This window comes from Palaemon carinicauda, chromosome 17 (genome assembly GCF_036898095.1).
Source record: "Palaemon carinicauda isolate YSFRI2023 chromosome 17, ASM3689809v2, whole genome shotgun sequence".
Classification (NCBI taxonomy): Eukaryota; Metazoa; Arthropoda; class Malacostraca; order Decapoda; family Palaemonidae; genus Palaemon; species Palaemon carinicauda.
Window position 1 is genome coordinate 65,632,893 of NC_090741.1, and position 139,910 is coordinate 65,772,802.

Consider the following 139,910-nt stretch of genomic DNA (forward strand, 5'->3'; position numbering starts at 1 on the left):
TTTGTGAAGCTTCTTAGAATGTGCAAACCTGGTGCTTGTAATCTGTAGTAAGTGAAAAAATTTACTAATTTAAGATTAGAAATGGAATTTTCAAGTTTTAATTCTAATACATATTTGCCAAGTAGGGCCTGTGAAGTTTTTGTTAATTTACTATATAATTGTATCACATAATGGTACAAATAATTTCAATGGAATATTTAGGGTAGATTGATTCATATTTTTATAGGTCATTTACAAAGTTTTCTGGTGTTACTGTCCTATTTCATATTAGGGGGGTGACATGAAGATTTTTTTTTTTTTTTTTTTTTTTTTTTGGTCCAATTCCAACAAAGGTTTGGCGCCCTATGGACCCCACGAAATTTGTCAGCCTGGGAACTTCAAAATATTTATAAAATTCACACTAAAACTCAAATATATGGGTTCTGATTTGCCCGGTAAATGGCGGTTAAACTTGAATGGGCATGTGAATTACACCTTCGCTTTGCAAGTTTAAACTTAACGTGTTGTATAGGACATGCCGAAACTGTTAAAATGCGAGACAGAATACTTATCTGTATAGGTGAACTAGATACCGGAAGTTCAATGGGATGCAGAATACTTATCTGTGACTTATCTGTAAAGGACATTAAATGAGAGGGTTTTAGAGAATCTGACTATCAAATCTTTGTTTCAGATTAACTCGGTGCACTCAATATAAATGTAGGCTAGTGTTCTCGAAATGTCTAAAATTTATATTTCATATTAAATTTTGTCTTTTCAGTTTACAAATAGCTGACCTAGGTCTGTAAGGTTGTGGTGCCCTAACTTTCAATGAATTCGTCAAAAAAATTAAACGTACGTAATACCCACCGACAAATCGATGTTACCAGCATGGCTGGCGTTTGTTGGCATTATGCTGTTACTGCTATGGAGAAATTGCTTTGAATCATTGTAAATAGAGGGAGCAGATATAAATTTTTAGAATTTTTTGGAAAGGGTGACATGAATGATTAGAAGTCAGTTCTGAATTTATGAAACAAAGTATGTTGACGTTACGTGTTTGGCTAAATACATTAAAATAGCTATGGTTGAACAAAGCTTTAATGAAATTTTAAAGGTTCAAGATCTAAGGCATTCGCCAGTGGAATAAAATTCTGTAGTGAGAAGGAAGCGTAGTTGGAAAATAGGAGGGAACATAATTATCGAACTATGCAACAGTCCTTGGACTCGACAGTTCTTGGCTATAGTTGTGGAAGGTGGTGGAACTACATATTTTGGCTAACGTCTGTTGAGGTCGTAAGTTGCAAGCTGGATATATCTTGAGTACAGATTGAATTATCCATTGAATTAGTTAACTTGGTTTCCTTGCCTTAGAGGTCCTGTAAAATTTAACAAATCTGAAAATTAGAAAAAACTAACCCATTGTTACTGTTGGTCCAGACTTTTTGAAGTGGTCTATTGCTTGGCCATAAGCATCTAAGAATAGTTGTATGATTGAAAAAATGGAATTGATTGCTTTGGTAAACTAAAAAGGCATAAATTTGTATATCTCTGTAATGTAACTCTAATCATATGCCAACATCGCATCTAATTGGCCGGAATCAATTGAACGTTCTACTGACCCTGGCACGAATGGATTTTGGCCCCAACGACAGGTCATGTGGCCCAATTCACTTAACCGAAGGGTTAAACAATTTTTACTATATTTTTATGTGTATGTAATGCAGTATACACTGGCAATAGTATTTATCCTGAAATTATAGAAACTTTCTTCTGTAAGATTAGAAAACTCAAGAACTACTTGTTTAAGTAAAATCTATCTGCTGAAATATAGCAGAGCGGTTGTCATTAGTTATTAATGTTTTATGAAATAAGCATGGCAGATCATATCTACTATATTAGCCCAATATTTCCGTATGCATATACACCTGTAGTGGTTTTTAATGTTGGGCAGTGAAGGGTTCACACAGTGTTAGAGCAAGGTACATGTGGCATTTTCACCATTCGTTAACAAATGGAATCCATCCTAGGACAAGTGTTCATGGAGTAAATGCCACATGCTTTATCATAGTAATTCTTTCAGTGAATAAATTGTTACAAATATTACAGCATTAAACTTAGTAAATATAGCAAACCATAGTCACTAATTTGACACACTTGCCCCTGTAAACCAGAGGATAGGGTAGATTGTATTGTTTGAAAAATTAGTTTAGGTTAAATTGAAAACGTATAGATTGTATCGGTTGTAAGAAAGTTCGTGCTAATTGATAGGTACGCAGTTATTACAGGTATTGGAAATGGGGTGCATTAGCTGTCAAGTCTGTCTGAGAAGGCCTACTATAATACCTGCCAATAAAATGATTTAAATTTTGAGTTGGAATTTATTGTGGAGAAAGGGGGTTTATTCGGAAGATTTAAAATAGTAAATGTAATTAGATTTAAGCTTTAGTTAACTCAAGGCGAGGCGGTGGCCACGGCTGAAGTCATTAGTGAGGTTAGCAATGTCTGTTAAACTGTTATTAAATTTGCCCTTAAATTTTTAGGTAATGAGATACAGCTACTCTAAAAACGTTACTATAAAAGTTGGTCTAAATTGCTATTCTGGTTGATTACTAACTTTGTTTATAATAATTTCCTTAGGTGTAGGAATCTTTTATAACTTTTTTCTAATTTAATATATTATTTTTAAAGATGCAAATATATTTTGAAGAGTTTTACATGTATTCACACGGTCATTAGGTTTATGGTATTTAGTGACATTAAGATTTCCTTTCAAATGCATAATTAAACAAAGCAGAATGGTAAAACTAGGTAATCTTGAATTATGGATATGTAATGACAGCCTTGAATTATGCTTTAGTACCTGATCAAAACAAATGCTTTCAAAGACAACACAATAAGCTCTTTAGACATTTGAAAGACTGAAGATATTAAGGCTTTCAAGAAGAAACTAAAGACTTTGTTTTATAAATACTTCCATAATGTAGATTTGATAAACTTGCAATATGAAATGCCTAGTGCATACGATAGAATTACTAAATACCTAGTGCATACGGTAAAGTTGAACGCTAAGATTCGTGTCTAGTAGGGTTCGTGTGCAGTACAGTACCAGAAAAACTGATATTTAGTTCATTAGTAGTTTGTTGGTTGGATGAAAGGGAAAGATTGAAAAATATGAAAGGTATTGCTACTTAGTTGCAAATAGTATTTTGAGTCTTCGGAAGTTTTCTTTTCCTATATTTAATTCATTAGTTTAGTAAAAACTAACTAGCTGTCGCAGTCACATGACTTACTCGTTACTTAGGAATGGGATATGGAAAAAAAGGTTCTTATAAGTTTTGTATTTTGGTGGGAGAATGGGAAGAACGTTATAACCATAAATTCATAGATTATTGCATTATAAAGGTACAATTGGTTATATTACACTTGTCAGCCAGGTTTGAATTTTCTTGCATGGGAGCCTCTTTTTCATGTAAGTGGTCTTCGGATTAAACTTCAATTTTTCATTACGGGTTATATTTTGCTGCAAGGTACACGGTCATGGTGTAGGCTACTTACTGTATGATGGTTTTTGCTTAAATATTCTTATAATCTAGTCATCGGTAAATTAATTTTATGGTTAGCTCGCTATTTTAGGAAAATTGGGAATTTTAGTAAAAGTTCTAAGTTTACTAAAAATTGAGGGAGATCTTAAATGCTGTTATTAATTGCTGAAGGCTCCTTAGTTTCAATTGAAAGCTCTATTTTAGTGTTATCTAAATATTTATTTGTTTAAGAAAATTAGTCCCGGAAAATGTCTACTATTTACAGCTTAGGATTGGATAGTTATTTTCAAATGAAAACTTCAGAGTATATTCCGTATTTCTGCTTGGAACTAAATTCACCAAGATTTAATTTGTAGGTTGGTGGTTTAATGTTGTAATTTACTAAAGATTGTAAATGTAAATTGAATGAACAGATTTCAGAAGTTAAATCCATTTTAGTACGGATTATCCTTTAAGTGCTTTATATTACCACAATCCATTTTTTTTTTCTTTTAATTTCCATACCAGCTGCTTGTCTTGCATTTTGCAAGTACATACCAGCTGTTTGTCTTGCATTTTGCAAGTACCAGTTTTTCCCCTGTTGCAGTTTGGCGCTGAATTGGCCTCCCAGGCCTTAATCGCAGTCATTATGAGTCAAGTGCTTTAGTTCATTTGTTTAAAAACTCAACTGATAACTAGAGGGGGCTGTATATCTTGAAAGTAAAATTTGCTTTAAATTATTGGATACAGGTATTTTGTGAAAGCCTTTGGAGGGAGATGTAGTATAACTAACAGTTCTGATTACCATTGGGTCTGGAATTTCAAGTAATAACTAATTTTTTTTTTTTAAATAAAGAAAATTCATCATAGGCTGGTGGTGGTTTAGGCCTTTAGATCTAGCTGGAGTTGTGGTTATACAAATTTTATATACTGTACTATTGAAAGGCAACAATATGGACTATGGAGTGTCGTGTACATTTTAAGGTAAATTGATAAAATAAGTTTTGTAATTAACTAGCACTTCGTGGTTCAAAGTAGTTGTTAAGAAGTCTCGGTGAAAATATGAATGATTTTAAATTACTGAACTTTTTCACTTATTCCAAGAGCCTGTTCCAGGTAAGGTGTGGCAATAATAAACGAATGAACGATTCCTTTTATTGAAAACAGCTAAATTTTAGAAAGATTATATCACAAACTATAAGAAGCCAAACTAGAATATTTAAGTGTAGATTACAGGACTTGTGAATGTTGCCTTTGGTCTGTCGAGTTTTAACTGGTACTTGGTAGAATTATTTCAAATTTAAGGTCACCACATCTAATCAAATTAAGGTAGTTTATCCAAGTTAAAGGAAAGTTGTTGGTCGTATTACCAGGTGAAAGTAAATAGGCTTTAAGTAAAGTTACTACAGTGAGCCCTCGCTACTTCGCGGTTCGACCATCGCGGATTCACCACTTAGCGGATTTTTTTCATAACCCATATATATAAACATATCGCGGATTTTCCGGAAATTTCGAAAATACCGCGATATATGAAGACCCCAAATACGATACTTCGTTACCTGTAATTCCATTAATACTGTAATTAGTAATATCTGCTCTTACTGATTGTTCATTGCATTACATATGACATATAATTCAGTACAGAAAGAAATAAAACACGAAAAGAGAATGTGATCATACGATAATTCAGTATACAGTACGTAGTAAAATTAAATCGAACATGAAACGCAAATCAGATGCAGTCATACCGTATTAGAATGGTGTAAGGCTGCTGATGGCTACTACTGTACTACAAATGTAATGGATGTGCATCTTTTCCATGAATCTTTTGTATGTATACGTACGTAGTACTGCATCCAATAATATTCTTTGTTGCAAAAATCACACCTCAAATAAGCGTACGAGAGAGAGAGAGAGAGAGAGAGAGAGAGAGAGAGAGAGCGAGAGAGCGAGAGAGCGAGAGAGCGAGAGAGCGAGAGAGCGAGAGAGCGAGAGAGCGAGAGAGCGAGAGAGCGAGAGAGAGCGAGAGAGCGAGAGAGCGAGAGAGCGAGAGAGCGAGAGAGCGAGAGAGCGAGAGAGCGAGAGAGCGAGAGAGCGAGAGAGCGAGAGAGCGAGAGAGCGAGAGATCAATAAAACACACAATAGGACAAGAAACAAAAACAGTGATAGAGAGACATATCCTACAACAAAACAAGCGTAAAATAGCGTACGTAAAGCTGTACTGTATACTGTACGTAGGGTACCTTGTACTTTGAATTGGTAACTACTATGTAGCATATAAGACGGATTGTGATTGGTTCAAGCGCTGATAGATGACGAATCACCACCCAAGTTTTGTAATCTAGCCTGTGATTGGTGTTTGACCGCTTCTCCAACCTCCAGCATCTTTTCGCAGCCACTTTGTCTGCCGCTGTGTAGATGTTGCTACGTTATTGTGAACTTTAATCTGTGCTGTGCGTGACTGTTTTAAGTTGAACTTTTTGTTGAACTTTCTGATAAACCCTACTGTACAATGGCTCCCAAGCGTTCTGCTTCTACTAAGGCTGGTACTGAGCCTAAACGCCACCGAAAGATGATGACGATTGCAGAGAAGGTGACTCTTCTCGATATGTTAAAAAAAGGAAGAAGTTACGCGGCCGCAGCCCGCCATTTTGGAGTGAACGAATCCACTGTTCGCTATATCAAGAACGAGGCGAACATTTGAAAGACGGCTGCCATCACCTTTAGCAGATCAGCGAAGCGAGTCGTTACCACGCGTAATAAAACTATCGTACGCATGGAAGGTGCTTTAGCAGTGTGGATTGCCGACTGCCGGAAGAAGAACATAGCCTTGGATACGAACACCATCCGAACCAAGGCTTTGAGCTTGTATGAGAATTTTGCGGCAAAGGAACCTCAAGACGACGATGGCGACCATGCCGAAGATGATGATGATGTAGATGAACCTCAACCAGGGACATCCACTGATTCCCAGCCTCAGAAACAACGTTTTTCCTCCAGCAAAGGATGGTTCGCGAAGTTTCAGAAACGCTTCGGCCTGAAAAGCGTTTCCCTGCATGGCGAGGCTGCTTCCGCTGACACTGCCGCTGCTGAAACTTACGCGAACGAGACTTTCAAGAACATTATCGCTGAAGGTGGATACAAGCCGGAACAAGTGTTTAATATGGATGAGACCAGCTTGTTTTGGAAGAGAATGCCGTCGCGAACTTTCCTGTTCAAAGAAGCCGCCAAAGCCTCTGGCTTTAAAGCGTTCAAAGATTGCGTAACCCTCGTGATGTGTGGCAATGCTGCTGGATATTTGCTAAAGCCGGGGCTTATTTAAAAGTCGAAAAATCCTCGTGCTTTGAAAAATAAAAATAAGAATCTCCTTCCCGTGTACTGGATGCATAATCAAAAAGCATGGATTACGAAGATGCTGACCTCCAACTGGTTCCACCAGTGTTTTATCCCGCAAGTCGGCAAATATCTCGTAGAGAAGGGCTTGCCATTCAAGATCCTTCTCCTTATGGATAACGCTGGTGGACACGCAACTGACCTGTCGCATGAAGGCATTCAGGTTGAGTTCCTGCCACTCAACACCACGTCATTAATTCAACCGATGGACCAGGGGGTTATCAGGGCGTTCAAGGCCCTCTACACGAAGAATACCTTGGCGGACCTCGTTGCGTGTGTGGATGCTGCCCAAGAAGATGAAGATGAAAATTTCAATTTGAAGGCGTACTGGCGGAAGTACACAGTAGCCACGTGCCTGCAGAACATTCAGAAGGCACTGCAAGAAATGAAACCTGCAACCGTTAATGCGACCTGGAAGAAGTTGTGGCCCCAGATTGTTTACGACAACGAGGGATTTACACAGTCTGAAATTCAACACTCTGCAATACGCAAATCTGTGCAGTTGGCTGCGATAATTGAAGGTGGCGGGTTTGGCGACATGACGACTGAAGACGTCGACGAGTTGTTGGACTGCCATTCCCAGCCGCTAACTGACGCAGACCTAGAAGACCTGACGAAATCTGCCAGTGAAGAAGACAGTGAAACGCAGGAAGAGACCCAAGAAAATGTCGAAGAAACCGGCTTAACATTAGAGCGGCTTGCCAAGCTCTGCAACCATGTGAAGGTGGTGAAAGAAATGTCGCAAGAGTGGGACGAGGATATGGTTCGGTCTATGCAATTCTGCAACAAGATCGATGACATCATGACTCCCTACAGGATGCTCTTCGAGCGAAAAAAGAAGCAGCGGCAGCAACTTCCGATCACAATGTTCTTCCAGCCTCGCAAAAAAGAGCCAGTTCCTCCTGCTAGTATGCCTTCGGAAGAAATTGAAGAAGTTTCCCAGGAAGAAGTTGAAGAGGTGTCCCAGGAAAAGACACCTCCGTCTGAAGAGACGTAAAATACTATCATTGGCTGCACAGTAGAAGACATAATCAGCTTCATCATCATCATTTCTACTGTGCAGCAAATTCATCGCCATCATCATTCAAGTTTTTCTTCAACTTCTTTCGTGGCGAGTACAGTAACAATCTTTATTTTTTACTTTAATATTCTAACATTTTAATATTTGTGCCTGTTTTAGTTTAGTATGCATTAAGTTAAAGGGAAGGTTTTAAGTCTGAATATAATGTTATAACCTATCATATTTTTTTGTTTAAAATTTACATTTACTGTACGTACGTAAAACTCTCTCTCTCTCTCTCTCTCTCTCTCTCTCTCTCTCTCTCTCTCTCTCTCTCTCTCTCTCTCTCTCTTTTAAATTTTTTTCCTGCTTTGCTACGTATGTACTGTATGATTTTATCTAGATACGGTAAATAATATTTGTAATAACACATTTTCTAAAAGCTTTTACTGTAATATCATTATTTATCACTTTCATCATGCGCGTTAAATGCCTTCGTTTGTTTACTGAGCGTGGTTGTTTACTGAGGGTACTTTGACGCCGTCGTTTCAGGCGGCGTCATAAAGAAAAACATTTCATTTGGAAGTCCTAAGAAAAATTAGGTAAAACATTGGTAAATAACAAAATCAACATACTGTACTGAATAATCAATATAATCGATGCAAAAACTAACCTATACACAGATGTGTAAATGCGTTTGTTTCTTCATTAGGATCAGAGATAAACGTAAACAAAACATTGGTTGCCATTTTTTATCGTGCTTTTTGGCGTGTTTAGGAAACGCATGATATAAAATCGCCTTTAATATTTGTGCCTGTTTTAGTTTAGGGTACTGTAGTACATGCATTAAGTGTTCTGTACATTAAAGGGTAGTTTGTTAACAGTACTACGTACAAGGGAAGGTTTTAAAAGTCTGAATATACATGTTAAATAAATACGTAAATATGGTGTCACTACTTCGCGGATTTTCACCTACCGCGCTCGGGTCTGGAACCTATCTACCGCGATAAACGAGGGCTCACTGTAATTCAAACAAAGGTCAACCTCAAATGGCTTTGTCTCAAATTTTGATGAAACTAAAATACAAAAAGAATATATAGCATGGTAGTTTCTGCAAGTTACATAGAACGTGTAATGACATAATTAGTGCTATAAATACAGTAGTTAGCAGGTTGTCCACGGTGGATTCACGATTTAAATCTTAAAAGGAAAAATAACTTCAATTTCTCTAATGGAACCCTAAAATGTGGCTGTGTAGATCACCGTGATATAGAGCAAGTAATTTGTCACCATGGATTGTTGAATTTCAAGATAGTAGAGAACTCTTACTGAAACCTAGTGTATTAGGAACCTTTTTGGTTATGCAAAATTAGCAGACATCTTATTTCAATGTTCATGAATGACAAGTTTTAACGTACAGTATGTCGACTTACAATTGACAGTGGTCGTTGTTACAGGAACTTTTATATTACAGTATACCACTTCAATCATTCAAGGTTGTGGTGGTGATGAATGACATTTAGTTGGATGTGTAGTGGTACAAAGATTTTATATGATTATCCTGTGGTGCTTTGTGGCAGTATGGGGAAGTTTATAAAATAAAATTTGAAAACTAAATGCCCTAGGGGGTTCACAATTAAGTGTTTTATTAGGCAATTGTATCCAGGAACAGATTTCGACATGACTCAAAAATTTTTGTCAAAGGAAAATTTAGGGACTGCTAGGTACTGGTACAAAAGGTTGAATACAAAGCAATGTTGGTAGTGGTAGGTGGGGATTGTGGAAAGTCTAGAAAGGAACTTTTGACCAGTAATGAAAATTTCAGCCCCAGATTGTGGAAAGTTTAAGTGCAAATACCTTGGCTGTTTAGTGTCAAATGGAGTACAGTATTATAAATTTCCTGCAAATTTACTAAAGATACTAAATTTTACTTGTACTCAGAAGTCAAATGGAAACTGGGGTATTATTTTACTGTATTACAGGGAAATGTAACCTAGGAAAAAACTATTTTTTTCTATAGAAAAAATTTGGTCAAATCACATTTACTACAGGAAAACATATATTTTCTGTTCAAAATCAGTTTAATACAGTAAAACTTTACCGAAACTGGTTTTTAGATTTAATACTTAAATTTTATTTGACTAATGTATGCAACCAGTCAAAATTGACTGCTAAATATTTAGATATGCATCCACGCACACCCGTTATCACCAGTGTATGACTACTCCCTGTCCCTCTATCCTAAGGAAAGGGAGACCAGAGCATGAACAAAATGTATGTATTAATATAATTATATATCGTATATAGCCAGCATTTGTTATAGGAGAAATGTTGCCTCTAGACAGTAACTTTTACTCATGGGGTATGATTAATCAGCCTTGGAGGTCTGGTCTCAGGTCTCCAAACAGATACTGTACTTTTCTCTACTAGGACATGAAATGCGGCAACAAGGTAGCATAAAGTAGGTTAGTATAGGTTATGCCAATTGGAATTGAGATCAACAATTGTTCATGATCAATCATTGACTGCAGTACAGTATTTGTCGCAAAGCAAGATTTGAATGGATAGGAACACGTAACTTTTTTTTTTTTTATTTCAGAATTGCTGCAAGTGGTGCATGCTCTGGCTGATCAATATTAATCTTGAATGGCTAGGACTAAAATATCCTCTTGGAGCCAAACTGTAGGTAAGTGGAGGAAAGTAACTTTGGTTATATTGTAATAATCTCCAACCAGACCGCCCTTAGCATCGTATGATAATTTATCGATAGTTTTGGCAGGTCTTTGGTAAAACTTAGTATTAGGGTATAAAGATTTGATAGTTATATATTTTGCATGTTAATTTTTTTTTTTTTATAGATGACTGACATGGATTGGAATTTGGTTTTATTTCGAGTTAAGAAAACTAGAAAAGGTAAATTGAGATGGTGGTAGATTAATTTGTGAACAAAAAGTTTAACACCCTCCATAATTAATGGAGAACACGAGTTACGTCTAGTTGTTACTATTGGCACTATATACCTTAGTATAGTGTGGTAGTTATATTTTGTAGGTTTCAGAAAGTGGGGTTACATTACCAGAGCGCACAAGTTGGCAGACGTGAGGAAATTATATTGCAATTGGTAAACTCAATCAACAAGTAAATTTGGGGATAATCTGGAGTTGAGAATCTTTTGGTTTTATCAGATGAATCAAACGTTACCTTTTAAAATGATAAAAGCTTTTTAAGAAAATTTATAGTTAAATGTCATATTGAAGTTGTACCATAAATTATGGGATATAAGTTATTTTGAAACCCTCTAGTATGTATTGAAACCATGTACAGTATTGCAGTGCCAGGGGTGAGGAAACTTGGGTAATTGGTAATAGGGAATTGAGTGGCATTCATAGGTTCTTAACCTAATTCCAAGTGACTTGTCAGTTCTGTTGATTTTTTACCCAGGTCCTTTTAAGGAAACCTATGAAAGTAGGTGATTGACAATTTTCTAAAAGCCATAACTAATACGTACCTTACATTTGTGTACCTGAATTTTGTAAGTGAATGAGAAGCTTCTGTACATTTATGATAGTTAACTCTCTCCTCCCCCAGACATTGTATGAGACCTTATTAGCTTCTGTATGATAAGTCATTTTCAAACAGATCTTTAAAATATATAAAAGAACTAGTACTCAACTCAAAAGATGGAACAGAATAGGTTCAATTGTTATTGGAAAGTTTTTAATAAATCTACAGATTACTTAATTCTAATGGCTTTAGCTAGCCCAGTCAGTGCCCCTGTTTCAAATTAGGAGTGAGACTGACTTAAGACTTTAGTATTAATTGTGAAGTGGTAGGCTCACCTATTGGGTAACATTGTCTAAAGCATAACATGGTATAGAATGAGATTTCTATTTGATAGATAATTTAATTGGGAGGTAACAAAAAGGTTTTTTAACCAGTTGTAGGGTAGTTTTTGTCTTAGGTAATGAAGTACATTTTAAGTTTCATCTTGTATCATTGGCAAATTTTTAAGACTGCAGTAATTAAAAATCTTGTATAAACTAATTAGTTCATGATTTTCAGATACTTCCACAATGGTATGGATGCAGAGGGGTTCGTGGTGAACTGTTTTTGGTACTACACTTGATCACATCTGCAGATGACAAGCTGATGATTATTAAAAAGTATAGACTGTAGCCTTCATTGCTGTTTTCAGCTGAATTTTTAAAGTATCTTCAGGATGACATGCAAGGTAAAGGCGCAAGTCTAGGTAGAAAAATATGGTTAGTTATTTCATTTCAAGACTTGTATGGTACTAAATAATGACACTTCTTTGTGGATTTAAGATGTGTAGTATAAGTGGTGTCTATTTCAGATATGCAGTAGTTATATTGGCAGGTTAAATTTCAGTACCAAATATTTTCTGACAATATTCTAAAATCCAATAAGAAAAATAATCCTAAATTATACCTAAATTAAAGGCATGTTAATAATGGTAACCTTTTTACTTTAGTCTTTGTAGCTCAGTAGGCTAATTTTGATGATTGGTGAAAGTTTATTGCATAAGAAATTTAGTCATAAGGCTTTCAGAAGTTATCTTTGATTCTAATATTGATAATCTTATAGCTATAAAGTTAGTGTCAAATATAGGTGGAAAACTTTTCAACTTCAAAGGTATTGCAAAATCTGATGCTTCCAGAGGTTAGTGGGAAAAAAAATGACAAAATTAAGTGCATTTTTAGAGATGAAAGCACTGCAGTTAGTGTAGACCTGGGACACTTACATTAGGTATATTTTTTAAGGTAACTTGGGTGCTGCTAAATGCTAACTTTACTTCTTGGAGTAAGATTGAAGCCCGTGTGTGGTCCCATTGTTAGTTTCATGAGAATTTTCCACATTTGTAGGAGATCCTCAAAGGGGAGGTGTCATGGAGGTTAGGTTGTCTTCATGTGTGGGACTTAACAAATTTATGGGAGGATTCATGATAGAAAATTTTATCTCAATCTGTGGGAGATTATGGGTTGCTTCTATTTACTAATGGGATGGCCTTAATCTGAGTTTCAAATTGGTTGCTTCTGATGAACATTCACACAAGTCACCCTGGTTAATTCTTCTTAATGAGATTAGGCCTATTAATTTTCAATTTGTTGAAGTGATGAAGGGGTTAAAGGCTAAAAATGTCTCTGCGGATGTAACTGAAAACTCGCACAAGTTTATTCAATGAATAAGGAGAGAATTGACCAACTATTGAATTGGGAAATGTAGAGCTGGGAGAAGTGCAGAGGGTGGAGGGGCCAGTGGTGGAGATATGGAATAAAAGGAGTAAAGCAGGCATTGAAAGACTAAATTGTAAGGTGCCAGGTCCCTCGTTTAAATTGGAATGGTCAAGATACCAGCTACACAAGTGGGAGGAATGGGTGCTGAATTTATTTGGGATGACTAAATGCTATGGATGCTGCAATATAGGAAGTTTCAATAATGTCTTGTCTGAGTGAGTTGAATTTAATCAGAAATCTCTCATGGGGTGTGGTAACTAGAGAGAAATTTGACTAAGCATGGTTTGAAGGCTTTCAGAGGGTACTAAATGAGCTTGTAAAGATTGGGAAACTGCAGTATAGATTGAGGGGAAAGTTCATAGGATACCATCTTTATAGTAAAGCTACAGGATTAGAGGTTAGAGGAGAACCAGAGACTTCTGTGCCTTTGTAGATACAAGAAAGCTTATGACAATATAAAGAGTATGTTCTGGTGTTGTAGTGGTTCACGAACTGTGGCCAGATGTAGCACCCAGACTGCCTAGTGTCTGAATTCTAACCACACTCAAACGTTCACTACACAAAAAGTGGAATACCCTTTGTAGTGGTTTGCGGACTGTGGCCAGAGGTAGCACCCGAACTGCATAGTATCCGAATGCCGACCACAACCCGATGTTCACTACACAAATATACAACGGTGGAATACCCAAAAATCTAGGTAACAGGTCAAGAGAACGGAGCACTGGGCACCACCCCTTGATTTATACTGGGCAAGGGGACCCAGCTAGAACCTGACTTCCCCCTTTGCTTCTCTTGCCTTTTGCTTGTTGATTATAAGTAAAAGTATAAGAACATTAGGTGAAAGGAAATATTATAATTAAAAAACTAAGAAAAAAATGTGGCTGAGAAGGGGAGCACGTTGGTGTAAGGAACTGGAATGAAATTCTGTATTCATAAAAACAAGCAAAAAATTATTTGTAAAGGAAAACTAAAAAAAACTTATGAATACATTAAAATTTCTTTGTCAATTAAAATAATCAAAGGCAAAATTTATCATCCTTTACACTCCAGCTCCAGGATAACAAGAAAAAAAAAATTCTGATTATATAAATTCACATGCTGGGCACTCAAGTTTTCTAAGCCATCTCAAACCAACCACCCATACGAAAATATAAATCTGTGAAAATACTGTACTACAATAATTTTCCTTCAAAGCAACACTGTCTGCCTCAATATTCAGTCCACCATCAGGCTGCAAAGTCACTTAAACTGTCCTAAATTCTGAACTGTATGGCCGCATATGATGTGCAGGTCACTGTGGGCCCACACTAGCAATGTCTGAAAATCTCCAATTGTAAACCTGTACTGTGACAAGATTCCTTTGTCACCGAAAACCTGTCAACAGCAGCAGAGCCCCAAATCTCTCATTCTCGGACCAAACTCGAACGCAGTCACTCTCCTCCTAACATCTGAATTCACTTCTGGGGCCCAAGACCAGATATGCCATTTCAATAGCTCCTGTTAACTATTAATGTTTGACACTTAAAAGTTTGGCTATCTCTGCCAAAAAACTGTTCTATGCCACTTTGTTCACTTGGTTCTGGGGCAAACATTTAAAAAAAAACTGTCCATCACTAAGTTCAAGTATGGAATCACATTTTGTGATCTGGTGATGTGGAGTAGCAATATCTTGAGCCTTGTTGATGTAATCTTGGATACTCAAGTTTTCCAACTGTCTTAGCTCTTTTACAACTGACTGAATACTGACGAAGATCAGTGTCTAATGTCAAAACTTCTCTAATGACATCATCTTCAGTTAAGCCTTGAAACTTGAGTTTATATCTTCACTTTCTCCCGTTTCACCCATTTTGAGCAATGCATCATTTATTTCTATCAAGCGAGATAATCATGTTTTGCGATACATTGAATTCCAGGGACGGATGTACTCTCACTTTTCTATATACTGTACATAATGTACTGTGAAGAATAAACTTCCCTTACACTCCCTACTGAGTGTAGGGGGCTGCTGTCAATATCTGTAAATAAGATAATAACTGATCAAAGGATTTTTTATGCGGACACAGGGATATTTATAAAAAAAAAAATGAGTTTCATAAGACACAATCCACTAAGCTTTCTTAGATACCAAACTAGTTTATTCCACCATAAATCTGGGCAAAAGTTAGTCAAGAGAACTGGGCACCACCCCTCAATTTTTTTTTTTATACTGGGCAAGGAGTCAAAGCTAGAACCTCAAATTTCCCTTATCTCTTCCTGAGTTCCCAGTCTTTCTGCAGTGCTTATACATGGAGTCCTAAATAAGAGGAGCAGTATGCTTTCTACGAAAGATGCATAATTTTTTTTTTTAAGGTAGTTGAACATTAGGAGAGGAAAAAACCTTAAAACTCTAGGCTGGGGGATAGGACGTAGTGTGAAAAAAAAATATATTGAAAGATGCTCATTAGAAACAGAATTAATAAAAAAAAGTAATTAGGTTGACTAATATTTGTGTAATTTTAATAATTTCTCTTGTATATTAGAAAAAAAATCCCTTGACACACTCCAGCCTCTTGAATAACTTCAAAAAACAAAAAATTCTTGTTGGACATTCATAAGAGTTCCATATAAAAAAACATACAATATGGATGGATCTGTAAATAAAAAAATTGTGGGCTGTGGCCCAGAGAACAGTGAGCATCTGTTAACTTGTAAATAATTCTTAATAAGAGTTCTTGGTCAAATGAACAAACTGTTTTCATGTCTAGGCTTCTCTATCGTGAACTAGTTTGTCCTTTCTTGGCTGATGTTCCAACATCTTGCTTTTCTTTAATTGATGGCTCCATAGTGTCATCCTCAGTTGACGAGCACAGTTGTCTCCTTTCCCCATATATTTTTTTTTTTTTTTTTTTTTTAAATTAAGTGTCCTGCACTAATATCCTAAGAATCCTCTAAAGTCGGTCATTTCTTGCCCTCACCTAGCTCTTTAAAAAACGGAAGTGTCCAAACTGCTCTCGCGGCCTATCTTTTCTTTAACAGGCCTCGACACAGGATTCTTAAATTCAGTGTACTAAAGTGACCCAGACTTTCTTTTTTGACAATCAAAACCCTGAAATAAATTTCTAGCACATGATCTGACAAGTGTTGAGGGTACCGGTACTCGTGACAAGATTTGGGTTTATCACATCACCTGGGCATAGCCAGTTATAGTCTGACCAGCAAAGTAAACTGGTGCAGGATTACTCTTGATACTAGTTGGTATTGTTCCCATATTCAAATGCTTGTAAAAGCTGTTCTCTCACACTTCTACTAGACCCCCTACTGCGTGTACGATATTGTTGCAATTACCTTTTAAGAGATTATTTTTTGGGGGGGGAACACTTGAGGCTTACTAAATTTTACCGTTAATATAAATGTCAGTTTTGAATGTAACGTAATTTTCATAACGCACCATAGTTTTTTTTTCAAACATTTCATTGTTGTGTTTGAAGAGGGGACCCTCAATGGCAAGTCGGTTTGGGCAGCAAGCTCGGACTTCGTAGAAGTCTGTGGCGCAGGTTCAATTCCGCACCGGACCAGTCAGAAAGGCGGACACTTTACTATCCGTGTACACCTCAGGATTTTCTGTAATAGACGGATAGGTTTGTGTAAAGCAAATGGGTTTTAAAGAATAATGCACACAAACACGGCCATTCCAACACCTTTTAAAAACATAACTCCTCGCTTGTTTCGAACTGTTGACCTAACTACGCTATGACTCTTCACTACTGGGAGGAAGGGCGATCGTGGCTAGTACAACACAAACATATGCTACCAGAGTCGACGCGATGTCAGGCGGGGCAGCCGGTTGGGACTACGGTCCACCCCCAAAGCCAAAGCAAAGTCATTCAAAAGGTAACACTAAAGAAGGCAACAGTGTTACCCCATACGAATGGGAAAAAACCACGCTAATAGAAGTTTGAAGAGGAAAGCCCGGGAGGGGTTGGGTAGGATTTGTGCACAAAAGATCAACTTGGGGGTGCAGAGTGACAGGGCGCTAAGGAGAGAATAGGCTTAAGGGTAAATATGGATGTGATAAGCTATTCCGAGCAGTAAAGAAGGTAGGGACAGGATAACTTTACATGAAAGCAGAGGCCTAGTTATAAAACCGGTGGAACAGTTTAGGTACTTGGGATTTAAAGTCAGGAGGATGTGAGGCTGAAGTCGAATAGTTTAAGTTGCTGTCAATGAATGAATACTGTAATCCCAATATTAATGGTTCGTATAAACACTTAAATCTAAATTTTAGGGAGCAGAATACTTGGGTAAGAACTGTATAGTATTTGTCGCTGAAGTTAATTTCATTGCCAAAATTACAATGTTCCTACTGATTGTATATATCATAGCAAGTAAGAAATTTTAAGTTGAAGAGCAGATTTGGCATCAACCAAAAAATATATTTTTACTGGAAAAGCCTTTTATACCTGAAGTATTTTACTTTCCGTATAATATGTCACTGCAGGAGGGTTAGTTTCTTTGTTGCAATGAAAATTTTGGTCAAGATTGCTTTCAAATAAGTTTTGTGGTTATGCTATTTGAGAGTTTTAATTTATTTGGCAATTACATACATACATACATACAGTACACCAAGGCACTTCCCCCAATTTTGGGGGCTAGCCTACATCAACAAAGAAACAAAAACAAAAAGGGGACCTCTACTCTCTACGTTCCTCCCAGCCTAACAAGGGACTCAACAGAGTTCAGCTGGTACTGCAGATTATAAAGTTTAAAATGGCTAACCATGTAACAGATGACTTTCCATATTTAATTTTTGTATTAGGTCCTCAAAATTTTGGTAAGTCATTTGGTAAGAAGATAATAGGCTATCTTTATAAAAAAAAATCCATTAAACCTTGGACTGATAACACGAAATTTTTAGTAAATTTTCTTTGTTCCAAAGGCAAAAAGTCATTTCTTGAAGTGAACATGGGTGTAAATAGACTCCATCTCAGACAAAAAACTATCTTGAACATTACTTGTAATCGCGTGATTATAAAATGTTTACCGGTACTTTGATTTTGATTTCAAAGGTATTTCTGAATTTATATGCTGAATGTTTTTGCCAAATGTCTTTTAAAAAGTAAATTTACATTTTTTTTTTTCTTAAAGTTTTCCTTTTATATTTTTAGGACTGCTTTGACTTGTCACAGAATTTTTTTTTCATCTGACTACCTTTTTTTTTTTTTTTTAAAGTTTTCCTTTTATATTTTTAGGACTTTGCTTTGACATGTCACAGAATTTTTGTTCATCTGACTAGTTCATTAACTAAAATGTTTTACCCATTTGCAGCTAGAACGTTACTAGAGTACTAGAAATTTAGGATGGGTAAGTTAGACTACAGGCAGGTTTAGGGAGCAAGCTTGTAATAGTGATCAAAATGCTTTTTTTTATAGGTTTTAGTTCCTGATAGTAAGGAATTAACTTGGATCAGGTAGGCAGGCAAACTAGAAAGTGTATTCTGGTAGACTGCTCTGGTTATGTTAATCTAGTTGGCATAGTTAAAAAATTGAATTGCTAAGTTTGTCCTGTTTATAGAATTTAAGTTTAGTTTGGGCATAACCAACTTCAATGAGTGTGGAATTTGGCCTGAATAGTGAAACTTCTAAATGGCACTGAAAATTTCTGTAAATTTTTCAATATTTTTTATATTTAATCATATTAGTACATATTGATACTTGTAAATCTGATAGTTAACATGTTTGAAATTAATCTGGTTATATTTGGAATTTTTTCAATGTAGGCACAAAAGTTGAGGGGATAGTAATTTCTTCAAATTTTATTTTAGAATGGAATAAAGGGTGGGTTTTTTTTTTTTTAAATTGTAAATTTCAAGTGTTGAGTATAGGTGAACTTGTATGCAATTTTTTTTTTTTTTTCTAGTTTGTTAGGTGATGCTGTTAATTTTTTTTTTATAAGTGTCAAAGGACTTGTAAAGATTGTGATCAGTTGCTACTTTGACATGATTACTCTGCAAATTTCCTTATCAAAAGTTGTAACTCATTGCATTAAACATAAGGCCATCAAAGTACAGTATTCTGTATTTTCATATGAAAAATAATTTTGATAGACAATTTTACAGTTTCTCACTAGCTTACGTTTTAGTTAATCTCCAGCTTTCACTCCCATGAGCTTTATACTGGAAAGTTTAACTTTCGCTAGTATGTGATAAAGTTGTTAGGTAATTCATCTTTTATGCCAGAAATGCTAGGCTTAATTTTCAACTTGACGCTGTTTAACTTGTAATTTCAATTGCTAAAGTGTGTTCGGATGAAATTTGAGTACTTGATTTTTATAAATGTTGCCCCTGTGGTTAAGTATTTTCTGCAGTTTTTTAGTTAGTGCAATATAAGATTAGCTCAGGCTGGAAATATTCAAGCTAACTATATTTAATTGGTATGATTCCAGTGGGACATGTCAGCTTTAAGAAAAATCTTTATCCTAAATTAATTGAAAACTTCATAAATTGAAATTGAAATGTAAGCATTCTTAGGTAATTCATTCTGAAAGGGAAATATTGTTGAATATTTTTGTATCAAAGTGCTGGCATACTATCTTGTCCATAGGTTGAACAGAGCTTTGCTCATGAAAATCATTAGTGGGAACTGCTTGGTATGAGTATATTGGGTTGAAACTTAATTGTCTTGTCTTATTTTAAGTTTTATGTATTGTCTTGTAAAAGGGTAAAATGACTGTATAATTAGTAAATAAAAGAATATCTCAAATGGTTGTTTGCAAAAGTTCCTTGGGGTTCAGATCAATCTAAAGTAAATATATACTGTGACATGTATAGATAGACATTTGGAGAAAACTTCCAATATATGTATTCAGAAATACTGTAAATGAAGGACAATTGGTTTTCCAAATATGGCATTAGAAAAGAAAAATGTTTTTGCAGCTAAAGATTATGAATTCTATTTAAAGCCCGATATCACACATTGAATGTCTTGAAAGTAAGAATGGTTAAAACTTTTTCTTTCAATGCTCATGAAACCTAACAAAGCCTTAAACATAATAAAAAATCAAAATCTGGTGATAAACAGCAAAGATCCTCTTCTAGTAATGTAAATTTTTGGAAATTGAATAAATTTTATTAAAGTTACTTAGGTTATTGACCAGTCAGGCTAGGTTACCAGTAGCCTACACACTGGAGCAACTACTGTCCTAGATTTGAGAAATGTGGAGCAAAAATAAGCTTGTGTAAGAACCTAAAACTGGCACACTTACGGTTGGCAAGGACCAATAGGATACAGTACTCTCAATGTATGTTTCACTGCCATCTAGCCGTCTATTTTGTGCCTTCATCCCACAACTTTATACATGGGTGTTATTATAATCAATGTAAAGATTAAGTGATATGGTACAATTTAAATTAGCACAGTACTGAATTATACCAATCTTTGTTAAAGATTAATGTAATTTGGGTTCCCCTTGCATTTCTTTCAAATTGTTTCAGTAGTTTTCTTAATCTTGCTGCTTGCCATGGCAGTATGAGACTATACTGGGAGTAGGAACAATCTTGCTTCAGAGCCAAAGTTAGTTGCGTACATTTTATTTTATTTCGGATAGACTTAACAGGAAGCTTGAGAGGTCTAAATATTGTAACAGCTCGTTTTATGGTTAGTTTTTGTTCCATACTAGTTCGAACATTCAAGTAGTCTTAACCCTAAAGAATTACTTATTTAAAAATATATTATCTCCACTCATTCAAATTTTCAATCCAATTTTAATTATTTAAGAAGAAAGGTCCTAATCTCTCAAGTCTGTTGAACACTATCAGCTTGAGGTAACCAAAACTAATCTTACTAGGCATTAGTCTGTACAGTACCTTGTGTCCATTTTCTCTTGCTACATTTTACTGGGACCAATTTACCAAAAAAAAAAAAAAATTATCCAAACTAACATACTTTGTCAAATTCAAATTAGAAATTAGCATTAAATTTCAACTCCTGGTGCTCCGAAGCAGGGTCGGAAAATAAGTTGTACAGTATAATTTAAAATTATATCAAACCTTAGTACCTTTAAATGTATAAAACTGAAGCGATAGATTTTCTCATTGGTGGCCCATCCCCTCCAGCAAATCAGGCCTTGCTTTCTGCTGTAGGTGTGACTTTTGGTTGCCCACATGTTTCTAGCTATGCCTCAGAGAATTTCTCTGAGTTGGTTAAGTGGAGCATTTAACTATACTACTCAATAATAATAATGTTTCTTCTACCACCATTTTTAAGGTCGGGTGTCCAACTTAATAGAAAATTACATAACGTATGTAACCTCTAATGGAGTAGCATAGCCTTTCAGGTGCACAAGGTAGATTGGGAAATATTAAATTTCTTTTAATATTTTTATATAGTTAATTATAGACAATAGGATTCTGAACGTTCTATTTTAAGTGCTGCGATATAATTTAAAGTTCTACAAAACCTGTGTAAGTGGCCTTAAAACTCAGAATACAGTACTGTTGATTTATTCATAAATTAAACGAGGAAATTTACCTTAAGCTTAAACATACTTTGACAATAAATGCAAGCTATATAAAACTGCTCAGTTAAATTTTAAATGCAGCTATAATCTGCTTATAAAAATTTAAATATTTTGAAATTTATTTAAACTTTTCTCCATTACTAAAATTATTTCCTTTTTACCTCAGATGTACATACTAGGAGAAAGAAATTAAAAGTAAACAGGAATTTAGAGAGAGCTGCACAGAGACCACAGACTGCTTGGAGAGGAAGAAAGAACACAACTAGGATTGCTGCAGTGTCGAGAAGAGAACGCACAACTGAGATTGCTGCAGAGAAAAAAAAAGTTGGAGATTGCTGCAGAGAAGAAAGAGAACCCAACTGAGAGAATGCTGCAGAGAGAGGAGAACCCAACTGAGAGAATGCTGCAGAGAGAGGAGAACCCAACTGAGAGAATGCTGCAGAGAGAGGAGAACCCAACAGAGAATGCTGCAGAGAGAGGAGAACCCAACTGAGAGAATGCTGCAGAGAGGAGAACCCAACAGAATGCTGCAGAGAGAGGAGAACCCAACAGAGAATGCTGCAGAGAGAGGAGAACCCAACTGAGAGAATGCTGCAGAGAGAGGAGAACCCAACTGATTGCCAACTGAGATTGCTGCAGAGAGAGAAGAGAACAAGAAGAGAACAACCGAGATTGCTGCAGAGAAAAAAAAAGTCGGAGAATGCTGCAGAGAAGAAAGGAGAACCCAACTGAGATTGCAGCAGAGAGAAGAGAACTAAACTTAGATTGCCAACTGAGATTGTGCATTCCTAGTCATGTTCTTTCTTCCTCTCTTAAGCAGAGTTGAGAGAGAACACACAACCAAGATTGCTGCAGAGAAGAAAAAGGGGAACACAACAGAGAGAATGCTGCAAAGAGAGAGGGAGAGAGAGAGAAGAACAATAGTGATTAATTATAGAGAGAGAAGAGAGCATAGAGAAAATTGTAGAAAAAGTCTATATAGATATTGCTGTAGAGAATAAATTTAAATCTTTTTATAGTAGTAATATATTCAGAAAGTAAAAACAAATTATATAATCTTATTTTTATTTTTCCCAATATTATTACCATTACGATACAGTAATTTTCTTAACATTAGAAGAAATTATTTGACGGCTTATAAAGTAACCTGACTGAGGAAAATGGTTTTACTCAGAATAATTTCAATACCCACTTCATGTGAGCTTCAAACCCACTCTCACCAGTTTTCTTCTCCTTCTCACCAGTTATTTTCTCCTTCAACTTCTTTTCATTGCTGATCTTCTCCTTCAACTTCTTTTCATTGCTGCCAAATTCCCCCTTTATCTTGTCTTCCTCTCGTCTTCCTCTCCTATTCACAATCTGCAAAGAAAGAACATTAGTAAAATTAGTTTTAAATTTACTAAAATAAATCTTTGCAATCCTAGTATTTTACCTTCACTCTCCCTGTTCCTGAATATTTTAATGTGCATGGCAAACAATTTGACATGCTCTTTCTTACTCTGATGTTCTTAGTACTTCAGGTTTTCTACCCATAACAAACTAGGATCTTAGACAAGGAAAATTATGTCAATGAATGAAAAATTAACATTTGCAAAGAGCATCTAGATTTGTTACTCAGAAAATGCAAGTCAAAATATCTCGCTAAATGAACAAGAAACTTAAAAGCCCTAAACCAATATTATATTCCAGATTACTATTAAAGCTGGCATTTACCACTTACATTAAAAGAATTGAAGCTAAAACTGTATATATCCCAAAAAGAATTGAAGCTAAAACTATATATATCCAAATCATCATCAACAAACTGGAGTGAGCAAAATTGCATAATGAAAATGGCTATAATATATATAGTAAAGGCAAGCTGTCCAATTATTTATGTTACTTTTTCAATTGATGCCCTGAAACTTAACCCAAGAACAATTAGTCTATCACTTCTTGAAAACAGGTGTTTGAACTTGCTTGAATAAAAGGTTGCTCGCTAAAGCATTATCTAATCACTAAAAAAAAGTCCAGCGAATTCTCAAACCACTTGCATACTGACACCTTTTACAATCAAGATAAGTTAACTTAACTTGAGGAAGATGAAATTCTTCGCAATTACGGTATTGAGTGCCAGATTCATATGGCTTTAGGTTCTTCGCTCACACCAATTATCTGCTTCAACTACTTTCATTGCTGCCAAATTTGAGTTTTGTCAGTCAATTTCCCCTTATATTTTGTCTTAATATATCTCTTTGCTATCCATAACTGGCAAAGAAAAAAAAAAACATTGGTAAAAACCATAATCTACAAAGAAAAAAATAATCATGGGTAAAAACACATTTTAAATTTACTTCCATACATTATCCTAGTATTTTCCTTCCATTTTCCCTATATATTTTTCATGTGCATGGCGAACAATTTAACATGCTCTTACTCTGATGCTCTTAGTACTTCAGGTTTCTACCATACATAAACTAGGGGCTTTGACATGGAAATTATAATGCTGTCAATGAATGAAAAAGTGACATTATTTGCAAAGAGCATCTCTGGATTGTTACTCAGAAGTTTCATATCAAATAGCTCACTAAATAAACAAGAAACTTAAAGCCCTACACCAATATGTATGACAATTCAAAATTACCATTAAGACTTGCAATTACCACAAAAGTTACAGAATTGAAGCTAAAACAAAATATCAGAATCTTCAACTCCAACAACCTCGATTGAGCAAAATTTCGTAGTAAAATGGCTAAAGTTCTCTCAACCTTGCAAAAAGTAGATCTCTCTTTATTCGATCAATGCCATGAAACTTGGCCAAAGAAAATTAGTCCTTACTACTTTTTGAAAACAGGTGTATATTTGAACTTAGAAGGTTGCTCGCCAAAACGGCTCAATAAAGCATTATCTAATCACTAAAAAAAAGTCCAACAAATTTAAGCCACTTGCATACTGTACCGTAAGAACCTTCCAAATCAAAGAATAATGCAGCATGACTTGTGTTGTACAAATTACCTTTACCTTTGTAACATGCTTGACGGAAGCAATTGGCAACAAAACTTTTGGATACTTTCAATAGAAAAAAAAAATACTAAAAACCAAATTCAGGGTCTGCCTTTGAAAAACTAAATCATAACTTTATTATGAATCAGCAAAATAAAAAAAATAACCAGGTCCTGTTTAAGAGTCTGCTATTCAAAATCTAACTCTGAAAAATAAGTCCTGCTTAGAAGGGTCTACCATTGAAAAAATAAATCACAAAATTACTGTGAATCGTGAATCAGCCTAAAAAAGACACAAGTACACCTTGTAGCCCTTAGAGGCATACTAGCAAAATTTTGGCAGATTCGCCATTTACAAAATTTATCCAAATTGGCCAAATGAAACTTGGGTAAAAAAGTCTATCACAAGAACTTTTAAAATTCTAGAAAATATGTATTAACACTTGATGCACTTACTTGACTCATTCACAGCAGCTGCCCCAATGCTAGTGTCAAATGACTGGGGAAAATCAAACTAATGAAGCAAATTCCTCAGAAAATACATGAAAAGCAAACCTCTAACCAGTCATAAGGGAAGGCAGGGATGAACACAAAATTCAAAACTGTTTCGTAGCAAGAAATTTTCATCCTTGGGAAACCTAAGCAACAATGGAAAAGCAAGTGGAAAACCGATGTACTTTACATGGAAGCACCTGGAAAACATGTATGGTACTTTATACATAACTCAGGGGCCCAGGAATTAATTACTTTAATATTCATAGATTTGCCCATTGACAAAACAACAAAAATAGAGTGAGAAACAACTTTAATCTTGTTTAGGTTAAGGAATTCAATTCCATAACCAAACTGAATTCAGAAGAGAAAAGTAGCTTTAAAAAAAATCTTTGACCTAAAGTACTGAAAATACTAAATCAAAATTATCTGGAATTTCTCTCAGATGAACAAATAAAGTTAATGGTTTCTTTATATTTAATCCAAAAGTTAAATACTTCTCTTAGATTTATGAGTTGCCCTTGAGCTTAAAATTTAATTAAAAACCAAAAATTAAAGACATCAAGAAATTAAACTTAGAAACAAAATCAGTTATATCAACCCTTATGGTACGATAAAATATTTAAATAAAAGGGCCAAACTTAAGAATTACTTTACAGTACTGTACTCTGTTCAACCTTCATAACTGATTACATTACTGTACTTAAAGAGATGGCATACAATTCTGACAATCTAATAAAACAAACCTTCAAAGAAGCCACACTTTAACAAGCACAAAAACTTACCTTCTAAGAATTTCCATTAAACACTTCATGAGTACTTAAACAGTGAGCATCTTTATAAGGATATTTAAGTTTTTCCTAATTTATCCTTACTCATGATTTTCACCATCAGCTGCAGTCATCTGTCAAGAGGAAATATTAAGAATCAAAAGGAAATCTATTTAATCTTTAGAACACATTTATTTTTTACACCAAGACTTTAGTTTCAACAAATGAAAAAAGTAACCATATCCAATCAGTTTATCAAAAATTAATTGTCAACACTACCAGTTAAACACCCACTTCATTGTACTGTAGTTACAAAACTGAATAATTAAAGGTCAGGCCATAGAATTACTCAAAGGGATTTTTGGCTATGTGCAAGGAAAAACAGCACTGCTACCAAGGTAGTTGGAAGACTACACTGAACACCTTCAACCTTGTAATAACCTTCAGTATTTGACTAGCTGCCCATTGTTCACCTTCCCTTTATTTCCCCTATAGTCCAAAGGATATACTGTAGGTGAGAAACGGTTATGTAAAACAAATGGCAATAGTTTCGTTAGTAACAATGTCTCTAAAGTGGGACAAATTCCATATCCTAAAATTGGAATACACACTTTTAACCTTTTCAGAAGGTATATTTTTTCATATTTTTTTCCTCTTGAAAACAGTGCATCTTATGGAGAAGAGTTACAGACTGAAAAAGTAGGAAATTAATTTCAACATTTGTTTACATCAGGAATTTTCTTGAAAATTGACACCACAAATTCCAAAATTGAAAGATTTTTGGAAATTAAAATGGAAAAATCTGTCTAATTTCCTTCATTAGGAAAGATTCTACTTAATTTTGCATATATATATATTTTCTTTACATTATATTTTGCACATTATGCTAAAAAGAAAACACAGTATACCCAATTTCAAATTTATGCAAAATAGATGAAAATGATGTGTTCTGTCAAATAAATTGCAAGAGTTTGCTCTATTGCATGAATGTATTAGTAGCAACCTTTAACAACACCATAGTAAAAAAAAACTTACAGTATATATATCAATTCTACTACAGTACCTAGAATTGCTATCATTCCATATTCAAAATGGAGGACGATTTTATTGTGCAAGATGGAATCTGAAAATTCCTTTTTCAATACCTGTATTGGAATATATTATTTGGATCCTCCTAATAGGAAAATAATTAGAATTACGAGCAATTCATTTTTCTGAGTCGAACTGTGACGCCCGGTGAAAAGGGTCCTTCTTTACACTTTTCTGATATAAATACTTCCAAATATACCAGAGAAAGTTGAAAGCATGGAATGCAGAGGTTACTACCCTCGCGCGAGCATCCTGAAGGTGTCGTGTATAAAGCAGAGGCGTGTGAAAACCACTATTCACAAGCTGTCTTCCATTTAGCTAATTCCTTCGTCAAAAGGGATGGGCCAATACAGAGGCACTAGCTACGTTACCTGAACCACACCACCGACGCCCGACGCGAGCGCCATCTGAACGACATCCTTCTTTTGGACGTCGTAAGCGTTGTCTGCTTCGTGTTTTGAGCTTTTTTTTCGCCATGGCTGAAGCTCTTCTTACTGCAGGACCAATGTTAAGTACCAAAGATTGTTTTGACAGCTAATTTAGTACCGGGCTATTATTACTTGAGCTTCAGGATTAAAGTAATTCTTTTCTCAGTCAAAGAGGGGGGAGTAATACCATGGTAGTTGGTCCTAGAGGAGGAGGATTACAATCAATATTTATTTGCTTACCTACTTTTTTTTCTAATGTATAAGCTTGATTTTTTAAATCAATATCTTAAGATTTGAAGGCAAGATTCATGGAAAGGTAAAATTCTTATTTTTCCCCTCACATCCTCACATACAATATAATAGTTTTGAGACAATGCCATTTCCTAGTTCAGACTCAATATCAGTGTAATCATAGTACTGTACTGTATAGTTAAAATAAATTAGGATTTTTATTTGAAAAAACTTTTCATAAAAAAATGAAAATAGCATGACAATTCTTACTACCTTTACAGTAAGGTATTTCAATAAAAGTATGTAAATATCACCCACGAAAGGCATTTAATACCGAATTCTATCTTGGGAATATATATCCACTCGGAATTCCTTTTATGGTAACAGCTCCTGGCCGGGTGGAGATTCGAACCCCCACCTGTGGGCCGGCAACCATGCCAGCACGACTCTAACCGACTGATAGCTCGGTCAGTTAGAGTCGTGCTGGCATGGTTTCCGGCCCACAGGTGGGGGTTCGAATCTCCACCCGGCCAGAAGCTGTTACCATAAAATGAATTCCCAGTGGATATATATTCCCAAGATAGAATTCGGTATTAAATGCCTTTCGTGGGTGATATTTACATTGATTGAAATCATGTGTGCTTGTGATATATGTTCATTCAATAAAAGTATATCTATCTACCAAGACACTTCCCCAAATTTTGGGGGGGTAGACGGCATAAAAAAATAGAACAAATGGGAACTTTTCTTCTCTCCGCTCCCCCCAAACCTGAGGAGGGATTCAGCAGAGTTTGGTTGGCATTGCTAGGATGCCACAGCCTACCCTCCCCTGTTATCCACCACAAACAAAGCTTCATATACCGAGTCCCCTACTTCCGTTACCTTAGCATTCACCAGGGTGATGACCAGAGAAAGCAGCACATTCTTTTGCCTCTCTCACATCTATCCTCCTATCGCCTAGAGCTTTCTTCACTCCATCCATCCACCCAAACCTTGGCATTCCTCTTGTCCTTCTCCCATCAACTCCTGCAATCACAACCTTTATCAGCAGACAACCTTTTTCCATTCTCTCTATACATGGCCAAACTAACTCGCATTTATAACCACTCTCCTGTTAACTAATTTCTTACACCTGTTCTCACTGTCACTACTTCGTTCCTAACACTATCTAATCAAGATACTGTACATCAGCCATACTCCTCAGACATTTCCAACAATCTGTCTCTCCACCATCATTCCCCACAACTCCAATCCATACATCATAGTTGGTAGAATCACTATTATATAGAACTCTCTATACATTCATCCCTAAACCTCTATTCTTTACCACTCCTTTCACTGCCCCAACATTTTACGTCTTTCATTCACTCACTGATGTACACCTGCTTCCACACCATCACTTGCAGCAACAACAACAGACCAAGTACTTATACTGATCTACTTCAAGTAACTCTCTATTCAACATGACATTCAACCTAGTACTATCCTTCCTTCTCATGCATCTCATAACCTCACTCTTACCCACAATAACACCTTCTCCCAACACACCCTCCCAAACTCTATCACTAATCAACCCAGATTCTCCTCTTGAGTCTGCAACTAATACAGTATCATCCACTAAACAACTGATTCCCCTCCCATTCATGATCACTCTCATCTAACAGTTTTAATCCTCGACCAAGCAGTCAAGCATTCACCTCTCTTACAGCTCCATCAACAAAAACTGAAAAACCATGGTGACTTCACACATCCATGTCTCAGGTCCACTCTCACTGGAAACCACTCTCACTTCATTTCCTATCCTAACACACACTTTACTGCCTATGTGTAAACTCTCTACTGCTTGCAATTCCATATAACTCATCACATTCCACATACCTTCCCTATCAACCCTATCATAAGCTTTCTCCAGATCCATAAATGCAACATACACCAACTTACCTTTTGCTAAATATTTCTCGCATATCTGCCCGACCGTAAAAATCTGATTTATACAGTATATCCCCTATCTCTTCAAAATCAACCTGTACTTCTAAGATTGCATCATCTGTTTTATCCTTAACCCTATCAATTAACACTACCATACACTTTTCCAACTACACAACAAACCAATACCCCTTGAATTACAACAATCATGCACATCTCCCACACACCCAGTCCACTGGTACCACTGACAACATAAAACAATATGTCAAACAATCTCACCAACTATTTAAGTAGTCACACTGCCTCTTTTAACATCTGAGCCCTCACATATCCACAACAGGTGTTTTTTCTGCTCTCGTTTCATCTAGTGCTCGCTACCCTTCCTCTCTAGTAATCTTTATCATTCTCATCTCCCATCACTGGCACTTCAACACCAACAGCAATTATATCTGCTTCCCTATTATCATCAACATTCAGAAACCTTTCAAAATATTCAGCCCACCTCTTCCTTGCCTCCTCTCCTTTTAACAGCCTTCCATTTTCATCTTTCACTGTCTTCATTTCTTGATCTACCCTTCCTTACTCTTTTCACCTCTTTCCAAAACTACTACAATACTTATTCTCTTCATACGAACAACCCAATTCCTGACCCCACCTCTAGTCAGCTGCCCGCTTTGCTTCAGCTACCTTACATTTTACTTCAACATTTTTCTCTATATTTTTCATATTTCTCTACACTATAACTCTGAATCCATTCTTCAAATGCCCTCTATTCTCTTCCACTTTCATCTTTGCTCCTTCATTCCACCATTCACTACCCTGCCTTATGCCGTCTCCTAATATCCTCTTGCCCCACACATCACTTGCAATCCCAACAAAATTTTCTATTACTAATTTCTACTTCTCCTCTAGATCACCAGTTTCTCTCACTTTCACCCTGTCATATGATGTTTCCAACCCTACTTGATATTCACTTTTTACCTCTGGTTTTCTCAACTCTTCAACCTTCACTTCCTCCCTTTTACATCACCTCCACTATTTACCAACTCTTGCTACAACTTATTTTCCTTCAACCAAAAAATGATCAGACATATCATTAGCCGAACTCTACACATTTGCACATCTTTCAATCTTCCAAACATCTTTCTTATTATCAACACAATCCATTAGCGCCCTTTCTACCACTTTCCCATGTATACTTATTATCTTTTTGAAAAAAACTACAACTTATCACCAGCTTTTGTTCAACACATATCTACCAGTCTCTCACCAATCATTTTCATCTGGTACGCCATACTTCCCAATGACACCTCCTACCTCTCCAGCACCCACTCCGGAATTTAGGTCACCCATTACAACTACATATTTCCTTCCATCCAGTCCTTCCAGACAGCTACTTAATTTATTCCAGAATTCATTCTGCCCTTTATCACTTTTCTCACAACCTGGCCCATACACACTAACAAAAGCCCAACATTCCCTAGCCAACCCACTCCTTACCCACTAATATTAACCTAGATGATACCACCTCCTATTCCACTACTTTACCTGTCATCCATTCAATCAGCAATAAAGCCACACCCCCTCTTTCATATTCACCCTCCCGCTCATAAGGAGGAAGGTGGAATCAACATTTCTATTTAACACCAATAGAAAATCTGCTAGCTAAAGGGGAAGCTTACCCGTATCTATGTCCATCCAACTACATAAGATTCCCACAACTATACCCCAAGGGATGAGAAGAAGAGAGGACAAGGCTAGACACACACACTACTTAGAATTACGTTGTAACCGCTAACTTATACATGATACTTTTGACCCGGTAAAGGAGTTAAAATCCCTACACCACTTCCTGAACAGTAATCACAGATCCAAGTGAAAACATGTCTCATGACCTGTAAGTGTATTCCCGCAATGTGTCTAGTAAAGGTGGTTCGACAATTCTATTTCCAAAAGTCTCAAATCTCCCATATTTTTGGCGGCTTAACTCTACCTGTGCTTACAAACAGGTTCTGTAACCTGGGTCTGGCAGCCTGGGTTCTTTTAAGGTAGTGTCAGAGTCCTTACAGGACACAAAAGTAACTCATCAGGATCATCAGTTACTTCAAGTAAAGACACTGCAAAGGATGAAAACCTGGATTCAAAGGTAGACTGCAAAGGATGAAAACCTGGATTCAAGGATAGACTTTGTTAAAAAGACCTGTCACCAGTGCTCAGAATGAAAGAAAAAATACATGAGTCCGTGTAATTCGCTTATCTACTTCATTGAAGCAAAGGCATGCAGGAAAAGTTTTCAGGGTAAGGTCTCTATCTTGAGGTTCACCTCAACAAATTTGAAAAGAGCTCTGTTAAAAGACCACAACACCTTGGTTATATCCAAAATTGGAGGTCACATTTCACAGGGAGAACAGGTTTGTTCCATACTCATGGTAAGTGCAGATAATACCAACAAAGAGGATATGTACCCTTTTACCGCCGAGACCGAGAGGGGTCTTTCATTTCATAGGCAAGTTAAAACGTCTGCTATTAGTGGAAAGAAGACTCCATGAGAAGTATTCCTTTGACAGCACCAACCAAAGAAGATGGCCTACATCGCTTGATACATATTAGTGGAGGATTCCCTGAGGTATCGCAACGTCTCATGCAGTCTCGTTCAAAAAGCCTCTCGCTCTGAAGAGGTGTTGGATAACCTCCACCTGTGAAGTGTTAGGGATTCCACAGAGTTGTGGAACCTCTGCAAGTGGACCCAACTGAGCAGACTGTGCAACAGGGGAAGCTCCGAAGGAAAGAGCGTAGATACTTAATTGAACGATATATGGGGATTTGAAAGTACTGTATGCATCTTAATACTGCTTGTCTGACCGTGCAGGGCATATCCATCCTGAATTGAATTTGATGGATGATCTCATTCAGGGCTAAGAGGTCCATTATGGGTCTCCAACCCTGAGCCCTTCTTGACCAAAATAAGACAGCAGAAGCAGCTGTCCTGGACTTCTTCCAATGCTCCTTTTAGCAGTATAGTCTGCACCTATGAATGCAGAGCAAGGTATTTTTTCATTCCTGGGTGATAAAAATTGCCACGTCCTCTGAGCTGGAATGAGAGGAGGGGGGAATGCTGGTGAACAGGAGGCAGTAACGAAAAGAAGTAATTCCACCGTCCTACGCTCTGCCCCATGAAATTTCCACCTCATTCATTTTTATGCCCGGCATCTCCAAACTAATGGTGGCTGAGTGAAGGAACTGCTAGCCCTAGCATGACCAATAGCATCGCCTACCTCTCCTTAAGAGCTGGTCTAGAAGTTTGTCTAGGAGGGATGGATAACCTGGAATGAATGCTCGAGGGAGATGTGGCCTCAAACAGCAACGCTTGGTGAATAAGCAAATCATGATTCAATTTTCTCTACTCACCATCTGTCATCTCTTCCTGCTCCAAGGAACAGAAGAGGTCCTTATGTCATAAAATGATATTTTAATTATAAAATAAATTTTTGAATATACTTACCCGGTGAATATATAATAGCTGCTGCTCCAGCGGCTCGACAGAAAACACACACAAAAACTCGCGAGCGATCGCTATGAAGGTTGCGGGTGTGCCCACCAGCGCCAACTATCGGCCAGATACCGCATATACATGTAAACAGACCCAATTTTTCTCATCCCGCTGGGTCTCTATCGGGGAGGAAGGGGGGGCCTTTAATTTATATATTCACCGGGTAAGTATATTCAAAAAATTTATTTTATAATTAAAATATCATTTTTAAATATTTAACTTAGCCGGTGAATATATAATAGCTGATTCACACCCATGGTGGTGGATAGAGACCAGAGTTAAGTTTACAGCGTATATGCTTAGATTTTTTGACAGTTATATCATAACAAAACCCAAATATATAAAGGTACCTGGTAAGGAAGTTGACTTAGACGATTACTCTGCCTTATTAGTCTGTCTTCCTCACGAAGCCCAGCGATCCTCTTAGGATGCTGAAAGACTCCCAGGAGCTGAAGTATTAAGGGCTGCAACCCATACAAGAGGACCTCATCAAACCCCTAATCTGGGCGCTCTCAAGAAATGACTTTGACCACCCGCCAAATCAACCAGGATGCGAAAGGCTTCTTAGCCTTCCGTACAACCCAAAAAACAATATTAAAAACATTTCAAGAGACAGATTAAAAAGGATATTGGAATTAGGGTAATGTAGTGGTAGAACCCTCACCCACTACTGCACTCGCTGCAACGAATGGACCCAGTGTGTAGCAGTCCTCGTAAAGAGTCTGGACATCTTTTAAGTAAAATGACGCGAACACTGACTTGCTTCTCCAAAAAGTCGCGTCCATAATACTTTGCAGAGATTTATTTTGCTTGAAGGCCACGGAGGTTGCTATAGCTCTAACTTCGTGCGTCTTAACCTTAAGCAAACATCGGTCTTTCTCATTCAAGTGAGAATGAGCTTCTCGTATTAAAAATCTGATAAAATATGACAAAGCATTCTTTGACATAGGCAATGATGGTTTCTTAACTGAGCACCATAATGCCTCAGATTTACCTCGTAATGATTTAGTACGAGCTAAATAGAACTTAAGAGCTCTAACAGGACATAATACTCTTTCCAGTTCGTTGCCTACGATCTCTGATAAGCAAGGAATATCAAAAGATTTAGGCCAAGGACGAGAAGGCAGTTCATTTTTGGCCAGGAAACCAAGTTGAAGTGAACAAGTGGCTTTTTCTGTAGAAAAGCCGATGTTCTTACTGAAGGCATGAAGTTCACTGACCCTTTTAGCCGAAGCCAAGCACACTAGGAAAAGTGTCTTGAGGGTGAGATCCTTCAGGGAGGCTGAATGTAATGGCTCAAACCTGTCTGACATGAGGAACCTTAGGACCACGTCTAAGTTCCATCCAGGAGTTGCCAAACGACGTTCCTTAGAGGTCTCGAAAGACTTAAGGAGATCTTGGAGATCTTTATTGTTGGAAAGATCTAAGCCTCTATGTCAAAAGACCAAAGCCAACATGCTCCTGTAGCCCTTAATCGTGGGAGCTGAAAGGGAGCGAACCTTTCTCAGATGTAAAAGAAAATCTGCGATTGTGCTACAGAGGTACTGGACGAGGACACAGATGCTGACTTGCACCAGTCTCGAAAGACTTCCCACTTCGACTGGTATACTCTAATGGTAGAAGCTCTCCTCGCTCTTGCAATCGCACTGGCTGCCTCCTTCGAAAAGCCTCGAGCTCTTGAGAGTCTTTCGATAGTCTGAAGGAAGTCAGACGAAGAGCGGGGAGGCTTTGATGGACATTCTTTACGTGGGGCTGACATAACAGATCTACCATTAGAGGAAGACTTCTTGGAAAGTCTACCAGCCATTGAAGTACCTCGGTGAACCACTCTCTCGCGGGCCAGAGGGTAGCAACCAACGTCAACCTTGTCCCTTCGTGAGAGGCGAACTTCTGCAGTACCTTGTTGACTATCTTGAATGGTGGGAATGCATATAAGTCCAGAAGAGACCAATCCAGTAGAAATGCGTCTATGTGGATTGCTACTGTATCTAGGACTGGAGAGCAATAGATTGGTAACCTTTTGGTCAACGAGGAGGCAAAGAGGTCTATGGTGGGTTGACCCCAAGTAGCCCAAAGACTCTTGGCCACGTCCTTGTGGAGGGTCCATTCCGTGGGTATCACCTGACCCCTCCGACTGAGACAGTCTGCCAAGACGTTCAAGTCCCCCTGGATGAATCTCGTCAACAGGGAGATGCCTCGATTTCTTGACCATAAGAGAAGGTCCCTTGCGATCTCGAGCAGTGTGAAGGAGTGTGTGCCTCCTTGCTTGGAGATGTACGCCAAAGCTGTGGTGTTGTCTGAGTTGACCTCTACCACTTAGTTTCGAAGAAGCTTTCGAATATCATCAAGGCCAAGTGGACTGCTAATAGCTCCTTGCCGTTGATGTGCATGCTCTTCTGACTTGAGGTCCACAGACCCGAGCATTCCCGACCGTCCAGGGTCGCACCCCAACCCAAATCCGACGCGTCTGAGAACAACACGTGGTTTGGGTTCTTGACTGCTAGGGATAGTCCCTCTCTCAGACTGATATTGCTGTCCCACCATTTCAGGCATGCCTTTACTGGTTCGGAGACTGGGAATGATACCGTCTCTAACGTCTTGTCCTAGTTCCAGTGAGAGGCTAGATGGAACCGGAGAGGCAGAAGGTGTCTCCCTAGTGAGACAAACTGCTCCAGGGATGAGAGAGTCCCTACGAGACTGTTCCAACTCCTGACTGAACAAACGTTTTCTTTTCAGCATTAGTTGGACTTCGAGCAGGGCTTGTTCTATTCGGTGGCAGACGGAAAAGCCCGAAAAAACTGGACTGCGAATCTCCATCCCCAAATATAGAATAATCTGGGATGGGATCAGTTGGGACTTTTAGGTTGACCAAAAGTCCCAACTCCCTGGCCAGACTCAACGTCCAATGTAGATCCTGCAGACAGCGAAGACTGGACGATGCTCTGAGAAGCCAGTCGTCCAAGTACAGGGAGGCTCGGATCCCCGATAGATGGAGGGATTTTGCCACATTCCTCATGAGCCTCGTAAACACGAGAGGAGCAGGACTGAGGCCAAAGCACAGGGCTCGAAACTGGTACCCCACATTCCTGTAAACAAACCTCAGAAACGGTTGGGAATCCGGGTGTATAGGAATGTGGAAGTATGCCTCCTGAAGGTCGAGAGAGACCATCCAGTCGCCTTCCATTAATGCTGTCAAGACAGCCTGGTAGACTTCATCGTGAAGTTTGTCTTGACAATGAACACATTGAGCGCACTTGCCTCTTACGTACTCCTGCAGTGAACATGGCTGCCAGATCATTGGAGCCATCCCTGAGGGACTTGTTCCTGCAGAGAATGTGGCTGTCAGATCATTGGAGCCATCCCTGAAAGCCTTGTTTATGCATGACATAATTGTACAGCAAAACTTCAAACGCTCGAAAAAAAACTCCTAACAGGAGATGGTCTAGCTCTGAAGCCGACCATAAAATCTTGGAGCGTCTCATGGCCAGGCGCCAGGGAGAGTCTATGAGGTTTGAGAAGTCTATCTGGGCAGAGGCAGGAACTCCCAAGCCAAGAACTTCTCCCGTGTCATATCAGACTCTCGCTCTATAAGCCAGCTTAAAAGTAGGGAAAGCAAAGGCTGTATCCCCCAAACTCCTCCTGGTGATAAACCAGTCGCCTAGCAAACGTAAAGCTCTCTTAGAAGAGCGAGAGAGCACTAGCTTATAAAACAACGGCTTCGAAGTAGCTAGGCCTAGTGTAAACTCTGACGTTTAGGCGAACGAGGAGCAGCAGTTACAAAAAGATCCGGACAAAGATCCTTAAAAATCAGCATGATTTATTTAAAGTCCATAGAGGGCTGAGCAGCTTTAGGCTCCTCTCCGTCTGACAGAGTCCTCAAGGGAATATCAGTAGGAGGGGGAACAGCAACTTCCTCATCTGAAGGAACCTTGTCCGACAATAGCCGAGTCTCAAGCAAGGGAGAGACCTGCCGTGGTGGCAATGCTTGACAAGCAGAGTCCAAACGCAAAGGAGCAACAGTAGCAGTCAAGGACGCTATGTCATGTAACTGCTTAAAGGACTGACCAGCAACAACCAACAGGTGCGGGAGGACGCTCGACGTCAACTCGAGACTGCCTTGACTGCCTAGACTGAGCAGTCAAAACAACTCTTAACTGCGGTGCTTGACGCTCAACGTCAAAACAAGTCAACTTCGCTGGTTGGCGAACGTCCTGAACGTCAACAAGAGCATGCGGCAGCGGCTGAACGTCCACAAGCGGCTGAAAGTCAACACTGGACTGCATCGAGTGAGGCTCTACAAAACGTGACTGACGTGACTTTGTAACGTCAACGTCAACAGGACGAGCAAAGGTTCGTTTGGGCGGCTGACGGCCAGGATCTCGATCAGCTAAGCGGCGAGGATCATCGTGAACCTGCTCAGCAGAATAGTCCTCCATAAGAGAGGCAAGCTTATTCTGCATGTCTTGCCGTACAACCCATTTAGGATCAACGGGAATGGTTGCGGTAAGAGACGAGGGTAACGTCTGTGACTGCAAAACCTTGCCTACAAAAAGACTCTCGGAGCCTGTGTTACGCTTTTGTTTAGGCGGCGAGCAGTCTTCCGATGACTGCATAGGGTCAGAGCTGTCCTAATAGTTAAAACCAGGACGCTGGACCTGTCCTGAAAGGACTGACTTTCGCTTAAAGGGCCTCGAAACCTTGTTCCACGGTTTCTTATGCGAAAAGCCTTCGGATGACGAGGAGAAAATCGTCTCGGTCGTCTTATGGTAGGGGCGGTGTTGATGAGACACGCCTGAAACCATACAGGGAACGTCTGTTCGCTGATTAAGTCCTCTCGAACCCATAAGTCGTACGACATTACTTCTCCCCTGGGCTTGGGAGCTTGCAAGAGGTCTCGGACTAGGCGAACGACAGGCACGAACAGACGAACCCTCGGTCGCAACACTGATAACACTTTGCGCAATAATCACTTTATCACTACGATTTTCTGTTTTGCACTTATTTCACTGAAATCGAATTTTACAACAATTCACATTAGGTATGAATAAAACTGATTTCTACCTGAAGCACGCAATTCTACCCTCATCAAAAGGTTATAATTGCGAAATCAGTCGTATAATGTAAGCACATTAATACAAGCAAAAAACAGTAAACATATTTTAAGATAAAAAGATCAGTGGCTGGGAAGGAGACTAAACACTAGTTCATTCAAAACTACGTTTTTAATCTCTCACCGTACAGTGCCTTGGGACGAGAATAAAAACTAAAAAAGTTTTATCCTTTCTCCCCGTACAGAGACTAGGGACAAGAGTAAAACTCGAGAACAACGTTACTCGCTTGGGACGAGAATAAAGATCGGAACGTTCTCTCTCCTCTCTCTCTCTCTCCGTCTCTATCTCTCTCTCTCTCTCTCTCTTGATTTCGCACCGAAGAGAAGAGCCCACTTACCTTTCGTCAATAAACAGGTTATTTGACCAAAGGAAAAAACTGAAAGGTTTTTCAATTAAAAAGTTCCTTTAAAATAGTATTTAAAACATTTAAGCTTTGAAAGAAGAATGAACAAAACGTCAGAATCGATTTACTCTTTCTGCAAAGTGAAACCGTGATACTCTCTCTCTCTATCGTAACGATAGAGCGCAAACTGCGTAGCATAAATAAACTAAACGTTAGTTCATCTTTTAAACAGTACGAAGACTATTCAAAGAAAATCTTTAATAAAATATCTACTAAAAAATATTCATTTAATAAGTTTTAAATCATTTGCTCTGTAAAAGTTATTTACGATTGAAAGGGCTCAACGTTGTTTAACTTCGGTTTCCAAGTTAGGACCGCCTACTCTCAGGAAAGGTCGCATATAAACAAATCATTAAAATTTATCTTGATGTTTATTATAAATGGAAAGCTAATCGAAGAGGCCTAATAAAGGCGGTTGAGATATAAAATATATAGAGGAAAATCTATAATTAATTTATAACGTGATAAGATAATTGCTAAAAGCCTAAAACACACTTCCGTACTAAGGGAAGGGTCGGCCATTTAAAAGTCAAAGAAAGTCCAAAAAACAATCCAAAGTCATCAAAAATTAAATCTATCCAAAAAAGAGTTCAAGATTTAAGTTGAAGATAAAACACCTGCACTGCGAAAGCTCAAACCAAAAGGAAGTACTTCACCAAATATGTTGAGAAAACTCCAGGTTATACAGCGAGTATTGATACGTCTTGTCGTTAAGGCCGACAGAGAAAAAATTGGGTCTGTTTACATGTATATGCGGTATCTGGCCGATAGTTGGCGCTGGTGGGCACACCCGCAACCTTCATAGCAATCGCTCGCGAGTTTTTGTGTGTGTTTTCTGTCGAGCCCCTGGAGCAGCAGCTATTATATATTCACCGGCTAAGTTATATATTTAAAATTTCCAAGTCCAATACCTCTATCTGATCCACTTGCCTTGTGAATTTGGAGGCCACCACATCTTATTTCTTTAAAATCCAATTGACCCACTGGTCAGCTGCTTGAACCAAAAATTTTACTATTTTTGCCACAGACTAAGCGAGGTCCTTGCACAGCTGATCCTTTTTTTGTGTCCGAGAGGTCTTCACTCGAGGCCGAATATCTTGCTGCACTTACCAGTGGTCAAACCAGGATGCCACCTCAAGGGTACACATTGCTTTGGTCTTCATGTTTGAAGCGACCAAAGCTGTAATATTGATTTGCTGAGCTGCCAGCCTTTCAGCTGACAGACAAATCCAGGGTAAAGACAGCTGGATGCAGAGCCAAGGGAGAGGGATGAGAGTCCTGCGTTACACAACGCTTCTGCCTCAAAAATGCTGGGGGAAAGTCTTGAAAGACCGGCCTGCTGTTAGGGAGTCTTCATGAGCTGAAACCTACATATCGTCCTTGACAAATGCCTCTTTGGCTAGCTTGCACCAAGGGAGTTCAAGTAATCTCAAAATTTGGGGGGCATGGCAGCCATCCGACCTTTAATCATAGATCTAGGGCTTTGCCAAGACCGTTGACCCTCCTGATCGAGGCCAGGATGACAGACTCGGCCGCCTCAGATTTGGTAACATTCAAACGAATCACTTGGAGCACCAGTCCAGCTGAACCTGGAGAGTCATAACCTCAGGAGGGTTTACTTCTCTCTAGAGAGGAATCATACTGTGTCTTCATCTTGTTTGGACACTGTACCTGAGGAGGGTCGTAAATTAAAAATTTGTCTAGGTTTTGCTTATCCAAGGAATTATAAGATCTACATGGTAAAATTTTTCCCTTCACTACAGAACCCCTACCTCTATGAGAGAACCTTGGGCCAGAGGATCTCTTAGGTGCTGTCTGAGTTTGCTTTTCCTCTACTTCAATTCCATCTAATAGGGTGAACTAGTGTCTTCTGTCACTCTTATATGAGAAACACTTTCAAGAGACTGAAACAGAAAGTAATCATCTGGAGGAGAAATGCTCCAAAGAGTCAGCCTTTCTAAACAAGTCTCAAGACAAACTCGATTAGTGACAGACTGTAGTCGTCAGAATAAGAAATACACCAGCGTCATTCTAGACTGTCTGTGCATTTGAGAATGAGGATCTAGTGAAAAAGTTTTTGGTAGTGAATTCCTACAAGAGTCATGTTGCTAACACTCTGGGTGCAACAATACAGAAAAGATCTGATGCTCTGTAGATTGAGACCCCTGAATCACATTATGATCAGGTAATGCTCCAAGTTTCTGAACCTTTAAAGTCATCTTCTGACTCAGATCCCTTCACTGAAGATCAAGTGTGCTTAAAGTCATGAATAGTCAATCGTACTGGGGTAGCTTCCTTCCTTTCAGAAAAAGTTCAGGGTCCGCAGCCTTCGCGCGCTTGCATTCATCTTTATTACATATCCTCTGTCCGCCCGGGAAAGGAATAGTACAGCAAGTATCACTAGCATGCTTGATCACTGTGAGCCAGAAATTATGCTCCATGATGACGAATATGCTGTACCACCAGACAAAGTGCCTGTAATGCTCTTTACCACATTATACATTCACCTCATTGTCATCACATATATTGTTCAATGCTTTACAGCTTATCATCATCATCAATCAAGTGTAGGCCTCTTCACTGGCTAGAGTTGCAAATTAATTTTTTTTTTTAATATGTATTAAAATGTTATTTTTATTAGTAAAATAAATTTTTGAATATACTTACCCGATAATCATGTAGCTGTCAACTCCGTTGCCCGACAGAATTCTACGGGAGGGATACGCCAGCTATCACTATACTAGAAGGGGGTGTACTCACCAGCGCCACCTGTGGCCAGGTACTACAGTACTTCTTGTTGACACCTCCTCAATTTTTCCTCGGTCCACTGGTTCTCTATGGGGAGGAAGGGAGGGTCAATTAAATCATGATTATCGGGTAAGTATATTCAAAAATTTATTTTACTAATAAAAATAACATTTTTCAATATTAAACTTACCCGATAATCATGTAGCTGATTCACACCCAGGGGGGTGGGTGAAAACCAGTGTACAAGACTAAAGGATAGCTAAGTATCCTGTATTTCATATAATCAGTTATCTCAAAATAACAATGAAATAATAAGTACCTGGTAAGGAAGTCGACTTGAACCGTTACTCTGCCTTTATTAAGTTCGTCTTCCTTACTGAGCGCAGCGTTCCTCTTAGGAGGCTGAATCAACTCTAAGGTGCTAAAGTATATAGGGCTGCAACCCCTACTAAAGGACCTCTACACAACCTCTAACCCAGGCGCTTCTCAAGAATGAATTGACCACCCGCCAAATCAAAAGGATGCGGAAGGCTTCTTAGCCTACCGTAACAACCATAAAAACAACAATAAAAGCATTCAAGAGAAAGGTTAAAAAAGGTTATGGGATTAAGGGAATGTAGTGGCTGAGCCCTCACCTACTACTGCACTCGCTGCTACGAATGGTCCCAGGGTGTAGCAGTTCTCGTAAAGAGACTGGACATCTTTAAGATAAAATGATGCAAACACTGACTTGCTCCTCCAATAAGTTGCATCCATTATGCTCTGCAGAGAACGGTTTTTATTAAAGGCCATCGAAGTAGCTACGGCTCTCACTTCGTGGGTCCTTACCTTCAGCAAAGCAAGGTCTTCCTCCTTCAAGTGAGAATGGGCTTCTCTAATCAGAAGCCTTATATAATACGAAACCCCGTTTTTGGACATGGGCCTCGAAGGTTTCTTGATTGCACACCATAAGGCTTCTGACTGTCCTCGAATAGGTTTTGACCTATTAAGATAAAATTTCAGAGCTCTGACAGGGCAAAGAACTCTTTCTAGCTCGTTACCTACCATGTTGGAGAGGCTAGGAATTTCAAACGATCTAGGCCAAGGACGTGAAGGAAGTTCATTCTTAGCTAAGAATCCGAGCTGTAAAGAACATGTTGCAGATTCGGATGTGAACCCAATGTTCTTGCTGAAGGCATAACCTCACTGACTCTTTTAGCTGTTGCAAGGCAGACGAGAAAAAGTGTCTTGAGGGTAAGGTCCTTGAAGGAAGCTGACTGAAGAGGTTCGAACCTAGGTGACATAAGGAACCTTAAGACTACGTCTAGATTCCAGCCTGGATTGGGTAGACGACGTTCTTTAGAAGTCTCAAAAGACTTAAGGATGTCTTGAAGGTCCTTGTTGGAAGAAAGGTCCAAACCTCTGTGGCGGAGAACTGAAGCCAACATACTCCTGTACCCTTTAATCGTAGGAGCTGAAAGGGATCTCTCATTCCTTAGATGTAATAGGAAGTCAGCTATTTGGGTTACAGAGGTATTGGTAGAGGAAACTGCATTGGCTCTACACCAGCTCCGGAAGACTTCCCACTTGGATTGGTAGACTCTACGAGTGGATACCCTCCTTGCTCTGGCAATCGCACTGGCTGCCTCCTTCGAAAAGCCTCTAGCTCTAGCGAATCTTTCGACAGTCTGAAGGCAGTCAGCCGAAGAGCGTGGAGGTTTGGGTGCAACCTGTCTACGTGAGGTTGACGTAGAAGGTCCACTCTTAGAGGGAGAGTCCTGGGGACGTCGACCAGCCATTGTAGTACCTCTGTGAACCATTCTCTTGCAGGCCAAAGGGGAGCAACCAGCGTCAGCCGTGTCCCTTCGTGCGAGATGAACTTCTGAAGGACTTTGTTTATGATCTTGAACGGTGGGAATGCGTAAAGGTCGAGATGGGACCAATTCAGCAGAAAAGCATCCACATGAACTGCTGCTGGGTCTGGAACTGGGGAACAGTACAAAGGAAGTCTCTTGGTCATGGAGGTGGCAAAAAGATCTATTGTCGGCTGACCCCACACGGTCCAAAGTCTGTTGCACACGCTCTTGTGGAGGGTCCATTCCGTGGGGATGACCTGATCCCTTCTGCTTAGGCGATCTGCTGAGACGTTCATGTTGCCCTGAATGAACCTCGTAACTAGGGTGAGGTTTAGACTTCTTGACCAAATGAAGAGGTCCCTTGCTATCTCGTATAGGCTCCTCGAATGGGTCCCTCCTTGCTTGGAGATGTAAGCCAAGGCTGTGGTGTTGTCGGAGTTCACCTCCACCACCTTGCCTAGCAGGAGGGACTTGAAGTTCAATAGGGCTAAATGAACTGCTAGTAGCTCCTTGCAGTTGATGTGGAGCGTTTCCTGTTCCTCGTTCCACGTTCCCGAGCACTCCTGTCCGTTCAAGGTCGCGCCCCAGCCCGAGTCCGATGCATCCGAGAAGAGATGAAGATTGGGGGTCTGAATCGCCAGCGATAGGCCCTCCCTGAGAAGGAGATTGGTCTTCCACCACAAGAGAGTGGTCTTCATCTCTTTGGTGACCGGGATAGAGACTGCTTCGAGCGTCAAACCCTTGTCCCAATGAGCTGCTAGATGGAATTGGAGAGGGCGGAGGTGGAGTCTCCCTAGCTCGACGAACAGGGCCAACGATGAAAGGGTCCCTGTGAGACTCATCCACTGTCTCACCGAGCAACTGCTCCTCTTCAGCATGCTCAGGATGCAATCTAGGGCTTGGCTTATCCTTGGGGCCGATGGAAAAGCCCGAAAATCCTGACTCCGAATCTCCATTCCCAGGTACACAATGGATTGGGAGGGAATGAGCTGGGACTTTTCTAAATTGACTAACAGACCCAGTTCTTTGATCAAGTCCAAAGTCCAGTTGAGACTCTCCAGACAGCGACGACTCGTGGAGGCTCTCAACAGCCAGTCGTCTAAATAAAGGGAGGCTCTGATGTCCGATAAGTGGAGGAATTTTGCTATATTCCTCATCAGATGCGTAAACACCATAGGAGCTGTGCTTAGGCCAAAACACAGGGCTTGGAATTGGTAGACAACCTTTCCAAAAACGAATCTCAGGAAAGGTTGGGAGTCTGGATGAATAGGAACGTGAAAGTAAGCATCTTTCAGATCCAACGAAACCATCCAGTCCTCCTGCCTGACCGCTGCTAGGACCGACTTCGTCGTCTCCATAGTGAACGTCTGCTTGGTGACATAAGCATTGAGCGCGCTGACGTCCAGCACCGGTCTCCAACCTCCTGTCTTCTTGGCCACCAGAAAGAGACGGTTGTAGAAGCCCGGGGATTGATGGTCCCGGACTATAACCACTGCCTTCTTCTGTAACAGGAGCGACACCTCCTGGTGCAACGCTAGCCTCTTGTCCTTTTCCTTGTAGTTGGGAGAGAGGTTGAATGGAGAAGTGGTCAGAGGGGGTTTGAGGCAGAATGGTATCCTGTAACCCTCCCTCAGCCAACTGACAGACTGGGCGTCTGCCCCTCTCTTTTCCCAGGCTTGCCAGAAGATCTTGAGTCTGGCTCCTACTGCTGTCTGGAGAGGAGGAGAGTCAGTGTTTGCCTTTTGAAGTCTTGGAACCTTTCCTAGACTTGCTCCTGGAAGAGTCTGGACGGGAGCTTCCTCGGCTGGGGGCTCTACCACGAAAGGGCGGAATAAACCTCGTAGCAGGAGTATCAGCCACTGGGGTGCGATAAGTCCTGGGGACTGAGGGAGCAACCTTAGTCTTACGAGCTGAAGAGGCCACAAGATCATGGGTGTCCTTTTGAATCAGGGCCGCAGACAAGTCCTTAACAAGCTCTTCGGGAAACAAGAACTTAGAGAGCGAAGCGAAAAGGAGTTGAGACCTTTGACAAGGTGTGATGCTGGAAGAAAGGAAGGAACAAAGCTGCTCCCTTTTCTTAAGCACTCCTGACACAAACATTGAAGCAAGCTCGCCAGATCCATCCCTAATAGCTTTATCCATGCAGGACATTAAGAGCATGGCTGAGTCCTTGTCCGCAGGGGAGGTCTTCTTGCTAAGGGCCCCCAGGCACCAGTCTAGGAAATTGAACATCTCAAAGGCTCTAAATACACCCTTTAGGAAGTGATCTAGATCGGAGAAGGTCCAGCAAACCTTAGAGCGCCTCATTGCTGTTCTACGAGGAGAGTCTACCAAACTTGAGAAGTCAGCCTGGGCAGAGGCAGGTACTCCCAAGCCTGGTTCCTCTCCTGTGGCATACCAAACGCCCGCTTTAGAAGTGAGCTTAGTCGGTGGGAACATAAAGGAAGTCTTTCCTAGTTGCTGCTTAGACTGCAACCACTCCCCTAAAATTCTTAGAGCTCTCTTAGAGGACCTTGCAAAGACGAGCTTAGTATAAGTTGACTTGGCTGGCTGCATGCCCAGCGAAAACTCAGATGGCGGAGAGCGGGGGGTAGCAGAGACAAAATGGTCTGGGTATACCTCTCTGAAAAGAGCCAGGACCTTACGAAAGTCAATAGGAGGAGAAGACTTGGAATCTTCCACATCTGATGAGGGATCCAGGTGTGCAGCCTCATCATCAGAAACCTCATCACCAGAGTGTAGCGAAGTGAGAGGTAAGGTATGCTGAACAGCAGAATCTGCACGAGCGGGAGCAAAAATGCTTGTGGTTTCATCCTCAAGTCTCTGTTGCTGAGGCAAAACCTGAGGTTCAGGCTGCAAAGGCTGGTCAAAAGGAGTAGCAGAAGGTAGGCGCATGGGTTGAGGAGGCTGACTCCTGGCATGAGTGTCTTGACTCAAGAGTTGCGCTTGCTGTAAGGTTAGCGGATGCGCAGTAGCAGGTTCCTGAGGAACGAGTTGAGGTTCCTGAGGTGTGAGCTGCGAGAGTTGAGGTAGTGGCTGCGCAGAATGTAGTTCTTGTCTCGCGAGTTGAGGTTCCTGAGGCGCAAGGCTAAGGTGTTGAGGCTCTCGCCTTGAGGAGGGTTGAGGTCGCTGCAGCGAGAGCTGAGGTGTCTGCCTCATGGATGGGAGAGGTTGTTGTACCTCAAGAGAGTGTAGCCTCACTGGTGGAACCGCAAGTGGAAGCGGAGGAAGTAAGGTATAAGCTTCCTGTTCCCATTGCTGAGGTTGCCTTAAGGAAGGCGGAGGAAGCTGCACACCGCTGGAAACTGGCAACTCAGTACGTGGTAAGGTATCCTGAGGAGCCTCAACATCGTACGCCTGGCAGACAGGACTGCGGTTAGGCGGAGCGATCGCAGGAGGAGGTGTAACCTTCTCAGCCTGACACTCACGCATTAAGACCGCAAGTTGTGACTGCATGGACTGCAGTAGAGTCAACTTGGGGTCGGCAGACACTAAGGTCTGCTGAGGCAAAGCCTTAACAGAAGAGATCTGTTGCGGCAGCACCTTACTCCTCTTAGGAGGTGTGCAGTCAACTGATGACTGCGGCGAGTCAGAGCTGATCCAATGACTGCAGCCAGGTTGTAGAGCTCTTGAGGTCTGGACTTTGCGTTTGATAGGTCTTGAGACCTGAGTCCAACGTTTTCTCCCTGACAATTCTTCAGCAGACGAGTAAAAGACGGGCTCAATCGTCTGCGGGTGGGAGTGACGGTCTCTGGAAGACACGCCCGCAACCACCGAGGATACTTCTGTGCGCCGATCAAGGCCTGCCGAACCCTTTTGCCCTTCGACATTGCTTCTCCCCTGGGCTTGGGAGCTTGCAAGAGGTCCCGGACTGGGAGGACGACTGGCACGCACAGAAGTACCCTCACGCACCACACTGACACTGACACTAGCACTTGGCACTGCACTGACACTAGCACTTGTCACAGCACTGGCACTATTACCCCCCACTGCACTCTTGACCTTAAGTTCCTTGACTTCGGCCATAAGAGACTTATGATCACTAACCACCGATTCCACTTTGTCACCTAAAGCCTGAATGGCACGCAAAACAACAGACATATCAGGTTGAGGGCAAATAGTAGGTTCGGGGGTAGCCACTACAGAGGGAGGAAAAGGTAGGGGATCATGAGGTGAGGAAAAAAGTGAAGAGCGAGAAGAACTCCTCCTAACTCTCTCTCTCTCTAACTTGGTTGAATATTTAAGAAATCGGACAAATTCAAGTTCCGAAAGTCCGGCGCATTCCTCACATCGATCTTCCAACTGACAGGGTCTTTCCCTACAGTCAGAACAAGCGGTGTGAGGATCTACCGAGGCCTTCGGAATACGCCTATTACAAGACCTACATCGTCTATGGGGTGGGGCTTGTGAAATGTCAGACATCTTGAATCAAAGAGTTAGCCAAGTGGGGATTCCAAATCAAGCAAAAAGATCGTTAACCATTAATCAGAACTAAATAATAGCTATCTAAGCTAATATAGAAGTTTTCCAGTAAAGCGACAGCCGAAATCTGAGAGAAATACTTCACCAAAAGCCGTGAAAATACTCCAAGATCATAAGCGTATCCCAGAACGTCTTGCCGGAAGCACGACAGAGGAAAAATTGAGGAGGTGTCAACAAGAAGTACTGTAGTACCTGGCCACAGGTGGCGCTGGTGAGTACACCCCCTTCTAGTATAGTGATAGCTGGCGTATCCCTCCCGTAGAATTCTGTCGGGCAACGGAGTTGACAGCTACATGATTATCGGGTAAGTTTAATATTGAAAATTTGAGTTTAAAAAGTTTAAGAATGCAGAAAAGTTTGATAAGCACTGGGAGACTTCACAAAGGCCTAAATATATAAAAAAAAGTCCATAAACATTTAAAAGATAATGAAAACAAATATAACACAGTAGTTTCTATTCAAGGGTTTTTCACCTACTGCTGTGGGTTGAGAATGTAACACCCACAACAGCAAAGGGATTACTGTACTATAATTAGTGTCCTTTTTTTTCTCAAACAAGTCGCTTCAAATCATAAGAAAATATGTTTTTCCATACTTTGAATATATTTGAATTTATTTACTAGAATGATAGCAAAGTTCAGCTATCTACTGTGGCTTACAAGGTGAGCAAATGGTTTTGTGGAGGGGTAATTCATAAGTTTTTTCTTGGTTGGGAACCAATGACAATATGAAGTATGAAGACTAGACAAAAAATCACCTACATTAAATTCCTTCTCCTCGCTTTTGTACGGTTTCCAAAGCTCTGCATGAAAATGACAGCAAAAAGATAGATCAGTCACTTGAGCAGGGTTTCTAGTAGTTGCAGATTACCCTAATTCTGATATAGTGAACTAATTCATAGAATGGTTTATTCTTCAAGATATCCACCATTATCCTAAAATAAAAAAAAAAATAAAAAAAAAAATCAGTTGTCAAGAAAAGTTTTGAATACGGCAAATCATACACCATAGAAATTTGGGCATAAATATATTACAGTATACAAGTGTAAACTTTCTATATGACAAAGTATTGTAATACAGACTTGTGTCAATTTGTAATATACACCAGTACATGCATTCTATAAGTTACCTTCGGCAGCAGAATTATTGCAGTCATCCATCCTATAACCATCAACCAAACTACATAAGGAACTTCTGTTCTGATGGGACATTACTCTTGAACCATGCCAACACCTGAAAAATAAATACTGTACAATACCTTCAAAAACTAAAATACAGGCAGCAACTTCAAAACAGAGTATTTAAAGTGCATAGGAATTTAAAGCAAATTAGGAACCCTACAAATAATTGTTTTTGAAAATTATAGAGTAAGCAAGTTATCAAAAACTAGGTAGTGTAACAGTCAAATCTTCTAAGGAGCACATAACACTTGGATTATTGATATAAATTTCTTTCGACACAAAGTCACACTTCTAAAACACTTCGCCTAATCATTTACTCTAAACAGGTGAAAATTGGAGCAAGGTACAGTGGAATAAGGATAAAGTTTTGTGATGGATTAAGCAAACCTTTTAAAAATCAATATGAAATTACCCTAATCATACAAAAATGTGCTTAAATCTGTACACTAATATTTTCTATATTACTTACTGGCCATTCATATTATGGTTAATCTTTACATATAGCCCTAACTTCACTACAGCCACTTAGCTGTATTTAGTCAACTACAACTTATAAGCTAAAGACAGCTCACACTTCAAGGACTGTGAGGTCATCAGAAACTGCATGATCATAAACAGATGAGAAAACACAAGTCTCTTACAATAGATACACTAGTTCATAAATGCGTTTTAAACACTTTTAGGCCAGCGAGTGCGAACTGACCAGTCTGGTCAAGCACTAACTGTTGTGAATTCATGACACGCAGAGATGTCAGTGTGTGATCGCAAGCAGAGAAATGTGCTTTAGCGAGATCCAGCGATTGCTTGCAAGTGTTTCAGTGATCAGAAGGAAGAGAGCGCGCGACCCCGCAGGAGCAAGGGAGCGCGCGACCCCGCAGGAGCAAGGGAGTACTTAAAGTATAATACTGTATTAACCCTTTTACCCACAGTGGACATACTGGTACGTTTCACAAAACTCATCCCTTTACAGTACCCCCATGGACGTACCGGTACGTCCTTGCAAAAAACTGCTATTTATTTTTTTTTGCATATTTTTGATAACTTTATGAGAAACTTCTGGCATTTTCCAAAATAATGAGACCAACCTGACCTCTCTATGACGAAAATTAAGGCTGTTAGCGGAATTTAAAAAAAATATATTGCAAAATGTGCTTGAAAAAGAAAATGCCTGGGGGTTAAGGGTTGGAAAGTTCCAAATAGTTGGGGGTAAAAGGGTTAACCGCTCAATTAAGCTAGGAGGTAGCAATAAGATGAACAATATTACGAACGACTCCGTAGAAAATGGGATGGAGTCATTTTCTATGGGTCAGGAAATCCTGGCAAATAAAAGCTCCAGTGTTTTGACTGGATTTCCTTAATATTACTAGGTAGTTGACCCACCATAATTTAAAACCTATGGATTTCTGCCAGAAATCATTATCATATACATTCAACAGTAATGTTTCGGTGAGAGTCCCACCCAGCGCCACTACATAGGAGCTTGAAGTTTTTTCCACAAGTGAAAAGAGTACACGGCGGTGCAAAAACCATTAGATTTCGGTAATATTTTGGTAAATGTCCATAATATGTCCACCCAGCACTTTTGTTGTTATATATATATTCTAGTCAGGTAAAACACGTGAAAAAAAAATAAATTCTTCTCAATACAATATCCTCGCAAATACGTAATAAGAGAAAAAAATTAAATTATCTTACAGTACATGAAGATTTTTTCTAAGTCCCTTGTTTATCTTCACAGCGACACAGTAGCTCCTGTTACTTCGTATGTTCGTTCTTATTCTACCAAGCTCCATTCCTTTGCGCACTGTGATTGCGCCGAAGTTGTGACTATCCTTGACCTTACTGCGTGTGCGTGGAAAAAAAAAAAACCTCGTGTTTTGCAGGCTCTGTAATATGAATTGGCCTATCAGAATTTAGATACATTATAATCTCACCATTTCAGTGGTCCTTGACGATAAACTTTATTCATGCATATCCATGAATCCCGCTCATTTTCAAATGACAAACCATTCCTTGGCCTCTAGTGACCACTTGGCCGTTCATTGTACTAGTTGTGAATTTACCCCACACGAGGCTATTAGACTATTTTTAACAAATAACAAAGAAACTTTAAAACTTTTGCGTTATTACGGTGTGCTTCCTTCAGAAATAACTTGCCCCAAAGTGTTTCAAACCGTGTTCTTTGCGACCTGATCGCCATTCTTGGCATTATCATGGTAAATTTAGAAAACCGAAGAGTAAAAAGCATATCCAATCTACATTCTCTGTTAGTGATTTTAAGAATACCTTTTTGTTAAACTGTCATCTTGAACCTTGGAAATTAATCCTTTTCGTTAACCTGTGGTTACAGAAAATTTTACTCACTCTGATGTTCTCAGGAACCAAAGTTTGGGTCGTGAAACCAGTGTTAATTGGAGGAGCTATTGTTGCGAGGTACCTGAACATTTTGTTGAAAACCAAACAGCAATAGGAGGGCCAGACATTTTTGTTGAAATAGAAGAGTCGAAGTTTGGCAAGTCCAAATACGGAGGTGGTCGAGAAATTCCTGGTGTGTGGGTTTTTGGTGGTATAGTGTGTCTAAGAGATTTTTTGTAGTGCCACTAATTGAAACTCCACATAGATGCTGCAATATTAATTCCTCTAATTCACAAATATATACGGCCAGGTAGCATCATAGTCAGTGACGAGTGGGCCGCATACAAGAAAAAAAAGTGAATACGGTTACCGGAACCTGATTATAAATCATAGTAAAGCCTTTGTGGATCCTGAAAATTCAGAAGTTCATACCCAGAACATTGAATGCTTATGGAGGGACATTAAGTCTTATGTTCTCAAGTCTGTTGTTCGGAGACAGTACTATAGGCAATATATCTCTTGTTATATATTTATAAGGTCTGTCCCTAACTACAAGGAGTTGCTGCACCGGTTCTTCTTGCTGCTGGAAAATTGTACCCGCCATTCGGACATACAACCAACCCAGAACCCAGTAGCGATAACACCGAATCAGGACCAAGTTGTATTGACCCACAACCGGGAGCGAGTGGCCTTACCGCAGAAACAGGACTAAGTGGGGCATCACAAAACATCGAGATGGTTTTCTCTCCTGATTTGAGGGATTCTGACTCAGACTCGGACTATTAAGGTAAACCATTATAGATTTAAGGCACAGTGAACAAAGGATACACCACTAATTACTGGAATCCCCAGGTAAATACTGGAATCCCCTTTAAAATTACCGAAATCCCCTACAATATCACTGCAAACCCTTAGAAATCGATAAATGTTTTTATTAAAATACGTTATTTTTATGTTTTTAGCATTTATATCTTTTTATATATTTGTAGGTAGAACCTTGGCTAGGGGTTGTGACCTGGGAAGGTTTGTGACCTGGGAAGGGGGTCCGGGGGCTTGCCCCGCCTAAGGTTTGTGACCTGGGAAGGGGGTCCAGGGGCTTGGCCCCGGCTAGGGGTTGTGACCTGGGAACTATTAGGTTAGGTTAGGTGGGTTAGGTTCTCTGTACCCTTTTATATATTGTGTAAAGGGTATAGAGAAAAGTACCTTAAAATACAAATTTTATTTGATTTACTTAAAAAATAATATAAATTAATAAAATCATATTTATCGATTTCCAAGGGTTTGCAGTGATATTGTAGGGGATTTCGGTAATTTTCAAGGGGATTCCAGTAATTCGTGGTTCCCGTGTCGCACAATATATGGCTGAGCTAAGATCAGCTGAACATTCAATAGAAAACAGGACTTGGAAGGAAACGGGCCAATGATAATTTTCGTAAACTGTTGTTCCTCTTTATTTCATGAAAAAAAACTTATTATTCTTGTTGTTTTGTTGTGTATTGCAGTTATTCTCTTCCGCAATTCATTATTTTTCAGTACCCAACCTGATGATCTTCAAATTACTGTTGGGTGGTGATACTTGGAAAACGATACATTTGCGAAAGTTAACATCAGAACACAAAAGAAAACAAATAAAATATTTTTTCATGAAAAAAGCGCTGGGTGGGTTTATTACGAAAAATTACCAATATTTTGATAGTCTAATGTTTATGTTCCACCTGCCCTCACTTCACTCACAAAAAGGAAAACATCAAGCTCCTACGTACTGGCAAACGGTATGGTGCTGGGTGGGATTCTGAAATATTACCCAAAACACTACTAAATACAACTGGTCTTTCTTTTTCTAAAAACCATTCAGTGTGCTATTCAATAATTTACCCTAGATTGTTTGAAGGAGAACTTTAGGTCAAGTAATTTTCTGGTGTCTTCCTTATAAAGTTTTTCCTTTCTTTTTCAGACTTTTAAAATTCTAAAGTAAAATTTGAATTGGGGTTTCTGCCCTCCACCCCCCCCCCCCCCAATTACCTACATCAGACCAGTAATTCCCAGTTCAAAGCCCCTGTAAATACAGCAAAAGGAGCCTTTGTAGGGCGACGGCCAGATCCCATAGAAAACGGGAATATTCTGAACTGTGGCCGTCGTTCTAAAAACGATTTTGGCGGGAGAAGCTAACTTAAACAACCCACCTAACCTATGCTAAAAGCCGTATCCTTACCCAGGGGGGGCTTCGCCTCCCAGACCCCCCCCCCCTTACACAACAGTTTCCGGTAAATTTTTAGTTTCAGCCAAATTTGGAAAAATGCAATAAAAATATATTTGTTGCATCAGAAATAGTGTGGTTTCAATGAATTTAACGTTTATTTTGACTGCAAACCAACCGATTTAGAGATTTACTATGTATACCCTAGTTCATCCCACCAATTATGGGGGACACCCTTTGGGAACCGGGGTTTTTGGTGGGGGAAGGGGGGGGAGGGTGTTGGGGCATTGAATGATATTTGCAATAAATGAATAATTAATGTTCCAGCACCCCTCCCCCATACCCCTAACTAGGCCTACCGGGGGGAGGGGGGTAGGGCCCCCCAGCGACCCCCCCTTAAAGCCACAGTAATTTTCAGGGCACCACAGAACCTAACAAACCCACCTAACCTAACCTAGGGGCCCTGTACCCCTACCGGGGGGGGGCTTGGCCCCCCTTGCGACCCCCCCTTATGGCCACAGTAATTTTCAAGGCACCACAGAACCTAACAAACCCACCTAACCTAACCTAGGGGCCCTGTACCCCTACCGGGGGGGGCTTCGCCCCCCCTGCGACCCCCCCTTATGGCCACAGTAATTTTCAAGGCACCACAGAACCTAACAAACCCACCTAACCTAACCTAGGGGCCCTGTACCCCTACCGGGGGGGCTTCGCCCCCCCTGCGACCCCCCCTTAAGGCCACAGTAATTTTCAGGGCACCACAGAACCTAACAAACCCACCTAACCTAACCTAGGGGCCCTGTACCCCTACCGGGGGGGGGCTTCGCCCCCCCTGCGACCCCCCCCTTTAACCAGGGGTAAATTTGAATATATATATTTTGTTAAATCACTTCTTACCTTAAACGGAAGATGACGATGAAGATGTGGAAGGTTGTGGTTGACCCTCCTTTACAGATTTGGTACAATACCACACATGTCTATCCTCACGAAAATGTAAAGCCGAATCACATTTACCACACTGGACACTTAAAGGTAATACGGAATGCTCCCTTAGAAAACGATTCACTACTTCAGGAGTTCCATTATAATTCCCATGAAATCGGCCGATCACATCAAAATAGGAATAACGACATATTTCACACAACCGTACCGGAGGATCCATGACAGTCAAGTGACGTGTGAAGAAAATATAGAAACCAGAACTTTTGAAAACCGAAAACAAACGACAATCACGGGTTTCTCCCATAATGAAATAGGGAAAAAAACAGAATACTATCGTTTACAATGTTATATTGCACGAAAAACAGATCCTTGAAACAAGACTGAGACCAATGAATCGTCCAATAATAACCCTTGAAAAGAACCCAGTAGTATTTAGATTGGAGGAGCGACATTAGTGGGAGGAGCAAATGCGCATTCAAGTAAATATTGTCACATTGCGCAATGGGGAGGAGCCAAGTAAGATGAAAACAGATATACAAACGAACAAGAGCTACCTTGCGTGCCCATGGAAAGATAAACACTAAACTTAGAAAAAGTCAAGACCTTCAATTCCTGAAATATTTTTTTTCTCTGTAAGTATGCATTAGCGACAATAATGTATTGAGAAGAAGTGTTTTGTTATCACGTGCTTTACTAGGAAAATATATTAATATAATACATTTCCCAATTTGGTTGAATCCAAAACTTTACCCAGTTTCCTTACCTACAAGTACGACGGGAGAAGCTAACTTAAAAAACCCATCTATGCTAAAAGCCGTGTCCTTACCCGGGGGCGCAGCCCCCCGGACCCCCCTTACACAATATATTTAAGATCCGTAGACCATTCATAAACATTTTTATTCTATACAAGATAACAGTTGGAGCGATAATAAGCAAATTAGGACGCTTGGCCGTAGGGCTACAAACTACCCCAGCAAAATAATATCTTATTTTCTTTATTAGGAATACTGTGACCTCTGCAAAGAGGGTGAGTTCAAGCTGTTTACTGGGGATAATACTGCTGTGGTTGGGCACCAATGTTAGGGTTGTCAGGCTGACGTTCTGGTCGAGTATCTATTGTGATAATACAATCACACACATTAAAGTTAACACAATACAACCTCGAATATGGCATTAAGTATAAGGTCAACATAATATAACCTCTAATATCGCATTTAAGAATAAGGCCAACACTTTCCCCATACAGAAAAACATTTTGACAAGCAATAAGAAATATGTTGGCCCGAAAAGAAAAATCACATAAAAACCCAGAAATGAACTTACGATATATATAATACACCTTTAACTCCACAAGTCGAAGAGCCAAATACGTAATGTCAGTAGGACAAGACAAATTTAGTGTTACCAGATGGGTGTGTAAAAATTCCCAAAACTCATGATAAAAAAAATCCCCAAAACAATCCAAAATTCCCTATTTCCACAAATATATTCTCTTCTGATCATGTAGGCTTTACTAATATAGAAATTACTCACTATAATTCATATAAGCGTAAGCAAATTAATTGCAACAATATAAAGGTTTACTGATTTTTGTTTCTTATTCATAGAAATTTGTACAAAATATCCTCATTATACACCAAAACTTCCCAAATCTAGGGATAAATTCCTATATTTGGCAGTCTGGCACCACTGTAAATTCTAGCTTCTAACAACGCCAGGGATCACTGAGAACGTAAAGAAATGAAGACAGCACAAGTGTTTTTAGGGTCGTTGAATTTTAATCATTTCCAGTGAAAATTTTTAAAATCTGAAAATATGGTGTATTGGAAAGGGATGTTGACGGTAAAAATGAAACAATTGTATAAAATAAAACCGGAAATTATCATAGAGAATGCAACTGTGAAATTTTACTTGAAGATTTCTAATTTACTTGCCTTTCAATTTTGACAGATTTTTCCATTGTTTTGCCTTTTATTCATGACACCATTGATTATGAATACAGTGCAGTATTTGATTACTTTAATTTTGGGTTTATTTTTTTCATATTATTTTACCTTTTCTCCACACCTGGTCTGAAATTTCTTTCTTCCTTCCTATATTTCTTTCACTAAATAAGAATGGCCATATTATTTTCTTTATGTTTCATTCGTATGGTTTTGTTGTTCTATTAATTAATTTCCTTCTTTTCTATATTCCTGGCAAAATAAAAAAAAAGGTTAAATCTTCTCCCATAAATTCACAAACATTGTGCAGGTAGCACTTCAAAATTTGTGTCTATCTGTAATGTTTAGCTTTATCATATTTGTTCTCGCTCCAAGGTATATATTGTCACATATTTGTTCTTTAATTTATTTCTTCCACTTCCTATGTATTCCTAAGCTCGCTTTACTTTCTATTTTTTCGTTCCATTTTTCAATATCCCACTTTCTGGTTTTATATCTGCCTTAATTATTCTTCTTATTTCCTTAGATTCAGGTTTAATTCTTGCAGGTATTTTGCTTGTTCTTCCATCTTCCTTCTTTTTCAGTATGTTCAGAATACTGTTGTTTTCAGTATTTTTTTTTTTTTATTCAGGGTACTGTTAATGCACTACAGCTTCCAATCTATCACCCTTGTTTTCATAGAAGGTCTCTCTCTCTCTCTCTCTCTCTCTCTCTCTCTCTCTCTCTCTCTCTCTCTCTCTCTCTCTCTCTCTCTCTCTCTCTCTCTCTCTCTCTCTCTCTCTCTCTCTCTCTGACATTCTGTTAGATGGTAGTTCGAGACCCTCTCAAGCCTGGCGTTAGCGTCCTTGCCTGGTGATTGCCAAACTGGGTTTCGAGTCCCGCCCAAACTCATTAGTTCCTTTTGGTCGCAGCAACCTCGCCATCCTTGTGAGCTAAGGATGGTATTTTTGGGGGAGCCTATATGTCTATCTGCTGAGTCATCAGCAGCTATTGCCTGGTTCTCCTTGTTCCTAGCTTGGGTGGAGAGGAGGTTTGGGTGCTGATCACATCACATGTGATATGGTCAGTCTCTAGGGAATTGTCCTACTTGATAGGTCACTGTCCCTTGCTACTGCCATTCATGAGCGGCCTTTAAGGCCTTTAATGTGGCCATTCTCTAGAGTATTGTCCAGTCCCTTGCCTCTGACATTCAAGAATTAGCTTTCATGTAGTATCAGCTGTACTTTCAGTGGTACCTAATAGTTTTCTAATACGCCACATTTATTTCATTCCTTCCCTCTATTCCTCTTTTTATTTCAGCATTCATCTAGGATTGCTCATGTATCTTTTCTTCATCAAGTAAGCATACTCTCCTTTTGTACACTTTGGGAAATTTCTATTCTGCTGTGTCTTGTAATATTAGGTCCATTTGTTCTATCATGTCTATTTATCTGTTTCTTACAAGTTTCTGTACTCTTTTTAACTATTTTCATCTGAAGTATGTTACCTCTTCCCACATTCTCTTATCAAAGTTTTTTTTTCTTTTATTTAGTTCGAAGGGAATCAAATATATAAAAAATAAATATTTCGTGACCTATAATCATTCCCATAAATGCTTGTAACTTTTCTCATATATTAGCGCGTATTCTATTACACTTTTTAACATGCATCGAAACACAAAGCCGTTATATAGGTAACGTTTTACCCATATTTCAACTTCAAACAATGATACCAGCACAAATTTTTACAAATAATGAGAAACTTGATAAATTATAATAATTTTAATGTAAATTGTTAATTATTTACACTCTTAGTAAAGTACATATACTTTTAATATAGTAAATACTAACTTTAGTAGTGTTTATAAATTAAAATTAATAGATTTTCTTCCAATCACATCAGTTTACTATCTGGTAACACGGACCTATTTGTTGACATTTATAGTCACTTGGATTGCCATCACGCGGCCAAGAGTGTTTATTAAACCAATTGAACTCTTTTTACCCAACAATTATTAGGCATCACGTGAAAAAAGTGTTTGTTGTGTGGATATTGCTATAATCAAGCAATCCCTCAAAAGGGGAAACTAAATTCCCGTGCCGTGGTGTAAATTTAACAGGATGGAAGACTGTCCGGAGAATGTCCAGGGTTTTAAGGGTAAGAAATATTATCGGTGGATAAAGATATCTATATATTTCTGAAAATATTAATTTCCGACAGGAACGTGTGTCATTTTCGAAGAGAACGGATCTTTTTGTATAGAATAAAAGTAGTTTTTTCCCTAGGTTACATTACCCTGTAATAAACTACAATACCTTTTATTTTGCATGCATTTTATTATGTAGAATGAAATTCTCGTATTTCGAGATAAAAGTCAAATCTATCTGATATGTAGTAGGTTATAAGTAGGTACCAGGCGTTGTTTTCAGCAAAATTATACCCCTATGCCAGTTGTATACGTACTATTAAACTGTATTTCTTTATTGAAACTTTATTTCCATCTAATGCAACCTGTTATGGTGTGTCCATGCTTATCAGTGGAAAAGAGTTGGCTTAGGTTAAGTTAGGGGTGCGTAAGGTTTTGGTGTATACCATTGATGTTTCACGGGTAAATATTTACCAAAGTTTCAAGGGAAATGTGGCTGAGCTACAATATTGCATACAGCATGAGAGGGACCGCCCATCTTATTACAAGATTCGTTTTATGATTTATGGAACTCTGGGAGCCTTTGTATAACAACGGACAGGACCTCCCATGGCCATAGAACACCATCTAACCTAACCTACAGGCAGTCTCTTTACCTACTTACCTAACTGGGGCCTAATGCCCCCCTGCAACCCCCTTGGACTACCATATTCTCAGTGATAGGGTTGAATATAAGGGATTTATAGAGCATGGCCATCATCATACATACACCCCAAGCTCTGGGTTTTCAGGGGAATGAAGCATTCATCCAGGTTAGGACCAGGCACCTATCTTAGATTTTGTGGAGGAGTGGTCAGGTTAGGATGTAACTCCGACAAAATAGAAGTACTGCTTGTTTCTTGTACATTGTGTTCATCTGTTGTACCTGTTTACCTGAATATGATATTTTTACGTTTTATGGTTTCTGATCAGTATTAACTCTAATTTATATTGGAAATATGGTGGCCTTGGTCATGATAAGAGGGTCCTCTGGGGCCTTGGGGATATATTGATTGGTGACCGTTGTTAGCAAAGCTTCATATGCTTAGGCTACCCTAGCTATCATTGCTAAATTTTTTACGAAGAGCTCATAGATGCTTTAATTATTGATGTATTCATGTTTCTTAAATCTCTTCCATTTTGAACAAAATTTTATAGTCTTTATCACCTTTGGTGTAATTTAATACTGTAATTAACTAGATAACGTCAGCCATTTATGCATCAGTTCTAATTGATGTTTGATTACTTAGGCTATGACACTTAATTACATCTTAGACAACAATTGTTGAGACTAATGTGGGGCCATCGGTGTATAGTTTTTTAAATGATAAATATTTTATATTAACCTGGTATCTACCCAAGTATTGTAGTTTTAAGATTATATTTAAAACATTAATTGTTGATTTAGATAGGTAACCTACGCTAGCATAAATTAACTTCAGTTATTTGGTAGTTATGTTTTTAAAAAGCAAAACTACACATTCTTTGCAGATTAAATTCTTGGTTTTAAATATTTAACTTAGCCGGTGAATATATAATAGCTGCAACTCTGTTGCTCGACAGACAAAAAACAGTAAAAACTCGCCAGCGATCGCTATACAGGTTGCGGGTGTGCCCACCAGCGCCAACTGTCGGCCAGATACCACTCTCTCGATGTAAACAAAGACTCAATTTCTTCTCTGTCGACGTGTCGACAAGACGTACTTTTACTCGCTGTAGAACCTGGAGTTTTCTCAACATATTTGGTGAAGTACTTAATTTTGGTTTGAGCTTTCGCAGTGCAGGTGTTTTATCTTCATCTTAAATCTTGAACTCGTTTTGGATAGATTTAATTTTTGGTGACAAAGAGAGTATGGACTTTCTTTGACTTTTAAATGGCCGACCCTTCCCTTAGACGGAAGTGTGTTTAGGGTTTTAGTAATTATCTTATCACGTTATAAATTAATTATAGATTTTCCTCTATATATTTTATATCTCACCGCCTTTATTAGGCCTCTTCGATTAACTTTCCATTTATAATAAACATAAAAAATAAATTTTAATGTTTTGTTTATATGCGACCTTTCCTGAGAGTAGGCGGTCCTAACTTGGAAACCGAAGTTAAACAACGTTGAGCCCTTTCAATCGTAAATAGCTTTTAAAGAGCTAATGATTTAAAACTTTTTAAATGAATATTTTTAATAAATATTTTATGAAAGATTTTCTTTAAATAGTCTTCGTACTGTTTTCAAAGATGAACTAACGTTTAGTTTATTTATGCTACGCAGTTTGCGCTCTATCGTTACGATAGAGAGAGAGAGTATCACGGTTTCACTTTGCAGAAAGAGTAAATCGATTCTGACGTTTTGTTCATTCTTCTTTCAAAGCTTAAATGTTTTAAATTCTATTTTAAAGGAACTTTTTAATTGAAAAACCTTTCAGTTTTTTCCTTTGGTCAAATAACATGTTTTTTTGACGAAACGTAATTGGGCTCTTCTCTTAGGTGCGAAATCAAGAGAGAGAGAGAGAGAGAGAGATAGAGACGGAGGGAGAGAGAGGAGAGAAAACGTTCCGTTCAAGCGGGTAACGTTGTTCTCGAGTTACTCTCGTCCCTAGTCTCTGTACGGGGAGAAAGGATAAAACGTTTTTAGTTTTATTCTCGTCCCCAGGCAATGTACGGTGAGAGATTGAAAACGTAGTTTTGAATGAACTAGTGTTTATTCTCTTCCCCAACCACTGAATTTTTTATCTTAAAAGATGTTTACTGTTTTTTTTGCTGGTATTAATGTGCTTGCATTATACGACTGATTTCGCATTTACTACCTTTTGATGAGGGTAGAATTGCGTGCTTCAGGTAGAAATCAGTGAAAGTTTCGATTTCAGTGAAATAAGTGCAAAACAGAAAATCGTAGTGATAAAGTGATATTGCGCAAAGTGTTACAGTGTTGCGTCCGAGGGTTCGTCTGTTCGTGCCTGTCGTTCACCTAGTCCGGGACCTCTTGCAAGCTCCCAAGCCCAGGGGAGAAGTAATGTCGTACGACTTATGGGTTCGAGAGGCCTTGATCAGCGAACAGACGTTTCCCTCTATGGTATCGGGTGTATCTTACCAAGATCTCCCCTACCATAAGGCGAGAGAGACAATTTTCTCCTCGTCATCCGAAGGCTTTTCGCATAAGAAACCTGAAACAAGGTTTCGAGGCCCTTAAGCGAAAGTCAGTCCTTTCAGGACAGGTCCAGCGTCCTGGTTGCAGCCATTAGGACAGCTCTGACCCTATGCAGTCATCGGATAACTGCTCGCCGCCTAACAAAAGCGTAACACAGACTCCGAGAGTCTTTTTGTTGGCAAAGTGTTGCGGTCACAGACGTTACCCTCGTCTCTTACCGCAACCATTTCCGTTGATCCTAAATGGGTTGTACGGCAAGACATGCAGAATAAGCTTGCCTCCCTTATGGAAGACTATTCTGCCGATTAGTCCGTTGAGCCTAGCCGTTTATCTCATTGAGATCCTGGTTTTCAGCCAACCTAACGTTCCTTTGTGCGTCCTGTTGACGTTGGCGTAGCTAAGTCACGTCAGTCAGGTTGTTTAGAACCACACTCGATGCGGTCTCGTGTGGATTTTCAGCCACATTTGGACGTTAGGCCACTTGCTGATGCTCCTGTTGACGTTCAGGACGTTCGCTAACAATCGGAGTTGACTTGTTTTGACGCTGTGCGTCAACCTCCGCATTCTAGAGTTGTTTTGACTGCTCAGTCTAGGCGGTCAGTCTCGAGTGGACGCTGTGCGTCCTCACGCACCTGTTGTTGTTGACAGTTCACAGACTGTCAAGCAGTTACATGACGTTGCGTCCTGGTCTCTCGCACCTGTTGTTGTTGACAGTTCACAGACTGTCAAGCAGTTACATGACGTTGCGTCCTGGTCCGCTACTAATGCACCAGTGCGTGTGGACTCTGCTTGTAAAGCATTGCCACCACGGTAGGTCTCTCCCTTGCTTGAGACTCAGCTATTATAGGACAAGGTTCCTTTAGATGAGGAAGTTGCTGTTCCCCCTCCTATTGATATTCCCTTGAGGACTCTGTCAGACGGAGAGGAGCCTAAAGCTGCTTAGCCCTCTATGGACTTTAAATAAATCATGCTGATTTTTAAGGATCTTTGTCCGGATCTTTTTGTAACTGCTGCTCCTCGTTCGCCTAAACGTCAGAGCTTACACTAGGCCTAGCTACTTCGAAGCCGTTATTTTATAAGCTAGTGCTCTCTCGCTCTCCTAGAGAGCTTTACGTTTGCTAGGCGACTGGTTTATCACCAGGAGGAGTTTGGGGGATACAGCCTTTGCTTTCCCTTCTTTTAAACTGGCTTATAGAGCGAGAGTCTGATATGACACGAGAGAAGTTCTCGGCTTGGGAGTTCCTGCCTCTGCCCAGATAGACTTCTCAAATCTCGTAGACTCTCCCTGGCGCCTGGCCATGAGACGCTCCAAGATTTTACAGGTCAACTTCACAGCTGTTTTCGAGCCTTTGAAGTTTTGCTGTACAATTATGTCATGCATAAACAAGGCTTTCAGGGATGGCTCCAATGATCTGACAGCCACGTTCTCTGCAGGGACAAGTCCCTCAGGGATGGCTCCATGATTTGGCAGCCATGTTCACTGCAGGAGTACGTAAGAGGCAAGTGCGCTCAATGTGTTCATTGTCAAGACAAACTTCACGATGAAGTCTACCAGGCTGTCTTGACAGCATTTATGGAAGGCGACTGGATGGTCTCTCTCGACCTTCAGGAGGCATACTTCCACATACCTATACACCCGGATTCCCAACCGTTTCTGAGGTTTGTTTACAGGAATGTGGGGTACCAGTTTCGAGCTATCGGAGATCAGAGCCTCCCTGTACTTGGACGACTGGCTTCTCAGAGCCTCTTCCAGTCATCGCTGTCTGAAGGATCTCAATTGGACTCTAGATCTGGCCAAGGAATTGGGACTCCTAGTCAATTTGGAAAAGTCACAGCTGGTCCCATCCCAAACTATTCTGTATTTAGGGATGGAGATTCACAGTCAAGTTTTTCGGGCTTTTCCGTCGGCCCCCAGAATAGATCAAGCCCTGCTCTCCATCCAGAAGATGCTGAAGAAAGAACGCTGCTCAGTCAGGCTGTGGATGAGTCTGGTGGGGACGCTGTCATCCCTGGAGCAATTTGTCTCGCTAGGAAGGCTACACCTCCGTCCTCTTCAATTCCATCTGGCTTTTCACTGGAAAAAGGACAAGACGCTAGAGGCGGTCTCGATCCCGATTTCCGAAAAGATAAAGTCTTGTCTGACTTGGTGGAAGGACAATATCAGCCTACGAGAGGGTCTTCCCCTGGCAGTTCAGATACCCAACCACGTTCTCTTCTCGGACGCATCGGACTGGGGCTGGGGCGCGACGCTGGACGGTCGGGAATGCTCAGGTCTGTGGAACTCGAGTCAGAGGAGCATGCATATCAACAGCAAGGAGCTTTTGGCGGTTCATCTGGCCTTGATAAGCTTCGAGAATCTCCTTCGAGGCAAGGTGGTGGAGGTAAACTCGGACAACACCACGGCCTTGGCGTACATTTACAAACAGGGAGGTACCCACTCACTGACTTTGTACGAGGTCGCAAGGGACCTGCTCATCTGGTCAAAAGATCGAGGCATCTCCCTAGTAACGAGGTTCATCCAGGGCGACTTGAACGTCCTAGCAGATTGTCTCAGTCGGAAAGGTCAAGTAATTCCAATCGAATGGACCCTCCACAAGGATGTGTGCAAGAGACTTTGGGCGACTTGGGGTCAACCCACCATAGATCTCTTTGCAACCTCGCTGACCAAGAGGCTTCCAATCTATTGCTCTCCAGTCCCGGACCCAGCAGCAATACATATAGATGCCTTCCTCCTAGATTGGTCACATCTGGATCTTTACGCATTCCCACCATTCAAGATTGTCAACAAGGTACTGCAGAAGTTCGCCTCTCACGAAGGGACAAGGTTGACGTTAGTTGCTCCCCTCTGGCCCGCGAGAGAATGGTTCACCGAGGTACTTCGATGGTTAGTAGACGTTCCCAGAAGTCTTCCTCTAAGAGTAGACCTTCTACGTCAGCCACACGTAAAGAAGGTACACCAAAGCCTCCTCGCTCTTCGTCTGACTTCCTTCAGACTATCGAAAGACTCTCGAGAGCTAGAGGCTTTTCGAAGGAGGCAGCTAGTGCGATTGCTAGAGCAAGGAGAGCTTCTACCATTAGAGTCTACCAATCGAAGTGGGAAGTCTTCCGAGACTGGTGCAAGTCAGTTTCTGTATCCTCGACCGGTACCTCTGTAGCCCAAATAGCTGTTTTTCTCTTATACCTGAGAAAAGGACGATCCCTTTCAGCTCCCACTATCAAGGGCTACAGAAGCATGTTGGCATCGGTCTTCCGGCATAGAGGCTTAGATCTTTCCAACAATAAAGATCTGCAAGACCTCCTTAAGTCTTTCGAGACCACTAAGGAGCGTCGTTTGGCTACTCCTGGGTGGAATTTAGACGTGGTCCTAAGATTCCTCATGTCAGACAGGTTGGAGCCTTTACAGTCAGCCTCCCTGAAAGATCTCACTCTTAAGACTCTTTTCCTGGTATGCTTAGCCTCAGCTAAAAGAGTCAGTGAGATTCATGCCTTCAGCAAGAACATCGGATTTTCGTCAGAAAAAGCCACTTGTTCTCTGCAACTTGGTTTTCTAGCCAAAAATGAGCTAACTTCTCGTCCTTGGCCTAAATCTTTCGATATTCCCAGCTTATCGGAGATCGTAGGCAATGAACTAGAAAGAGTCTTATGCCCTGTTAGAGCTCTTAAGTTCTACTTAGCTCGTACTAAACCTTTACGAGGCCAATCTGAAGCGTTATGGTGTTCGGTTAAGAAACCATCCTTGCCTATGTCAAAGAATGCTTTGTCATGTTTTATCAGATTGTTAATACGAGAAGCTCATTCACACTTGAGTGAGGAAGACCGATCTTTGCTTAAGGTTAAGACGCACGAGGTTAGAGCTGTAGCAACTTCCGTGGCCTTTAAGCAAAATAGATCTCTGCAAAGTATCATGGACGCAACCTATTGGAGAAGCAAGTCAGTGTTCGCGTCATGTTACTTAAAAGATGTCCAGTCTCTTTACGAGAACTGCTACACACTGGGACCATTCGTAGCAGCGAGTGCAGTAGTGGGTGAGGGCTCAACCACTACAATTCCCTAATTCCATATCCTTTTAATCTGTCTCTTGAAATGTTTTAATGTTTTTATGGGTTGTCCGGAAGGCTAAGAAGCCTTTCGCATCCTGGTTGATTTGGCAGGTGGTCAAAGTCATTTCTTGAGAGCGCCCAGATTAGGGATTTGATGAGGTCCTGTTGTATGGGTTGCAGCCCTTGATACTTCAGCTCCTGGGGGTCTGTCAGCATCCTAAGAGGATCGCGGGGCTCCGTAAGGAAGACGTACTTACAAGGCAGAGTAATCGTCTAAGTCGACTTCCTTACCAGGTACCTATTTATTTTGGTTTTGTTATATTGATAACTGTCAAAATGAAATAAAAAACTCTTAGCTTATATGATGTAAACATATTTAACTGGTCTCTACCCACCACCCTGGGTGTGAATCAGCTATTATATATTCACCGGCTAAGTTAAATATTTAAAAATGATATTTTAATTATAAAATAAATTTTTGAATATACTTACCCGGTGAATATATAAATTAAACGACCCTCCCTTCCTCCCCAATAGAGACGCAGTGGGATGAGAAGAAATTGAGTCTTTGTTTACATCGAGAGAGTGGTATCTGGCCGACAGTTGGCGCTGGTGGGCACACCCGCAACCTGTATAGCGATCGCTGGCGAGTTTTTACTGTTTTTTGTCTGTCGAGCAACAGAGTTGCAGCTATTATATATTCACCGGGTAAGTATATTCAAAAATTTATTTTATAATTAAAATATCATTTTTCTTAGACAATTATTTTAAGCATTCATTGAAAATTGTCACATTAATATTTAAAGCAAATCCCTCAGACCATAAGCTTAATAAGCCAACATAGCCTACAATGATAGAGAGAAATATTAATGCCGAATGTAAAGTTACTTTATAGGACTTTTAGCTTTAAAACATTATTTTTTTTTTATCAACCTTAATTTTTTTTCTCATATTTGCAGTTATGAGGTTAAAATTCAAGGAGGAAAGCAAAAGTTATCATCATATTTTGTGGAAGAGGCATAATGTGCGCGTATATGATGAATTGAAACCTCCAGGACGTACGTTGTTTGTTGTTAATGTTCCTCCATATTGCACAGAGGTAAGGATACTTGGCAACACACTCAAATTCCAATACAGTAATTCCATTGTATGAGTGTGTAGTGATTGTTATACCGCACTGTAATGAAAACTTTTTTCTGCTTATTTGTGAAGACTGTGGTTGAAAAATTTTTCATAGGTTTCACTGAAATTTTCCTATCAGTAAAGAGCCTATTGATGACTAAGGAACTAACTCTTTGTAAAAACTATAGAATTCTAGTACTGTATAAGACTTTGGAAATATTTAAATCTGTATTCTGTGCAATACATCAGGTCAGATTTTTCAAACTTAACTTTTTCAATATTAATCTTACCCGATAATCATGTAGCTGTCAACTCTGTTGCCGACAGAAATCTACGGTCGGGATACGCCAGCGATCGCTATACAGGTGGGGGTGAACACAACAGCGCCATCTGTGGTCAGGTACTCCAGTACTTCTTGTCAACACCACCTCAATTTTTCCTCTGTCGTGCCTCCGGCTAGACCTACATGGATACGCTGTTGATTCTGGAGTTATTGCTCACGATTTGGTGATGTATTTGCTCTAGAGTTTAGCCTTCGCTATTCAGGAAGCTTTATCATTAGCTTAGCAAGTTTTTGGAATTAATTTGATTTAATTTTTGATTTAATTTTGGTACGAAGAGAGTATGAACTCTCTTTCACTTTTAAATGGCCGACCCTTCCCTTAGACGGAAGTGTTGGTGTCGAAGAGAGTATAGACTCTCTTTCTTAATTTTGCTTAACAAAAGTTATAGATTTATTTTATATCTCTCCGCCTTTTATAGGCCTCTTCGATTAACTTCCTTTTATTATAAACTTATTAAAATTAATTTTTATATTTGTTTATATTCGACCTTTCCTAATAGTAGGCGGTCTTTTCTTGGAACCGAAGTTAATTAACATTGAGCCCGTCATTTCGTTTTTACCTGTTAACATATTATGCTATTTTAATGTTTTTGAAAGAATTTCTTTGATAATCTCGTACTGTTTTCAAAGTTGAACTAACGTTTTGTTTTGTCTCTGCAGTTGTTGACGTTCAGAACGTTCAACTTGCGCTCTATCGTTACGATAGAGAGAGAGTATTCACGGTGTCACGTTGCAGTAAGAGTAAACCGATTCTAGCGTTTTGTTCATTCTTTCTTAGCTTAAATGGTTTTAATTCTAATAAAGGAACTTTTTATTTGGGAAATCTTTCAGTTTTTTTCCTTTAACAATAATATGTTTTAACGATATATATAATTGGGCTCATCTCTCAGGTTCTAAGTCAAGAGAGAGAGAGAGAGAGATAGAGACGGAGGGAGAGAGAGGAGGATAAACGTTTCGTTCAAGCGGGTAACGTTGTTATCGTTTTTGCTCTTCTCCCTAGTCTCTTTAGGGGAAGAAGGTAAACGTTTCTAGAGTTTTATTCTTGTTCCCAGGCTTTATGCGGTGAGAGATTTTAAACGTAGTTTATTTGATCTAGTGTTTAGTCTCTTTTCCAGCCACTGAATTATTTTTCTTTCATTATGTTTTTCTGTTACATTGTAATACTGTTTTCGCAATTACTAACTTTTAATGAAGGATAGAATTGCGTGTTTCAGGTACAAACCACTTAAAGTTTCGAGTTCAGTGAAATAAGTGCAAACAGAAAATCAAAAGTGATAAAGTGATAAGCGCAAAGTGTTACAGTGTTGCGTTCGAGGGTTCGTCTGTTCGTGCCAGTTGTTCGCCTAGTCTGGGACCTCTTACAAGCTCCCAAGCCCAGGGGAGAAGTAACGTCAAACGACTTATGGGTTCGAGAGGCCTTGACCAACGAACAGACGTTTCCCTCCGTGGTTTCGGGTGTAACCAACTCACGTAGCCAACGTGATCACCCCACCCACACAAAGACGAGAGAGCCCATTTATTCCTCGTCTGCGGAAGAGGTTTCTCGCAGAAACCATGGACCAATCTTGCAGCTTTTAAGTGCAAGTCGGTCCCTTCCGCGCAAGTCCAACTCCTAGGTGGAGCCATTAACACTGGGTCAGTTCGGACTTGCTGCAGTACGACAACTGCACACCTCCCAGAGAGGCAAGGTGTTACCGCAACAGGCAGTAACTCCGTCTGTTGCCGCACCAGCTGTTTTAGACCCTCAGTCTCAACGGACAGTAGCTCCGTTTGTTGTTGTCTTTCTTAGACTCTAGTGGTCTATGCTGCAGACAATGCAGTCTCAGCTTGCGGTGTTGAGGCAGGAGTTTCAGGCAGAGAAGGTTAGCACACCTCCTCCTGCGAGCGCTCCTCCACCTCTGCGCAGTCCACCCTGCCAGACGTATGATGTTGAGGCTCCTCCTGCCTCATGCGTTGCGGCAACCTCCTCCATCCTTGAGGCAGCAGCCTCATGCGTTGCAGCAACCTCCACCATCCTTGAGGCAGCAGCCTCAGGCTATGCGGCAACCGCCTCAACTCTTGAGGCAAGAGCCTCAACTCTTGAGGCAAGAACCTCAACTCTTGAGGCAAGAGCCTCAACTCTTGAGGCAAGAGCCTCAACTCTTGAGGCAAGAGCCTCAACTCTTGAGGCAAGAACCTCAACTCTTGAGGCAAGAGCCTCAACTCTTGAGGCAAGAGCCTCAACTCTTGAGGCAAGAACCTCAACTCTTGAGGCAAGAGCCTCAACTCTTGAGGCAAGAGCCTCTCTCTGCGCAGCTACCTCCTCAACCCTTGAGGCAGACGCAACTCTTGAGGCAGGAACCTCATGCTATGCGGCAACCTCCTCTAACCATGAGGCAGGAGCCTCATACTATGAGGAGCCTCATGCTATGCGGCATCCTCCTCAAACCATGAGGCAGGAGCCTCATGCTATGCGGCATCCTCCTCAACCCATGAGGCAGGAGCCTCATGCTATGCGGCATCCTCCTCAACCCATGAGGCAGGGACCTCATGCTATGAGGAGCCTCATGCTATGCGGCATCCTCCTCAACCCATGAGGCAGGAGCCTCATGCTATGCGGCAACCTCCTCTACCCATGAGGCAGGAGCCTCATGCTATGCGGCATCCTCCTTAACCCATGAGGCAGGAGCCTCATGCTATGCGGCATCCTCCTCAACCCATGAGGCAGGAGTCTCATGCTATGAGGAGCCTCATGCTATGCGGCATCCTCCTCTAACCATGAGGCAGGAGCCTCATGCTATGCGGCAACCGCCTCAACCCATGAGGCAGGAGCCTCATACTATGCGGTATCCTCCTCAACGCATGCGGCATGAGCCTCATCCCTTGCAGGCTGAGCCTCATCCCATGCAGCATGAGCCTCATCCCATGCAGCATGAGCCTCATCCCATGCAGCATGAGCCTCATACCATGCAGCATGAGCCTCATCCCATGCAGCATGAGCCTCATCCCATGCAGCATAAGCCGCACGCCATGCAACATGCTCTGCTTACCTTACAGCATGCTCTACATACAGCATGCTCTGCATACCTTACCGCATGCTCCTCAGTCACACATCTTTGGTTGTTGCCAATTCACTAGACTGTCAAGCAGTTTCATAACGTTGCCTTCTAGTCTGCTGCTTTTGCACCAGTGAAACCCTCACTGAGAGAACTTAGCTTTTCTCGGATATGGTTCCTGTAGATGAGAAAGTGCTATTCTCCCTCCTTCTGATATTCCCTTGAGGACTCTGTCATTTGGAGAGGAGTCTTTAGCTGCTTAGCCCCCTTTGGACTTTTATTTAAGCATAACATGCTTCCAGGGAGGGTAATGGTTCCACTTCAGTCGCTAACCCCGTCTGTTACCACACCTGCTCCCATAGACCTTGAGCTTTGTTGCAAGACATGCAGTCCAAGCTTAGTCCTTGTTAGAGGATTTTTTTTGTTTGTTTACGGAGTCAGTGTGTCACTGGGAAGACGTTCAACAACCAGCAGAAGTGACTTGTTGTGACGCAGTGCGGCAACCTCAGCAACCCGATAAGGAGTTGTCTGTACGACCCAGACAGTCTAGACAGCTTCGGGTTGTCGCTGTACTTCCTCGCTTCCCCATGGTTGACAGTTCACAGACTGTGCAGCAGTACCATGATCTTGTGTCCGGCTCCGTCAGACGACTAGCTTTTAAGAGCTCCCACAAGTCGTCCCTGTCTGGAGATTCTCAGATGGACTATGGATCTGACCAAGGAACTGGGCCTCCTGGTCAATTTTGAGGAGTCCCAGCTCGTCCCATCCCAGACCATTGTCTACCTGGGTATGGATCTTCAGAGTCGAGCTTTTCGGGCTTTTCCGTCGGCCCCAAGGATCTACTAAGCCCTAGAATGCATCCAGAGCATGCTGAGAAGGAACCGATGCTCAGTCAGGTAGTGGATGAGTCTAACAGGGACACTTTCATCGCTGGCCCTGTTCATCGAGTTAGGGAGACGCCACCTCCTCCCCCTTCAGTATCATCTAGCGGCTCACTGGATAAAGGACATGACGCTAGAGACGGTCTCAGTTCCTGTTTCCGAAGAGAGGAGGTCTACTCTCACGTGGTGAAAGAACAGCTTTCTTCTCAAGGAAGTCTACCTTTGGCTGTTCAGAAACCCGACCGCCGTCTCTTCTCTGACGCATCAGACACGGGCTGGGGTGCGACTTTGGACGGACAGGAATGCTCGGGAACATGGAATCAGGAGCTAAGGACACTTCACATCTATTGCAAGGAGCTGTTGGCGGTTCATCTGGCCTTGATAAACTTCAAGTCCCTCCAGCTTAACAAGGTGGTGGAGGTGGACTCTGACAACACCACAGCCTTGGCTTACATCTCCAAGCAGGGAGGGACTCATTCGTGGAAGTTGTTCTAGATCGCAAGGGACCTCCTCATCTGGTCAAAAGATCGAAAGCTCACGCTGGTAACGAGGTTCATTCAGGGCGATATGAATGTCATGGCAGATCGCCTTAGCCGGAAGGGTCAGGTCATCCCCACAGAGTGGACCCTTCACAAGAATGTTTGCAGCAGACTTTGGGCCCTGTGGGGTCAGCCAACCATAGATCTGTTCGCTACCTAGATAACCTAGAGGCTCCCGTTGTATTGTTCTCCGATTCCAGACCCAGCAGCAGTTCACGTGGATGCTTTTCTGCTGGATTGGTCCCATCTCGACCTGTATGCATTCCCGCCGTTCAAGATTGTCAACAGGGTACTTCAGAAGTTCGCCTCTCGCAAAGGGACACAGCTGACGTTGGTTGGCTCCGCTCTGGCCCGCGAGAGAATGGTTCATAGAGGTACTGCAATGGCTGGTCGACATTCCCAGGACTCTTCCTCTAGGAGTGGACCTTCTACGTCTACCTCACATAAAGAAGGTACACCCAAACCTCCACGCTCTTCGTCTGACTGCCTTCAGACTTTCGAAAGACTCTCAAGAGCTAGGGGCTTTTCGAAGGAGGCAGCCAGAGCAAGGAGGACATCCACTCTCAGAGTCTATCAGTCTAAAGGGGAAGTCTTCCGAAGCTGGTACAAGGCCAATGCAGTTTCCTCAACCAGTACCACTGTAACCCAGATTGCTGACTTCCTGTTACATCTAAGGAACGTAAGATCCCTTTCAGCTCCTACGATTAAGGGTTACAGAAGTATGTTGGCAGCGGTTTTCCGCCACACAGGCTTGGATCTTTCCACCAACGAAGATCTACAGGACCTCCTTAGGTCTTTTGAGACCTCAAAGGAACGTCGGTTGTCCACTCCAGGCTGGAATCTAGACGTGGTCCTAAGGTTCCTTATGTCATCAAGATTTGAACCTCTCCAATCAGCCTCTTTTAAGGACCTCACTTTAAAAACTCTTTTCCTCGTGTGCTTGACAACAGCTAAAAGAGTAAGTGAGATCCACGCCTTCAGCAGGAACATAGTTTTCACATCTGAAACGGCTACCTGTTCCTTGCAGCTCGGTTTTTTGCTAAACGAGCTTCCTTCACGTCCTTGGCCTAAGTCGTTCGAGATCCCAAGCCTGTCCAACTTGGTGGGGGACGAACTGGAGAGAGTACTTTGCCCAGTTAGAGCTCTTAGGTACTATCTAAAAAGGTCATAACCTTTACGAGGACAATCAGAAGCCTTTTGGTGTGATATCAAGAAGCCTTCTCTTCCAAGGTCTAAGAACTCAGTTTCTTACCTATTCAGGCTCCTGATTAGGGAAGCACATTCTCATCTGAAGGAAGAAGACCTTGCTTTGCTGAAGGTAAGGACACATGAAGTGAGAGCTGTGGCTACTTCAGTGGCCTTCAAACAGAACCGTTCTCTGCAGAGTGTTATGGATGCAACCTATTGGAGAAGCAAGTCAGTGTTCGCATCATTCTATCTCAAAGATATCCAGTCTCTTTACGAGAACTGCTACACCCTGGGACCATTCGTAGCAACGAATGCAGTAGTAGGCGGGGGCTCAGCCACTACATTCCCATAATCCCATAACCCTTTTAACCTTTCTCTTGAATACTTTTTATGGGTTGTACGGTCGGCTAAGAAGCCTTCCACATCCTTGTTGATTTGGCGGGTGGTCAATTCTTTCTTGAGAAGCGCCGAGGTTAAAGATTGTGATGAGGTCCTTTAGTATGGGTTGCAGCCCTTTATACTTCAGCACCTAAGAGTCGTTCAGCATCCTAAGAGGACCGCTACGCTCAGTAAGGAAGACGTACTTAATAAAGGCAGAGTAATGGTTCAAGTCGTCTTCCTTACCAGGTACTTATTTATTTTATGTTATTTTTGAATAACTAATAAAATAAAATACGGGATACTTAGCTTCTTTGTTAACATGTATGCTGGTCTCCACCCACCACCCTGGGTGTGAATCAGCTACATGATTATCGGGTAAGATTAATATTGAAAAATTTTATTTTCATTAGTAAAATAAATTTTTGAATATACTTACCCGATAATCATGATTTAATTGACCCACCCTTCCTCCCCATAGAGAACCAGTGGACCGAGGAAAAAATTGAGGTGGTGTTGACAAGAAGTACTGGAGTACCTGACCACAGATGGCGCTGTTGTGTTCACCCCCACCTGTATAGCGATCGCTGGCGTATCCCGACCGTAGATTTCTGTCGGCAACAGAGTTGACAGCTACATGATTATCGGGTAAGTATATTCAAAAATTTATTTTACTAATGAAAATAACATTTTGAGACACATTATAGAGCCTTCTTAAAACAGGCATGATATTTATGCATTTTTAAGTTTGGAAATGTAAGAAATTGATTTGACCTTTATTGAATTGTGAATTACAGTTTCTATAATATTACAGAACATCCAAGTTAATTATTCAATACTGTAATAGGTTGTTGATTTATTATTTGATCATATTCTGAATGTCCCAGGTAGAAGTTTACCAACAGTCAGTGTAATGCAGTCTTCATTTATGAATATTTGCACAATGTTATTCCCTCATGAAATTGTAAATATCTTTAATCAGTTGTACCAATTGTCTTCTGTAGGTTTACTTATTTTTTATGATTACATTTATTAGACTGCATATCTTGGTGGTGATTCTTTAGTTCAAATTCAAAAGACCCCAATTTAGAGAGGCTTGCTTACCCTTTTCCTGGATCAACGAAGATACTTGTTGTAACTCAAATAGAATTTGATTGGTGTTTAGATAGTGAAAAGTATTAGTTTTAAAACCAGTAAGTAAGTAAAGACATTGAGAGATTATTAAGTATCCTTTCATTAGTATAGAAAAATAGTAGTTTTATGCAATCTGCATTTATCCCTGTCACTAAAGTTCTCTTAACTTAATGACTTGGTATATTTTGTTTATTTTAGTCTACACTAAGTAGAAAGCGGTCGATCTGTATCTAATTAACTAAATGGTGTCTATTAAAAACACCTTAGAGATCTTATAGTTTTGGGTTACAGATTGAGACTTGATAACTGGAGCTAGCGAATTAATTGTACCACAAATTGTCCCTCTTATTGATTGTTTCCTTAAAGTTTTAGGTTTTGATAATGTTTAGGGAAACTTCCCAACTTTCAAGATTTCATTCCATTTGGTGTTATTATTTTTATAGGGAAGATAGATTGAATTGAAAAAATTACATTGTTCTTAAAAGAATTTTAGGATTTGGGAGGATGGATTATTATATAGTAAGCTTAGATAGATTTGATTCACTAATTTTTTCTATTGCATTGAGAGTCTGTGTTTTTTGTTGTGATATTAAACATGTAATTAAATATTTTTGCTCTTCATTCTTCTTCCAGAGTAACTTCAAGCATATATTCATGAAATATGGGAAGGTTGACAATATATACTTCCAGAAGAAACCATCATTAGATAGCACAGCACCCCCAAAACATCCTCATTTCTCCTTGGTAAACCCTGTTGAGGTAAGAAAATTCATTACTGGACTTTGCAGTATGTCATTGTATCTTGATTCTTTGCTGTCTCTATGGAGGAATTCCAAGGTACAATTTACAAAAGGGTTAACAGCTAGGTGAACATCTACCTACCTGTGTTATTGATCCAAGAAATACTGTTTAAGGGTATAACTTCAGCAACTCACACTAAGCACTTTTGAAACAAATAATGACAGTAGATCAGACTTCACTAATTGATAAAATTCCTACTTAAAACCTCTCAATTTTGACTGAGGACTGACAGACTGGGTGAGAAATGAAACTATTATGAATATAAAAGGAGATTTGGAAATTTTCAATATTAAACTTAGCCGGTGATCATATAGCTGCAACTCTGTTGCTCGACAGAAAAACCTACGGTCAAAATACGCCAGCGATCGCTATGCAGGTGGGGGTGTACATCAACAGCGCCATCTGTCGAGCAGGTACTTAGTACTCCAAGCAAACAAAGAACCAATTTTCTCTCTGTCGAGCTACCGGCAAGACCTACTAATACGCTGTTACTAACTGGATTTGTTTTCACAACTATTTGGTGAAGTACACTATTCTAGTTTTGAGCTTTCGCTATGCAGGGGTTTTATCTTCATCTCAAAACTTGAACTCGTTTTGGATAGATTTAATTATGGTGACAAAGAGAGTATGGACTCTCTTTCACTTTTAAATGGCCGACCCTTCCCTTAGACGGAAGTGTGTTTAGGTTTTTAGTAATTTTGCTTAACACGTTATAGATCTATATATTTTATATCTCTCCGCCTTTATTAGGCCTCTTCGATTAACTTTCCATTTATTATAAACATATAAAAATAAATTTTTATGTTTTGTTTATATGCGACCTTTCCTGATAGTAGGCGGTCCTAACTTGGAACCGAAGTTAATCAACGTTGAGCCCGTTATATCGTATTTAGCCTTTAAAGAATTTAAAACTTTTTAAATTTAATGTTTTATGAAAGAATTTCTTTGATAGTCTTCGTACTGTTTTCAAAGATGAACTAACGTTTAGTTTTTTAGACTACGCAGTTGTTGACGTTCAGGACGTTCAACATGCGCTCTATCGTTACGATAGAGAGAGAGTGTATCACGATTTCACTTTGCAGTAAGAGTAAATCGATTCTGACGTTTCGTTCATTCTTTCTTAGCTTAAATGGTTTAAATTCTAAATTAAAGGAACTTTTTATTTGGAAAACCTTTCAGTTTTTTCCTTTAGCCAAGTAACATGTTTTTTTGACGATATATAATTGGGCTCTTCTCTCAGGTGCGAAATCAAGAGAGAAAGAGAGAGAGAGATAGAGACGGAGGGAGAGAGAGGAGAAAAAACGTTCCGTTCAAGCGGGTAACGTTGTTCTCGTGTTACTCTCCTCCCTAGTCGCTGTACGGGGAAGAAGGTAAAACGTTTCTAGGGTTTTATTCTTGTCCCCAGGCTATGTGCGGTGAGAGATTGTAAACGTAGTTTATTTGAACTAGTGTTTAGTCTCTTTCCCAGCCACTGAATTCTTTATCTTTATATATGTTTTCTGTTTTTGCTAGTATTAATGAGCTGCATTATACGACTGTTTTCGCAATTACTACCTTTTAATGAAGGGTAGAATTGCGTGTTTCAGGTAGAAATCAGTAAAAGTTTCGATTTCAGTGAAATAAGTGCAAAACAGAAAATCGAAGTGATAAAGTGATATGCGCAAAGTGTTACAGTGTTGCGTCCGAGGGTTCGTCTGTTCGTGCCTGTCGTTCACCTAGTCCGGGACCTCTTGCAAGCTCCCAAGCCCAGGGGAGAAGTAATGTCGAACGACTTATGGGTTTGTCAGGCCTTGATCAACGAACAGACGTTTCCCTCCGTGGTTTCGGGCGTATCTACCCAAGATCGCCCCACCCACACAAAGACGAGAGAGCCCATTTACTTCTCGTCTGCGGAAGAGGTTTCTCGTAAGAAACCATGGACCAAGGTCTCGCAGCTTATTAAGCGCAAGTCGGTCCCTTCCGCGCAAGTCCAACGGCCCAGTTGTAGCCACTGGGTCAGTTCGGACTCGCTGCAGTCTTCCGACGACTGCTCACCTCCTAAGAGAGGCAAAGCGGTACCGCAACAGGCAGTAACACCGTCTGTTGCCGCACCTGCTACTGTAGACCCTAAGTGGTCTTTGCTGCAGACCATGCAGACACAGTTAACATCTTTAATGCAGGACTTTCGTGCGGAGAAGGTTGACGCTGCACCCGTTAGCCTACAACCAACCACGGTTGTGCGTTCAGTTGACGCTGAGGCTACCTTCTCCCGCACTCCAGCTGTGAGAGTCCCGCCACCCATGCGCAGTGTACCCTGCCAGCCGCATGTTGACGTTCAGCGACGCACGGAACCCTCCGTTGACGTTCGCGAGTTACAACAACAACCTAAGTTGTTTTGTTTTGACGCGGTGCGTCAACCTCCGCATTCTAGAGTTGTGTTGACTGCTCAGTATAGACAGTTGACAGTTCACAGACTGTCAAGCAGTTACATGACGTTGCCTTCTGGTCTGCTACTAATGCACCAGTGCTGTATGTCCTCACGCACCTGTTGTGGTTGACAGTTCAGTTGTTGACAGTTCACAGACTGTCAAGCAGTTACATGACGTTGCCTTCTGGTCTGCTACTAATGCACCAGTGAGAGACTCACTGAGATAACCTAGCTTTTATCGGACAAGGTTCCTGTAGATGAGAAAGTGCTGTTCTCCCTCCTACTGATATTCCTTTGAGGACTCTGTCATTTGGAGAGGAGCCTTAAGCTGCTTAGCCTCCTATGGACTTTAATTAAATCATGATGATTTTTTAAGGATCTTCGTCCGGATCTTGTAACTGCTGCTCCTCGTTCGCCTAAACGTCAGAACTTACACTAGGCCTAGCTACTTCGAAGCCGTTGTTGTTAAGCTAGTGCTCTCTCGCTCTCCTAGAGAGCGTTACGTTGGCTAGGCGACTGGTTTTTGCACCAGGAGGAGTTTTAGGGATACAGCCTTTGATTTCCCTTCTTTTAAACTGGCTTATAGAGCGAGAGTCTGATAGGACACGAGAGAAGTTCTGGGCTTGGGAGTTCATGCCTCTGCCCAGATAGACTTCTCAATTCTGGTAGACTCGCCCTGGCGCCTAGCCAGGAGACGCTCCAAGTTGTTTACAGGTCAACTTCTCAACTTTTGTCGAGCCTTTGAAGTTTTGCTGTACTATTATGTCACACATAACAAGGCTTCCAGGGATGGTAAATGGTTCCGCCTCAGTCGCTAACCCCGTCTGTTGCCACACCTGCTCCCGTAGACCCTAAATGGGCTTTGCTGCAAGACATGCAGTCCAAGCTTGTGTCCTTGATAGAGGACTTAAATGCGGAGAAGAACCTTCTGGCCAACAACCTTCCAACCGGTTGGTTGTGCGCCCTGTTGACGCTGAGGTATCCTACTCGCGTCTGCCAGTGGAGGTGGTTCCTCCACCGATGCGACCCAGTGTGGGTTGCCAGTCGCACGTTGACGTTAAGCGACGCTCGGAGGTGGTTGTTGACGTTCAGTGTGTCACTAGGAAGACGTTCAACAACCAGCAGAGGTGACTTGTTGTGACGCAGTGCGTCAACCTCAGCAACCCGTTAGGGTGTTGACTGCACAACCCAGACAGTCTAGACAGTTTCGGGTTGACGCTGTACTTCCTCGCGCACCCATGGTTGTTGACAGTTCACAGACTGTGCAGCAGTGCCATGATATTGCGTCCGGCTCCGTCACGCATCCACCAGTGCGACCGGATTCAGCGAGTCAGACGTTGCCCACTCCGTTGCCGTTTCCTCATCAGTTTCGGATGAGGAACCCTCTGATGAGGACGTTGCTGAACAAGACGATCAACCCCCAGCCCTGCTATCCATCCAGAAGATGCTGAAGAAGGAACGCTGCCCAGTCAGGCTGTAGATGAGTCTGGTAGGGACACTGTCATCCGTGGATCAATTTGTGTCACTAGGAAGACTACACCTCCGTCCTCTTCTATACCATCTAGCTTTTCACTGGAAAAAGGACAAGACGCTAGAAGCGGTCTCGATCCCGGTTTCCGGAAAGATAAAGTCTTGTCTGACTTGGTGAAAGGACTATATCAACCTTAGAGAGGGTCTTCCCCTGACTGTTCAGACTCCCAACCACGTTCTCTTCTCGGACGCATCGGACGTAGGCTGGGGTGCGACATTAGACGGTAGGGAATGCTCGGGATTATGGAACTCGAGTCAAAGGACAATGCATTTCAACTGCAAGGAGCTACTGGCAGTACATCTGACCTGGAAAAGCTTCAGGTCTCTCCTTCAAGGCAAAGTGGTGGAGGTGAACTCGGACAACACCACGGCTTTGGCGTACATCTCCAAGCAAGGAGGGACCTACTCTCTGACATTGTACGAGATCGCAAGGGACCTCCTCACCTGGTCAAAAGGTCTAGACATTTCACTAGTAACGAGGTTCATCCAAGGCAACTTGAATGTCATGGCAGATTGTCTCAGTCGGAAGGGACAAATAATTCCAACAGAATGGACCCTCCACAAGGATGTATGCAAGAGACTTTGGGTCACCTGGGGCCAGCCAACCATAGATCTCTTCGCAACCTCGATGACCAAGAGGCTCCCAATAATTTGCTCACCAATCCCGGACCCAGCAGCAGTTCATATAGATGCCTTTCTACTAGATTGGTCACATCTAGATCTATATGCATTCCCTCCGTTCAAGATTGTCAACAAGTTACTGCAGAAGTTCGCCTCTCACGAAGGGACAAGGTTGACGCTAGTTGCTTCCCTCTGGCCCGCGAGAGAATGGCTCACCGAGGTACTTCGATGGCTAGTAGACGTTCCCAGAACACTTCCCCTAAGGGTGGATCTTCTACGTCAGCCACGCGTAAAGAAGGTACACCAAGGCCTCCACGCTCTTCGTCTGACTGCCTTCAGACTATCGAAAGACTCTCGAGAGCTAGAGGCTTTTCGAAGGAGGCAACCAGAGCGATTGCTAGAGCAAGGAGAACATCCACCCTTAGAGTCTACCAATCGAAGTGGGAAATCTTCCGAAACTGGTGCAAGTCAGTATCCGTATCCTCGACCAGTACCTCTGTAACTCAAATAGCTGACTTTCTCTTATATCTGAGGAAAGAACGATCTCTTTCAGCTCCCACTATCAAGGGTTACAGAAGCATGTTGGCATCAGTCTTCCGTCACAGAGGCTTAGATCTTTCCAACAATAAAGATCTACAGGACCTCCTTAAGTCTTTTGAGACCACGAAGGAGCGTCGTTTGGTTACACCTGGTTGGAATTTAGACGTGGTACTAAGATTCCTTATGTCAGACAGGTTCGAACCGCTACAATCAGCCTCCCTGAAAGATCTCACCTTTAAGACTCTTTTCCTGATATGCTTAGCCACAGCTAAAAGAGTTAGTGAGATTCATGCCTTCAGCAAGAACATCGGATTCTCATCCGAAACGGCTACATGTTCTACAACTTGGTTTTCTAGCCAAACACGAGCTGCCTTCTCGGCCTTGACCAATATCGTTCGATATTCCAAACTTATCGTATGGTTGGAAATGAACTAGAAAGAGTCTTATGTCCTGTAAGAGCTCTTAAGTTCTATTTAAAAACCTTTACGAGGCCCGTCTGAAGCTTTATGGTGTTCAGTTAAGAATCCATCTTTGCCTATGTCAAAGAATGCTTTATCCTATTTTATCAGACTGTTAATACGAGAAGCTCATCCCCATCTGAATGAGGAAGACCAAGCTTTGCTGAAGGTAAGGACACACGAAGTTAGAGCTGTCGCAACTTCCGTGGCCTTTAAACAAAATAGATCTCTGCAAAGTATAATCGACGCAACCTATTGGAAAAGCAAATCAGTGTTCGCGTCTTTTTATCTTAAGAATGTCCAGTCTCTTTACGAGAACTGCTACACTCTGGGACCATTCGTAGCAACGAGTGCAGTAGTGGGTGAGGGCTCAACCACTACAATTCCCTAATTCTATAACCTTTTTAATCTTTCTCTTGAAATGTTTTATTATTGTTTTTGGGTTGTCCGGAAGGCTAAGAAGCCTTTCGCATCCTACTTGATTTGGCGGGTGGTCAAAGTCATTTCTTGAGAAGCGCCTAGATTAGAGGTTTTGATGAGGTCCTGTTGTATGGGTTGCAACCCTTGATACTTCAGATCCTAGGGGTCGCTCAGCATCCTAAGAGGATCGCGAGGCTCCGTAAGGAAGACGTACTTAAAAAGGCAGAGTAATTGTTCAAGTCGACTTCCTTACCAGGTACTTATTTATTTTATGTATGTTATTTTGAATAACTGCTAAAATGAAATACAAAATACTTAGCTCATAATAATGTAAACATGTAATGCTGGTCTCTACCCACCTCCCTGGTGTGAATCAGCTATATGATCACCGGCTAAGTTTAATATTGAAAAATGTTATTTTTATTAATAAAATAAATTTTTGAATATACTTACCCGGTGATCATATATTAAAGGACCCTCCCTTCCTCCCCAATAGAGACCCAGTGGACCGAGGAGAAAATTGGTTCTTTGTTTGCTTGGAGTACTAAGTACCTGCTCGACAGATGGCGCTGTTGATGTACACCCCCACCTGCATAGCGATCGCTGGCGTATTTTGACCGTCGGTTTTTCTGTCGAGCAACAGAGTTGCAGCTATATGATCACCGGGTAAGTATATTCAAAAATTTATTTTATTAATAAAAATAACATTTTTTGCTCTATCTACCTCCCAAAGTTGGGGGGAAGTGCCATGGTAGACAAATAAAGCAAATTTATCTTCAAGTGAGAAAAACTTCCAAATATCACTTTTCTATTCCTTATGACGTTTCACTTTTTACCCAGTCTGTCAGTCCTCAGTCAAAATTGAGAGGTGTTAAGTAGGAATTTCACAATGCATTATTTATGTTTCAAAGGTGTTTAGTTTAGGTTGCTGGACTTTCGTCCCTATTTGTTGGGTCTATAGCGCAGGTGGGGAGATGTTCAGCTTACTATTATATCTTTTTCTTTTGTACCTTGAACATTTCAGTACTAACAAGCGATCATCAAGCTTAGGCATCGTCTATTTGATAAGAGTGTAGTCTCAGTTTTTGGTATTTCATTAGAATACATGTATAAGAGATCAAGACTTGGGACATGGTACACATCTGTGAAGATTGTAAAAAGCTTACTCCTGAGTAGAGTACAGATTTAAATTGAGGTATGTTTAATGTTACCAACTTGAATAAGTAAGTTCTCAATAAGTAATGTATCATGTATTTCCTCTAGATACTTAAAGATTTAGGTTACCCATAAGTGACAGACAGGAGACAGATCATTGCCTAGCCGCAGAATGTCGATTCACACATGATCTGTGCTCATGCACCCTCTTCCCCAAAGCTCAAGTATTTGGGTAGGTGTATGGCAATGGTCCACTGTATCTATAGGATAAAGGGACAATAAGGTCTTATTTCCCAGTAAAATATATTAACCCTGAAGCAGGGTTTGAAATTGGGACACTTCAATTGTGTTACAATTGAAGTGTTCCAATTGTCAGTAGCATGTATAGCAGTAATTTATTGTTTAAATTCCCTGACCCAAAGGTTTAGAGTTTATTGCATCATAAACATAAATTTGTGTTTGCCCCCTACACATATACAGACTTTTTGTACTTCAAGATAAGGAATGAAGAGTTGGAGCAGTCGTTGAGTTTGTTCACGAGGTAGTTATAGATATGTGGCGAGTGCGAGCAAGTAGTGCCGCCCACTTTGTGGTTAAAGACTTTACTTTTGTCTTCGGCTGCAACGAGTGCAGATATACTGCTGTGTCCTATCAATAGGTTGTTAATCTTTTCCTTGTCCTTTGAAATAATTGTTGCCTTCATTCTCATCATTCTGGAAGCAAAGTAAGATGTTTATAAATGTTGGGAAAAGGGTAGATTCTGTAACCGGTTGATGGCAAAACCAGCTAAAGATACAACCACACTGCTTTTCTTGTAAGGGGCATGATTATTTACTGTCATCCCCATCTGCCGATTATAGATTGTGTCCTCCTGTACAATGCTAAGTGTTTGCTTTGAGGATTTAAAGGAATGCTAAGGACTCTCCTGCATTATCTTTGGCAAGACCAAGAGGATGTCAAAGAAATAGTACTGTATAGCTGTTGCTGTTGCTGATGAGTTTGACCTAATCTTAGGTGTTGGGGGTAGGCCATCCATGTATTTCTTGAGGGAGCTGGTAATCAAGGCTTTTTTGTCCACAGTGACCCCAAGTGCCAGTGAAGCCTGTGGTGACCCCAAAGAGGCCAATGAGTATAAGGCCCAAGTAGCCTCTGAAGCCAAATAAGGTGCCTATCACCTGTGGCCATCACCCCATATGCCCGTCACCCTTGTGTCTGTTACCCTAGTGCCCTTGCCTGCCAACCCTTTGTTTGTTACCCTGTGACCCCCTGAGCCCTTTGTTCCAGTAATTCCTGTGCCAATAATCCCAGCCCCTGTGACCTTTTTCAAAGACCAGTGTCTGTTACTAGTGTAGTGAGAGTGACCGCTACTTGCCCTGTGATATTGACCTCTAGTGTTGTGGTTCCTCAGCACAAGCAACACAGGTAAGGGTACATGTACTTCTTCTGTCTGTGTTGATTGATGTTAGAGATCATTCTCTCACCAATGATAACCAACCTGGTTCATTGTCGGTCCCTGATTACATTACTGGTTCCCTTCTTGAGACCAACTGCTTGTATCCATTTGTGGTAAATACTGTAGGCCTCCTTAGCTCTTGACCCTTACGCAAGACGAATATACTCGGGATTCTTCTGCTCTGAAGTCACTAGACCTCAGCCCAGTACCAACAGAAGCAGAGAACCCAGAGTCGTAGTGCTCCTTTGTGGAGGTTCGAGGCAATGAAGGTTCTATGTGCCAGAATCTTCTGCACCGTTACTTCTACTGGTAGACCGACCTACCAGTGGGGAGCTATCGCTTGGAGAGACTCTGAACATAAGGCATACCCTTCTTGGCTTCTGAGTTAGTGGTCATTGAGACTTAAGTCATAGCTACCTTATAAGTATTTTCGTGGCTGCTCTGTGGCAAACTTCGCAAAGACAATGGGGTTATTAACTGACTCTTTAGGGAAGTACAGGAGTCTCATTCTGTCCTTTTGGAAATGCAGTTACCTTTTTGGCATACCAGACAGCATTCCACAAGGCCAACGAATTTTAAGAGGGATACGGGGTGTCTCAATTCTCTGAACAGGTTGGTCCAGAGGTGGTGTTTACGCTATGGAACGCTCATCACTTTTGTTGAGGAATCATGTTCAGGTGGTTGTGAAGAAGTTGAGGACTGATTTACAGGACTCTCTGATCCACCTTGCCATAACTTCTGGGGTGTCTGTTGCCAAACCAGTGGGATCAGTGGGGAAGAAGGTCACCCAAACCTTCTCAAGACCCTGATCAGTGCCATACACAGCCTTTTTTAGGCACTCAATAAGGAAAGAATGGTGGCCTTGACACTCCCCCTTTCCTACTGCCACAAATAGGAGAATGACTGTTATGTCGTTGGGAAATTTGCTAGAAACTGGACCAAGCCTTGGGTAGCGAGTGTCCTTTGGGATGTTTATTTGGTACTTTTCTTTTTACCAACACCCCCTCTTGCCTACTGATAGCATTCTCCAACTACTCTCCAACATTATCGAAAGCCGTAGTCATGATGGCAGAGATGGAAGTGATGTTGTAGAATTTATTCCAAGTCATTCAAGACAGATCTCTGGGCTTCTGCAGTCTGCTCTTCTTGGTGAAGTCAACTAGGGGCTGGAGACTGGTCATCATCTTTCCCATGTACCAGTTTGTTAAGCAAACAAGGTCCAGAATGGAAATGCTATGAACTTCATGCTTTCAGTGATTCTGAAAGATGTGTATTTCCAACTACTTGTGAATCCACTGCTTCACTCTCAATGGAGCTGTGTATCAATTCAAAACCGTGTGTTTTGGACTGTGTTCTTGCTGGTGTCAGCTTTGGCGCTCTCGCACGCGGTACATCTTTTGTGTATCTAAATGATCAGTTGATCCTGGCCTCTTTCGACAGGCAGTTGCTACAAGATCAAGATCATCTGCTCTCCTTTTTTCATGATCTGGGGATCGGGGTAAATCAAGAAAAGTCAAATCTTATATCTAAGCAGAGGTTGAAGCATCTGGGCAAGTTGATAGACACAGCATTAGTGAGTCATTCCATCAAACGCTCACATCGGGAAGGTTATTGCACCTGTTCCTGTCCAAGACAGTACTTCCAGCTTGATGTTGCCAAAATCTTGTTACCCCCCTTTCCTTGTTGGAGAATCTTGTTTCACATATGCACCGTCTATTTCAACAACGATTGCTTTAGTGGTGTCTGAAGGAGATCTCCCTTCCCATCTCGTTACATTGGAACAAGAGGTACAGGATGATCTTTCCAGATGGCTGAACAATTAAAACCTCACCAATGGAGTTACCTTCAACTTCTTCTTGAGCATCTTTTTCCATTTCTATGTGGGGTTGATGTTTCTGGCCAGCTTTCTCCATCTAGCATTAATTTTATTCTGATAATATTCACTGTTCATATTCGTTTTGGCAAATTTTTCATGGCTGGATGCCTTTCCTGCCACCAACCCTCCCCATTTACCCGGGCTTAGGACCGGCACCAAATTGAGGCTGGCTTGCCCCCCTCAGTGGCTGGGTTAGTTACCTTCAACTCTCCACCTCCAAAAAGGTTTCTGTTCTTGGACGCATCCAGGGATGGTGGGATGTACACCTGAGAAATAAAGTCGCAGTAGGGGTGTGGCTCTAATAAGAAAAGCATCTGTATATCAACCTGTTGGAAATACGTGCAATGATCAGATCACTGCAAGCTTTCTAGCAAAGCTTGATAGGGCTCTTAGGAATGTTGATAAGTGACAACAAGCAAGGAGGAGGAATGTTCTAGCAGAAATGCTCGATTGGCAAGGGTAGTTTAAAGGTTTAAAATCTGCTCATGGATGGCAGAGGCAAGGGACAGTGACAATTCCCTAGATAGTAGGACAATGCCTTAGAACCGACCATACAGTATATACAGTACATATGATCAATTCCAAAGCCCGCAGACAATAAAGACTCTATGGCGTTTGAAGGGGTCTTGAACCCTGGGCCGGCATTCACCAGGCAGGGACATTTCTAATAGCTACCACAACACTAAGTAGGTTCAGTGATCCCTTCATTCTTGTATGGCAGAAAAACTTCTTGCTTTCTGTGGATCACTGCAAATGGACTTGTTCGCTACATGGCTGAATAGGGAACTCCCTGTGTTTTGTTCCCCCATTCTAGACCCATGGGCGGGGTTAGACTGTCAGAGGAATTCTTAAAACACCCTTGGGACAACCTGGATTTGTAAATCTTATCTTTCTTTTGCCTGATTTACTGATTAATCTAAAGATTGTGGACAACATTAGATTTCAGGATGACCCCAGTGGCTCTAAGGTGGTCACATGCTTAATAATATACAGATCTGCTGATGGTCCTTGTTGAGGTGCCAAGAGAACTACCCTGATGGCCCACTCTTCTTTGTCAACCCCACCTTCAGAGGTACCATCACTCATTGGAGTCCCTTACACTTTACATGTGGATGCTATCCTACATCTCCGAGCGTAAGACTTAACAAAGTACTACAAAGGAGATGTCGGGATACCTGTATAGATCGTCTGCAGCTGTCTGCGATTGGTGTCGTAAAAGGGATACTTCTTTGGTCAGTCAGAGCCTATCAGCAATTTATAGGTAATTTTTTCATCTTTCCTTTTCCATGGAAAGCTCCTCACAGTATCTGTGATGAAGGGCTATTGCTTAGCCTTGAGCCAGGTCTTTAGACTGAAGGTTAAACACCTTTCTTTCTTGTGGGAACTGTCTATGCTCATGAAGAGCTTGCCCACCAGTGGACCTAGGCCCCTGGAGGGAGATATGACCCATGTTCTCAAATCTCTTATACTTTCCTCATATAAGCCTTTGAGACTGGCATCAGACAGAGATCTGAAACTCAAGACTGTCTTCTTGCTAGCCTTGGCATCGGAAAACTTGAGTTGACGAGCTGCATGACATCTTGTATTTCACAAGCCATTTCTAAGAATGGAAGTTGGTCTCATTTATTTATGTTTTTATTTTGTGACCAAGACCCATAATACAGCAGTCCACAATGTTTAGTTTGAGTCCTCCATCTCTTCTCTTCACTATACGTTAATGAGAAATGAGGGTGACTTTTTTTCTGTACTGTAAGGGCTCTGTGGTGCTACTTCAAGAGGACTCGTTGTTTCACACCTTAGCACGGGTGGGACTGAGAGAAAGATATTCAAATACACTATTTTATTCTGGCTTTGTGAGGCCAACAGACGTGCCTATATGCTTCAGCCAACGAAGGGATTGAAGGGCCATCACAGACAAAGGCTCATGAAGTCGGTTATCGGCTCTATCCTAGCTTTCAGAAAGAAACTACCAGTGACGCTGGTATTGAAGGCAGGAGACTGGAAGTGCCAGACAACCTTCACTTCCCACAGCCTTCTTTAGATAGCTTAACCCTTGTTCCTGTGGTGGCTGCTCAATAGGTTGTGTAAGGTCAGAATAACTACCTTTCAAAGAAGATTCATTAGCCTAATGATATTAATAAAGGAAGCTAAGAGGTTTTGAAGTTCATCACTATCAAAATTTGATTGGTTAAATGTTGTACTGTATCAAAGGAAGTTGCAAGCCTAGAAGGAAAGGTAGAATGACTGGATTTCTACTCTTCTTTATATCCCCCTCTCTTGGGATTGCAGCAGTCACTGCCTTTATGAGCTGAACCAGAAGTTAGATGCAGGTAAGCTTCATAATCAAGCAACCTTTCTTTTCAGACAAGATTTGTTAAGAAGTATCTCCCTCATTAGGCTAGACAAGGTGGAGGATGAATAGAATTAACGCAAATCCAGTTATTATAGATGCATATACATTTGGACAACATAGCCTACACAAGGGTAGACTCCTGTGACAGATTACTTTTTACACTTGGTATGGTCCTAACCTAACAGATTGATATTTCCATTCTCAGAGTGTTAGGAGGTTGGCAGGAGTCATTGCCTTTGCTCCTATACAGGACTAGGTTCTCTGACATTTTCTTGGAAAGTTTAACTAGCCAGATTTTGGTTCATAGGGACTTCCTTCCTCATAAGCATGAATCTCCTATTAAAGAATGATGGTTTGTATTCATGTAGGAATAAGTCGCAGGTTTTTAAAGTAATACGTATGTTAAAGTAATCCATATTTCTCCCGACTATAAAACCTGAGTTCTTTTGAGTTACATTTCCCAGCTCAACCACCCTGCAATCCCACGCCTAAGGTCAAAAGTGATTGTCTAGCTGACTTCAGGTGGGTGGAGCTTACCTGCAACCTTCTGGTAGGTATAACTACCTTGTTAGATTTTTAATGGCTATTCAAGCATCGCTGGAGTCATATAGGTACAACTGTTAAAGGGCTCTGGTTTCTATACTTAGGAAAAGTGCAAATGACTTTAAAGATTTGTTTAGATTGTTATGCACAACTGGGTGGAAGAGGGGCACTCCACAATGAGGCCGTCTCTCAAGGTATTCAATCACCACTAAGAAGACTGTCTTACATGCTTAGACTAACAAAATTGTTTTTAAATCAATTCTTTTATGTTTATGAAATCCTATTATTTTTGTTGTTGTATACTACAAAATTGTTTTTAAATCAATTCTTTTATGTTTATGAAATCCTGTTATTTTTTCGTTGTCTTATACTGTACTTCAACTGTAGTTGTATTCTTCCAGGGCTTCAAGGTGGCTTACGTTGTTTTTACAAAGCCCGATGGATTATCACACGCCATGTCGGCATCCCCCTCCAATGATTTGATTTTGTCTACCACAGCTAATCCAGTTGCCACCGGCATCAAGAGTAAGTAGTTTTTTTCTACTGTTATTTTCACTGTGAAGTAAAAAGTTGTTGGGGGCTGTAGTTGATTGGGTATATGTTTTGTGTTAGTGATTCTTACAGTGTTTTGGTGGAGTTTCACTTGGTGTTATGAGATATTCTTATTTTTAGATACTAGTATAGTACAGCCTTTTATTGCTTTTATGATGATTATAAAATTCGTAATCTAACTAAGGCATTATGTATTATTGCCAGGTCCTTTAGCGATAAAAATTGCATTGCAAGACAACATTATTCATTAGTGATTCAGTATAAAAAGAAAGAAAGCCGTACCTTGACAATTTCTTTGATTATTAATGTTATATAAAATGAATAAACATTCAAATGGAACGGCTCCAAAGAGACCTAACTTTCAAAGAAAGTTTCCATGGAAAAGAATGCTTTTATAGTATGTGAATGTGAAGAGAAAACAGGACAAATACCGTATTTCCCATGTCATAAGGCGCTAAAAGTGGTAAGACGCACCCTTAAATTAGCAAGGCATTTTTTGGAAAAAAAAATGAGGACTTTAAAAACTTAGCAGCAATTCCTAGTCAGCGACTCTACTATGATGTTTGTCTGGTACAGTAACTTTTCTTGTTTTGGGTGTATCATGAAATATTCAAGTTGATATTAATTAGCTATATACTTATTATCCCAATTTTATTGCATATTCATATAAGAAACCACTAAACCAGTCGTAGTTTCTACCACAACTTCACGTTCAGTCATAGTACAGTACAGTACTATTTGGTGTTCAAGTGTTGTTACCAAAAAAGCAGTGTTACCAAATGTTCCTAATCATTTTTGTCACATGTAAAATTCCAGTAATATTTCTTAAATTCCTCATATAGCCTACAAATTTTCACACAAAATGTAATTATAGCTCAAAGAAATCTAGAAATTATTTTAGGTGGAATATTTTTGCTACTGTACAGTTATATATGACTCTAAGGTCTAGTTACTTTTCTGCTAACTTGTAATACTGCTCTCAACTAACACAGAAGTTTTTTCCAAGATCGTATCTAGCAACTGTCTGTTTGTATTATTTCGGAACTCGGGCAACAAAGTCATTATCAAAATATTGCTTTATTACAAAATATTAACAACATACTAGAAAACACATATATACTGCATAAACAACTAATATGTCATAGCGTCGTCTGCTACGAGACAACTAGTTCACATGTTGAGTAGTAGGTGTCGGTGGAGTAGTCCAACTGTATTCTCTAGGGCCTGTCACGGCCCTCCCCTTTGATGAAGGGATTATCTAATTGGAAGACTGCCTGTGAATAGTGGTTTACACACGCCCTTGTTAAATACACGACACCAACAAGGTGTTCGCGCGAGGGTTGTAACCTCTGCATTCCATGCTTTTATCTTTCTCTAGTATATTTGGAAGATTTATATTAGAATAAGTACAAAGAAGGACCCTTTTCACCGGCCGTCACAGATTGACCCAGAAATTATTTTTATATACCTTCATAAATAGCAATGTACCGGTAGGTTAAAAAACTAAGTTAATTATGCATTATGCTTTTGAATAGCCTTATTATCTCACTTCTTCTTAACCCTTTAACCCCCAGGCTATTTGGAAATTTCCAACCCTTAACCCCCAGGGGGTTATTTTTTTCCCAGCACATTTTGCAGTATATTTTTTTTTAATTGCTCTAACAGCCTTAATTTTTGTCATAGAGAGGTCAGGTTGGTCTCATTCTCTTGGAAAATGCCTGAATTTTAAAAAAAAATTATCAAAAATATGAAAAAAATAATTTTTATAGCATTTTTTTGCAAGGACGTACCGGTACGTCCATGGGGGTAAAGGGATGGCTTTTGTGAAACGTACCAGTACGTCCTTTGGGGGTAAAAGGGTTAAGATCGCCAATATCAATATTGCCGCCAAAGTTATTTCAGTTTATAATAAAGGAAGTGAAATACTTTTGGTACCATGTGGTGGGAAAGTAGTTTCTGAGCAGAATGTTAAGGCTGCTTTTCTACTAAGCTAGTACTGTACTGTAATGCATAAAAGTTTTTGGTTTAAGGGCATTGTCTTTTATCCAAATTAACTAGAAGAGATCCTTTTGCATTCGTAGGTAATGTTATTCTATTAGGTAAATAGTTCTGCTGATTACTGGCCATTTTCCATAGCTCCTGTATAATCTAAAGTTTTTGAACATCTTTTGGCAAATCATCTGAATTGATACTGTATGCTGAAAGTAATCATCTGTTCTCTAGTCTGCGGTTGGACTTTCGCAAGGGCTTTGGATCTTGTGATGCACTTTTAACAACCTCCAGTTGAGTGCAGAAATCACTTGTTTGTGATTATGAGGATTGTATTATTGGTGTTGATTTCAGTGCTGCTTTTAACCGTGTTAATCATGACACATTTTGTTTTCAGATTTAGGTGGTAGTTTGTGGGTCTTTTAGTATTATCATTACAGTATTGATTTTTTTAGTACAGTAGACAGTAGTAGATTACAAGTAGTTGTTGAGGGACACCATAGAGAATACAGGAATGTAATATCTGGTGTTCCTCAGTGTAGTGTTCTTCGCCCTAATGTTACTTTTCAAATATCCACACAAGCTTTTTGCTCATTCAGATTATTCTTCTCTCCTGGCATTGATTCTATTTCATAAATGTAGGACTGTGGTTGCTGGATCACTAAACAGATCTAGCTATAATTAGCACTTGGTGCAAATTATAGGATGTGAAGTTAAATGGTAATAAAACTCAAATTACTGTGTGTTTAACTGCAGTAGGTCAAGCACATTGGATCCTCCCCACCTAGATCTTTTCATGAACAATGTTACTTATTTGCAGCTTATTTGAAATTCCAGATCTGATCGTTTTGTGAATTTACATTTGAGAACCATATATCTCTTCTTTTGCACCAAAAATTGGTACTATATATTGAGAATCTTTCATTACTTTTAGAGACCTGCTTATCGTGAGAAAATGTTTTGGTTTATCTATTTTACCTTGTTTAAATATTGTATCCCATTCTGGTTGTTGGCAAAAGTGGTCTATTAAAATCCTGATCCCAGATTTGGTTACAGTATTAGAGTCCGGCATTGTTATTTAGTAAGCTCTTTACCGTAACTAAGATTGTTCGTATTCTGACCATTCTTTGCATTTAGACCTTCCCAGACCATGCCATCGAATAGGTAATACTATACAAGGCATGCATTTAATTCTGACAGTTTTGGTCTTTCTTTCATAAGGCTTAGTACTTCACAGTTATCTATGACCATTCTTGAGCATATATAAACCTTTAGTTCTTTAAAATAGGGACATTTCTTCAGTGGCATTGTAAACAAGTTGATTAATGATAGCTGGCACGAGGGTGAACCCCCCCACCCCCTCTCCCACCTGCATGTCAGAGAATAGCCACTTCTGTCTTTTACCGTGGCGAGCATAGATGTGCTACCACATTCTTTTCTCCATTACTGTATACATTCTTTTGTGAAAAATTTTGTTTTTTAATCTTTTATTAGGGAACTCATTTTACCAACGATGTCCTCTCTGAAATGGACCATGACTTTCATTTTTCATTCACTGGAATTTCCACAAAGCTTCCATATTGTAGTATCCCATCTACAGGGCTTTTGGAAAGTGCTTCCCCCTAAAACCATTTTACTGTTGGCATTCACTTTATAGGGAGTGTCATTATTTATTCCTATAAATAAGATTTGAGAAATTTAACTTGGTCTGGTTAAAAAATGTGATGAAAATATTATTAAAGAGGAAAAGCCTATGTTACCGCTGAGCAGCAGAAAAGAACTTCACTCTCAGAATTTAGTGAACCAAATTTGACCCAGGGTTTTATTTACAAGATTGTGGCTGGTAAGAAGACACCATCTTATCTCTGATCAGATGCTCAAGAAGATACTGAGAGGGGAGAGAGAAATATAATCAGCAAAGCTCACCATCTATTTATTAACGTTTACCCAAAAGACTTGTTTTTTAATGAGAGATGGAAACGGACTAAACTTAGATAAGTTGAAGGCCTATGTAAGAGGAGACCAGTTTTACCTGATGGAAAGTTGTAGGCAGAAAGCATTGAAGCTAGGGCCAAAAGACACTGCAAGGAGCCTGTAATACTATGAACAGGTTGTCTCCGCTCAAAGCAAGCTGTAGCTTGAACCCTCTGGTTTGTGTGCATGAAGTAAAAGCATTTCTATTTTCATTTTTTTAAACATGCAATGTCTGTTAGACTTGCACTAAGCATTGGAAAAGATTGTCTGCATTCCCTGCCATCTACTTAGAAGACATTACCCACAATATCATATCAGTAGTGTCTTGTATAGGGGCTAGGCAGGCAGTCCCATAATGAACTATATTTAATTTGTTTTTTCATCGTGCATCAGTGTCCTGGCTTCCGTTTAAGTCATGTTATTCTTGCCAAATATCCGTGACTGTTTGCCTCTTCAAGGTCATTTGTTGTTAATTGGTTTCCTGTCTCGGTTCCTTTTGGCATTATCAACATAATAAGATGTTTTTAACCCTCTGAATTAGTGTGTCATCCATTCACATAGTTATATGAAACCTTTTCAGCTTTCTAATCCTGTTTTCCGTTTATTTGTATCTTTATTCCTTTATTATTTAAAACATGAAACGTTAGCATAAGTACAGTAGGTTGACGCATGACATTGTTGCTCACTGTAAAAAAAAGTTTGACTGCAATTTTGTCAAGGCTGGGATCACCAGAGGGTTAAGGAAATTTCAGTTTCAACTATGTAGTGAACTCTACAAACAACTGCTTTACAAGGATTTCCCCTTTTTCCCTCTGCAATGGAAAAATGCTTCCACTATTGAGTGAGGGAGGAGGCTTTGTCCAATGCAGTTGTACTCTTAGTCACATAATTGAATTAGGTGTTTATGTGATAATCAGTATTATGATCATGGAGAATTATAAAGAAAGGAACGTTTCTTATGAAGCATAATTTTGTGTTTGTGTAAAATGGAAACCATTTGATAATTATGACTGTTCAACTCTTTGAATTAGACCTTTTAAGGAATTTTAACTACAGTATCCTGTACTTTTATGGTGTTATTTACAATGAAGATCAACAAACATTTCAGTTTTAGCATTTCAAAAGTCTTGCACATATATTTTCAGAATGGCATCAAGAGTACAACAGTCTTTATGTTAGTCCAGAACAACTCAGCACAGAGATTAAGTCTGTAATGGAGAGTTATGAGAAGGAAAAAGAAGAGGTGGAGAAAGCTGCCAAGGAAGATGAACCTGATGAAGATGGCTGGATTACAGTTAACTCAAAGTAAGTGTTTTCACTGATAGTTCTTTTTTTCTCTTGTAATGTAAGAGCTAATAACACTAAAGTTATGTTTCTTGCATACTGGTGTCTTTAAACTTGCAGTGTTAGTACAGTGGAGTCATTTCCCATTGTTTTAGAGTAATTGTCAACTTCTCACTTACTGTTAATTAGAAAAGAGGTCTTAAAAGCTTGTATGTGCAGTACTATTGATGCATTCTGCACTAGGCAAATGCAGTAGCAAAAAGCCGATTCCTGCTGTTTTAGTCAATTATAGAAAAAAAAAAAAATAATATAATAGCAACATGATTGCAGTTATCAAAAAAGGCTGAAGAATAAGTACAAAGGAGAAAATCTGACTTACTGTAATAACCTGAAATAAGAAAAAACTCTAAGCTATTTGAATTACATTAATTCACAATATAAATTCGAGGAGAAAGACATTAAGAATATCATGCAAAAAAGTGTAAAACCTTTCTGAACCTGTAGTGTTTAAAAGATTTATATTGTAAATTTTGATAGTATTGATAAAAGAATTAATGAAAAACCATTTGACAGAGTTGAAACAGGAATTTTTTAGATTTCTACGTCCGTGTGGTGGTTTCATCTTTCATCTTATATAGGTCTTCTTTGTGATTATATGCCTGGTCATTGTCTGTTAAGCCAGAGAAGAGCAATATTCCATTGTTTGGAAACTGACCACATTGTCTAGCTTGATAGGAAAACATTATTTATTAGACTGATAGAAATAGCAGAAATAGTTGTAGGTGTGGTAATATTGGTATGGGAATAAAGTGTATAAACTTCCAAATGCTTTTGTAAAGACATCTCGATTGCCAAGTGGTAATCCTGCACATCATGCGTATTTACTGTGTGGAAGACCTGATAACTATCCAGTTGCTGTTGGATCATTTAAGATGCAACTTTTCCATTACTGTATCTTAAGGATAGAACTACTATTTATTCCTACGTGGATACAAACTTCTGAGTCATTTAATGGGGTTTCTTCTGGGGTTTTGTTTTCACGGCCAGACAAAAAAGAAATCTGGTAGAGGTGGATTGCGCCATAATACATTGCCATGGGCAACCGCTATCACATGATGCAACCTGCTTGGGACAATTGTCTCACCACTTAACTTCTGGCCACGGAGGTAGAAGGACGTACCCTTACGATCAGACAACCGCTTCACCCGCTCGTCTGCCTCGATTAGTTCACTTGCTATTTCATTATTGGTGTTTCGAGTGTGTGCCTTGTTTTCAACTGTCGAATATGATGCGTTCCTGACCAGGCCGTACTGGTCGTTTGTGTTGCACTTTTATGAGCCGGATAGAAGTGGACCCTCGCCAAGTATGCCCGTTGTGTGGAGGGAAAAGATGTTTGGTATAATCTCCATGTTAGTATTGTAAAGAATGGTCGTCCTCCCACTGGGATAGATATCGTTCCTGCCAGAAGAAGTGAACCAAGACGGATCGCTCTCCTACTTCTCCTTCCTGTGAGAAGAAACGAAAGGTAGTTGTGGTGTCGAACATTATCTCCCCTCAAGGGCCCTCTTGTCAGGCGCCCATTGTGGCTTCTGTCCCAGAGGGGGATGGGCATTTTGTTAATACAGTATTATATTTCCAAGTGTTAATGTGCATTATGTGGTAGAACTTGTTCTTATCACAGACCCCTGGCTACGTTCCCTGAGCCAGATCCGCTGCATGCTTCAGTGCCAAATCTGTCAATGTATCCAACCCCCCACCCCCACCTCCCCAAGTGTGTGGAGTGGAGATCTTTATCTATCTGAATATGCAAATCAGATATTCACTGCTGTTGAAGTCTCTCCCATTAAAACAGTGCATGCTTCTTGTTCCCGTCAAGACCTTAGAGTCTAGCATGTTATTTCCCCTCCTACTGAGGCAGCAGTGTTGTAAGAGCCTAGCAGCCGGTCTCCAGCTCGTGTTATCGAAAAAGGTTTGCCTTGTACTCTTAGGGGTCCTTGGCAGAGAACTCCGCAGAAGAGTGGCCGGAATGAGGAGAGAGATTTGTCTTCATTCTACTATGAGGGTGGCCAGACTGCTCAAGCTGTGTCCCCTCTCCAGAGGTGGCAATTCCTTCATTCTCAACGCAGGCTTTTCCTTCCCAGCTTCCTAAAGCTGGAAAGTCAAGTGTAACAATTCCTGCTTTACCTAGATTTTAAGCTAGAAGTGCGGTTAGGGCAAACATTCACAGTCATGAATGTGCCAACGCATCCAAGCCTCATGATGTCACTGTACAGGCCGCGTGAGGCTACCCCCTGCAGCCGAGGTAGGTCGACAGATCCAAGCAAGTTGTCACCCCCAAGCGTCGTGATGTCACTGAAGGTGCTGCTATCTTAACGCACGAGAGTATTCCTCCACAGTGCCGTGATCGTGAATCCAGGAACAGGACTATATGCCCTTATGATAGGTGTAATGATTCTCCTCCGAAGTCTCGAGTCCCCCAGAGTTTTGTAAACTCTTGGCTATGGACAGATACGATAGAATCTTTCCATACACGAATAAGAACCATTCGTCTTATACTAAGAAACCCACTGATCGTCCAGATAGACCGCGTTCTTACTTTTCGTCTGAGGGTCGTGAATACCAGAGTAAGCGTTCTTTTGAACACTTCTTTCTTAGAGAAGTCTTTTTAGGTATAAGAAGTGATAAGGGCGTGAAAGATTTCCCCCCTTCCTGAGGATTACCCCCCATCCGTTGTAGACAAGTGGACGGGGAGACATAGATGTAGGCCCTGCCATAGACATTCAAGGTGGCAGAGTTTTGAAAACTGGCTCTTGCTCTGTAAATCAAGTTTCGAGAGAGACTTCAATTCCTTGGCTTCCCAATCAAGACAGAGATGGTGATCCCTTTTTTTGGGAGCAAACTGAATTCCTCCCACTCCTTCGCTGCCTCCTCTCCCTGTTATCTAAGGGAGAGAAAGGACGTTAGAGGAAGGATTGAGAGCTCTGTTAAGTCAGAGCATCCCCACAGAGATGTTGTTATGATTGATGACTCCAAATAACCTCTTGGCAAGTGCAAGTACAGTACTAGCTCTATTGATTTACCTTCCTTGAGGCTCCTGTAGTAAGCTCAGAAGTTTCACACTTTATTAAAATTGTGAAGCTCATCCATTGCTTACGAGGCTTAAAGGACCCGCCACTAGCCTAGACTGCTAGTAGACATTGAGCTATTGATGATACCTTCCCTTTATCTCAAAGTCCAAAACTAAGATTTGACGTACCTCTGTCTAACCAAACAAGAGACATGGTAGAGTTTTTGAACTTGCTGATCTTAGCAGAAGAACACTCCTAAAAGGCGAGCAGGTCATCGAAACTTCCGCTATTACCTCTACTGCATCAGAGACATTTCTATGTTAACTCTGTCACTGGTTAGAGTTCCCTCCCTATTGACCCAGGCATGGCTTACCTGGTACTCTCAGTTATTATTATTATTATTTTTATTATTATTATTATTATTACTTGCTAAGCTACAACCCTAGGGAAAATAGCCCAGTGAGGAAAGGAAACAAGGAAATATAAAATATTCTAAGAACAGTAACATTAAAATAAATATTTCCTATATACACTATGAAAACTTTAACAAAACAAGAGTAAGCAAAATATGACAGAATAGTGTGCCTGAGTGTACCCTCAAGCAAGAGAACTGTAACCCAAAACAGTGGAAGACCATGATATAGAGGCTATGGCGCTACCCAAGACTAGAGAACAATGGTTTGATTTTGGAGTGTCCTTTTCCTAGAAGAGCTGCTTACCAAAGCTAAAGAGTCTCTTCTACCCTTACCAAGAGGAAAGTGGCTACTGAACAATTACAGTGCAGTGGTTAACCCCTTCGGTGAAAAAGAATTGTTTGGTAATCTCAGTGTTCCTTTGGTGTATAAGGACAGAGGAGAATACATAGAGAATAGGCCAGACCATTCGGTGTAGGCAAAAGGAAAATGAACCGTAACCAGAGAGAAGGATCCAACGTAGTACTGTCTGGCCAGTCAAAGGGCCCCATAACTCTGTAGCTGTAGTATCTCAACGGGTGGCTGGTGGCCTGGACAACCATCAGGAAGGACGACTATCTTCTAACCATAGACCAGAAAGATGCCTACTTTCAGGTCCCCATCCATCCAACCTCAAGGAAGTGCCTAAGGGTTTGCTTTTGGGAAAGACTGTTCCAGTTCAATGTGCTGTGCTTTAGCCTGTCCACATCCCCATATGTATTTACCAGAGTCTTTGTCCTTGTATCGAAATGGGTACATGCATGGGCATCAGGCTCATGAGATATCTAGACAATTTGCTTCTCTTGGCAGAGTCCCAAGGTCTCCTACTTAAGCACATAGACCTATTACTAGATCTGAGCAGGGAGTTAAAAGTTCAACTGAACCTGCAGAAGTCCAGTCTAGTCTCCAACCAGTCCTTCAGGTATCTAGGCAAGGACATACTGTATATTCAAAATATACTTAATCAAAAATTGAGTGATCACTCAAAATTGTCACTATTTGTAAATTGCATATTTTATGGACACTTTTGAGTAATTCATCCATTTTTAATTAAGTATATTTTGAATATACAGTATATCAAATGTACGCTGGCATCACAAACTTTTGTTTATGTACGCTGGCATCACAAATTCTGTTTGGTTGCCTATGTTGACATGTGAGTTCCAAGTCGTATAGTGAGGAAACCGAGCTATTTTCTTTTTATAACCCTCTTCAACATATCTTAATAATTATTGCATTCCCAGAATTTAAGTAACCACCTAATTACTGTGCAAGAAGGGGAGAACTACAGGATTACATTATATTGGAGTAAATGGAGTGTGTGGTGTTGTAAACTATTACCCAGCAGTGAAAGGCTACCACTCGGCCTTGAGCCACCTTCTCAAACTGAAAGGGTTGGACCTATCAGATCTCTCAGTCCTAATGAGGAGTTTTGAGCAGTCTTGCCCTCCTCCAGAATTAAAACTCTCCTCCTGTGGTATGACCAAAGTACTATGGGACTTAAAGAAAGGCCTGTACAAACCTAAGCACAAAGCCTTAGAAAGAGATCTTACCTTGAAAAAAATTCTTCCTCGTTGCCTAAGCTTCGGCCAAGAGGAGTGAACTTCATGGTATATCTCACATTGCTACATTCCAGTGGGTGGAGAGAACTATCTTTGTCCTTTGTTCCTGAATTTGTGGCTAAAACCCAAAATCCGGTTGATTATTTCAGATTTGACTCTTTCATGATCTTGTCTTTCAAAGAGGTAACTGATGACCCGGATGATATGTTACTATATCCTGTGTGAGAGCAGTACGTGAATACCTGGAAAGAACAAAGAATTTGAGGCCCAGAATCTCCAATCTGTTTGTGAGCGCTGGCCGCTCCAAAAAGAAAGTTTCTGGAAATATAATTTCTCTCTGGTTAAGAAAAATTGTTGTGAGAGCTTATAAATCTTCAGGGGAAGTGTCTTCAAGGCCCCCCCCCCCCCCCTCAGGCCCAAGACATTCGTGGGCTTGTAACAACTTTGGCATTCCGCAAAATCCACTCGGTAGCTCAGGTTCTAAAAGCAGGAGTCTTAAAAAGACAAACCTTTTTTTTTATTAACAACTGCCTTAAAAACTGCACACACACAAGTCCTTAGACTTTAGACACCTTTTTGTTAGTCCCCCTTGTGGCTGCATAACAAATAGCCTTAAGTTTTTTCTAGCTCTCGGGTATCAGTTATTCTCTGCATTTAAGGGTGTTTATAAGCATAAATGTGAATAGTGATTCTGATCGGACTTGAAGCCCTCTTGAAATGCTCCCTAATGCAGGTAAGAATAGCTTATTTGTGGCTGACATAAAAAGCTATGCCTCTTAAGAGCCGCAAAACTGTTCACAAATAATTCACTTTAACTATATATAGAGGATAAAGGCAGACCCCCTACTTTGCGAAGACTTCCTCCCTCCTAAGGAAGACTCCCCATTAAATAGCTCAGAAGTTTGTATCCACATACGAAGAAACTACAAATTTTCAATATTAATCTTACCCGATAATCATGTAGCTGTCAACTCCGTTGCCCGACAGAATTCTACGGAAGGGATACGCCAGCGATCGCTATACAAGAGGGGGGTGTACTCACAAGCGCCACCTGTGGCCAGGTACTGCAGTACTTCTTGTTGACACCACCTCAATTTTTCCTCTGTCGTGCTTCCGGCAAGACGTTCATGGATACGCTTATAATTTTGGAGTCTTGTTCACGGTTTTTGGTGAAGTATTGCTCTAAGATTTCAGCTTTCGCTATTCAGGAAGTTTTATTATTAGCTTAGCTAGCTTTTGGAATTAATTTGATTAATTATGGTGACGAAGAGAGTATGAACTCTCTTTCACCTTTAAATGGCCGACCCTTCCCTTAGACGGAAGTGTTGGTGTCTAAGAGAGTATAGACTCTCTTTCTTAATTTTGCTTAACAAAAGTTATAGATTTATTTTATATCTCTCCGCCTTTTATAGGCCTCTTCGATTAACTTCCTTTTATTATAAACTTATTAAAATTAATTTTTATATTTGTTTATAGCGACCTTTCCTAATAGTAGGCGGTCTTTTCTTGGTACCGAAGTTAATTAACATTGAGCCCGTCATTTCGGTTTTACCTGTTAACATATTATGCTATTTTAATGTTTTTGAAAGAATTTCTTTGATAGTCTCGTACTGTTTTCAAAGTTGAACTAACGTTTTGTTTTGTCTCTGCAGTTGTTGACGTTCAGAACGTTCAACTTGCGCTCTATCGTTACGATAGAGAGAGAATTTTCACGGTGTCACGTTGCAGTAAGAGTAACCGTTTCTAGCGTTTTGTTCATTCTTTCTTAGCTTAATGGTTTTAATTCTAATAAAGGAACTTTTTATTTGGGAAATATTTCAGTTTTTTTCCTTTAACAATAATATGTTTTAACGATATATATGATTGGGCTCTTCTCTCAGGTTCTAAGTCAAGAGAGAGAGAGAGAGAGAGATAGAGACAGAGGGAGAGAGAGCTGGATAAACGTTTCGTTCAAGCGAGTTACGTTGTTATCGTTTTTGCTCTTCTCCCTAGTCTCTTTAGGGGAAGAAGGTAAACGTTTCTAGAGTTTTATTCTTGTTCTCAAGCTTTATGCGGTGAGAGATTTTAAACGTAGTTTATTTGATCTAGTGTTTAGTCTCTTTCCAGCCACTGAATTATTTATCTTTCATTAGATTTTTCTGTTACATTGTAATTCTGTTTTCGCAATTACTAACTTTTAAGGAAGGATAGAATTGCGTGTTTCAGGTACAAACCACTTAAAGTTTCGAGTTCAGTGAAATAAGTGCAAACAGAAAATCAAAAGTGATAAGTGATTAGCGCAAAGTGTGTCAGTGTCGTGCGTGAGGGTACTTCTGTGCGTGCCAGTCGTCCTCCCAGTCCGGGACCTCTTGCAAGCTCCCAAGCCCAGGGGAGAAGCAATGTCGAAGGGCAAAAGGGTTCGGCAGGCCTTGATCGGCGCACAGAAGTATCCTCGGTGGTTGCGGGCGTGTCTTACAGAGACCGTCACTCCCACCCGCAGACGATTGAGCCCTTATTTTGCTCGTCTGCAGAAGAAATTTCGGGGAGAAAACGCTGGACTCTTAAACGTAAAGTCCAGACCTCTAGAGTTCAACAACCCGGATGCAGTCATTGGGTTAGCTCTGACTCTCCGCAGTCATCAGGTGACTGCACACCTCCTAAGAGAGGTAAGGCGATGCCTCAACAGACCTCATCTTCTGTTAAGGCTTTGCCTCAACAGACCTTATCGTCTGTTGATCCCAAGATAACTTTGCTGCAGTCCATGCAGTCGCAGCTTGCGGTCTTAATGCGTGAGTTTCAGGCTGAGAAGGTTACACCTCCTCCTGCGAGCGCTCCGCCTCACCGCAGTCCAGTCTGCCAGGCGTACGAAGTTGAGGTTCCTCAAGCTACCTTACCGCGTTCGGAGTTGCCAGTTACCAGCGTTGTGCAGCAACCTCAACCTTCCTTAAGGCAACCTCAACAATGGGAGCAGGAGTCTTTTGCCTTGAGGCAAGATTTTCTTGCAGTTAGACCATCTTCGAGGCAACAACCTTTTGAGGTACGACAACCTCTACCATCCTTGAGGCAGCCACCTCAGCTCTCGCAGCTGCTACCTCAACTTTCCTCAAGGCGAGAGCCTCAACTCTTGAGGCTAGCTCCTCAGGAACCTCAACTCGTGAGACAGGAACTGCGTTCTGCGCAGCCGCTACCTCAACTCTCGCAGCTCACACCTCAAGAACCTCAACTCGTGAGTCAAGAGCCTCTCTCTGCGCAGCCACCTCAACCCTTGAGGCAAGCGCAACTCTTGAGGCAGGAACCTCATGCTATGAGTCAGCCACCTCAACGCATGCATCTGCCACTTTCTCCTCAACTTGAGCCTCTTCCCATTCAACTTTGAAATAACAAATGACAATAATAACACCTCATTACTTTCATAACTTGCATTGGTAATCATATACATGTATGCCTACACAAACATTATGATAATGGAAGTTATTCGTATTACTTAAATAAACAAATATATATGTATTCCTTGCAATATATTTTTAACAAAATCGCAAAATATGGCAAAAATATCTTCAAAACAAAAATGAATCATGAGTTATGAATGTAATGTAAATATTATGTTGATATTAAAACCCCATGCAAGCATGCATGAAGTAATGCAGTGTTGCCAACAGGGCGAGTTTCCCTTTCCTGAGGTGAAGTAGATTATAGTGCGTATATTTAGTGCAGCTTAATTCTACGATTATCATGCCGGCTATCAAATTCATCAACAAAACAGTCTAAATCAATTCCCTCGGCACGTGCACTTTCAATGGACAGTAATGCGATATTACTCAATCTAGCACTGGTCATGGAATTTCTGAGAAATGTTACACGCCATGCAACATGCTCTGCTTACCTTACAGCATGCTCTACATACAGCATGCTCTGCATACAGCATGCTCTGCATACAGCATGCTCTGCATACCTTACCGCATGCTTCTCAGTCACACATCTTTGGTTGTTGCCAACTCACTAGACTGTCAAGCAGTTTCATAACGTTGCCTTCTAGTCTGCTGCTTTTGCACCAGTGAAACCCTCACTGAGAGAACTTAGCTTTTCTCGGATATGGTCCCTGTAGATGAGAAAGTGCTTTTCTCCCTCCTTCTGATATTCCCTTGAGGACTCTGTCATTTGGAGAGGAGCCTTTAGTGCGTAGCCTCCTTTGGACTTTTATTTAAGCATAACATGCTTCCAGGGAAGGTAATGGTTCCACTTCAGTCGCTAACCCCGTCTGTTACCACACCTGCTCCCATAGACCTTGAGCTGTGTTGCAAGACATGCAGTCCAAGCTTAGTCCTTGTTAGAGGATTTTTTTGTTTACGGAGTCAGTGTGTCACTGGGAAGACGTTCAACAACCAGCAGAAGTGACTTGTTGTGACGCAGTGCGGCAACCTCAGCAACCCGATAAGGAGTTGTCTGTACGACCCAGACAGTCTAGACAGCTTCGGGTTGTCACTGTACTTCCTCGCTTCCCCATGGTTGACAGTTCACAGACTGTGCAGCAGTACCATGATCTTGTGTCCGGCTCCATCAGACGACTGGCTTTTAAGAGCTCCCACAAGTTGTCGCTGTCTGGAGATTCTCAGATGGACTTTGGATCTGACCAAGGAACTGGGCCTCCTGGTCAGTTTTGAGGAGTCTCAGCTCGTCCCATCCCAGACCATTGTCTACCTGGGTATGGATCTTCAGAGTCGAGCTTTTCAGGCTTTTCCGTCGGCCCCAAGGATCTTCCAAGCCCTAGAATGCATCCAGAGCATGCTGAGAAGGAACCGATGCTCAGTCAGGTAGTGGATGAGTCTAACAGGGACACTTTCATCGCTGGCCCTGTTCATCGTGTTAGGGAGACTCCACCTCCCCCCCCTTCAGTATCATCTAGCTGCTCACTGGATAAAGGACATGACGCTAGAGACGGTCTCAGTTCCTGTTTCCGAAGAGAGGAGGTCTTCTCTCGCGTGGTGTAAGAACAGCTTTCTTCTCAAGGAAGTCTACCTTTGGCTGTTCAGAAACCCGACCGCCGTCTCCTCTCGGACGCATCAGACACGGGCTGGGGTGCGACTTTGGACGGACAGGAATGCTCGGGAACATGGAATCAGGAGCAAAGGACACTTCACATCAATTGCAAGGAGTTATTGGCGGTTCTTCTGGCCTTGATAAACTTCAAGTCCCTCCAGCTTAACAAGGTGGTGGAGGTGGACTCTGACAACACCACAGCCCTGGCTTACATCTTCAAGCAGGGAGGGACTCTTTCGTGGAAGTTGTTCTAGATCGCAAGGGACCTCCTCATCTGGTCAAAAGATCGAAAGCTCACGCTGATAACGAGGTTCATTCAGGGCGGTATGAATGTCATGGCAGATCGCCTCAGCCGGAAGGGTCAGGTCATCCCCACAGAGTGGACCCTTCACAAGAATGTTTGCAGCAGACTTTGGGCCCTGTGGGGTCAGCCAACCATAGATCTGTTCGCTACCTCGATAACCTAGAGACTCCTGTTGTATTGTTCTCCGATTCCAGACCCAGCAGCAGTTCACGTGGATGCTTTTCTGCTGGATTGGTCCCATCTCGACCTGTATGCATTCCCGCCGTTCAAGATTGTCAACAGGGTACTTCAGAAGTTCTCCTCTCGCAAAGGGACACGGCTGACGTTGGCTCCGCTCTGGCCCGCGAGAGAATGGTTCATAGAGATACTGCAATGGCTGGTCGACATTCCCAGGACTCTTCCTCTAGGAGTGACCCTTCTACGTCAACCTCACGTAAAGAAGGTACACCCAAACCTCCACGCTCTTCGTCTGACTGCCTTCAGACTTTCGAAAGACTCTCAAGAGCTAGGGGCTTTTCGAAGGAGGCAGCCAGAGCAAGGAGAACATCCACTCTCAGAATCTATCAGTCTCAAGGGGAAGTCTTCCGTAGCTGGTACAAGACCAATGCAGTTTCCTCAACCAGTACCACTGTAACCCAGATTGCTGACTTCCTGTTACATCTAAGGAAAGTAAGATCCCTTTCAGCTCCTACGATCAAGGGTTACAGAAGTATGTTGGCAGCGGTTTTCCGCCACAGAGGCTTGGATCTTTCCACCAACAAAGATCTACAGGACCTCCCTAGGTCTTTTGAGACCTCAAAGGAACGTCGGTTGTCCACTCCAGGCTGGAATCTAGACGTGGTCCTAAGGTTCCTTATGTCATCAAGATTTGAACCTCTCCAATCAGCCTCTTTTTAGGACCTCACATTAAAAAACTCTTTTCCTCGTGTGCTTGACAACAGCTAAAAGAGTAAGTGAGATCCACGCCTTCAGCAGGATCATTGTTTTCACATCTGAAACGGCTACATGTTCCTTGCAGCTCGGTTTTTGCTAAACGAGCTTCCTTCACGTCCTTGGCCTAAGTCGTTCGAGATCCCAAGCCTGTCCAACTTGGTGGGGAATGATCTGGAGAGAGTACTTTGCCCAGTTAGAGCTCTTAGGTACTATCTAAAAAGGTCTTAACCTTTACGAGGACAATCAGAAGCCTTATGGTGTGCTATCAAGAAACCTTCTTTTCCAAGGTCTAAGAACTCAGTTTCTTACCTATTCAGGCTTCTGATTAGGGAAGCACATTCTCATCTGAAGGAAGAAGACCTTGCTTTGCTGAAGGTAAGGACACATGAAGTGGGAGCTGTGGCTACTTCAGTGGCCTTCAAACAGAACCGTTCTCTGCAGAGTGTTATGGATGCAACCTATTGGAGAAGCAAGTCAGTGTTCGCATCATTCTATCTCAAAGATGTCCAGTCTCTTTACGAGTACTGCTACACCCTGGGACCATTCGTAGCAACGAATGCAGTAGTAGGCGAGGGCTCAGCCACTACATTCCCATAATCCCATAACCTTTTAACCTTTCTCTTGAATACTTTTTATGGGTTGTACGGTCGGCTAAGAAGCCTTCCACATCCTTGTTGATTTGGCGGGTGGTCAATTCTTTCTTGAGAAGCGCCGAGGTTAAAGGTTGTGATGAGGTCCTTTAGTATGGGTTGCAGCCCTTGATACTTCAGCACCTTAGAGTTGTTCAGCCTCCTAAGAGGAACGCTGCGCTCAGTAAGGAAGACGAACTTATTTAAGGCAGAGTAATGGCTCAAGTCGACTTCCTTACCAGGTACTTATAATTTCATTGTTATTTTGAATAACTGATAATATGAAATACGGGATACTTAGCTTCTTGATATACATGTACACTGGTTTTCACCCACCTCCCTGGGTGTGAATCAGCTACATGATTATCGGGTAAGATTAATATTGAAAAATGTTATTTTCATTAGTAAAATAAATTTTTGAATATACTTACCCGATAATCATGATTTAATTGACCCACCCTTCCTCCCCATAGAACCAGTGGACCGAGGAAAAATTGAGGTGGTGTCAACAAGAAGTACTGCAGTACCTGGCCACAGGTGGCGCTTGTGAGTACACCCCCCTCTTGTATAGCGATCGCTGGCGTATCCCTTCCGTAGAATTCTGTCGTGCAACGGAGTTGACAGCTACATGATTATCGGGTAAGTATATTCAAAAATTTATTTTACTAATGAAAATAACATTTTAAAAGAATTTGTATTTTTTCTCGCTATGCAAACCTGAGTCATTTACCAAAGGTCCTGCCTCAGCCATCCCTGCAGTCTTTGACCTCAAAAGTGTTGTGATGAGACGCTTGTCTCAAGCAGGCTGCACCATGGATAGCGGTTGTCCATGACAACGTATCATGCCGCAATCCACATCTACCGAATTTCTTTATTGTTTGGCCGTGAAAACAAAACCCAGAAGTAACCTTATTATTTTGTAGTTACTGTATTTTGCCCTGGAGATGCATTAATGTTTGTACCAAGGCAAACCTTGTTTGCTCCTTTATGCATATTCGACAAGATAGTGAAGATTTTATACAAAATTACTGGTGCTGATGGAGCATGTTTATTTAAGAAGACTAATTTTAAATAGGATTTCTCCCTCAATCAAAACAATAAAAATAATATGTAGCTCATATGAGAAACTGCTATAATGCTCTACTTTTGGGTATTTTATAATTTCATTATGGCATCCATTCTCTCTTTGTTGGTTTTTTCCTATTCTTTTGTCTATTTCTTCACTTTTGTCTTTTTTTAAACATTCATTCAAACGAAATTCTATTAGGCCAGTTCTATGAAAGACTTTGAAACTCAACTTGTTTGAATAATAATTATTCTTGTTGATCAATGTTCATATGTAATTTGCAAAGTTGGTCTGAATATAGAAGTGTTATGCTATGGATGATTTCAAAGCAATGCATCACACCGACAAACTTCAATCTATTTTGAGGAAGTAATGGCATTCTTTGAGCTAGATAGAAATTAAATATATAATTATATAATATCAATGATTAGCAAGCATTTTGTTAACAAATGAAACCAAAGTTAAGATTTTTGTGATCAGTGTAAGGTTGTTTATGGGGTCAAATTAAACCTTTTGGTTGGTGTGAGTTCTAGTTTTTTAGTCTCTGCATCAGTTAGATTTCTTTTGTATTGTTCTTTGAGTGAATTATTACAATATTAGTAAAGAAGCTTGGTTTATTTGGAAATGTTTAATTTGGCAATTTTTCTAGTACCTTAATCTGTATAAATATTCTCGTTCATTGGTTTGAATATTTGTAAAGTAGAATCTTTTTTCCAGGAAAACTGTAAAGCCAAAGTTGTTGAAAGAGAATGAATTTAAGAAGAAAACTAAGAGGAAGAAGAAAAAGCAGGCTGAACTAGTGAAATTCTATGCCTTTCAACAAAGACAGAGCAAAATTGACAGTAAGTACTGTACTATTTATGTGCACTGTTTGGTGTCTCATTTTTCCTTTTAAAAATCATTACATGGAATGTGGTATGCCGAGTTGTAATCCCCAAAGAATTAGGGCAATTTACATTTATTTCCCTGAAACTCCCCTTAATGTTCGTATTACTTTGTTCTCAAAGATGACTTACATTGATGCTACCCCAAAATACTGAATGATTTAAAATTTTCTTCCTTTCAAGATGCCACAGCTCTCTCTCACTAGGGTGACATCTGGGCGACTAATGACAACCCATGGTGTGGGAAAACACACCTGCCATCATTAGTCTCTTGTCAGTGTTGGCTCTTATGTTAGTTCTAGTTTTGTTCCGACATGAATACAAACCCTTACGCTCATTACAGTGGATATTATTAGGTGAATCTGGAAGATATAGCAAGATATAACTACCCATAGTTAGCGGGGTTAGACTAGTGACCCCGCTTACACACTCACTGGTTAAGTTACATCAACTTTTTATTTTGGCTCGGAAGAGATCGGACATTCCTGCCTGTCTCTCCCGTAAACCTTTTGTTAAACTGGCTAGTTCTTTTGAACCCCTTTTTCTGTTAAAAGTGAAAGTGTTGTGTTGTGTTGGGAGATTCAAACCATGCCTGTTTGTTTAGGTGTGGAAGGGCGCCAATGCGGCACCTACGTGTCCGCTGTAGAGACGGGCCCACGTGACCTCTGTCCTTCCTGCATTGCCATTCGTGCTCCCAATAATCTCTGTATAATTTGTGTAGGTAGTGGCCATCCTCCCAGTGGCAGAGATTTGCTAGACGATGAAAGAAGAATTGTAAGTGGGACCCATCCCCTTTGGGTTCATCCTCAAAGGGGAAGAAGCCCAGACTTCCTTGTTTGTCGGCACGATCTTGCCATTCCATCTGCTTGACCGATTTCGAAACTCTGGGGACCGTTCGAGTAAGAGTGACCCCCGGATAACTTGACAGAGAAGCCCCCGTCGCTTCCCCTAGCGAAGTGGCACCGCCCTCAAACACAAGGGAGTATCTTACTACTGGTGCTTTGTGACTGTTTGGCTATCCTTGGGGATTTTGGGTTCTCTTTCTAAGGAACAGCTTGTTAAGGCTGTGTGGGCGGGGACACAGTGGGAGCGTTCACCTGCACCCCAAGGTGAAGACTTCAGTCTCCCCCTTAGAGATTCCGAACACCGTAGGCCAGAGGAACCTCTTGTGTCCTTACCAGCAGTAGTCTCAACGCCTCTTGTTCAACCTACTGAATTGTCCTTCAGTAGTTAGGCAAGAGAAGTAGTTGAGTACACCTTGGGGTTTCTCATCGGAGGATCTCTTCGGGGTGAACCCAGAAACTGGCCGTGGCCAGGTTTTGCCTGTTGCTTTTGATGCCTGCCCTCAGCCTGAGTCTTCTCAGTAGGCTGAGGGTATGCAAAGTTTGCTTCCACTGTTAGCCGATGATCGCCATCACTTCCAGAAGTTCGTCACCCCTCTGATTTGGCACCTCTCAGAGGATTCCGCTAGCGAGTACGAGACTCCTCCATGGTGCCTTTAAGCATTTCAGAGCATAGCTTGTCAGAGCAAGACGATGAAGGGGTTCGGCAGCTGTTTACAGCTCTTGCCCCTCATTGTCATATCCATAGGACACAGCAAAATGTTTTCCGTTTTGCTAGGCCTACATCTCCGGGAGTAGCGCCTAAGGTTTTTACTTCTGACATAGTTAACCTTCTTCTCTGCAGTCACGCCAGCGTCAACCTCATCAGTCAGCGTCTAGTTTGTCTTGCTGTGAGCAAATTGACACAAATTCTCGCCTCGGGGAGCGCGCCCATCCACCTACTCTTAGTGAGGGGCTGGGCGAACTCCTCTGCTTGGTGAGAGTTTTAACTCTTCTGCAATATCCTCATTAGTCCAGAGTAGCTAGTTTGCTAGACCATATTTGCCCCCTCGCAAACCTTCCGGTTCAACAATTTCTGAAGTATACTGTGCACTATCATCGATGTCTCACAACATATTATATCAGCACTCTCAGACATGTATCAGGCAGTTACACTCGCCTCACTATTGCCAGCCGCCAGCGTTCACCTCGACAACGCTCACCTTGCCAGCATTTGGCTCATCAGCGTTCACCTTACTAGCGTTCGCCTCATCAGCGCTCTCCTGGCCAGCGTTTACTTTCCTATCATTTACCTCGCCAGCGATCTCCTCGCCAATGCTAATGATTTCACCAACAACGGTCGTCTTGGCAACATTCTCCACGCCAGTGCTTTCCGCTCCAGCGTTTGCCTCGCCAATGATCACCTCGCCAGTGATCTCCTCGCCAACGCTCTTTGATAACAACATTTGCCTCACCAGTGATCTTCTCACCAGCGATCTTTTCACCAATGCTCTTTTAGACAGTGTTAGCCTCACCAGTGATCTCCCCAACAACGATCGTCTCGGCAACATTTTCTACTCCAGCGCTCGCTACTCCAGCGTTCACCTCGCCAGAAACGTTCGCCAAGACAAAAACATTCTCCCTGCCAACAATGTTTGCCCTGTCAATGTTCACCTCGCCAACGGTCACCGAGTCTTTTGATGACAACCGGGCAATGAACAGCAGGTAACTAGAGGGAACGACACTAAGGAAAAGAATACATTGGTTGAACATAGCATTCCAGCAAGCCGTTCTACACCTTTGAGACACCGCTGAAGGCAAGTAAATTTCCCAAGAAAACTCATCTGGAAGCTTGACCTTTTGCAAAGCACAACTGGTTTACGAACCTGGTATCAGCAGTACGACTGGAATTCGCAGAGGGGATTTATGAGCCTCCAACAGCTCCACCTCTAGGTACCCACGTGATTCCTCTTGAAGTCTCAAGATATTCCAGATCTTTTAGCCCTCTAGACACACGATATAACAGCACTCCAACAAAACAGAGGCCCCTACAATGGACATCTCACCGCAGCTCTCCTAAGAAGGTCATCAGACTGCAACACAGCCTAGGTATCATCTCAATTAACCTGCAGTGGAAGAGGAGACGTCATCTATCGACCCCTCCTACAGGAGACACCCTAGTCATAAGGACGGGCAGAGGTTCAAGAGAGATCATATAACTACTGACTCCTATTGGCTGTCTCCGATAGAGCTGGACCAACCAACACCTTTGGATTCTACGAGGACACAAGTACCTCCTCCCATAGCTCCAGAAGTTCAGAAGCCGTAAGAAACAACTCAGAAAAAAATTCTCTTCTTGGGGGTTTTGTCAGTCAATCAAGGGAAAGGAAGGATCTCAAGGCCATCTCAAAGAACTGGCGCTCTAGGGCAGAAGCGTCAACTTCTTCAGCCGGTCCTTCCATCCAGATCCATGGATGTCCGCCGTGGTCAAGGAGGGTTACTGAATAGTTCTTTACTTCAATCCTCCCTTGTCCAAGATACCAGTACCACTTCCAGGTTGTCTATCCATTCAGCAAAGTCCAAGGTTTTGTCATTAGAGACTGGCAAACTTCTAGTGGAGAGGTTTTGAAACCATCTCCGGGTCTTTACAATATGTTATTCTTAGTTTCTAAAGCTTTGTGAGTTTGGAGACTGGTACCTGTACTAGATGTTTCAAGTCTCAACAAGTTTTCAGGTCTAATCAAGATTTTTATGGAAATACTCTCCACAGTGTTGTGGGCAGTATGGAAAGGAAATTGTACATTTTCAGTCGACACAACAAATGCTTACTTTCACATTACTATTCATGTAGATTCGAGAAAATTCCATTGTTTCACAAGAGGTTTGAAGTTCACCAATTTAAGTGCTGTTTCAATTTGAGGACACCTACAAATCTTCACCAATATGATGGATTCTGTCTCCAAATGGATATGGTTTCATGTCATCCTGGTCAGTTTTAGAAGTCTCTTCTGATCAGACCCGGAAGAATCTTTATTTGGGAATGGTAATGTTTTCATGATTTCCCGTCGGTTGAGAGGATTCAGTCTTTTCTACTGTTGTTGGGGAAATTCAAGAAGATGAGGTCATTTTCATTTCAGATGCGGATGAGGCTGTTTAGGACCATGGCTTCCCTAAAGAAGTTCCTGCTGATGTGTTAGCTAAAATTAAGAGTATTTCAATGTCACCTTAATCGAAATCGGAAGGAGATATTCAATCTAGCCAATCACTATTCCAATAATGAAGAATCAACTTCAACTTCTTAGTTGGTAGGACAGTCCTCTTCTATTAATCTAGGTAGTTTCTAAGGATTCTAGATCCCTCTGTTCACAGATGCTTCACACACAAAGGGTGGGAAGCAACACTAGATTATCTCCATCTGTAAGGGAAGTTGATCGCAAGAATCAATGCTTCATATCAATTTCCAGGACTTCTCCCTGTGTTCAGAGCCCTTCAAGCTCAATATTCAAGGGTTTTTTTTTTTTTAGATAACATGAGAGCATTAGCTCATATTCAGAAATGGTGGAACCAAGTTGGAATATTTGTTCTGGATAGCAGAAATGCTACAGTTGGACAAATTGGAGAGGGATACTAGGAGGATCAAATATCCTATTATTATTATCATTATTATTATTTATTATTATTATTATTACTGTATATAGATATCATTATTTTATTATTTTTATTATTATTATTTTATTATTTTAGTATTATCATTATTATTATTTATTTTTCAATATTAATCTTACCCGATGATCATGTAGCTGTCAACTCTGTTGCCCGACAGAAATCTACGGTCGGGATACGCCAGCGATCGCTATACAGGTGGGGGTGTACACAACAGCGCCATCTGTGAGTAGGTACTCAAGTACTTCTTGTCAACAAGAACTCAATTTTTCCTCTGTCGTGCCACCGGCAAGACCTACTAATACGCCATCCCTAACTGGATTTGTTTTCACAACTTTTTGGTGAAGTACACTATTCCAGTTTTGAGCTTTCGCTATGCAGGGGTTTTATCTTCATTTCAAAACTTGAACTCGTTTTGGATAGATTTAATTATGGTGACGAAGAGAGTATGGACTCTCTTTCACTTTTCTTGACCGACCCTTCCCTTAGACGGAAGTGTGTTTAGGTTTTTGGTAATTTTGCTTAACAAAGTTATAGATTTAGTTTATATCTCTCCGCCATTTATAGGCCTCTTCGATTAACTTTCCATTTATTATAAACTTATAAAACTTAATTTTTATGTTTGTTTATATGCGACCTTGCCTAATAGTAGGCGGTCCTTACTTGGAACCGAAGTTGATTAACATTGAGCCCGTCATATCGTATTTCCTGTTAAGAATTTATGCTATTTTAATTTTAATGTTTTTGAAAGAATTTCTTTGATAGTCTCGTACTGTTTTCAAAGATGAACTAACGTTTAGTTTAGTCTCCGCAGTTGTTGACGTTCAGAACGTTCAACTTGCGCTCTATCGTTACGATAGAGAGAGAGTATTTCACGGTTTCACGTTGCAGTAAGAGTAAACCGATTCTAGCGTTTCGTTCATTCTTTCTTAGCTTAAATGGTTTTAATTCTAATAAAGGAACTTTTTATTTGGGAAACCTTTCAGTTTTTTTCCTTTAACAAATAATATGTTTTAACGATATATATTTGGGCTCATCTCTCAGGTTCTAAGTCAAGAGAGAGAGAGAGAGAGATAGAGACGGAGGGAGAGAGAGGAGAATAAACGTTTCGTTCAAGCGGGAAACGTTGTTCTCGTTTTTTACTCTTCTCCCTAGTCGCTATAGGGGAAGAAGGTAAAACGTTTCTAGAGTTTTATTCTTGTTCCCAGGCTTTATGCGGTGAGAGATTTTAAACGTAGTTTATTTGATCTAGTGTTTAGTCTCTTTTCCAGCCACTGAATTCTTTATCTTTCATTATGTTTTTCTGTTACATTGTAAAACTGTTTTCGCAATTACTACCTTTTAATGAAGGATAGGATTGCGTGTTTCAGGTACAAATCACTTAAAGTTTCGAGTTCAGTGAAATAAGTGCAAACAGAAAATCAAAAGTGATAAAGTGATATGCGCAAAGTGTTACAGTGTTGCGTTCGAGGGTTCGTCTGTTCGTGCCAGTTGTTCACCTAGTCCGATACCTCTTACAAGCTCCCAAGCCCAGGGGAGAAGTAATGTCGAACGACTTATGGGTTCCACAGGCCTTGATCGACGAACAGACGTTTCCCTCCGTGGTTTCGGGTGTATCTACACACGTTGCCGACGTGATCACCCCACCCACACAAAGACGAGAGAGCCCATTTATTCCTCGTCTGCGGAAGAGGTTTCTCGCAGAAACCATGGACCAAATCTTGCAGCTTTTAAGTGCAAGTCGGTCCCTTCCGCGCAAGTCCAACGGCCTAGGTGTAGCCACTGGGTCAGTTCGGACTCGCTGCAGTACGACAACTGCACACCTCCCAAGAGAGGCAAGGTGGTACCGCAACAGGCAGTAACTCCGTCTGTTGCCGCACCAGCTGTTTTAGACCCTCAGTCACAACGGACAGTAGCTCCGTTTGTTGTTGTCTTTCATAGACCCTAGTGGTCCATGCTGCAGACTATACAGTCTCAGCTTGCTCCTTCATGCAGGAGTATCGTGCTGGAAGGTTGACAATGCACCTGTTAACCTACAACCCGCCGAGGTTGTGCGCTCAGCAGATACTGCGGCTGCCTGCTCCCACACTCCACCTGTGAGAGCTCCACCTCCGATGCGCAGTCCACCCTGCCAGACGCATGTTCTTGCTGCACCTTCCGTTGACATGCGTGAGCTACCGCATCAGCAGTGGGAAGGTGCTGTAGAGCTGCCGAGTTCCAGCTCTATGCGGCATTCTCCGCAACCCATGCGGCATGCTCCGCATACCATACAGCATGCTCCGCATACCATTCAGCATGCTCCGCAACCCACCGCAGCCCCTCCCACGCTCCAGCACTCTGCTTTTGTTGTTGCCAGCTCCCACACTCCGACTGCGGAGTAGGTTGACGATGCACCCGTGGGCCTACACCTCCCACGGTTGTGCGCCCTGCATGGCTTCCTGCTCTCACACTCTTGTTGTGAGAGCTCCTCCACCCATGCACAGTCATCCCTGCCAGATGTATGATGACTCCCACACACAGAGCACTCCGTTGCCGTGCGTGAGCTACCACAAGCTGCCGTGTTTTGACACGGTGTGTCAACCTCCGCAACACACTGTGGTTACCACCACTCGCCCGCAGCTAACTAGTCAGTCAGGAGTTGAGGCTTCCCCACACAACTTTGGTTGTTGCCAACTCACAGACTGTCAAACAGTTACATGACGTTGCCTTCTGGTCTGCTACTTATACACCAGTGCTGTATGTCCTCACGCTCCTGTTGTGGTTGACAGTTCACAGAATGTCAAGCAGTTTCATAACGTTGCCTTCTGGTCTGCTGCTTTTGCACCAGTGAAACCCTCACTGAGAGAACCTAGCTTTTCTCGGATATGGTTCCTGTAGATGAGAAAGTGCTGTTCTCCCTCCTTCTGATATTCCCTTGAGGACTCTGTCATTTGGAGAGGAGCCTTAAGCTGCTTAGCCTCCTATGGACTTTAATTTAAGCATAACATGCTTCCAGGGAGGGTAAATGGTTCCGCTTCAGTCGCTAACCCCGTCTGTTGCCACACCTGCTCCCATAGACCTTGGGCTTTGTTGCAAGACATGCAGTCCAAGCTTAGTTCTTGATAGAGGATTTTTTACGGAGAAGAACCTTCTTGCCAACGACCTTCCTACCGGTTGGTTGTACGCCCTGTTGACGCTGAGGTATCCTACTCACATCCGCCAGTTGAGATGGTTCCTCCACCGGTGCGACCCAGTGTGGGTTGCCAGTCGCACGTTGACGTTAAGCTACTCTCGGAGGTGGTTGTGGACGTTCAGTGTGTCACTGGGAAGACGTTCAACAACCAGCAGAGGTGACTTGTTGTGACGCAGTGCGGCAACCTCAGCAACCCGATAAGGGGTTGTCTGTACTACCCAGACAGTCTAGACAGTTTCGGGTTGTCGCTGTACTTCCTCGCATCCCCATGGTTGACAGTTCACAGACTGTGCAGCAGTACCATGATCTTGTGTCCGGCTCCGTCACGCATCCACCAGTGCGACCGGATTCAGCGAGTCAGACGTTGCCCACTCCGTTGCCGTTTCCTCATCAGTTTCGGATGAGGAACCCTCTGATGAGAACATGGCTGAACAAGAAGATCAATCCCCAGCCCTGCTATCCATCCAGAAGATGCTGAAGAAGGAATACGGCCCTGTCAGGCTGTGGATGAGTCTGGTTAGGACACTGTCATCCGTGGTTCAATTGGTGTCACTTGGAAGACTACACCTCCGTCCTCTTCGGTTTCATCTAGCTCTTCACTGGAAAAGGACAAGACGCTAGAAGCGGTCTCGATCCCGGTTTCCGGAAGATAAGTCTGGTCTAACCTGAGGAAAGGACTTTATCAACCTTTTATAGGGTCTTCCCCTGACTGTTCAGACTCCCAACCACGTTCTCTTCTCAGACGCATCGGACGTAGGCTGGGGTGCGACCTTAGGCGGTAGGGAATGCTCGGGATTATGGAACTCGAGTCAAAGGACAATGCATTTTAACTGCAAGAAGCTTCTGGCAGTACGTCTGACCTGGAAAAGCTTCAGGTCTCTCCTTCAAGACAAAGTAATGGAGGTCAACACGGACAACTCTCTGCTTTGATGTTCATCTCCTGGCAAGGAGGGACCTACTCTCTGACATGGTGCGAGTTCGCTAGTGACCTCCTCTCCTGTTCAACAGGTCTAGACTTTTCACTAGTAACAATTTCTTCCAAGGCAACTTGAATGTCTTTGCAGTTTGTCTCAGTAGGAAGGGACAATAATTCCAACATATTGGACCCTCCACAGAGATGTATGCAAGAGACTTTGGGTCACCTGGGGCCAGCCAACCATAGATCTCTTCGCAACCTCGATGTCCAAGAGGCTCTCAATACTTTGCTCACCTATCCCGGACCCAGCAGTGGTTCTTTTAGATGCCTTTCTACTAGATTAGTCTCATCTAGATCTATATGCATTCCCTCCGTTCTAGATTGTCAACAAGGTACTGCAGAAGTTCGCCTCTCACGATGGGACAAAGTTGACACTAGTTGCTTCCCTCTGGCCCGCGAGAGAATAACTTACCGAGGTACTTCGATGGCTAGTAGACGTTCCCAGAACTCTTCCCCTAAGGGTGGACCTGCTACGTCTGCCACGCGTAAGAAGGTACTCCAAGGCCTCCACGCTCTTCGTCTCACTGCCTTCAGAGTATCGAAAGACTCTCGAGAACTAGAGGTTTTTCGAAGGAGGCAACCAGAGCGATTGTTAGAGCAAGGAGAACATCCACCCTTAGAGTCTACCAATCGAAGTGGGAAATCTTCCTAAACTGGTGCAAGTCAGTATCCGTATCCTCGACCAGTACCTCTGTAACTCATATAGCTGACTTCCTCTTATTTCTGAGGAAAGAGCGATCTCTTTCAGCTCCCACTTTCAAGGGTTACAGAAGCATGTTGGCATCAGTCTTCCGTCACAGAGGCTTAGATCTTTCCAACAATAAAGATCTACAGGACCTCCTTAAGTCTTTTGAGACCACGAAGGAGCGTCGTTTGGTTACACCTGGTTGGAATTTAGACGTGGTTCTAAGATTCCTTATGTTAGACAGGTTCGAACCACTTCAATCAGCCTCCCTGGAAGATCTCACCTTTAAGACTCTTTTCCTGATATGCTTAACCACAGCTAAAAGAGTCAGTGAGATTCATGCCTTCAGCAAGAACATCGGATTTTCATCCGAAACGGCTACATGTTCTACTTCTTGGTTTTCTAGCCAAACACGAGCTGCCTTCTCGGCCTTGACCAATATCGTTCGTTATTCCAAACTTATCGTATGGTTGGAAATGAACTAGAAAGAGTATTATGTCCTGTAAGAGCTCTTAAGTTCTTTTTTAAAAAAACCTTTACGAGGCCCGTCTGAAGCTTTATGGTGTTCAGTTAAGAATTCATCTTTGCCTATGTCAGAGAATTCTTTATCCTATTATTTTCAGACTGTTATTACGAGAAGCTCATTCCCTTCTGAATGAGGAAGACCAAGCTTGGCTGAAGGTAAGGACACACGAAGTTAGAGCTATCACAACTTCCGTGACCTTTTAATAAAATAGATCTCTGCAAAATATTTTCGACGCAACTTTTTGGAAAAGCTAATCAGTGTTCGCGTCTTTTATCTTAAGAATGTCCAGTCTCTTTACGAGAACTGCTACACTCTGGGACCATTCGTAGCAACGAGTGCAGTAGTGGTGGGGGCTCCACCACTACAATTCCCTAATTCCAGAACCTTTTTAATCTTTCTCTTGAAATATTTCTGGGTTGTCCGGAAGGCTAAGAAGCCTTCCGCATCCTGGTTGATTTGGCGGGTGGTCAAATTCTTTCTTGAGAAGCGCCTAGATTAGAGGTTGTGATGAGGTCCTTTAGTATGGGTTGCAGCCCTTCATACTTCAGCACCTAGGAGTCGCTCAGCATCCTAAGAGGATCGCGAGGCTCAGTAAGGAAGACGTACTTAAAAAGGCAGAGTAATGGTTCAAGTCGACTTCCTTACCAGGTACTTATTTATTTTATGTTTGTTATTTTGAATAACGGCTAAAATAAGATTCCGGATACTTAGCTTCTTTGTTAACATGTATGCTGGTCTCCACCCACCACCCTGGGTGTGAATCAGCTACATGATCATCGGGTAAGATTAATATTGAAAAATGTTATTTTCATTAGTAAAATAAATTTTTGAATATACTTACCCGATGATCATGAATTTAAGGACCCGCCCTTCCTCCCCATAGAGAACCAGTGGACCGAGGAGAAAATTGAGTTCTTGTTGACAAGAAGTACTTGAGTACCTACTCACAGATGGCGCTGTTGTGTACACCCCCACCTGTATAGCGATCGCTGGCGTATCCCGACCGTAGATTTCTGTCGGGCAACAGAGTTGACAGCTACATGATCATCGGGTAAGTATATTCAAAAATTTATTTTACTAATGAAAATAACATTTTAATATTTTACCATTTTTTTAATTTTACATATTTTTTTTAATCATTTCATTATTTTATTATTACTCAAGCTAAAACCCTGGGTGAAAAAGCCGAATGCTTCAAGTCCAAGGGCTCTAACAGGGAAAAGTGGCATGGTGAGAAAAGGAAATAGGGGAATAGCAAATAAAGTAAATATAAATAATGAATGAAAAAAATATATAATATTTTAAGGTAATTGACAAGTCTAAAATAGATCAGCCACATATAAACTACAGGTATACTAATATCCAGATCAGGAATAAGAAATTTAATAGACTGTAAATTACTAGACAACAAATTAAGACCAGAACGCAAAGAATAGAGTTGAGGGGGAAATTAACCTTGGGGATATTGCAGGAGAAAGTATGACTGAACTAAGAAGTGTACTTTATATCAAAAGTAATATCATAGGAGATACTTAGGATTTCTAAATATAAAAGGGGCAGGGGCTTTAGAAAGCTGTGAATAAGATTGGCTAATTGTAAAAGGAATTTGGGAGGAGGACCATGTTACTTTGCGAGGTTAGATCATGGTGGGTAGGTCCTATCTGCTAATTTGCAATATTATTATTATTATTGTTATTATTATTACTAGCTAAGCTACAACCTTAGTTGGAAAAGCAAGATGCTATAAGCCTAAGGGCTTCAACATGGAAAAATAGCCCAGTGAGGAAAGGAAATTAGGAAATAAATAAACGATATAAGAAGTAATTAAAATTAAAATAAAAAATTTAAAAAACATTAACAACATTAAAACAGATATTTGATATATAAATTATAAAAGGACTTATGTTAATCTATTCAACATAGAAACATTTGTTGCGAGTTTGAACATTTGAAGTTCCACTGTTATGACGCTGATAATAGAATAGTACGAGGTAAAAAAGTAGAAGCTTGAATGATGTAAAAAGATATTGTTAGATTACAAGTAAATAACCAGACCTTTTTAGTAGACAGCAAAAATGTATGATGCATGTGTAAGGGCTGTCTATCTCTGCAATGTTCATGTCTCATTCAAAGTATATGGGAAACTTTGAAGAGTTCTGATACGAACTGCTGGGATTTATGTTTAGGTTGCATCACGACCATCATGTTTAAATGGAAGTTGAAAAGATATAGTACCCAGGGGCTGGAAAACAAACTGATTTAGCTGCGATAGGCATATTATGAGAATAGCACGAGGTCTTAGTCGAAGAAGAGGTAGATGTGAAATAAGCATGGCATAAACAGTTAGGATAACTCAGAAAATCATAGAAGAAATCATACATGATGACAGACCAGATGAGAATTCAGGAAAATTAGATTGTAGAGAGCTCATTAAGAGTTTAATCTTGTAAAGGGAAAATCTGACTAGATAGTTGTGTTAAACTAAGCTCTCTCTTTTTTTTTTTTTTTTTTTAATTTATTTTGTTAAAGTCTGGTGGAATGGATAGATGAATGCCCCTATTTTACCCATGCCTGAAGAATAGAATACATGTACAATTTGGGAAAGAAGGAAAATTGTGACAATAATGCAAAATTGTGAAACATGACTTATTCATAGTAGTTTTTGGATATTTAAAAATAAGAGTTGCCCACTTAGATTTTCATACAGCTGTCCTGAATGATTCATTACTAAAAGAAGGTTTAAGATTAGAGCAAATCATGATGAAGGTTGAGCAGCTGGTGTGAATATAGAAAGGAAAAGCAGATATTGGTGCATTCAAAGGTTGAAGAGACAAGGCATAAATTTTCTTATACAATCTTATGTGTATCATGAAGGTTTTCTAGTTAGTGATAGGAATCCTGGATAACATGGTGGAATATATAAATGTTTATTTCTTGACTGTGTTTATGTCAATCTGTGACTTCTCATTATTATTATATTTTTAGATTTTATTTTGTTTTGTAAAATATTTTATTTTTCACTCCAGAACTTGCTCAGTTACGAAAGAGGTTCGAAGAGGACAAGAAAAGGATAAACATGATGAAGTCGACAAGAAAGTTCAAACCTTGATCAAGTGTCCTTCATGTAAGATTTGTAATATAATATTTTGTCAAATTTCACCTTTCATTTTCCTAGTTATCACCAGTATCTTGTCTTGGGGCTAAGAGTTGATATTTGAGGTGTATATTGTTATGTATTTTAGTAAAATATTTGTTTATTGAATATGTTAATATTTAGTAAAGCGGTGTTGGTAGAATGTTTGAGAACTTGAAATTTAAATGGGTAAACAGTTTTAAATAACACTTTGGTGTCCCAAAGTATTTATTTTTTGATGGTGGTGGTAATTTGTTGTCAAGTTAAATTTTGATGGCTAAGTTGAGAAGAATCCAAAGGGAAAGGATATATTGTAAAAGGCAGAGAGCAATGCAGTTAAGGACCAAATGGAGATTTATTTTTATTTTGGTTTTTATTAACCAAGCTGGAATTCCTGTTGGATGAGCATAATGCTACAGTCCCTGGGATTCTGGTAGGGAAAGCAGCTTATTATAAGAAAAATAAAGAGCCCCTAATATAACATATACTGTGCTAAATGATAAGAATAACGATAAAACAATTTTGTTATAAATTTATGCTCACTGTTTAAACTTTTGAAGTTCCAGTGATTCATCTACATGGTTTTGGCAAAAAAGCTTTAGTAACACTTATAAGTGTGTCTTACTGTAACGCCAATTTAGGGGGAAGGGTTCAATGTATGCTGCAATCTTTCAGAAATCCATGAAACTTGTGATTTTTTTTTCAAGAAGTAACTTGCCTATGGTCTCTTTTGGGTTGCTGTAGATTGTGCTAGATGTTTTTATAGTGGCCTTCCAAACCAGCTACACTGCTTTTCACTTTTTGCTTTTTACCTTCCATTTGCTCATTGCTTTCTTGCCATCTAATTGTCAAACTTCCATAATTAAATTGTGCTATAATTTTCACTTCTAATTTAAATCCTTATAGAAATATAGGTAGATTTCTGAAAAGCTATTGTTGATTAAGTTTGTAATACCATTACCAAACCTTTTAGATGTGTAGTTGACTTTTGTAATTAGTATTTGAGTTTTTTATTAAGCTGATGCTGTATAGATGACATCTACTGTATAGTTAGCAATTAGTTTGTGTTATGTAATCTGTTAGATTTACATTACTTTTTATTATAAATAATAGTCATTAAATACTGTTCTTGAATTGTTTACAGTACTTAGTTGTAGTATAATATTTTTTTGTATTCTGAATTATAATGATAGATATCATCATAAGGGATCTTATGCCAGCTTTTATTATGTGAAATAAGATCTTTCTAGTTTCCCCAATTATATGCTCTTTCTGCTCAAACTCCCACCAAGTTAATTATAAAAGTTTGCTATCGCCATTATTTAAGGTTGACTTGGTTTGCTAACAGGTAACCAACAGTGAGTGGTTATCTAAAGGCTGTGATGAGGTAGAGAAGTGTAGTTGAAATGTTGAAATTTATAATGATTAGTACACTAGAGTAGATTTTGTCTTTTTCAAGTGGTTCCAATATCTTTTAGTATTCAATTAAATGTAAATACAAAATGTTTTGCAAAGGTATCTTCACATCTTTGGTGTGTTTGGTATAAGGATCCAAAATTCTTACACTGATCAGGGTGGCATTTTACAGAGAACTAGCTGAACTAGAATCTGGTTCATGATCAATCAACCCGTCTTATCCTTTGCGTTGATAGGCCATCATCATGCAAAGGCCAACCAATGAATGCAACAGATAAGAGTGTTTGACAAGTCAGTTACCAGCCTCTAACGTATTCTTTATCGTAAGAATTTTAACACCGTTTCCCAACATCAAAGACTTAAAATAAAATTGTTCCAACATGGTTACTTACCTAGAACTACCTTCTTAGGAGTTACTGGCTAACTCTACCTAACCGACCAGCTTTTTGTATAGTTTATCTCCCTCTTCTCGTTTTCTACGGGGTCAACCTCTGGCAGTGTGGTACATGCCCGAGGCGACCCCGGGGTCAGGCAGCGTGATATCTCAGGTCGACTCTCCAGTAAGTTTCTGGTCGCGACGTGATATACATCTCGCCGCGCTCTCTCTTACCTGTGCGACCCTCGTGTCCCCCAAACCTTTGTGCTTACCGCGTGTTGCCCACGTGTTTTCATTTCACTTTCCCGTTCATCCTTGTGTCTCTTGGTGTGTTAGCGTTGTGTTATGGAGCATCCTCGTCGTTGCCCTGGGCCTGTGGCTGGGAAGTCTTGCGGGGCTTTCCTCTCCAAGCCTGAGGTTGATCCCCACTCCCTGTGTTCCACGTGTAGGGGGAAAGCGTGTTCCCCTGCCTCTACGTGCCCGGAATGTGCTGATTGGACTGAGATCCAGTGGGTGCGCTTCGGGACGAAGAGGAAGAAGGCAACTAAGAAGTTGCCTAAAGATTCAAGCATTTCTTCGCCTGCAGGTTCGCCAGACGATTCGGCAGACCGTAGCGCCCGCTCTTCTCCCCCTACCCAGCGTAGGGGACGAGGTAAGTCCGTTTCGGGGAAGAGGCCCATTGCCCTTCCCCAAGAGTCTGATTTTCCTGTGGGGGATGTGTCCAGTGTGGGGCAGGCATGTGTGGGGCCTGAGTGGAGTGCAGAAGTGTGGGTAGGAGGCGAGGGCCTGGTGCCCGCGGGTCCCGTCGCCTCGGAAGATCCTATGTGGGGTAGGCCGAGTGCCGATACTTCCCCTGCCTCGTGGCGTGTTTCGAGTGCTTCGACCGGCGGGGGAGACACGGAGAAAGGTAGTTCGACATCTTCGGACCCCGCCACGTGGGTGAAACCTAGGACTCCCTTCAGGTCTCCCGTTAGAGAGCAGGTAGATCAGTGGCTCTGTAAAGGACTCGCGGGGACCCCTCCGGCTCCCTCGGCTACGCTACCCCCCCGTGTTTCTGCAACCCCCCGCACCTGAGAAACGACGTGATTTTCCCCCCACGGTCTTGGACGTGTTGGCCGGTCGGAGGGCTCCGTCCTCATCCTCGTCGTCGTCGTCGTCATCGGACTCTTCGTCTTCTTCGTCATCAGAGGACGAAGACAGGAACCTGATCAAAAGGAAGAGGGAGAAATCCCGAAGGAAGAAAAAGTCTCGCTCCCGCTCGAGGCATGGTAGGAAACGGTCGAAGTCCTCTAAGAAAAAAGCAAAGAGGAGTAAGTCAAAGGACTGGGTGAATGTCACAGTGCCCCGGAGCGAGCTGTTTAGGTTTTCCCAAGCCGCGGCCGCTTCCGGGTGGCTCCCTAGAGCCTCGCCTTTGTTGTGTCACCCTCCTAGCTCCTCCTTCGACCTAGCCGCCCAGCGGGAGGGCTCGAATCGAGACCCCCGTGCTTTGTTTAACCCTACAGTAGCCTCCGCCCCTTCTTCCCTTAGGAAGGATATAAGGAATATGAAGGAAGGCTTAGCGTCGACCACGGGCACCTTGGAGGGAAGGGCGCCCGTTGGTCCGCATGGATCCCCCATCCACGGAGCCCCCCGTGGAACAAGGTACTCCCATGATGGATGCCTTTGTATCCACGGGGCAGACCATACCACTGGCAGGCTCGGAGGACGTTGGTACTCCCATGACGGATGCCTTCGTCCCCACGGGGCAGCCCGTACCACTGGCAGGCCCGTCGGGCGTTGTTTTTCCCACCGTCACAGCTTACCCCCGTACGGAGGAACTGGTGACGGAAGACCTGGTGGAAGGAGGGGAGTGCTCGACGGACGACATCTCCTCCTACCGTAAGGTACTGGCCCTCATCCGAAGACACTACCGGTTGGATGAGCCCAAGCCCTCAGCTGCAAAGGCAGTACTTTCCGGACTGTCCAGGATGATCGACAGTCCGGTACAACAAAAGCCATCTCTGTCTCTCCCTCTCGCTCAAGACGTAAAGCTGGGGATGGAACAGATTGATGGGTACTTGGCAGGACTAGCAGAGGCCCCCAGAAGTCAGAGTTCCTCCAAACTTCTGCCAGGCCTAAAATCCCAGAAACGTTTTTACGTTCCCGAAGGGCATCGCGGCGGTCCCCGTGCGGTGGAAGCAGCGGTGTCCGCGCTGAACCAGGGAACCTTGGAAGACAGGGCATCCACGGTCCCCATGTGCTTTTCTCCGACGGAAGCATCTATGATGGAGGACATGGCTCAGGACCTGGTCTACGTGTCCTCCTGGTTGGATTGGTGGTCGTGCGCTTTGGTGTAGTTTCAGGCATCACACGACCTCTCCCTTCCAGAAAATCAGGCCATGCTGCGGGACCTTGTTAGTTCTGGGGGCAAGGCTTTCAAATTCTTATCGTCCTAGTCTCTGACGGTAGCTTTGAACTGGGTCCTGAGAAAAAGAGATACTGTTTTGAGCAAACTAATGCGGAAGTTGCCTGACAGGGAGGCAAGGAGACTGAGAAATTCCTCCGTGTGGGGAATGACATTTTCCCCATCAAGTTGGTAGAGGATACTGTGGAGAAGGTGAGGAAAGTGAGAGAGACGGATCCTAGGCCCCCGCCTATGAGGAAGACCACGTTTAGGAGAGTTCCAACGGACGTCCCTCACTCCTCACAGACCGCACCCTTGCTTCCCAGAAGAGAACTTCCTTCAGCCCCTTGGCTTCAAGCCTCGCAACAGCCCACCTGTAGGACCACGGCAGGCCCTCAGTCAGCCTACAGACCCTCCTATGGTAACGCTAGGAGAGGTAGATCTGGTCGCTCCTACAGGAGAAGGTAGGAGGAGAGGCCCCCTACTCCCGCAGGAGCCCCTAGTAGGGGGATGCCTCAGACATTTTTGGCAAGCATGGCGAGATCTTGGTGCGGATCCCTGGACGGTGACGGTCCTGAAGGAGGGCTACAGACTCCCGTTCCTGGAAGAGCCTCCCCTTCTCACCCCAGCCCAGAGGGCCGATTGGCTGGTTCCAAAGGACCCCTTGAAGAGGTTGGCGCTACAAGAGGAAGTAGCGACCATGATCAACAAGGGAGTTTTGGAGACAGTGGAGAACCCCGGCCCGGGTTTCTTCAGCAGGCTCTTCCTGGTGGAATAATCGACAGGAGGGTGGAGGCCAGTCGTAGATCTCTCAGCCCTCAACAAGTTCGTCTCAAAGACGGAATTCAAGATGGATACCCCCAAGACAGTGATCGCAGCCTTGAGGGAGGGGGATTTCCTCATGTCTCTCGACCTCAAGGATGCCTACTTTCAAATCCCTGTACACCCCTCCAGCAGGAAGTTCCTCAGGATCAAGTGGGAGTCCAGGGTCCTGGAGTTCAAGACCCTGTGCTTCGGCCTCTCGACGGCCCCGCAAGTGTTCACGAGAGTGTTCGCCTCGATCTCGGCGTGGGCACACGAGAAAGGAATTCGACTACTCAGGTACCTGGACGACTGGTTGCTGCTTTCTGCCTCAAGGGAACAACTGAAGGAGCAAGGCGATATGTTGCTCGGCCTCTGCAAGGTGTTAGGGATCACGGTCAACCTAGGGAAGTCCCAGCTAGTCCCCAGCACCAGGATGACTTACTTGGGGATGGTCCTGGACACCCAGTTAGTAAGGGCCTTCCCCTCAGAAGAAAGGTTGGCCAACCTGGAACGTATTCTTCAACCCTTCCTGACGGGACAACCCAGGAGGGCCAAGGACTGGCAGAAGTTACTGGGTCACCTGGTTTACCTGGAAAAATTAGTACCGCAAGGGAGACTCAGGCTCCGCCCGGTACAGTGGAATCTAAAGGAGTCGTGGGTCCAAGGCAAGGAACCCCACAAAGTAGTGCCAGTCCTCCCGAAGACGAGAGAGACCCTTCTTTGGTGGAGCATCAGGTCAAACACGGAGAAGGGAATGCCCTTCGCCTCCGACCCCCCGGAGATGCTGTTGTTCACGGATGCATCGAAGGAGGGCTGGGGAGCGCACCTGCTGGAAAAACCAGCAAAAGGGCTGTGGTCCAGCGAGGAGGCGTCTCTCCATCCTGGAGATGATAGCAGTTCTAAGGGCGTGTCGACAGTTCGTACACTTACTGCGAGGGAACACTGTGGCGTTAATGTGCGACAACGCCACAGTAGTGGCGTATGTAAAGAAGCAGGGAGGCATGAAGTCAAAGGTCCTCTGCGCCCTATCCACGGAACTGTTGGAGTGGGCCACAGAAGAAGGGTTGGAACTGACGGCAAGGTTCATTCCAGGAAAGAGGTACGTGATGGCCGACGGCCTCAGCAGGGCGGGTCAGGTGATAGGTTTTGAGTGGACCTTACACCCGGAGGTAGCTCGAGCAGTCATCCTACTGTGGGGCTCCCCAGTGATAGACTTGTTCGCCACACGTCTGAATGCCCAACTCCCCGTGTTCTGTTCTCCAATCCCAGATCGGTCAGCAGCGTTCGAGGACGCCTTCCAACATCCCTGGGACAGTCTCGATGTGTACGCCTTCCCTCCCTTCAATTTGATCAGGCAAGTGCTGAACAGAGTGAGAAGGTCGTCCAACCTGTCGATGACTTTAGTAGCGCCCTGGTGGTTCGCAGACCTAAAGGAATTAGCTCTTCATCCTCCTTGGCCGCTTCCGGACAGGCTAGACCTCCTGCGACAACCTCACTTTCACAGGTGGCACGAAAACCCTCGATCCCTCCGCCTTCACGCGTGGAGGTTATCGAGAAGCTCCTGAAGAAAGAAGGATACTCATCGAGAACCGCGACAAGGATGTCTGGGTATCTACGGCGTTCCTCGGCAGTTGTCTACCAGGCGAAGTGGGCAGTCTTCCTGAAGTGGTGTGCATCCAAAAACATCAGGCCCTTAGGGGCGTCGATCCAGGACATTGCAGACTTTCTGGTGTACCTGAGAGACGACGTGGGTTCGTCCATCCCAGCCATCAAGGGAGTTCGAGCAGCCCTAGGTCAAGTCTTCCTCCTTAGAGGCATTGACTTGGGAGCCTCGAGGCACATCTCGATGCTCATCCGTAGTTTTGAGCAATCATGTCCCCCTCAGGAGGTACGGGTTCCGCAGTGGGACTTGGCAAGAGTCCTCAAAGTTCTGTCAGAACCTCCCTTCGAACCTCTCAGGAACATTTTAGACAGAGAACTCACCCTTAAAACAGCTTTTCTTTTAGCCCTGGCCTCGGCGAAAAGAGTTAGCGAGTTACACGGCCTCTCTTACGAGGTCTCACACTCCAAAGGGTGGAGGGAAGTTGTCTTTAGGTTCGTCCCTAGTTTTGTGGCGAAAACGCAGAACCCAGTGTGTTGGGATCCTCGGTTCGAGGGTTTTTCGGTGCCAGCCATCCCTCGATCCGGCAACCCTAAGGATCTCCTCTTATGTCCCGTACGAACTATAAGAAAATACCTGGAGAAGACTGAAGATTGCCGCCCTCAGATCAAAAATTTATTCATCTCAACAGGACGAGTGAAGAAACCAGTCTCGAAAAATTCAATCTCTTTTTGGCTGAGACAAGTGATAAAGAGAACCTACGAGGCTTCTGGGACCCCTCTACCTGGAAAACCGAGACCTCATGATATCAGGGCTCTGAGCACCTCTCTGGCTTTCGAGAAGAACATGGCTGTGGGTAAGATCCTGAAGGCTGGGACCTGGTCTAGACAGTCCACCTTCACGGAACATTATCTAAAAGATTGTACGAGAAAATCCTTGGACAAGTTTTCTATTGGCCCGGTCGTGTCGGCCCTTCAAGAGATCTAAGGTCATAGCCACAGGGTAACCGGGGGTGTTAATGCCAAGAGACACTAGTTCCTTCCTTAACCTTACCACCCCCCTCCACTTTTTCCTTCCTTCCCCGGATCGAACGGGCCAGGAAGATGAGGAGAAGACCTTAATCACGGAAAGGTATGACCTTCAAGAAATTGGTTTTGAAAAAGGTATGACATTTAGACACTAAGTGAGTTTTTTGGATAGTTTTCCCCTACTTTTCGTGCAGTTTTCAAGTGGTCTTAGAATCAAGACCTCCTTAGAGGTTCCCTCTCTCGCGTGCCTCCCCGTCGAATCCTGATTCCTGCAGGACACTCCCACCTCCTAAAGTGTAAGTCTCCTAAGAAGGTAGTTCTAGGTAAGTAACCGTGTTGGAACAAATCACAAATTTTTAAGTAATTTGTATTTTTCCTAACATACTTACCTAGAACTACCTTCGGGTTATGGCCCTCCCATCCTTCCCCGAGAACCTGCAGGATCTAGTAATACCTATTCCAATGAAACTTACTGGAGAGTCGACCTGAGATATCACGCTGCCTGACCCCGGGGTCGCCTCGGGCATGTACCACACTGCCAGAGGTTGACCCCGTAGAAAACGAGAAGAGGGAGATAAACTATACAAAAAGCTGGTCGGTTAGGTAGAGTTAGCCAGTAACTCCTAAGAAGGTAGTTCTAGGTAAGTATGGTATGTTAGGAAAAATACAAATTACTTAAAAATTTGTGATATTGCTTCTACACGAATGCAAACCCTTGACCTTTAATAGGCATATGATTTGAGCGAAGCTGGAAACTCCGGTTTTAATATTTGTAATGAGGTGTCGGTAGTTACTGGTGGGTGGTGGGGAAGCCCTGCCTCCGGCCAGCTCACTGAGCAGCAACTTTGACTTCGACTGCCGAGCAGTACAGACGTAGTCTTGATGGAACCAAACTAGGGTGTACTATATTCATCTTTTTTCTCTCTCTTTTGAGATTGTTTGATTGGTGTTATTGAGAAACTAAATGTGGGCATGTGGTCCTGCCAGCTGCATTGAGTCTTAAGTACAGTACCTTCGTAAGCAAGATCAATGTTGATCCCCATTCTTTGTGCCCTTCTTGCAGAGGTCATGACTGCATGCAATCATTCCCTTGTGAGGAGTGTAGGGAGTAGCTGTCCTTGCAGTGGCTAGAGTACTGCAAGTGGAGGAAGATGAAGTCAAAAAGAAATTCTTTGCATTTGGGGTACTCCTTAAAGTGAAAGAAATCCAGTGGACCTCTATTTTTCTCTGGTACTCAAGTTTCTGAAACTTCAACTCTCTCCTTCATTGGGATTACAAAAAATGATGACAACTCATGACTACCTTTGGGGCAAGCTGCAAGTGGAGCAGCCATATCTGGTTCTCCTCGTGGTGAGCGTAACATTGTATTTCCAGACAATGATACTGCTAAGGACAATGCTCTAAGGACTCTGAGGCCTTTCCTAGGTTTTGAGGGTATCCTGTTTTCAAAGAAGTTCCTGCAAGCTCCAGCAACATTTAGGACAGTCTATTACTTTTCTATCTTTACCGGCTGTTTCTGCAGAGGAAGCCACTGACTTGACCCTTACCAGCCAGCTCCAAACTCCAGAAGGGTAGTCAATCTACCATCCTCATCTTCCATAGCTCTGTCGCTGCCAGTAAAGGTATCTTTGATGACATCTTCTACTAAGGGAATGAAACAACCCAGACCTCCATCTCCCAGCCCAGTTCTTTCAGCCTTGTTTTCTGCAGTATAGCCTCCTGGTTTGTTTGTCTTCTGAAGCAGAAGAGGAGAAAGTGCCTATAGCTTTCTCAACCCCCACACGGAGGCATGACAAGGGCACCTCAAGTTCCAGTTTTCCTGTGGGATGAACTTCTTCAGGTGCAAGAAGGCGTACCCTCACCTCATCCGAAGATGAATCTTCCAAGACTTCCCATCGCAGAGGACGAGAGAGGGCTTTCGACCTCTTCGAGAGAGGTCGCATGCTCCTCTGGTCATGATCACTCACCTGTTTTCTCATTCTACTGTTCGTGTGTGCTCTCGTGTTAGCGCTTACTCATCTGAAGATGAATACTCACCTTTTGGTGCGTGATCACCTATTATTACTTATTTGTTTGCGCGCATTTTCCTGTTAGTATGATTCTATTTGTGCATGAGCACTCATTTGTTCACTCATGCTCTCTTATTAGTGCACACTCGATGCTCACCTGTTAAATTGCACTCACCTGTATTATTGGGAATAATGAATAGAAAAATAATGAATTGTCTCATCATGGTAAGCTAGAAAGATCAAAGGACAGAAGTAACTTTAACAAGATTGTAAATTGGTCATACAAAATTGACCCATTGATTTTTAATGTGCTCACCTCACAGATCAGTTCCCAAGTGCAGTAAGTGTGACACTTTTTTAACAATAGAACATAAATATATTTTTAAAATAATTTTTTTAAAAGACAGATTTGTTTTGATCAGAAAACATTATCTAACATTTTATCTGATTCTGTTATAAAGATTATTGTTTTAAGAAAGGTTTAATAGATGAAATATAAATATCTATTTGTCGTAGATTTTAATATGTAAATTTTTTTTCATCAATTATACTGTACTTTATATATATTATATTTTATATGCGAGAAATATTTAGCAAAAGGTAAGGAGGTGTATTTTGCGTTTATGGATCTGGAGAAAGCGTATGATGGAGTTGATAGGGAAGCAATGTGGAATGTGATGAGGTTATATGGAGTTGGTGGAAGGTTGTTGCAAGCAGTGAAAAGCTTCTACAAAGGTAGTAAAGCATGTGTTAGAATAGGAAATGAAGTGAGTGATTGGTTTCCGGTGAGAGTGGGTCTGAGACAGGGATGTGTGATGTCGCCGTGGTTGTTTAACTTGTATGTTGATGGAGTGGTGAGAGAGGTGAATGCTCGAGTGCTTGGATGAGGATTAAAACTGGTAGACGAGAATGACCATGAATGGGAGGTAAATCAGTTGTTGTTTGCGGATGATACTGTACTGGTTGCAGACACAGAAGAGAAGCTTGACCGACTAGTGACAGAATTTGGAAGGGTGTGTGAGAGAAGGAAGTTAAGAGTTAATGTGGGTAAGAGTAAGGTTATGAGATGTACGAGAAGGGAAGGTGGTGCAAGGTTGAATGTCATGTTGAATGGAGAGTTACTTGAGGAGGTGGATCAGTTTAAGTAATTGGGGTCTGTTGTTGCAGCAAATGGTGGAGTGGAAGCAGATTTATGTCAGAGAGTGAATGAAGGTTGCAAAGTGTTGGGGGCAGTTAAGGGAGTAGTAAAAAATAGAGGGTAGGGCATGAATGTAGAGTTCTGTATGAGAAAGTGATTGTACCAACTGTGATGTATGGATCGGAGTTGTGGGGAATGAAAGTGATGGAGAGACAGAAATTGAATGTGTTTGAGATGAAGTGTCTAAGGAGTATGGCTGGTGTATCTTGAGTAGATAGGGTTAGGAACAAAGTGGTGAGGGTGAGAATGGGTGTAAGAAATGAGTTAGCAGCTAGAGTGGTTATGAATGTGTTGAGGTGGTTTGGCCATGTCGAGAGAATGGAAAATGGCTGTCTGCTAAAGAAGGTGATGAATGCAAGAGTTGATGGGAGAAGTACAAGAGGAAGGCCAAGGTTTGGGTGGATGGATGGAGTGAAGAAAGCTCTGGGTGATAGGAGGATAGATGTGAGAGAGGCAAGAGAGCGTGCTAGAAATAGGAATGAATGGCGAGCGATTGTGACGCAGTTCCAGTAGGCCCTGCTGCTTCCTCCGGTGCCTTAGATGACCGCGGAGGTAGCAGCAGTAGGGGATTCAGCATTATGAAGCTTCATCTGTGGTGGATAACGGGGGAGGGTGGGCTGTGGCACCCTAGCAGTACCAGCTGAACTCGGTCGAGTCCCTTGTCAGGCTGGCAGGAACGTAGAGAGTAGAGGTCCCCTTTTTTGTTTTGTTTCATTTGTTTGATGTCGGCTACCCCCCAAAATTGGGGGAAGTGCCTTGGTATATGTATGTATGTATATTTTATCTCCCAAATTTATTTGGGCCAGCTCTGTAGGAGTCAAGTTTGACTCATTGGGTCGCTAAATTTTCACCTTTTAATAATAATTCTATTAGATCGCACTTGCCTGTTTACAACTGCTCATTGTTTAGCAAACATGCACCTGTCCTGTTTGTGCTCGTTCAGTGCGCGCGCACACTCCTATTAGCAAGCCCCCATCTGTTTGCACACACTTAACATTTAGCCCGCGATCCTCAGGGGATGATTCCCGCGTACAAGTCACCTGTAGTAAGTTGTGCATAAAGAAACCTTTAAGCAATAGATCTAATGTGTGCATGCATTCACAGATAATGTTGCTGCAACGATGCCCTCCTTTTGAGTGCGCTCATTGCCAGAAAGGAGAGACAGAGAATCAAGAAATCAAATGAGATATACAAGTGAGTGGTGACCGTATACAAGGAGTTCCAACAGAGAGACCCACCTAAGGCACCAAGAACAAGTTCTTCAAGAACTCTCTCACCGAAGTACAGTATTCCTCGAGTGATCGAGAAAGACACTTGTCTCAGACTAAACAAGGGTTTTTCCTCGTGGCCAGAGAGGACAAATACAAGATCTCCAATTCAAGCCCATTGTAGGGATTCCCCATTTGCAATAATAAGCATTCTAAGGATAGCTCGGTCTGCAGGTCATCCCAATGTGACCATAGAAACCCTTTAGAGGTACAGGTATTTGATTTAGAAAGGGCACCTCTAAGACTGCAAAGGATACTCCATAGAAATTGCATCGATGTCATCAGAGTACCATCTAGGTATGGTACTGGAACTAGACAGGAGGCAAACAGAACAAACAGAAACCTCAATGACATCCTTCAGAACATGTTGATTCCCCTCCATCCCAAGGGGAGAGGAGTCTGTGAATGCAATTGTCTCATCTGCACCAGATTAAGGTCCTACCCAGGCGGAGGCAGAGTACCCATAGACTGCATCGATGTTTCTGAAAGTACTGGCACTCATCAGACAGGCCATCGTATTGAAAGAGTCAACCAGAGCTGCAATAAAAGGAGGAAAGGCCTGAATTGATAGACTTTGGCAGCCCTCAAAACTTATAACCCACTCTCCTGGAACTCAGGTCGGAACTAGCCAAAGAAACAATAGTGTTGACCCGCAGGTCCCTGGCCGAAGCAACATGTTGCAAGTGACTCCAATAGGACTCTACCTCAGCACTGTTCCAGCAGAGGAAAGTTTGTCTTAGAAGAGGCTATTCTTTCATCTTTATCAATACATGCTGCCATCTTGAAAGGCTAGGGATACAGTCCATAGTTTTTTTGTATGCAAATCTGCCTATATGGAAGCTACTGCCATGGCAATCTCCCGATGGGACCACTGGATAGAAACATTGGTTCACTTAACATCTCAGATTATGACAAATCCTGAGAATAAAAGGTTTACAGGCTTAGTTCTGTCGGGGGGCAAAGGCAGTCACCCTTCTTGCCAACCATTCAGCCTTTCAGCTAACCAGCAGACCAACTTTGTTCTCAAGCAAAGGGATACGGTAGGAGTGGGAGAGGCACCAGAGGGCACAGAAAAGGTAGTTCCTTCCTGCTACTGCCATGAGTGGGGGATGCCTGTCGAGCCACTGGGCAAGGGGCCAGTATCACGGAGCAGAGGATTGGGCAGTAGACGTTCTTTGGAACTGAAACCGGCTCCCATTTACTGGCTCCCACCTTCCCTCACTCTGACTTTGGCGATGTGGTCTTAATGTCACCTGACCTAGATAACGTACCTAACCCTTCAGAAGTGAGGAAGATGCTGGACAAAGGGGTGTTGCAGGTAGTACAGGACAGATATCCAGGCTTTTACAGTTGTGTGTTCCTCATGAAAAAGTCAACTGGGGGCTTGAGACCAGTCATCAACTCTGAGTTATTATGTCAGACCCCATTCATGATGGAGACAGCAAGCACAGTATGGACAGCTTTCAGGTAGAGCAGCTTTATGCTCTCTCTGCACCTGAGGGAAGTATATTTCCGTATACCAATTCATTGGTCATCCAGGAAGTTCCTCGGCTTTTTCCTCAGAGGGAAGGTCTTCCTGTTCAAAGTCCTGTGCTTTAGACGGTCGATCATATTCCCCCCTGACATTTTAGATTTTGACATTACATGGGTGAGATATGTAGATGATATTTTTGCTGTTGTTCCATGTTCTCTTAAAATTGATAACTTTTTAGTCTTTAAACAATCTCCACCCTTCAATTAAATTTAAAATTGAAATAGAAAATAATAATGAATTACCCTTCTTGGACACACTGGTAATCCGTCCGGAAGTTGGCTGTCCTAAATTCAAGGTTTACAGGAAAGAAACTCATTCAGATTCTTATATACATGCATTTTCAAACCATACAAGAACTACAAAATTGGGGGTTATTTCTAACTTATTTTTAAGGGCATATAAAGTTTGTGACCATGAATTTTTATAATTTGAAATAAATTATCTTAAAAGGGTTTTCAAAAATCATGGCTATGATTCTGGGTTTATTGAAAAGGCACACTTAAAAGCAAGGAAGACATATTATGTTGCAAAAGAAAGAGAACCATTTCTAAAAGATGATGAATGTCTTCTATTCGTTCCTCAAACAGGCCAAGATAACAAATTACTTGACACCTGCCTAAAAAGTTGTAAAGTAGTTGGGGTATATACAAATCATTTAACTATTAAAAAGGTGTTGACAAAATCAGGGAAAGGAAAGGCTGCCAAACAAGCATGTATATATAAACTACCATGTGATTCATGTGACAAGGTATACATAAAAGAGTCAGTAGATTTTGAAAGAAGAAAAAGAGAACATAGAGATTCCATTAGAAGAGGAGATGAAAATAGCGCTGGTTTTAAACATATGACACGGGAAAATCATCCAATAGATTTTAAAAATGTGGACAAATTGATATCAATGCCTGATACACATAGACAGAAACTGATTGAAGCTGTTTTAATTAAAAATTCTAATAATTTTTATATATATTAAAGTACTTTTAAATTGGATCATTTTTTAAATAATAATATAAAAAACAATGTAACTATTGTTAAGGAATTGTTAAAAGATGTAAGCAAACCACCGTGAAATGCTGTTAATGATCGCTAAGACTGTAACGGGCTTTTTAACTCTACGAACCTTTCTGTACCTCTTTTTCAAAAATTTGTAACCATTTGTATTCTGAAGAGGAAGAGAGATGGTCCCTTCGAAAACTAAATAAATTTAATTTTTCATACATAGTAGGTTATTTTATATATATATATATATATATATATATATATATTATATATATATATATATATATATATATATATATATATATAATGTACACATTTGTGTATATATATATATATATATATATATATATATATATATACATATATATATATATATATATATACATATATATATATATATATATATATATATATATATATATATATATATATATATATATATTTATATACATATATATATATACATATATATATATATATATATATATATATATATATATATATATATATATAATAGATATATATATATATATATATATATATATACATATATATATATATTTGTTCCGACACAGAGACTTACCTCGAAACACTTTCTCAGAGATTACTGGTAACTCCTCTCCGACGACCAGATTTTTACGTAGTTTCCCCCTACTTCCATGTTCTATACTGTCCTGAATAACGGGAAATAACATGACCTGGGGGCATTGCCCGAGAAGGTCGCGCGTCTTTGAGAAGCCATCGCCAGTAAGTTTTCTGGTCGGTTCGTGAACACACGTGCTTCACGAAGCTCCTCATACTCCGTGCGATTCCCTTTGTGTTTGGTTCCACGTGCTTCCCACGTGATCGGGATCTCTTAGTGTGTGTCTAGTGCTTTCACTACGTGCTTTTGATTTCGCTCCCTTGTGCTTTCCTAGTGTTTTAGTGCTTTTCCTTTGTGGCTTGCTTGTGTCTACGGCCCTTTGTGTTGCGTTATGGAACACGTTCGCCGTTGTCCTGGGCCTAGGGCCGGTAGATCATGCGGGGCTTTTCTGTCTAAGCCCGATGTTGACCCGCATACGTTGTGTACCTCGTGTAGGGGTAAAGCTTGTTCGCCGTCGGATAAGTGTTCCGAATGTGCCGATTGGCCCGAGGTCCAGTGGATAAAATTCTGTACCAAAAAGAAGAAGGCATCGAAGAAGTCCCCTAGGAAGACTAGCGTTTCTTCCCCTGCGACTTCAGCAGGAGAAGGGTCAGGTAGGGTACATCCGCCTTCCCCTACCCAAAGTAAGGGGCGAGGTAAGTCCAGGGAGAACAAGCAGTTGGCTCCTCTTTCCCAAGAGAGGGAATTTGTGGGCGGTCCTTCGTTGGCCAAGGCAATTCAGGCGACCGTGAGTGTAGTGGGGGTCCGGGGGACGTGGCTCTCTCTCATAAGGGCCACGTCTCGTCGGGGGACCCCATGTGGTCTAATAGTGTCCCTTTTTCTTCGTCAGGTTCCTGGGTGGAAGTTCCAGGGGCATCAGCGACGGGTGGCGGCGTCGGCAGAGAGGAGTCCCCGCAAGAAGATCCATTGGCTTGGGACGTGCCGAGGACTCCGATGAGGTCCCCACTGGACATGGAGGAAGGCCTTGGTGAGGCCTTCCCCGGTTTGGCAGGCCCGTCGGGATGGTTGCCGCCGAAGACTTCGCTACAGGAGAGTCTCCCCATTCCTTCTCCGTCAGGGGTACGGCGTAGCCCCAAGAAAACGCAGTCACGTGCTAGGTCCCGATACGGGGGTCAGTCTTTCTCGTCAGGACGTGACTCTTCGGATTCGTCAAGCAATGAACGGAGGAGACGACAGAGGAGGAAACGAGATCGGTCGGTGCGGAGGAACTCCCCTTTGCGGTCTCCCACAAGATCTCGGGACAGGGTGAGTCCCAGTTCCCCTCCTCCCAAAAGCAGGAGAACAACCCCCCTGATAGGGATGTGGAAACGAGGTCGGTCTGTGCGGAGGAACTCCCCTTCGCGGTCTCCCACAGGATCTCGGGACAGGATGAGTCCCCGTTCCCCTACACCCAAAAGCAGGAGACCAGTCTCTCCGAAAGGGACGTGGGTGTTCGTCCCAGGGAACAACTTTAAAGACTTTTCCAAGCCTATTGGTTCGACACATGAGCGGGCAGGAGACAGTCCCCCTAGAAGGACCTCCACGTGCCGCGTCAGGGAATCACCAGATGAGCGAAGGGCTACATCTTGCAGGCCTAAGACCCGTCCTGGAGACGTTTATCCCGCCCAGCGCAGGGGGCCGCTGTCTAGGCCGGGCAGCCTCGACAGGTCTCCCCATCGAGACCCCAGAAGGGGAAGGACACCTCCGCCGAACTATCTCACGGAGGACACCGTTTCACCGAAAAAGGCCACGAAGAGGAGAGAGACGGCAGACGTCGAAGGTAAAGGGAACCGTGGACCCCGCCATCACGGCAGAGACCGAGATCACGATTCGCCCCGTCGGTCGGAAGGAGGGGAGGGCGAGTCGGCGGTGACGGAGGACTCCGCGTACAGGAGAGTCCTTGCCTTAATTAGGGGTTATAACAACCTTATAGAACCCGCCACTCAAGAGGAAGAACCCTGGACTTCAGGCCTGAACAAGTTCATAGCTGTCCCCGCCCAGAAAAAGTCCTCTCTCTCTCTTCCCGAGGCCAGTAACGTGGGGATTGGAAAGACTCACATTGATAAGGTCATATCCCGCAATAGCGACTCCTGCAGGGGTCACAGCTCAGCAAAGCTCCTACAGGGGTTGAAGTCGCAAACGAAATACTACTCTTTAGAAAATAGGCCGACCGGTGCGTGCAAGACCGAGGAAACCATAGACATCCTGTGCCAGGGCATCTCCGACGGGAGGGCATCGGCAGCATCTACCTTCTTCTCCCCTTCCGAGTCGGCAATGATGGAGGAGATGTCCAAGGACTTAGTTAATGTGGCCTCCTGGCTGGATTGGTGGGCCACCACCCTAGTAGGCACCCAGATTCCTACAGACTCCATGGAACCTGCAAAACGGGAGGCTCTGAATGAGTTGCTGGGGTCAGGTAGCCGCGCCCTTAAATTCCTGACCTTTCAGTCTTTGGCTCTCTCCGCAAACTGGATTCTCCGGAGAAGAGACGCCCTAGTCAAGAACCTTCCCATTAAGATTCCTGACAGGGAAGCGAAAGCCTTGAAGACCTGCTCCGTCTGGGGGGAGCAGCTTATTCCGACGAAGAAGGCGGAAGAGGTCGTGGAGAAGTTGGCCAAAAAGAGGGAGCTACCTACCCTGAAGCCACAGACGGCACGCCGCCCCATCTTCAGGAGGCCAGTGACAGAAGCACCCATGGCCGCGCGTACCGCACCAACTCAAGGAAGGAGGGAACCCTCGTCAGGACAGTGGTCTTCCTCTGTGGTTCCCCCCCGAAGAGGTTCATCTTCTAACCCCCCAACGTATAGGTCTTCTTTCTACTCCTCCAGGAGGGGGAGAACAGGCCGTTCCTCCCGTAGGAGATAAGATGGGAGGCCCCCCTCCCCTGCCCAAGCCTCAGGTAGGGGGATGCCTCAGACTCACTTGGCAAGCATGGAAGCTCCACGGAGCAGATCCGTGGACAGTAACAGTACTAAAGGAGGGCTACAGGATCCCCTTCATGGAAGAGACACCCCCCCTAGTTCCAGCAACGCAGGCAGACTGGTTGGTGCCCAAGGACCTGGCGAAGAGGGCAGCGTTGGACGAAGAAGTCAAGACGTTGCTGCAGAAGGGAGCTTTAGAAACAGTGACATTCCCGGGTCCGGGGTTCTACAGCCGCCTGTTCCTAGTGGAAAAAGCGACAGGAGGGTGGAGACCTGTAATAGACCTGTCAGCCCTCAACAGGTTTCTCAGGAAAGTGACCTTCAAAATGGACACTCCAAGAACGGTCATGGCATCCTTGAGAGAGGGCGACTTTATGATTTCTATAGACCTCAAGGACGCCTACTTCCAAGTGCCCATTCATCCGTCGAGCAGGAAGTTTCTCCGGGTCAAGTGGGGTGCCCAGGTGTTACAATTCAAGGCCCTATGCTTCGGTCTTTCAACAGCCCCCCAGGTATTCACGAGGGTCTTTACGACGGTCTCCATATGGGCCCACGAACGGGGCATTCGACTCATCAGATACCTGGACGACTGGTTACTCCTTTCATCCTCAAAGGAAGACTTGAAACAACAG

At 41.8% G+C, this 139,910-nt stretch overlaps 1 protein-coding gene and 2 long non-coding RNA genes across 5 annotated transcripts; 2 read left to right on the top strand and 1 right to left on the bottom strand.

Annotated features, from left to right (window-relative positions):
• Window positions 1–10,490: 10,490 nt before the first annotated feature.
• On the top strand, window positions 10,491–22,255 carry LOC137656113 (uncharacterized). Of its 2 annotated transcripts, XR_011046947.1 has the most exons (3): window positions 10,491–10,582; window positions 11,959–12,127; window positions 21,811–22,255. It is a non-coding gene; the product is annotated as an uncharacterized lncRNA (long non-coding RNA). The 2 variants fall into 2 exon arrangements; XR_011046946.1 differs by lacking the exon at window positions 21,811–22,255 and having other exon boundaries at window positions 11,959–13,647.
• A 1,466-nt stretch (window positions 22,256–23,721) lies between these two features.
• On the bottom strand, window positions 23,722–48,924 carry LOC137656114 (uncharacterized). Of its 2 annotated transcripts, none has more exons than XR_011046948.1 (4): window positions 48,819–48,924; window positions 48,452–48,624; window positions 25,903–26,021; window positions 23,722–23,891 (listed from the first exon to the last, which is right to left on the bottom strand). It is a non-coding gene; the product is annotated as an uncharacterized lncRNA (long non-coding RNA). The 2 variants fall into 2 exon arrangements; XR_011046949.1 differs by having other exon boundaries at window positions 23,875–23,930.
• Window positions 48,925–58,250: 9,326 nt separating this feature from the next.
• Window positions 58,251–121,141, top strand: LOC137656836 (ribosomal RNA-processing protein 7 homolog A-like). The gene is made up of 7 exons (XM_068391162.1): window positions 58,251–58,443; window positions 66,614–66,753; window positions 74,908–75,033; window positions 88,833–88,956; window positions 94,092–94,251; window positions 107,978–108,102; window positions 121,014–121,141. Exons 1-7 carry the CDS (start codon window positions 58,407–58,409, stop codon window positions 121,094–121,096), a joined length of 795 nt encoding a protein of 264 aa, XP_068247263.1. The 5' UTR covers window positions 58,251–58,406; the 3' UTR covers window positions 121,097–121,141.
• The last annotated feature ends 18,769 nt before the right edge of the window (window positions 121,142–139,910 follow it).

What these genes read in the sequence shown, in the direction of transcription:
- LOC137656836 (XM_068391162.1), top strand. Translation starts at nt 58,407, where the DNA reads ATGGAAGACTGTCCGGAGAATGTCCAGGGTTTTAAGG. An exon ending in AGTTGCCACCGGCATCAAGA is followed by an intron (nt 88,957 to 94,091) that starts GTAAGTAGTTTT and finishes ATATATTTTCAG; the next exon opens with AATGGCATCAAGAGTACAAC. An exon ending in TGGATTACAGTTAACTCAAA is followed by an intron (nt 94,252 to 107,977) that starts GTAAGTGTTTTC and finishes TCTTTTTTCCAG; the next exon opens with GAAAACTGTAAAGCCAAAGT.